At 46.8% G+C, this 143,244-nt stretch overlaps 3 protein-coding genes and 1 long non-coding RNA gene across 10 annotated transcripts in view; 3 read left to right on the plus strand and 1 right to left on the minus strand.

Annotated features, from left to right (window-relative positions):
• Window positions 1-7,648: 7,648 nt before the first annotated feature.
• Window positions 7,649-43,839, plus strand: CYP20A1 (cytochrome P450 family 20 subfamily A member 1). Of its 3 annotated transcripts, none has more exons than XM_075933794.2 (13): window positions 7,649-8,019; window positions 9,371-9,420; window positions 9,526-9,692; window positions 13,383-13,528; window positions 17,162-17,329; window positions 19,055-19,133; window positions 21,699-21,814; window positions 25,506-25,560; window positions 27,878-27,998; window positions 29,416-29,527; window positions 39,507-39,571; window positions 43,271-43,360; window positions 43,517-43,839. In XM_075933794.2, the coding sequence occupies exons 1-13, from the start codon at window positions 7,948-7,950 to the stop codon at window positions 43,665-43,667; spliced, it is 1,392 nt and encodes a 463-aa protein (XP_075789909.1). In that variant the 5' UTR covers window positions 7,649-7,947; the 3' UTR covers window positions 43,668-43,839. The 3 variants fall into 3 exon arrangements, with proteins under 3 accessions (XP_075789909.1, XP_075789908.2, XP_075789910.1); XM_075933793.2 differs by lacking the exon at window positions 7,649-8,019 and adding an exon at window positions 8,047-8,102; XM_075933795.2 differs by lacking the exon at window positions 7,649-8,019 and adding an exon at window positions 8,366-8,380.
• A 7,828-nt stretch (window positions 43,840-51,667) lies between these two features.
• On the plus strand, window positions 51,668-52,518 carry LOC149524077 (uncharacterized). The gene is made up of 2 exons (XM_089779796.1): window positions 51,668-52,117; window positions 52,384-52,518. Exons 1-2 carry the CDS (start codon window positions 51,668-51,670, stop codon window positions 52,417-52,419), a joined length of 486 nt encoding a protein of 161 aa, XP_089635922.1. The 3' UTR covers window positions 52,420-52,518.
• Window positions 52,519-72,293: 19,775 nt separating this feature from the next.
• LOC142830209 (uncharacterized) lies at window positions 72,294-73,950 on the minus strand. The gene is made up of 2 exons (XR_012905252.2): window positions 73,471-73,950; window positions 72,294-72,868 (listed from the first exon to the last, which is right to left on the minus strand). It is a non-coding gene; the product is annotated as an uncharacterized LOC142830209 (long non-coding RNA).
• Window positions 73,951-94,069: 20,119 nt separating this feature from the next.
• Window positions 94,070-143,244, plus strand: part of ABI2 (abl interactor 2) — a 109,649-nt gene continuing 60,474 nt past the window's right edge. For 2 of the 5 annotated variants that reach the window (XR_012905253.2, XM_075933797.2), the window contains exon 1: window positions 94,078-94,415. Coding sequence is in view for 4 of the 5 variants with exons in the window: in XM_075933797.2 (XP_075789912.1) it covers window positions 94,299-94,415 (117 nt within the window). In the remaining variant the exon portion in view is untranslated. Of the gene's footprint in view, window positions 94,416-143,244 lie in introns of all 5 variants that reach the window. The other 3 variants (XM_075933798.2, XM_075933800.2, XM_075933799.2) reach the window with 3 other exon arrangements.

A 143,244-nucleotide genomic window follows, 5' to 3' on the forward strand; every position in this document is an offset into this window, starting at 1 on the left:
AAAAATTTAAAAAAAAGTCTCAAAAATTAAAAAAAACTGTAAAATGCCTAAGGCAGGGAAAAACTGGACCCTCTGAAATTGGTTGGAAGGCTGGTTTAAACATGTAAAAACTTCAATTTTGCAAGGTATAGTCTTAGTATTAGCTATATTCTTTTGTGCCTATTTTTTTTTCTTGCTAATCAAATGCTGTATTTCTTGTATTCTGGAAAACAAAAAACAGACCCTTACTAAAATAAATGTAGAAGTAATAATGTTAAAATATAATAAGCAAAAAAAGAAACAAAAAATTTACATAAATACTTTAATAAAATAAAGGTATAAAATGGTTTCAAGGTTAGCCTTTAAAAGGCGAAAAGGGGGAAGTTGTAAAAGCTATTTTATGTTTAGCTAAAAGCCATCTTGTATAACAAAAACCATTTCAGCTTTTTGTCTTTGCACATAGGCCAAAGTAAACTTTCTATCACCCCATGCGCCAGGCCAAAACAGAATGGGCTATTAAAATGTGTTAATTGGGCTGGTTCAAAAAAAAGAGGTACTTCCTCGTACCAGTCCGCCATCTTGTTAATAAGGATTTGTTTTTCCAAATTTAATTAAGAATTTCTGTAATTAAATGTCCTAACGTCAAACTGTTTGGCTAAGGGTATAAAAATACTAGGACTAATTGTATTAAGCAGCTTTACTGGGCCTAACTTTGCTGGAACCACGTTTGGCTCACTTTCCTTTACTAATCAATAAAGCAATCAGTTATTAGCCGCCTAAACAGAAAAAAACGTGTTTTTGCTTCAACACAGTGTAGCAAAAAGGAGAGAGCAGCTGTTGCTTTAAGGCAGCAGAAGAGCCTCCGCCAATAGGCAGTCTCAAAAGACGTGCCTGGGCGGGGCCTGAACAGCTGATTGCAGATTAGCTGTAGACCGGCGGGCAGAAAAACCGCGGTAGGGGTTTAAGTCCCTTCCAGGCCAAAAAAAAAAAAAAAAAAAACCTCACACAACTGGAGGCTTTTACGCTCCGGAGCGGTTTCCAGGTGCCTAGAAATAAGGCTGTTGATTGCAGAGTCTTGGTATCAGAAGCCCTAAAAAGGGCTGGATCCAATCGGGTCCCACGGAGCAAAGGATTCGATCCCATGGCGGTTGCTTAATTAGGCGATCTTCAAACAGGAACCCGGTCTGGATACTACACTCGAGCTCACGTCACCTCACGGCGCACAGAGACGTACTCTCCCCCTCCCAAGATGTCCCCCAGCACGGGGGAATAGAAATTTTCTAAGTCCCGCCCATTCGCTAACCGCCCGCCGCCCTCCTCCGGCTTCCCCTCCCTCGCAGCATGGAGGCCCGGGTGGTGGTGGGGCGCCGGGGGCCCTCTGGGTGGCGCCCCACTCGCCTCCCTCCCTCCCTCCCGCCTTCCTTCCTCCCTTCCTGGCAGCCTCCACCAGCCCCCGGGCTCATCTTTATGTGGGCTCCGCCCCCTCTGCCCACCGTCTTTCTGTCTCTGCCTCTGCCTCTGCTCTTCCGAGCACTGACTCAATTTCTTAATTTTAAAAAAATAAACAGAAAATTAAAATGAAAAAAAGCGGTGGCTTGCCAACGATGCCTTTGAAAAAACCTCCCCCAGTGGACCAGGGAGACGCGGAATGGCTTTGATCCCAGCGGCAATGCTCCGCGTCTCTCTGGTCTGCTGGGCAGGAGCAGCAGACGCGGGGGGCGGGGTGGGCGGAGGGCTAGCAGACCAGGCAGACGCGGAGCAAAGGTAGGAGGTAGGGGCGGGTCCCAGGAGACAGGAGCAGGTCTGGAGCCAGTTGCAGAAGCAGGTCTCAGGAGGTAGGAGCAAGTCTCAGAAGGCAGGAGCAGGACCAGGGGGCAGGAGCAGGTCCAGAGCAGGTCCCAGGAAGCAGAAGGCAGGGGCAGGTCCAAAGGCAGCAGGAAGGTCCAGGTCCAGATCCAGATCCAGATCCAGATCCAGATCCAGATCCAGATCCAGCGGAGCAGATGCACAGCCCATAGCGGAGGATCCAGTGTAGCAAAAAGGAGACAGCAGCTGTTGCTTTAAGGCAGCAGAAGAGCCATCGCCAATAGGCAGTCTCAAAAGACGTGCCTGGGCGGGGCCTGAACAGCTGATTGCAGATCAGCTGTAGACCGGCCGGCAGAAAAACCGCGGTAGGGGTTTAAGTCCCTACCAGGCCAAAAAAAAACGCACACAACTGGAGGCTTTTTCGCTCCAGAGCGGTTTCAGAAATCCACGTTCGTAGCACGAAAATGCCCTACTCGGTCCGCGATGGCCGAAATCGACTTTTGAAGCAGAAAACAACGTACCGGGCTGAGGAGCCAGAAATCCACTTCCGAAGCCCGAAAACGCCCTCTTCGGGCCGCGATGGCCAAAATTGACTTTTGAAGCCGAAAACAGCGACACGGGCTTCGGAGGCCAAAATCCACGTCTGGAGCCCGAAAACGTCCTCCTCGGGCTGTGATGGCCGAAATTGACTTTTGAAGGCGAAAACGGTGACCCGGGCCGCCAAACCAGAAATCCATGTCCAGAGCCTGAAAACGCCCTCCTCGGGCCCTGACGGCCGAAATCGACTTCTGAAGGCGAAAATGGCGACCCGGTCCGACGAGCCAGAAATCCACGTCCGGAGCCTGAAAAAGCCCCGCTTGGGCTGCTGTAGCCGAAATCGACTTTTGAAGGTGAAAACGGCGACCAGGTCCGCCGAGCCAGAAATCCACGTCTGGAGCCCAAAAATGCCCTTCTCGGGCTGCGATGGCCAAAATTGACTTTTGAAGCCGAAAACGGCGACCCGGGCTCTGGAGCCAGAATTCCAGGTCCGGAGCCCGAAAATGCCCGTCTCGGGCTGCGATGGCCGAAATTGACTTTTGAAGCCGAAAATGGTAACCTGAATTGTGGAGCCAGAAATCCATGTCCAACGCCAGAAAACGCCCTACTCGGGCTGCGATGGCCAAAATTGACTTTTGAAGCCGAAAATGGCGACCCAGGCTGCAGAGCCAGAAATCGACATCTGGAGCACAAAAAGTCCTCCTCGGGCCGCGATGGCCAAAATCGAATTTTGAAGCTGAAAACGGCGACCCGGTCCGCCTAACCAGAAATCCACGTCCGGAGCCCGAAAACGCCCTACTCGGGCTGCGATGGCCAAAATTGACTTTTGAAGCCGAAAATGGCGACCCAGGCTGCAGAGCCAGAAATCGACATCCGGAGCACTAAACGTCCTCCTCGGGCCGCGATGGCCGAAATCAACTTTTGAAGGTGAAAACGGCGACCCGGGCCGCTGAGCCAGAAATCCACATCCAGAGCCCGAAAACGCCTTGCTCGGGCCTCTATGGCTGAAATTGACTTTTGAAGGCAAAAACAGCAACCCGGGCAGCCGAGCCAGTAACCCACGTCCGGAGCCCGAAAACACCGTACTCGGGCCGAGATCGCCGAAATCAACTTTTGAAGCTGAAAATGGCAACCCGGGCTGCCAAGCCGGAAATCCACGTCCGGAGCCAGAAAATGACCTCTTCGGGCCGCGATGTCCGAAATCGACGTTTGAAACTGAAAACGGCGACCCGGGCTGTGAAGCCAGAAATCCAAGTCCAGAGCCTGAAAACGCCCTGCTTAGGCTGCGATGGCCAAAATTGACTTATGAAGCCGAAAACGGCCTCCAACTGAGGGCTTTGCAGCTCTTCTGACAAAGTTCTCATTCATTTCAGTGTAAAATGCTGGTTAAAATGCATGAAATCACTGTCGTGGAGATAGCAAATCTTTCGCTGAACTGGGATCCCAGTTCATGGGAGCCAGTACATCTTTGGCAAAAACCGCTGTAACTACAAACCCACTGGAGGGGACTGGTGAGATAAGTGTAAGGAGCTATTTACTGGGTTTTAAAGGCCATTCGAGGAAAAATGGAAAGCATCTGCCGAAAATGTCTCCAACTGAGGGGTTTGCAGCTCTTCTGACAACTTTCTGGTTCATTTCAGTGTAAAAAGCAGGTTACAGTGCTTGAAAACAGTCTCGTGGAGATAACAAATCTTTCGCTGAACTGGGATTACTGGGACCCAATACATCTTTGTAATAAAACGCTGTAACTACAAACCCACTGGAGGGGAATGGTGAGTTAAGTCTAAAGGAAAGCTTCTGCCGAAAACGCCTCCGACTAAGAGGTTTGCAGCTCTTCTGACAATGTTCTAGTTCATTTCAGGGTAAAAAGCTGGTTACAGTGCTTGAAAACACTTTCGTGGAGATAGCAAATCTTTCGCTGAACTTGGATCCCTTTAATGGGACGCATTATATCTTTGGCATAAAACGCTGTAACTACAAACCCACTGGAGGGGAATGGTGAGATAAGTGTATGGAGCTAGTTACTGGGTTTTGAAGCCGATTCGAGAAAAAAAAGGAAAGGTTCGGCTGAAATAGTCGCCAACTGAGGGTTTGCAGGTCTTCTCAAAACTTTCTTGTTCATTTAAGTGTAAAAAGGCTCTGTATAGTGTTTGAATGCACACTGCAGCAACTCAGTTTACATACACATCAGCTCGAGACATTGGTATAGGAACCACTCATAATGTTTCAGGAGACGATTTTCTGAAGCTGTAGCCCTGTAGGCAATGTCCCTCATATAAGAAGTAAGTTTGAATTGATTTTTAGCTGTAGCTGAGATGTTTGCACCCTGGGCCATTCCAACACTGTGACCAGCTGGATACAACATTCCCCTAGATCAGTTCTGCTTACGAGAGGCTTTCTTGCGTGGTTTCTGGTATTGCCTCAGAAAAGTGTGAAAAGCCTTCCGCACGGTCTAGAGAAAGCAACAGCTCTGTTCAACTACATCTTTTGGGTGGGACTGTCATAAATGGGGAACAATGAAAGCTTTCATTTTCCCGCCACAGAAAGCTTTCAAAAGCTCTGCATGAGCCCTCATGTGGAGATTAGTTCAGTAAACTCTACCGAGTTTGCCTATATGGGACTTAAGAAACAGTAGCTAGCTAGAAACACTTCATTCAACATTCCCCTATAGCACTTCTAAGAAATTGGTTTGAATTGACTTTTTAGCAGTAGCTGAGATGTTTGCACCCTGTGCCATTCCAACACTTTGAACAGCTGGATACAACATTCCCCTAGATCAGTTCTGCTTACGAGACGCTTCCTTGCGTGGTTTCTGGTATTGCCTCAGAAAAATGTGAAAATCCTTCCGCACGGTCTAGAGAAAGCAACAGCTCTGTTCAAGTACATCTTTTGGGTGGGACTGTCATACTTGGGGAAAAATGAAAGCTTTCATTTTCCCGCCACAGAAAGCTTTCAAAAGCTCTGCATGAGTCCTCATCTGGAGACAAGTTCAGCATAGTGTATGGAGTTTGCCCATATGCGACATAACCAACTGTGGCTAGCTCGAAACACTTCATTCAAGATTCCCCTACAGCACTTTTGATTAGGAGAGGCTGTGTCAAACTATTTCTTGCATTGCCTCGGAAAGGTGTGAAAAGCTTGCCAGACGCTACAGAAACCGCAACAACTCGGGTCAAACCCATGATTTGTACGGCACCTTCACGCAGAGAGAAAAAGTAAAGTTTTCATGCTCGTTGAGAGGAAAGTTGTCACAGGCACTACATGAGTCCTGATTCGGAGCCTTTTTCCAGCGAAAGGAATGGAAATTGGTCGAATGCGCATTAAAACACTGTATCTAGCTGCATACATTTAGGTCAACATTCCCCTATGTCTGTTTTGGTTACGATTCCGTTTTTCCTCCAACCAATCACTTGAAGTACCTCAGAAATGGGTGAAAAGCCTTCCCCCGGTTCTGGAGAACACAACAACGCATCTCAGCTACGAGGTATGTGCGGAACTTGCTTGCACACAGCAAAATGCAGTCATTCATTCCCACTGACAAGTTGTCTTTCACAAGCTCGTGCTCCGTTTTGCTGCATGACCTCTTTTGAAAAGCGTTTTCAGCATGACCTGTCGTGTTTCTCACTGTGGTCTTTAGAAAACTGACTAGCTGCGTATAACATTCCCCATATCAGTTTTGCTTGCCAGACCCTTTTCCACACAGTGTCTTCAACTGGCTCAGAAATGCATGAAAGTCCTACCTTCCGTTCTACACACCGCAGCAACTCAGTTTAACTACAGATCAGCTCGAGACATTGGTACAGGAACCACTCATTATGTTTCAGGAGACGATTTTCAGAAGCTGTAGCCCTGTAGGCAATGTCCCTCATACAAGAAGTAAGTTTGAATTGAATTTTAGCTGTAGCTGAGATGTTTGCACCCTGTGCCATTCCAACACTGTGACCAGCTGGATACAATATTCCCCTAGATCAGTTCTGCTTACGAGACGCTTCCTTGCGTGGTTTCTGGTATTGCCTCAGAAATGTGTGAAAAGCCTTCCGCACGGTCTAGAGAAAGCAACAGCTCTGTTCAAGTACATCTTTTGGGTGGGACTGTCATAAATGGGGAAAAATGAAGGCTGTCATTTCACGGAACAGAAACCTTTCAAAAGCGCTGCATGAGCCCTCATGTGGAGATTAGTTCAGTAAACTCTACCGAGTTTGCCTATATGGGACTTAAGAAACTGTAGCTAGCTAGTAACACTTCATTCAACATTCCCCTATAGCACTTCTAAGAAGTTGAAGCAAAATGCAGGACAATATAGCACTTTAAAGACTAACAAGATGGTTTATTAGATGATGAGCTTTCGTGGGCCAGACCCACTTCCTCAGATTAAAAAAAAAAAAAAAAAAAAAAAAAAAACATGTTAATGGGGTCATAGAATCATAGAGCTGGAAGAGACCTCAGAAGGTCATCAAGTCCAGCCCCCTGCTCTAGGCAGGACCAATCCCAACTAAATCAACCCGGCCAGGGCTTTGTCAAGCTGAGACTTAAACACCTCTAGGGATGGAGGCTCCACTACTTCCCTAGGTAACCCATTCCAGTGCAAGGGGTGAAAGGGAAGAGTTTCTTTTTCTTATACTATAAGGCTGTGTCTACGCTGGCCACTTATTCTGGAAAATCAGCCGCTTTTCCGGAATAACTTGCCAGCTGTCTACACTGGCCCTTTGAATTTTCGGAAAAGCACTGACGATCTACTATAAGATCATCAGTACTTTTCTGGAAAAACTATGCTGCTCCCATTCGGGCAAAAGTCCTTTTCCGGAAAACTGTTCTGGAAAAGGGCCACTGTAGACAGCACAGATTTCTTTTCCGCAAAAAAGCCCCGAGCGCAAAAATGACGATCGGGGCTTTTTTGTGGAAAAGCGCGTCTAGATTGGCACGGACGCTTTTCTGGAAAAAGTGCTTTTCCGGAAAAGCATCTTGCCAATGTAGACGTACTTTTCTGGGAATACTTTTCACGGAAAAACTTTTCCGTTTTAAGCATTTCCAGAAAAGGGTGCCAGTGTAGATGTAGCCTAAAGGTTGGACGAAGTCCTATCAAGTAGCCCTCCTCTTTCTTCCTTTTATTTAAAATAACCTGTTTGCCTTTCCTGGGTTTCCGCCCCTCATGTCTGTCACCCTGCCCGTGGGCGCCTGTGGCGGGGGGGGGGGGGGGGGGGGGCGTGTTTCACACTTCAGTCAGGATCTTGTGGCTCCTGTGCTCAGCCCTGTGCCAACTACGCACCGCGCCCGTGTCCTGCCGCCTACGTGCGACCCGGCGGGAGCTCGCGCAGCATCGCTACTCGCTGTAGCCGCGGTGCCTGGCGCCTCTGTCCGCGGCCGGGCCGGACCCCCTGTCACGTGGCGGCAGCAGGCGCGCGGGGAGGGGGAGCGCGCGGCCCCGCTACTGCTGGCCGCCTGGGCGGGGCGCACAGGGCCCGGCAGGGAGACCCCGCGCTGCAGCCAGCCCGCCCCTCCCCCGCTAGTGGGCGGGGCCCGAGACCCCGGGCCTGGGAGCGTGGCGAAAGGCCGCACGCGGTGCTCGATTGCTCCCGTCTGTCCGGCCAGGGCGCGCAGTTGCCGATCGATGGGCGCGGGGCCGCCATGCTGGACTTCGCCATCTTCGCCGCCACCTTCCTGCTCCTTCTGCTGGGCGCCGTGTTCTACCTGTGCCCGGTACGTCACCGCCGCGGGGGGGGTCTCTCCCTGTGCCCGGTATGACGTCACCGCCGCGGGGGGGGGGGTTCTACCTGTGCCCGGTACGTCGTCACCGCGGGGGGGGGGGGGCTCTACCTGTGCCCGGTATGTCACCGCCGCGGGGGGGGGCTCTACCTGTGCCCGGTATGCCACCGCCGCGGGGGGGGCTCTACCTGTGCCCGGTATGCCACCGCCGCGGGGGGGGGCTCTACCTGTGCCCGGTATGTCACCGCCGCGGGGGGGGCTCTACCTGTGCCCGGTATGCCACCGCCGCGGGGGGGGGGCTCTCCCTGTGCCCGGTATGACGTCACCGCCGCGGGGGGGGCTCTACCTGTGCCCGGTATGTCACCGCCGCGGGGGGGGTTCTACCCGGTACGTCACCGCCGCAGGGGGAGGGGGGCTCTACCTCTGCCCGGTACGTCACCGCCGCGGGGGGGACGGGGCTCTCTCTACCCAGTTTCTTCTGAGGGGCAGGGGGTCTTTACTAGAAATGTGAAATCCCAATAAATCACCTGGTCACTGGCTACCTGTCAACATCCCTATGTTCTACCTGTCAGACTATTTAAGGAAGAAAGAGCCAGTGAGAGAAAAACGATTTTGTGCTGTCATGAAATTATTAAGTTGATGAAGATTTATAAGCCTGCAAATTGGTCTTTTCGGCTGATATGAAAAGTTGGAAGCAATAGGTCAATTGATGTGCAAATGCTAATTAGAGATGTTAGATAGCGTGTAATTGGCTAGTCATATAACCACATCACATTTTAGTGGCTACACAACTATTTGATGGTCCCCAGGGGCGGGGCTGGCAGCCAGTGCTCTTCTGGCCCCACTCCTGGGGAGCCCCCTGCTATCAGAGGCAGCAGCACGGAGTGGCATGAGGGAACAAGTTTGCAAGGGGAGCCGTTTAAAAATGACTTTCTGTACGGACTAGCTCTGCCTGCCACCCCACACTGCTGCCTCTAATACAGCAGAGCCAGGGAATGGGGCAGCTCCCGCCTCACCCCCTACCCTCACTTGCATTCCACTGCCTCTGTAGGAGGTATCAAGGGAGGGGACGGGTGAGTCCACAGAACTGACGTGCTTGAAAGCCGGTTCCCTGCTCGTATCAGCCACCATCTGCCCCCCTCACCTTCCACGTTGCTGCCTCTCTATCAGAGGCAGCTGGGGGGAGGGGGGGGAGAGGTGAGCAGGCAGATCCAGTGCTCATGGGGAGCCAACTTTTAAAACAGCTCCTCACAGGCCCTGGCTCTTGCTTTGCCCCCCTCCCCTGCCCTTGCTGCCTCACTGCCTCAGATATAGGACTTTGAGCATCAATTTTCTTTCTTCATAGGCTTCTAGACAAGCATCAGGTATCCCAGGTATGACTCCAACCGATGAAAAGTAAGTGGCTTCCTCCTTTCTGTTCATTTTATTGACCCTTCATTACATATTTTATATGATATTTTTCGTAGATATGTGTTTTTATTCCTGTTACTCTTCTATCAGAGATGGGAACTTGCCAGACATTGTAACCAGTGGTAGCCTGCATGAGTTCCTGGTGAATCTGCATGAGAAGTACGGTCCTGTTGTCTCTTTTTGGTTTGGAAGACGCCTTGTGGTCAGCGTGGGGTCCATTGATCTCCTAAAACAACACATTAACCCCAATAGGACATGTAAGTTTAATTTGCTTTCTCTCCAATTAATTTCTCTGTTCACTTTTACTAGGTTGAAATCCTGGCTTCACTGAAATAAATGGGAGTTTTGCCATTGATTATGAGGAGGGAGGGAGGATTTCATTCATGGTATTTAAAAGAGTGAGATTTAATTTGAAACTGGATGAGTGGTCTAAGCTTGTGTCTCTGCTCATGCTTATAGAGATGGCATTTAAGTGATCAAACATACCTTCCTGTTTCAGTACTTTTGGATGGGAACATTTGAATTTTTTGTTTCAAAATGACTTTTCAAAATATCTCTTTTTATTTAATTAATTTTATTATAAAAGGTTGAAAGGTGGGCTTATTGGTTAATCCAAATGACTACACACCCACCCACTTACCCCTTGCTGACTCTGTATCAAATGCAGCAAGAGGGGAGGCAGGAGCCAGTGCACATGCCATGCTGGCTCCCCATGCCTGCTGGTTCCTGCAGAGCCATCTGCCCCTCTGCTGCCTCCCACAGAGACAACAGCACAAGGGGCAGGCGGGACCTGGTGTACACAGAAAGCCAGGTTTCAAACTGGCTCCCCGTGGGTATCTGCTCCTGCAGAGCTACCTGCTTCCCTCCCCCCTTGCGCTGCTGCCTCTGTATCAGAGTCAGAAGCAGGGAGGGAGCATCAGGCGGGAGCTGGCTTTTAAGGTGGCTTGCCATGCATGCTGGCTCCACAAAGCCCCCTACGCCCCCCCTTGCTGCCTACCACAGAGACAGTTTAGGGGGACAGGCAGGCTTAAAAGCCAGCTCCCCACAAGCACCAGTTCTGTGGAGCTATTTGCCCCCTCTCTGTGCTACTGCCTCTATTAGAGATGGCAGCGTGAGGTAGGGACAGGTGGGATGCTGGAGCAGCCTCTGTTAAACAGGAACTCCGGTGCCCCGTGGACGGGCTGCTGCCACAGAGCAACCTCTGTCCGCAGCGGGCCCAAGCTCTCTGCGGACAGAGGCTGCTCTATGGAATGCTGGAGCAGCCTTAGTCTGCAGGGAGCTCAGGCCTCTGGCAGACAGGGGCTGCTGCCACCCCATGTTGCTGCCTCTGTATCAGTAGCAGCAGTATGGGGTGTCAGGTGGGAGCTGGTCTGTGCAGGGAGCCGATTTTTAAACCAGCTCATCTAGCAGACCGTCTTTTAGTAACCATGTATCTAAAAATTGTTGTGGCTATATGATTACTAAAATAACTGATATCATCCTTAGTTTTCATTAATCTTATTAAACTGGTAGAAGGAAATTGTAGCCTGTAGTGGTGATGTCAGTGTTTTCCCCAAAATATTTATGCATGACAGATCTGACATGCAGTCATAATCTACTATAAGCCCATGGAGTAGCTTCTTGGTGGTAGTGTGTGCACTTGTTTGTATGCGCTTTTGCCAGAAGGGAGTGATTGGCAGGAATGCCATGCAGTAAAGCACTTTGCAGAAGGAGTCATCACCAGAAGGAAGAATTACCGAGCAACTTGCTCAATAAGTTGAGTGCTGCAGCTATTGAACATGGCGCTACTCTTGTTCATTCAATCCATTATTTTTTGAAGTGGTCTGTTGAGTGAGATCTACATTTAAAAAGATGGCAATATGGTGTGGGAGCCTAATGAGAAGAGGTTGTGGATATGGTAGTGGATTAGCACTCAGGACACTGATTTTATTCCTGGCATGGCTGCTGACTTGCTGTGTGAACTTAACCAAGGCATTTTTCCTTTTTGTCTCCATTTCCTGGTGCATCCTTTTTCTGTTTCAGTGGCAATCTCCTTAGGGCAGAGACTGTTTCTTACTATGTGTCTGTACAATAACTAGTATAATGGGGCCCTGATGTTGGTTGGGACCATTAGGGGTACTGTTTTATACCTTTCATGGCATTTCCTTGTGCCAAAAGGGCTTTGATTACATTGCCCCCTGCCCATCCTCTGGGGATGCTGGCTGCACTAAACAATTACAATTGGAACACACCCAATTATCACTCAGAATTGCACCATATCAGTTCTTCCATCAAAAAAGTGTAGTGAGGGAGGAACAAGCTTGTTATGGACATTGATTTAATTAACAAATTTGCATCTGTTCCTAGCACTTTAATAGCATTATGCATAAGAAACTGCTGGCAGAGAAATCCAGAGTAATTCTTTAACCGAAGCCAAAACAGTAGTGTGGAAGTAATAAATGTCTGTATGGGTATGTCTACACTACCCTCCTAGTTCGAACTAGGAGGGTAATGTAGGCATACCGCACTTGCAAAGGAAGCCCGGGATTTGAATTTCCCGGGCTTCACTTGCATAAGCGGGGAGCCGCCATTTTTAAAACCCCGCTGGTTCGAACCCCGTGCAGCGCGGCTACACGGGGTACGAACTAGGTAGTTCGAACTAGTCTTCCTAGTTTGAACTACCGTTACTCCTCATTTCACGAGAGCTAGGAAGCCTAGTTCGAACTAGGAAGCCTAGTTCGAACTACCTAGTTAGTGCCCCGTGTAGCCGCGCTGCACGGGGTTCGAACCAGCGGGGTTTTAAAAATGGCGGCTCCCCGCTTATGCAAGTGAAGCCCGGGAAATTCAAATCCCAGGCTTCATTTGCAAGTGCGGTATGCCTACATTACCCCGCTAGTTCAAACTAGCGGGGTAGTGTAGACATACCCTATAATTGTGAACTGATGCAAGCTAACTGATTGCAGGAGTAGGTGGGGAGTGAAATTATTAAACTGCATTGAAAAGTTGAAAGGGCTCTGTAACTTAACAGGACACTATTTCTCATAAGAGACTTGGCCCCTCTCTGCAGATGGGTAAGAGGAGTAAGTATGAGTAACAATAGTGCAATAAGAGCACATTAGTGTGGCACGTGAGGGGTTGCATGAGACGTAATGTTATAGTTGAAAGCAAAAAAATCTGGAATTAGATATCCCTGTATTGTATGGTCACACAATTTTTGCAGGTAGTACACATCCCAGTGGTCCTTCATGTTGACTGACACCTCGTGTGCATGTCTGCAGTGCTAGTGGGTAAAGCGAGGCCACAGAGCAGTAGAAGAAAGGGGAAGGACAACACTGTGTCCATACCTCTGTCTGGACCTCCATGCCATGAAATAATTGATTCTAAATGAACTTGTGGAGCAGTAGAATAGCAATTTTATATCCATGAGGTAAGATGTAAACAGATTGTAAGTGAGGTGGGCTGAAAACTAATTGAATCGTATGTAATCAGGTTGTAGTGTCATCTGATGATATATCAAGTTGATGACATTGTCAGCCAGCGGCCTTGTAGGAAGTTATAATTTATTATTGCAGTTCTCATAAAAATGGTGAGAAGAGCCAGTTGACTGTTTATGTAGCATAGCAGCTCTCCACTCCAAGGAGACAGCATTGTTATACTAGGAGCAAGATGGTATATTGTCACATGGAGGGTCCAGTTCTGGGTCCCAGATTTCATGGAACAAGAGAAGTTTAATCTCGTTGGAGACAGTTCCTGGAAGAAGGAAATGTCCCAGATTGCTATCAACTTAGGAGCATCACTGACCAAGTTCAGAGACAAGGGTGCCCTAGTTTGGGGACCCTTTGAGCAGGGAAGACATAAAAGGCAAAATGAGGAAGTCCTAAAAGTTGCTCTACATTTCCCCTTTCTTCCCCTCCCCACAAATCTGTTTTGACTGATATTTCAGATTCTTCCTTTTTGTTTTGTTTCAGCGGATCCCTTTGAAATGATGTTAAAATCCCTATTGAGGTACCAATCTGGACTTAGTGGAGATGCGGGGGAGAGTCACCTGAGGAAAAAGCTGTATGAAAACGGTGTAACCAAGTGCCTGCAGAGTAACTTTGCTGTCATCCAGAAGGTGAATTGCTTGATTTGAAGGCTTGCAATTTGCAGGCCAGCATGTAACATTTTCCCGAGGAGGCAATCTGTCGTCTTTGGCTGAAAGTTTAATGGGGATGATGGCTGAAGTAAAGAAGCAGAGAGAAGATTGGTGCTGGAATCAGAATCACATGCAGATTTTGTGAATGTTTTAAAATCTCAATATTCCTGACCCTGAAATACCTCTCCATAATAATAAGAGAAGTAGCTTTCCAATGTAGGTCTGATCTTTTATTTACTTACGTTTGTTCTCTCACTCAAAGTCCTCCAGATATTTTTCCAAATAACATTTTACGCATTCCTGGCCTAAGATTGGCATATTTGAGGTAATTTGCACAAAATTTTGCTAGAAACTAGGAATGGGTTACGGGATAAATCACTTGATTACCTGTTCTGTTCATTTCCTCTGAAGCACCTGACATTTGATACCTGTTAGGAGACAGGATACTGGGCTAGGTGGATCGTTAGTCTGACCCTGAATGGTCATTCTTATGTACTTTTCCGTATATCCATGTTGAGATGCAAGACTTCGGGGGAAAAAAAAAAGGTATAAATCATCCTTGCTGCTAATGCTGTGGTGGGCAACCTGTGGCCCACTAGGGTTCTACGTGCATCCTGCACCTCCGCTCTGCCCATTTCAGAGGCGGAACACTGCACTAGTCCTTATCCACTAATTGAATTGTCGATGAAAATCCCATCGATTATTCAATTAGTTAATTAATTGAAATTGAACATTCTTATTCCAGCTGACTTTATTTGTAACAGTATTTGATAATTTTCACAGAGAAACATAATATTTATAGTGGCAGTGTCCATTTGATTAAATAAATATAGAACATAAGAATGGCCTTATTGGGTCAGACCAAAGGTCCATTTAGCCTAGTACCCTGTCTTCAGACAGTGGCCAATGCCAGATGCCCCAGAGGGAATGGATAGAACAGGTAATCATCAAGTGTTCCTTCTCCTGTCATCCATTTCCAGCCTCTGACAAACAGAGGTTAGGGACACTATTTCTACCCATTCTGGCTAATAAGTATTGATGGACCTAACCTTCATGAATTTCTCTAGTTCCTTTTTGAACCCCGTTAAAGTCCTGGTCTTCACAACATCCTCTGGCAAGGAGTACACAATCAACCTGTGGAACTATGTGAAGAAAAACTTCCTTTTGTTTGTTTTAAACCTGTGTAATATAATAGGGGGTCTGGGGCACCTCTAAAAGGGTCAAATCAGGGTGAATTGCTTATAATTAGGGCTGCTTACGGTCCAAGATTGGAGGTCCTTCTTATAAGGCACCCAACCAGTCAAACAGAGCACTTCAGCTGCCAATCTGGTCAGCAAGAAGTTGCACAAGCAAATGTCCTTAGACTCCCCATCTTTACCTGTTCCACAACCAGCACCCACCTTACACTGATGAAAGTAACCAACTCCAATCTCATCAGCTCCAAACAGGTTTTCCCAGTCCCAAAGGACCAGCAAGAATTCCCAGGCAATTTATATCTTAGATCAGGGCTACTCAACACGCGGCCCATTTTTTTGTGGCCTATGATGCTGTTTGGGTTTATGGTGCAAGTTGGATTGATATGAGTTTTAGTAGTTACATTTCTGCACTGTCATTGCTCGTGGAAAGTACTGTCATATGGGTGGAAATCAGGTAAATGTTGCATTTTATGAATATCAGCAGAACTGACTTAAATGGGGCCTGTGTGTTGTGTAGTCTTGCCTTAATCTTTGTATTTGTGCCCGTCAGTGTGAAAGAAGATATTTGCAAGTATATGCAACCACACTTAAGTTGCCATCCTCAGCATGTGCTGTGAGTATCATTGTGGCCCCTAAGGCTTCCAAAGTTGAGTAGCCTTGCCTTAGATCTTACACAAAAGAGCACTCTGTGCCCATCCTTTAGAAATTAAAATCTAAAGATTTATTAATGAAAGAAAGAAAAGGTCAAGAGGAGGATGGCTAAAAAAACACACTATGTACATCAATCACCAAGATCTTGATGCAGGCTCTTAGCAGAGATCTAACAAACTGCTGGCTTAAAAGTCTCTGGAGTACGTCCTATGTTAGGATGGCTCAGTGCTTCTTCCCAGCTGTCTGTCTATAGCAAGGATGCTTCTGAAGTCATGCAGGATTGAAGACCAGATGGAGGCATTCCCAGGATACTTTTATAACCTTGCCCATGCAGAGGGAAATCCATTGTTCTCCTGGGTGATGGTACCTCCCAAAATGGAGCTGATCACATGATCCACATACTCGTTTATGTCCTTTCTAAGCAAGGAGCCATGGAGTATCCAGGTGAGCCCTTCTCAAGCAAGGGACCACTGTGTGCTCCTCAGTGTCAACTGGCAACCCTTAAGAGTCTGTCCATGCAGCATTGAGCAAGTGCCCCTTACAATAGGTGGTCAATGCCTACTGCTGTCTCCAAGACAGAAAACATTTAAAATATAAATACAAAGCCCATATTCATAACACACAAAGATCGTACAAGTATATGAGTAGCCAAGACAGAGCCAGACTAGCATAAGCTTTCATTTGACACCTCTCATGGCCCACTTTGCACCGAATTTGGGGCAAACCCACAATAGTGAGTGCAACAGCCTACTCACATTAAAATCTGATAATGTGACAACTGACCACCTATTAATTTCATTTGGTGGCCCCTAGTTCTTATGTTATGGGAACAAGTAAATACCTTTTCCTTATTCACTTTCTCTAGACCTGTCATGATTTTATAGACCTCTATCGTATCCCCCCTTAGTCTCCTCTTTTTTAAGCTGCATAGTCTCAGACTCTTAAATCTCTCTGCAAATGGGACCCAATCGAAACCCCTAGTAATTGTTGTTGCTCTTTTCTGAACCTTTTCCATTGCCATAGATTCCTTTTAAGATGAAGCGACCACGTCTGTACTCAGTATTCAAGATGTGGGCATACCATGGATTTATATAGAGGCAATGGGACATTCTCTGTCTTCTTCTCTATCCCTTTTTTAATGTTTCTGAACACTGTTTGCTTTTTTGACTGCTGTTGTGCAGTGGGTGGGTATTTTCAGAGAACTCTCCACAATGACTCCAAGATCTCCCTCTTGAGTAGTTATAAATTGTGGTTAACGCAGTATGAATATGCTTCTATTTGCATTAGCTCAGTACATTTAGAAGGGAGGACAGGGTTCAGTTACATTAATTTCAAGTCATTAGACCCAACTCTATGTCCAGAAGGTGGGAGCAGGGCAGGATGCCACATGTGATACACAGGTGCAGAGCTCTTCTCTTGATTCACCCTGTGTCAACCAGATGTTACCTCCAGCACACAGGTAATTGAAATAACTCATTGAAGTATTCCTTTGTGGTAGCTGGAGGAGGCTCAGAGGGGTTCTATTGGGCAAAATCCTAGAAATAGCCAACCTTAGCTGGAACCTAAAGCTAAGGTTTTCTGTTGTTTAAATAATAGTTTTAAAAAAACTGCTGCAGGCTGGGGTTCAGTTTGAGGCATATCCAGTGTGTGGCCTGTGAGGAGCTGGGTGAAAATACTTCCATCATAAGATGTGTTTGTAAAGAATAATGGAGTGAAGTCGTAGGTCAAGGAGACTATTGTAGCTTTCTGATTTCTTTTCTTTTAGCTGTCTGAAGAGTTGCTAGCAAAATGGTTGTCCTTTCCTGAGTCTCAACATGTGCCCCTTTGCCAGCACATGCTGGGCTTTGCCATGAAGTCTGTTACACAGACAGCAATGGGCAGTAGCTTTGAAGATGATCGGGAAGTAATTCGATTCCGCAGAAACCATGATGCGGTAAGTCTCAGGAAGAACCAGGAATGTTCTACGTCCTATCAATTTTCCAGTTGATGGCAATGCATATTTTAGTAATGGGTACAAAACATTGGTACAGAGGCCTTCACCTTGGAAGTTCAGGTTGGTAGATTCTTAAGGCAGGTAATTTCTCTGCTATTTTGTCCCAATTAAACTTGGTTAACCTAAAGAAATAGCTAATAGATATATATTGTAATTTGTGGAAGGTTGGAGTTTTCTAAAGCACCTATAGGAACTGAGCACGTAAATGACTTTGAAATCTGATGGCATTTGAGTGCGTAACTCACTTAAAACTCTTTTGAAACTCCCATACCAGTTCCTTGATCTATGGTCCTTTCTTAAACCCTCTGTCTTCAGAATAAAGAGGGCATCTGAGGTAACCATAGTTAATCCAAGTAAATGATCCACATTTACAGAATCAACATGCTTGCTACCTGCAAGAGTAAATATACAAGACTGGTATTTTGTGATCAGGACACATGAGTTGAAATTGGGAATCAGTGCCAATTATTTTGTAAAAGATTAAAAGAAGCTCACTGATTACATGCTATTTAGATCTTATAAGTAAATGGGCCTCTGTTACTTTGAATCTTGTGCCATCTTCCTTTGACCAGCATATCTTGGATCCTTGAAAAATATTGGGTGACCTATAGTAGGATGGTATAGGATAAATGGGTTGAATGTGTATTTTGGGATACTATGGCTTGGAAACCTTTGCTTCAGTCTCCAGGAAGTGGACACATTGGAAATAATTTTCAGAGGTGCTGAACACCTCTTTAGCTGAAGTCAGTGAGAGCTATGGTACATGGCAATTCTTTAAACTGAGCCCATAGTTTTGCACTTTTCTGTTAGACGCAATCTCTGAGACCTGCCACCTCTGGGGGATTGCTTCCACTTCATCCAGAATGCTAATGGGCCCAAAGATGGGGAATTGAGGGTGGAGCTGATAAAACTGAAACCCATTGAGTCAATCAGATCTGATATGGGTCTCTTAAAAATAATCTGCAAAGTCTTGTTTTTAAAAATTGGGTTTGTAACCTTGCTTGCTTCTCTATGGATAAATGAGGAAGACAGAGGATTTCTTATATCTTTATAAATATTAGGAATGTTAAGTTTAGTTTTCCCAGGTTTTGCTAGACAAATGCCTGAAATGACTCTGGAATGTACATTGTGAGCTTTTGCACCTTAACAGAAATGATGTGGGTGATGAATCTTTAACAAAGATTGTCTTTCTCCAAGATCTTCAATAGCCATTGGAATTAAATGTGTGTTAATGGAACCAAAGAATTTTACAGTCTAACCAAAACCTCTTCCTCTCAATTGCTCAGCTCTCCCTCTCTTCATTGAGTCATGTCATAATTGTATTAATTGCAGTTACTTAGACTTGGGCTACCAACCAAGCCTCACAGATTCCAATCAGTGACTTACAAATGAAGGTCCTTCTTTCTCCCACATCTTTTTTTCCAGTTGTAATTAATTGCTATGACTGCATCATCTCAGTTCTAGCAGCTCTTTGCAAAAAGCCTTGGAAACACAGCAGCATACCTAATAAGGCCGTTTTCTATTTGGGCCTGCTACAGAGAAGGGGGATGTCTTGTGTGTTCGTGCATGTGCACGCACATGCGCACCTATGTCAAAATAAAGTTAGCAGCAGTCCTAGCAACTTGTGACTTGGAGGGTAATGGAATTCATCTGTACCTCTTTCAGATCTGGGCAGAAATTGGAAAGGGTTTCTTGGATGGGTCACTTGACAAAAGTGTGACCAGGAAAAAGTCATATGAAGATGGTGAGTTTTTCCACTCCCAGCTCTCACCTGTCTGCTCATTCACACAGCTGTGATTAATGTGTTTGAGGTAACTGCCACATGAAGGCTATGTCTAGACTGCATCCCTCTGTCGACAGAGAGTTGCTAATGAAGCAGGGATTTAAATATCCTGTGCTTCAATAGCATAAACATGGCCACCGCTTTTTTCAAAACTGAGCTTTTTTTTAAAAAACAGCAGTCTAGATGCGGATCTGCCAAAAATAAACCCTTTTTCGACAGATCCCGTAAACCTCATTTTTTGAGGAATACAGGCTCTATCGAAAAAGGGTTTATTTTCGACAGATCCACGTCTAGACTGCCGTTTTTTTTTCGAAAAAGCTGTTTTAAAAAAAAGCAGCCATATTTATGCTAATGAAGCACGGGATATTTCAATCCCTGCTTCATTAGCAATTTCGATGTGCCTAATCTACATCTCTCTATCGACAGAGGTGTAGTCTATACACAGCCAAAGACATTTGATTTGCCCATATTTGTGTAGGTATTGGCTTTTCTGTGGGTTGTTTTCACCATCATATCTGAGCACCTAGTGTACCTTATCAAACGTATCCTTCCTGTGTGTAGTGATGTTTTATCATATTTATTTTACAGACAGGGTCCAAAGTTGGGATATAAAATCCCATTTAAAAAGTTAACTGGTTAAACATACTAGTTAACTGGTAAACTGGGATCCTGCAGCAGGAGGCCTAGCCAGGCTGGAACAGCTCCCACCCATAGTGCAGGTCAGTCACAGCTTCAGGCTGGCTGGGCCTACCAGGCAGCAGAATGCTCCAGCCAGGCAGGGCCTGCTGCACCAAGCCATGGGTGGGGGGCTGCTTCAGCCCAGCCAGGCTCGCTGCACCAAGTTGGTAAGGCAAATACTTTACTGGGTAACCAGTTAACCGGTTGACCCTTTACATTCATAGTCCAGAGAGTTTAAATGACTTGTCCAAGATCACACAAGAAGCTTATAGCAGCTGTGGAAATTGAACTCAGATTTCCTGAATTCTTGTTGATGACTTAGCTCGGGGTGGGGAACCTAAGGCCCAGGGCCTGGATGTGACCCTTGGCTTACATAAGAACGGCCGTACTGGGTCAGACCAAAGGTCCATCTAGCCCAGTAGCCTTTCTACCGACAGTGGCCAGCACCAGGTGCCCCAGAGAGGGTGGACCGAAGACAATGATCAAGCGATTTGTCTCCTGCCATCCCTCTCCAGCCTCTGACAAACAGAGACCAAGGACACCATTTTATCCCCTGGCTAATAGCCTTTTATGGACCTAACCTCCATGAAATTATCTAGCTTCTCTTTAAACTCTGTTATAGTCCTAGCCTTCACAGCCTCCTCTGGCAAGGAGTTCCACAGGTTGACTACACGCTGTGTGAAGAAGAACTTTCTTTTATTAGTTTTAAACCTGCTACCCATTAATTTCATTTGGTGTCCTCTAGTTCTTCTATTTAGGGAACTAATAAATAACTTTTCTTTATCAGCCCTCTCCACACCACTCATGATTTTATAGACCTCTATCATATCCCCCCTCAGTCTCCTCTTTTCTAAACTGAAAAGTCCCAGTCGCTTTAACCTCTCCTCATATTGGACCCGTTCCAAACCCCTAATCATTTTAGTTGCCCTTTTCTGAACCCTTTCCAAGGCCAAAATATCTTTTTTTTGAGGTGAGAAGACCACATCTGTACACAGTATTCCAGATGTGGGCTTACCATAGTTTTATACAGGGGCAATAGGGCTTGCTTGGATCCAGCCCCTGAGGCTCAGGGCTCCTTGTGCTGTGTGTTTTAAGGATGTTAGTCGAAATTCTGCTTAGTTAAGCTGATGTAAAATTGCCTTTATTAGAATTATACCAGTTTAATGGCAGTATGGCACAACAGAGCAAACTCTGATCTCCTTCATTTTGTGTGTAAGTATTGCTGGGATCCCCAGGCAGCTTGTGAGAGGAAGGAGGTTTTGTCCTGAAGGCAATGGCCACAGGACTTGAAAAATAAGTTATTTAATCTGTCTCGGTGCCCCATCTGGTAAACGGGGATAATAAATCCTTCCCTTTCCCCATCATTTGTCTCTTCTATCGGGACAATTGTTTCAGCAGGGGGCTGTCTCTTACTATATGTTTCTCCAGTCCCTTGAACAATGGGGCCTTATATTAATCAAGGTGTTACAACAATGTGAATGATCAGTAGCAGTAATTCTATAGGCCATACAGATTATGAGGTCTGGGAGAAGTGTAAGAATGTTTTGTGGGGTGATTGTTAAACCCAGAATGTTGTTTGAACTTGTTCTCATAATCTGAGCTATAATACTTATGTGCCTTAGCATATGTTGCAAGATCACTTTAATGTTTGACTCATGCGTTTTTAGATGAATAACAGTAAACTTGCAAATTGACACAAAGTAACATGCTTAGTAGAAAGTCTTCTTCTGTCAATGGACAAAGAGTGGACAGCTGATCTGAAGGGCTGGTTTGAAAGATAGATTCTAGAAAAATCCTCTGCTGCTTTGGGAGGGTGACCAGCTTTTAAAATAATTTGTGTTCATGAAGCTCTGATGGAGATGGAAGCAGTTTTAAAGAAAGTCACAAAGGAGTGGCGGGGCAGGAACTTCAACCGACATGTCTTCATAGACTCCTTAATGCAGGGGAACCTGAGTGACAAGCAGGTATGTCCAACTATCATATATGTACAATAACACACTAATCTAGTTTCACTAGATCAGTTATTAATTACATCTTAGCATTTGATTAATTATTTCATTTTTTTTAGTCCATATTAATCACTAGAGTATAGCATATTAATTTTCCTCTTCTAATCTTTAATTGCATTATATCTTTGGTAGCTTTCTGTCTTGCTGCTGTGACACAGTGGGGGGTGCTGTCTACTTTGTAACCTTGTGTTTCTGCCTGTCTGTATGGTGTTGTGTGATTCCCAATGACTCACTCCAAATGTGTATTGGCTGTAGACACCTAAGGGCCAACCTGAGAATATGTTTCCCAGAGGGAGAGACAAAGGAATTTAGGCGGGGACTGTGACCAGGCTGGGGGGTAGGACCGAGGAGTTGGGGTAGTCTCCGCTGGGCTAGGATGAGGAAAGGAGACTGAGAGCAGTGTGACAGACCCAGCCGGGTTCACATTGGCCCCGGGGGGACGATTACCCGCCCGGGCATGGAAAAGGGTGCCGCAGGCGGAAGCGGTGGGGCCGATCCCAACTGGCCAGAGTGAGAGCGCGGGGGAGCCTGGCCAAGCCCGCGGCGGGGTAGGTGGAGCCTGACCCGGCCTGCGGGAAAGCGCCCCGGCGGGGGGGGCAACCCGCACTAGGGGGCGGAACCCCGGCCATGCGCCGGGGCGAGCGTAGAAGGGAAGGCGGGGGGGGCAGAGCTAACCCCCCTGACATCACTCCCCGGGCGCCTTGAAAAGCGGCCGGAGGATGCCGGCAGCGGGGGAGCAGGGAGGTGGCCACACTGGCTGCCCGGAGCACCAAGCCTCTCGCCCCCTGGGCAAAGAAGAAGGAGGATGGCTCCAGCGGATCCCGGGTCCTGGTTGGACGGACCTGGCAGCTCCGGCGGGGTGAGTGACACAGTGGGCATCCTGTGGGAGAGCCTGGAGGCACCTGTGGGCAGGCGAGTTTAGGGCCACTGCCCCGTCTGCCGTGGAGTGTGGCTCATTGACACCATACTCCACTTAGGGCCCCAGTCTGGGATCCAGAGGAGAGGGAGGGCCCGGGTCCCCCACTCCCCACATCCCCCACACACGAAAGCATCCCCAGTAACCTAACCTCCTGCGACGAGGGCAGGGTGAGGACAGTCCATACAATACGCAGTTGCATAGGGCACCAATGGGTTTTTCTGTCCTTGTTCTGTGACTCTGCTTCCTCTGGAGTTAACATAAAAGTGAAAAACCCTTCCAGATCTACTGGTGGAACATTGAACCTGTGAAAGAGCCATCAGGCATAGGGGCACCCGTTTAACGGTACCATTCAGAGCCCTAGAAATCCTAAGGACAGCTTTGTTTGGAGGCTTTGCATTAGGTATGAAAAAAAGAGAATTACAGAATAGTGATATTAAAATGTGTTTAATTAAGTCATCATGTAATTGTTGAAAATGTCAGTGGTTACATGCAGGGTGCAAGCAGCTCCTGCCTGCCACCCAGCGCTGCCACCTCTTTATCAGAGGCAGCAGCTCGGGGGCAGGCAGCTGGCGCAAAGGGAGGCTGGCTTTTAAGTGGGGAGGGGCTCATCAGTTAACCATGTGAACAGTTCCCTTTCACACCCCTAGTAAGGAAACAGAAGTTAACAATGGACAGAGCATGAATTCACAAGTGTCCTTATAATTAATATGTGATAATCTAATGTGCTATGAGATTAAGAAATAGTAAGAAGAGTAATGTATGTAATAAGCTTACAGCTTTGCTTATTGGCACTCTATAGAGTATTAACTGCTTTGAATCTATATAAGGATTGACTTGTAAAATTAGTAAGCCTATCATAAAGCATGTGATACAGTGTAAAATATAATGCACATGTTAAGACTTTTTTAGACTATGTCTATACCGTAAAATCTCAAGTATAATGTGCACTTTTTTCCCCTTTTTTTAGCATCAAAGTCGGGGTGCGCATTAATTATAGGAGGTTTTTTTAAAAAAGATTTAAACTCACCCTCGGCAGGCACGAGCTGGGGTGGGGGGCAGGCACGGGCTGGACGAGGGGGTCGGCAGGCGTGAGCTCAGTGCGCGGACAGCTGGGCGGGGGAGGCTCCCCCGACAGGCACAAGCTCGGCACGCCGGCAGCTGAGCGGGGGGAGACCCCTCCCCCCTGGCAGGCACGAGCTCAGCGTGCATGAGCTCACCTGGACAGAGGGGGACCCTGCGGCAGGCGTGAGCTCAGCTGAGCAAGGGGGTACCCCGCAGCAGGCGTGAGCTCAGCGCATGCACGAGCTCAGCTGGGCAGGGGGTACCCCGCAGCAGGCGTGAGCTCAGCTGGGAAGGGGGCCCCGTGACAGGCGCGAGCCCCTTCCTTCCTATGCATACCGTAAAATCTTGAGTATACAGGCAATCCCCGACTTACGTGGATCTGACTTATGTCGGATCCGCACTTACGAATGGGGCTTTTCTCGCCCTGGAGCTCGCGGGCGGCGGGACCGCCCAGAGCGCAGTGGTCCCGCCACCGCGTCCTCCGGGGCGAGAAAAGCTGCTCCGGGTCTCCCTGGTGTGCTGGGGGGACTCCCCAGCACAGCAGGGAGACCCGAGCAAAGCCGCACATGCGGCGGGACCCCGCTGCCCGTGCGGCTTTGCTCCTGTCTCCCTGCTTTGCTTGGGTCTCCCTGCTGTGCTGGGGGGGGACTCCCCCAACACAGCAGGGAGACAGGAGCAAAGCCACAGAGGCGGGGGACCCAGCCGCCTGTGCGGCTTTGCTCGGGTCTCCCTGCTGTGCTGAGGGGGACTCCCTCCTAGCACAGCAGGTAGACAGGAGCAAAGCCGCAGAGGCGGCGGGACCTCTGCACCTCCGCGGCTTTGCTCGGGTCTCCCTGGTCTGCTGGGAGGGGAGGGGGTGCAGCTAAAGCCCCTCCCTCCCCCCCCCCAGCAGACCAGGCTTTTGTTGCAGGATGCCTGGGGTAGAGCAGCTGGGGTGCTGCTGCGTTGGTCCTGCGGGGACCTACCCGGCAGTGCCCCAGCTGTTCTGTCCCAGGAGTCCAGATTCAGCCGCTGTTGAAACTGATCAGCGGCTGATTCCAGGAAGCCGGGGGCAGAGCAACTCTTCCTAGGGCTTCCTGTAGTCAGCAGCTGATCAGTTTCAACAGCGGCTAAATCTGGAGCCAGTTCCGACTTACATACAAATTCAATTTAAGAACAAACCTATAGTCCCTATCTTGTACGTAACCTGGGGACTGCCTGTAATGGGGGTGCGCATTATAGATAAGAGTTTAGTTTATTCAAGAATTCTGACCTTTAAAAGGCAGATGCACATTATACTTGAGATTTTACAGTAATCTGATTTATAATTAAATACATTGGCATAGTGGCGCACCCTGACCACACCATACACCCGAGCCTGACCCACCTCTGTTGTAGCTGTATGAAATTCTAATAAAGAAACATCAGGGATGAGTCCAGATTTTCACTGAGTTTTTTGGATTCCAGTGGACTGGATAAAGTGAGAACTGGATAAGCCAAGTGGTAAAGGTGTTGGTGGGAGTCCCAAAACCCTTCCAGTGGGAGCACTATCGTGGGAGTCCCATCCTTCTATGCTGGATTTTATGCTGTCTGAGTTAGTGTGGTGGAATGGAAGATTTGATTTGTCATTAAATTCTTTAACGTTTTTTCTGACTCCGTACCCCTGAACCAGATTTTGTTTTGTAGATCCTGGAAGACACGATGATATTCTCTCTGGCAGGGTGTGTAATCACTGCTAATCGTAAGTAGTGTAAGCTTTCAACTCCGTAACAAACTTAAGGGAACTAAGCTATACTGAAAATAACATGGTGAGATGAGACTTATTTTCATGTAAAGAAAAAAGCAACATCTGCCTTCCTTTTTCTTTTCACCAGAAATGCATTCAGACAGGTATTTCTAAACAGAGTTCTGTGTGAGTGCCCCATTCTAGTTAGATAAACGTAAAAAACAAGGTTTTTTTCATTACAGATTAACATGGTTACCCCTCTGAGGCCATTCTAGTTAATGAGTTCTAGTGGATTGAAGTTAAGCTGCTGTAGACAGCCCTCTTAGAATTTCCTGCTGCTGTTCCTGACTTGGGCTCAAAACCCAGCCAGCTGATGCTAAATTAGATGAATCTGTACCAAAGAGAAGCATCCCAAAATGATCATCTTTTGAAATAAACTTTCTTGCTCTTGAAGGATTTAGAACAGTGAAGGGAACCTTGGTTAGTGAGGGGGCTGCATGAGTGGCCCTCCTTCATCACAGTGGGCTACAAGACTGTCGTAACCAAGATGGTCTCCCAGGATAGGCTAGTTTTGCTAACTTTGTTTGTTTGCCTGCCTAGAATTTCTGGGCTGTGCTGAATGAACCATAGCAGGGCTGTGGAAACCAAGAGCGTGTGCAGTCCATGCACACCTCACTTCATATACCCTTGCATACCAGTAGGAAGAAGACTACGGGGATGGAAACCAGCATAATCTGGCAACCCTTCGCAAGGCAATACGAACATAAGAACGGCCATACTGGGTCAAATCAAAGGTCCATCTAGCCCAGAATCCTGTCTGCCGACAGTGGCCAATACCAGATGCCCCAGAGGGAGGGATCACAACAGGTAATCCTCACGTGATCCCTCCCCTGCCACCCACCTCCAGAGAAACAGAGGCTAGGGACACCATTCCTACCCATCGTGGACAATGGTAAACAAAATGTATCCTGATTCGCACATAGAACCCATGTGCAGCCTACGTGCTGCAGGTTGTCCACCACTGAAGTTACTTGTATTCTTATGAGAATTATGAGAGAAGTAAACAGAAATGAGAACTGATGGAAACCTTTTGGCTGCACAAATTGTCACTATGTTGGGGAACTTTTCTAAGCTAAATGTGCAGGATCAGGAGGTCCAAAGTCATCCACTTATCTGGAATCCCTAAAACAATCTCTCAAATATGGTACTCAACCGAGGTATTGAAGGGTATTGAAAGTCAAGTAGCAAAGCTTACATAAAGAGAATGTCACTGAGACAGGAAATGCTTTCTACAAGTGTTTTGTCTACATAATTTTCTGATGGGATCCTCTGTACAACCTCAGGATAGCAAATGACAAAAGCCTGCTCACTCTTGCTTCTTGTGCTTGGAAACACTACTTCACATGGACTTATTTCATATTAGTGCCGTCTGTCTTGGGTAGTGTATCATAAAAGTCTACTGCTGGATACACAAAGGACCAGATCCAGCCACATGGTACAGGGAGCTGTTATGCACCCTTTATGCCACCTAAATCCCACTTGTACAAAGAGATTCAGCAGAAGAGCGATGGGGGTGGGGAATGACAGTATTGCTGCTACCTTCCCACTGGAGTGCTGAGAGGGACCAGCTTTAACCTCTGCCTTGGACAAAAAGAGCTCTATTGAGGGGGAGTGCTAAATCAGTCACATTGCTTCCCTGGCCAGCACTGCCACTCTTGTGACCTACCTGCTAGAGAAGAATTTTGGCAGCTTTCCCCACATGTGCTGGAGTTTCCCTTTGGCAGATTTACTCCTCAGGGACCTTTAGTTTAATCTAGCCAGATTGTCTAAATTCTCCAGTTACCTTTGCAGAGCCAATATGTCTGTTGTAGAAGTTGTGCTCTTGGGAGTAGGGTAATAGCAGCAGTATGGAGTGGTTAACCCTTCTTAACACTGTCTAGTCTCTTCTGTGCAAATTGTGGAGCTGTGAGACTGTAGCACCTCAAGCCGATTAAATTACTGTTTCCTTCTTGATCCACTGATTTGATCATTTTCAAGTTTGTCTCCAAGACAGGAAAAGGGATTCTAGACTATAGTATCCCTGTAGTACTCAGTCCTATTATTCAGTATAGATTCAACAAAGTCTACCAGGTAAATTCTATACAGCTACATTTTATACTTCATACAGATGTTACTCTTTCACATTTTCATTTCTTGTCTCTCTCTAATGCCTCTTCGCTGCATTAGAAGAATAAATTGCAGATATAAAGAACAGGAAAACTGGACTTGATTTGTCCCCCTTAAATCAGGGGATGGATTTGTGGAGCCAGCTCTCTCCTTGTTGCTTTCTTAGTGTGCACCTGGGCAGTCTATTTCCTGACGACATCAGAAGAAGTCCAGCAAAACCTCTACAAGGAGGTGGATCGAGTTCTTGGAAAGGGCCCACTTACACATGAGAAAATTGAGCAGCTCAGGTGGGTCCATGTTAAGAGTGAGAGAAGCACTTGAGCTAAATAAGCTGTCATTATCATCCTGCATGCCGAAGGCTGACTTATGTCCATGGTGGTGAAAGGAGGGAGAGCAGCAACACTGAACAGTGTGTCTAGGGACTCTGAGATCATGCCCAACAGAAGCCCAGGTAGAGTTTGCTTGGGGTCATTGGGAACTGGTTTGGGCCGCTTGACAAGATGCTTTGTGGTGGGTTGGGGAACTGTGCTCTGAACCATATCTTGCCACTCCTTTGAGCAGGAAGAAAGTTGATATCCTTGGTTGATGGCAATGTACAGCTTTGGGAAAGCCCAAAAGGACTGAATAGGAGAGAGACCTTTTCTTTAGGGTTACAAACACCCTACAAAAAGCAATGGAGTATTATATCTCTGAGGTAGAATTCTACCTCAGATGGTTTAAAAAAAAACCACCCTGTAAAACTCTATTCAACAGGGTAGGTTTTTAGACAGTTTCCCTAGTGCCATATTAAATTTCTACAGAACTTGCTTAGTTTCAACTTTGTGAATAAGAGTAATCTAGATGTTTACAGTATTGCCCTGTCAGGAGCGGGCCCTCTTATGTGAAGTGCAGTACAGGAGGCCCCTGACTTGCAACGCGATTGGTTCCGGAGGAAGTGTTGTAAGTTGGGGGTGTCGTAACTCAAACCCGCATTTACGGTCGTCGTCGTGCGCCATCATAAATGCAGGCCAAGGACGTAAGTTGGGGGTTTCTGGTCCCTTCCACACTTACAAAAATGATAGTAAGAGCGGAGGGCCGGAACTCGGGTGGTTGCATCTCGGAGGCCTCCTGTATAAACATAGTGCCTACCCTTTTTCAGCCCTTAAGTGCTTGAGTCAGAACCTAGGAGAGAGTATTCACAGTATTCAGGCCCTCCTTCATAGGTGTGGTTGGGAGCAGTGAGGATATGACTGGAGGTGGTGGATGAGGACAGGAGACAGGAGTCTTGGTAATGTCCCTAAAGTGTATGCCTTGGTGCTCAGATGCCATAGTACTAGACACAAACTTCAGAGTCACTTCAGCCACTGGTGGAGCATTCCTCTGCAATCCCTGCTGCAGCTGTGGTAGGAACCAGTGGAACACTGGAATAGTGTTGTAGAGAGAGCGTTTTAGTTTTGCCTTGATTATGCTTATTGTGTAGCTGCCAGTTAGCCGGCCACTGACCTAAGGCATTTTTTATAACCTCCCATAAAAAGACTGCAAATGTGCCAGTATTCCTCATTGAATGTGTCCTGGAAGCAGCTCTGGGAGAGGAGTTGTGATCCCAGATGCAGAGGGTCAGGAGGTCAAGGGCAGCGTTACGCAGAAGAGCCGTTCCTAACAATGCAGAAACATGCACTTGCTTGTCTCGGAAAAAGATTTATTGGCACAGACTTCTGGTTGCAGGTACTGCCGGCAGGTCCTGTGTGAGACGGTGCGGACAGCAAAGCTTACACCCATTGCTGCACGGCTGCAGGACCTGGAGGGAAGAATTGACCAGCATATTATCCCCAAAGAGGTAGGATAGAGCTGGGAGCTCAAATTTTCCCTCTCCTCTTTCAAATTCTGAAGTTCCATTACTCTGGAGAAGGGGAATACTGTACCCAATGACTGACAAAACCAGATTATTTCTCTAGCAATCTTACACCAAGATAACAGTTTGTATTTTGGTATATGTGCAGTTTAGCTTGGAGCCTAAAAGGTGCTCTTCCCCTTTTCTCTATGAAGAAGCTATTATTATCATCTGTTGGGAGATCAATACGGCAGCACACAGGCAATTCAGGAAGTTTTTGGAGAATGTTGGGGATAACTTCTTGGTACAAGTGCTGAAGGATTCGACCAAGGACCATGCACAGCTTGACCTTCAGCTCACAAACAGGGAGGAACTAATAGGGGAAGTAGAGGTGACAAACTCGGAAGCAGTGATCATGAGATGGTAGATTTCAGGATCCTGACCAAAGGAAGAAAAGAGAGTAGTAAAATACACACCTTGGACTTCAGAAAAGCAGACTTTGACTCCCTCAGAGACCTGATGAACAGAATCCCCTGGGATGCTAACATGAAGGGGAAAAAGTCCAGGAGAGCTGGCAGTATTTTAAAGAAGCCTAATTGAAGGCACAGAAAGAAACCATCCCAATGCGTAGCAAGAGAAGCAAATATGGTAGGAGACTGGATTGGCTTACAGGGGAAATCCTTGGTGAACTTAAGCACAAAAAGAGAGCTTACAAAAAGTGGAAACTTGGACAAATGACCGGGGAGAGCTATAAATGTATAGCTCGAGAATGCCAGGGAGTTATCAGGAAGGCGAAAGCGCAATTGGAATTGCGACTGGCTAAGGATGTAAAGGATAACAAGAAAGGTTTCTTCAGGCACTCTAGCAAGAAGAAGGTGATCAGAGAGGGTGTGGAGCCCCTACTAGATGAAGGAGACAACCTAGTGACAGATGATGTGGGGAAAGCTGAAGTACTCAATGCTTTCTTTGCCTCTGTCTTCACGGACAAGGTGGGCTCCCGGACTAATGCGCTAAGTGACGCAAGATGGGATGAAGATGGACAGCTCTTGGTGGGTAAAGAACAGGTTAGGTGCTATTTAGAAAAGCTAAATGTACACAAATCCATGGGTCCGGACTTAATGCATCCAAGGGTACTGAGGGAGTTGACAAATGTCATTGCGGAGCCCTTGGCTATTATCTTTGAGAAGTCGTGGAGATCGGGAGAGATCCCTGATGATTGGAAAAAGGCAAATGTAGTGCCCATCTTCAAAAAAGGGAAGAAGGACGATCCAGGGAACTATCAGACGGTCAGTCTTACCTTGGTCCCTGGAAAAATCATGGAAGGGATTGTAGAAACTGTAGAAACCATTTCATAGTTAGCTAGAAGCCATCTTGTATAACAGAAACCATTTCAGCTTTTCTCTCAAGCACGTAGACCAGAGTGAACTTTCTGTCACCCCCTGAGAAGAGGCCTACAGGTTGGGATGGTTGGGACAGGAGATGTACTCCCTCCTACCTGTCCGCCATCTTGTTTGATAAGGCTTTGTTTTTCCAAGTTTAATTGATGATTTCTGTAATTGGATGCCCTGACGTCAGACTGTTTGGCTAAGGGTATAAAGATACTAGGATTGATTGTATTAGCCAGCCTTACTGGGCCTGGCTTTGCTGGGACCACGTTTGGCTCATGCTGTGCTTTATTAATTAATAAAGCTGTTTGTTAGCTGCCTAAACAGAGAGGAGCGTTTTTGCTTCGACAATTTGGAGGTTCCACCGAGATATGGGAAAGTCAGTGGATGTGATATACCTTGACTTTAGCAAGGCTTTTGATACGGTCTCCCACAATATTCTTGCCAGCACGTTTAGGGAATGTGGATTGGATAAATGGATGGTAAGATGGATAGATAGCTGGCTAGAAGGTTGGGCCCAGCGGGTAGTTATCAACTGATCGATGTCAGGATGGCGGTTGGTTTCTAGCAGAATGCCCCAAGGTTCAGTTCTAGGACCAGTTTTGTTCAATATCTTTATTAATGATCTGAATGAGGGGATGGATTGCACCCTCAGCAAGTTTGCAGATGACACTAAGCTTGGGGAAGAGGTAGATACACTCAAGGGCAGAGAGAGGGTCCCGTGTTACTTAGACAAATTGGAGGATTGGGCCACAAGAAATCTGATGAGGTTCAACAAGGACAAGTGCAGAGTCCTGCACTTGGTATGGAAGAATCCCAAGCATTTTTACAGGCTTGGGACCAACCAGCTAAGTAGTAGTTGTGCATAAAAGGACCTGGGGATTACAGTGGATGAGAAGCTGAATATGAGTCAACAGTGTGCCCTTGTAGCCAAGAAGGCGAATGGCATATTAGGTTGCATTAGGAGGAGCATTGCCAGCAGATCCAGAGAAGTGATTATTCCCCTTTATTCGGCTCTGGTGAGGCCACATTTGGAGTATTGTGTCCAGTTCTGGGCCCCCCACTACAGAAAGGATTTGGACACATTGGAGAGGGTCTAGCAGAGGGCAACGAAAATTATTAGGGGGCTGGAGCATATGACCTACGAGGAGAAGCTAAGGGAGTTGGGTCTGTTTAGTCTGCAGAAATGAAGAGTGAGGGGGGATTTGATAGCAGCTTTCAACTTCCTGAAGGGAGGTTCCAAAGAGACTGGAGAAAGTCTGTTCTCAGTAGTGACTGATTGCAGAACAAGGAGCAATGGTCTGAAATTGCGGTGGGAGAGGTCCAGGTTGGATATTAGGAAAAACTGTTTCACTAGGAGAGTGGTGAAGCACTGGGATGGGTTACCTAGGGAAGTAGTGGAGTCTCCATCCTTAGAGGTTTTTAAGTCTCAGCTTGACTAAGCCTTGGCTGGGTTGATTTAGTTGGGATTGGTCCTGCCTAGGGCAAGGGGCTGCACTTGATGACCTCCTGAGGTCTCTTCCAGCTCTATGGTTCTATGATTCCATGTTTGAATCCAGAGTGGATTTGAATGTAGTGGTTCATTATAATGATCTTTCACGGACTCCTGCTGTCTTTGAAGGGGTCTCTGTCTCTGGGTTTAGTTGTGCAGAGAAGACCCTAATTTAAAAACATACTGAGTCAGACAATCAATGACCATACTGAGTCAGACAATCATCCGTCTAACCCAGTATCCTGTCTTGTGATGGGCCATTGCCAGATGCTTCAAAGTAAATGAACATAAGGCAATCATCGGGTGATCCATCCTGTCCTCTAGTCCCAGCATCTAGCAGACAGAGGTTTATGGATACCCCAAGCATGGGGTTGCATCACTGACCATCTTGGCTAACAACCATTAGTGGACCTGTCCTCCATGATTTTATTAGTTACACTTTTGGACTTTATATCATCCCTAGCAACAATTTCCACAAGTTGACTGTGCATTGAAATACTTCCTTTAGTTTATTTTAAACCTACTGTTTGTTAATTTCATTGAGTGACCTCTATTTCTTGTGTTATATAAAGGAGTAAATAACCCTTCCTTATTCACATTCATCTCATTATTTACTCTATCATATCCTCCCTTAGCTGATTCTTTTCCAAGCAGAATAGATCAGTCATTTTAATCTGCTCATATGCAAGCTGTTCCATGCCCTTAACCATTTGTATTGTCCTTCTTGGTACCTTTTCCAGTACTAATAAATCTTTTCTGAGAGGGAGTGATGGGGAGATGATGTGGGTTTACCATGGATGGCATTATGACATTTTCCATCTTATGTATCCCTTTCCTAATGTTTCCAAATGTTCTGTTTGATTTTTGATTGAAAATATCTGCTCAATGTGCAGCAACAAAGAACTATCCACAATGACTCCAAGATCTTTACTGAGTGGTAACAGATAATTCTTCGTCGAGTAGTGTCCCCGTGGGTGCTCCACTCAAGGTGTCGAGTTCGTCCCAGCACCGCAATCTGGAGAATCTTCATCAGCAGTAGCCCCGCCGGACTGCACATGCACGTGTGCTCTCTCACGCCGTTCGCGCCTTTTTGCTGAGCGCAGTCCAGCCCTGTCAGTTCCTTTCCAACTGTCTGTGGCCACAGACGGAGTTAGAACGAGCTTCCTCTCCGTTCTGAGGAGAACGGGGAAATAGTTGTAGAAATATAGTTAGTTATTGTTCGTAGTTGTTTTACTAGTTATAGTTCATATACTTAAGTTAAAAAAAAATCTTTTGTCCTAGTTATATGTTTTTGTTGAGTAGCCCTCCCCCCCCACCCCCCCCCAAAAAAATATAAATAAAGAAGAAATAGAATAAGGACAGTCATTATGCCCTGGTTTCAATAAATGTTTGCCATGTCGGGACGCAATGCCCGCATCAGATGGGCACTCTCGGTGTATTAAGTGCCTAGGAGACCGGCACATTCTGCAAAAGTGCACACATTGCCCTAAACTGACTGCGTGTGCCAGGCGTGATAGGGAAATGAGACTGAGGATGCTTTTGTTTAACAAAGCTTTGCAAATGCCTGGCGGGGACGAGCCGCCCAAATTGATGTCGGGCACATGAAGCTCACCCGATCTCCCATACTCCCAACCGCAGGACCTCCAAACTCACCAGAGGACTAAGTGTGGGTGACAGACCGGGTACCTCACGCATTCCGCCGAGGCTCTCTGTTGAGAAGATGGGCAAGGGCCGTAGCACATCAGCTCCTAGCCCTGCCCTATCAAGAGACCCAGCACCGGCACCTTTCAAGGAACTGCGAGCTGAGTTGGCACCGGCAACAGCTCTAACGGCTCGTTCAAAGCCAGTACCGACTACCTTGGCACCAGCTTCTCTGGCACCTGCGCAGAAAGAGACAAGACTGCCGGCTCCCACAGCAGTGGTGCCAGCGGCATCGGGACCGGTATCCATGGTGTCGGCGGAGTCAGATTTCACGCAGCCCTCATCGCAGCCGCCGTTACCGCCAGCACAGCTGACACCACCGGCGTCACCGACACTTACAGGAAATTGCTGCTGTTCCATCAATGACGTTTCTGCACCAGCCAGCCCTCTGCAGTCGGCACCTTCTTCCCTGCACATCTCCTTGGTGCCTACAAAGGCACAGTGGAAGTCTTGTCGCATTTGGACACCATTCCTCGCTCCAGACATGGCCCTTTTTTCCCCTGAGTCTTCTTCACCTACCTCTTCGTATTCTGGCAGTCACTACTGTGCTTCGCATTATGTCTCCGCCAGAGAACACTACTAAAGGTCACCTCATCATTCCCCTCCGAGATGGTATTACCGAGTTCACTATTCCCGGTCTCCGTCTCGCTACACCATGAGGTCTATGTCACTGAGATCCTCTAGACCCTTGAGGTTCTCTTTCTGCTATGGGACGAGGGGGTGTTCTCCAAGGTACTCGCTGGATGCATACCACCATGAGCGATGCTACGACCATTATTATTACAAGCGCCCATGCTCGCACAGTAGACGATACTCGCGATCACCACGTTACAGCCATCTGGCCTCTCCATACCGTCCAGTTCAAGATGTTCCACTTCCTTCTACAGCTCTACCGACCCCCCCCCCCCCCCCCAGCAGACACGATCTCAGTCCCTAGTCACAAGGAGCAGAATGACAACCACTCATCACAGCAAGAGCAACAGCATTTGAACTCCCCAATTGATCAATCATCATCATCACCTGATGACGAAGTTTTCCGAGGGGAATCTTCCCCCAATAGATGATCATAAGCAATTTCAAGAACTCTTCAAAAGAGTGGCTCAGTCTCAGGAGGTTCAAACCACAGGCATGGAGCAAAAACAACTTCGCTTGCTAAAGAACCTGCAACCTTCCCAAAAATCAAAGCTAGCACTTCCCTTCAATGAGGCCATATTGGAGATTGCTAATGACATCTGGCAGACTCCAGCAGCCACTTTACCAACTAACAAACTATCGGAAAAGAAGTACTTCATCTCTCCAAGGGGTATGGAGTTTTTGTTTACGTACCCCCAGCCCAATTCCCTCATCATGGATGGTGCACAACAGAGGTCAAAAACAATGCAGGGCAAAACCACAGCTAAAGACTAGGAAGCTAAGCATCTGGATATTTTAGGCAGAAAAGTATATTCCTCTGCCACCTCAACCTTGAGAATGTCTAATTACGCGGCTCTCCTTGCGAATCATGATTTTGACAACTATTCAAAGTTAGTCCCTTTTTTAGAGCCTTTACCAGACACCAAAAGAAAAAGCCTAAGGGCAGTTGTCCAAGAAGGCTACACAGCAGCTCGTACAGCACTGCAGAACGCCCTTGACACAGCAGACGCAGCAGCACGAACCACAGCTACAGCCGTGGTTATGCGTCGTGCATCCTGGCTGCATCTGGTGGCCATACTAAAAGACCTACAATCCAAGGTTGAAGACTTACCTTTCGATCGCCGGTTGCTTTTTGCTCAGAAGACGGATCAGGTGTTCCACTCAGGCAAAGATTCCCGCACTACTTTGAGAAAGTTGGAGATGTACACGCCTCCATATAGATGCAAGAGATACATGCTCTACAACAAACAGAGGCCCTTTTCTTATGCTGCACCCCGTGTTAGGCCATACAATCAACCGAGGCTGAGACAACGCCCTGACTCGCACCCCCTTCAAACCTCTTGCGACTTGCGAGTTCCGCATGCTCACTATGGAGGTGGTGTTCCTACTTGCCATAACTTCAGTGCAACAATTGAGCAAATTAGCGGCTCTCTCTGCTGACCCACCCTACAAATTATTCACTGAGTACGGGGTAGTGCTTCGCGTTCACCCTCCCTTTCTACCAAAGGTGAATTCTGTTTTTCATATATGAACCCATAAGCCTGCCAGCCTTCTACCCGAAACCTCATTCCACCGTGGAGGAGTCATGTTTGCATACGCTGGACATCAGAAGAGCGCTGGCCTTTTATCTTGAGAGAACACATTGTTTCAGAAAGTCTCAGTGCCTTTTCTTATCTACAGCAGAGCATTGAAAAGGCCAACAGCTCTCTGCACAGCGCAGATCGTCTCTTGCATCACATGGTTACGCCTTGCGTGATAAATCGTTACCACGCCAACCACATGTCCATTCCACTAGAGGGATGGCTACATCCACAGCTTACCTTAAGGGTGTACCACTACAGGACATATGCCATGCAGCAACCTGCTCCTCTGCTCTTATCTTCGCCAGACATTATGCTCTCGCGAAAATACTGAAGAACGATTATGCAGTGGCCCAAGCGGTTCTATCCAGAGCACAGAGACCATAAGCCTGAAGCACATGAATAGCACTGGACCACTGCTTCGTACTCACCTTGACTGGAGCACCCACAAGGACACTACTCGACAAAGAAGAGAGAGTTACTCACCTTGTGCGGTAACATCTGTTCTTCGAGATGTGTGTCCCCATGGGTGCTCCACATCCCGCCCTCCTCTCTGTTTCGGGGCTACGGTTTTATCTTTTTCAGACGCTCCCGGTTAGAAAGAACTGACTGGGCTGGACCACGCTCAGCAAAAAGGCGCGAACAGTGCGAGACAGCACACGCACATGCGCAGTCCGGCAGGCTACTGCTGATAAAGATTCTCTGGATTGCAGCGCCAGGACGAGCCCAACACCTTGAGTGGAGCACCCACGGGGACACACATCTCGAAGAACAACCATTACTGCACAAGGTGAGTAACTCTCTCTTTAGAGAGCATAATTTTGTATATATAACTGGCATTGTTTTCTAATAATGTTGAATTTATCAACATTGAAATTCATCTGCCATTTTGTTGCCCAGTCAGCTAGCTTTATAACATCCCTTTGTAATTCTCTGCTTTGGACTTCAGTATCTTGAGTAATCATCTGCAAACCATGCACCTAATTTACACTTTTTCCGTATCATTTATGAATATGATGAACAGCAATGATCCCAGTAGAGACCCTGGAGGACACCACTATTTGCAGCTCTCCATTCTGAAAACTAACCATGTATTCCTACCCTTTGTTTTCTTTCTTTTAACCAAGTACTTATCCCATGACTGCTTCCTTTGCTTAAGAGCTGTGAGGGACCTTATCAGAGGCTTTCTAAAAGTTCAAGTACACTATCCACTGGATCATCCTTATTCATGTTTGTTGACCCTGTCAAAGAATTCTGATAGATTGAGGAAGCATAATTTCCCTTTACAAAAGCTGTGTTGACTCTTCCCCAACAAATTATGCTCATCTGTGTGTCTGACAGTTTTGTTCTTTACAATAGTTTTAAACAGTTGGCCCAGTACTGTGTCAGGCTTACTAGCCTGTAGTTGTCAGGATCACCTCTGGAACCTTTTTTAAAAATTGGCATTACATTAGTTGTTGTTCTTTATCTGCTACAGAAGTTGATTTAAGTGATTGGTTGCATGTCACTGTTTGTAGTTCTGCAATTTCATATCTGAGTTTCTTTCAGGATCATTAAGTGAATATCATCTGGTCCTGATGGCTTTTTACTATGTAGTTTATCAATTTGTTCCAAAACCACCTCTATGGACTCTTCATTCTGGGAAGGTTCCTCAAATCTGTCAACTAAACAGAATGATTTAGGTATGAAAGTCCATCACATCCTCTGTAGTGATGACCGATGCAAAGAATTCATTTAGCTTCTTCATAATCACTTCATCTTCTTTGAGTGCTCTTTTAGGAACCCAATTGTCCAGGGCACCACTGCTGTTTTGCAGGCTGCCTGCTGATGTACTTAACAAAAATTGCTGTTCGATTTTGCTAGATGCTCTTCAGATTATTTTTTGGCCTGCCTAATTATACTTTTAAACTTGATTTGTTGGACTTCTGTTCCTTTCTATTTTCTTCAGTAGAACTTGACTTTCAAGGTTTTAAAGGGTGCCTTTTTGACTCTAACTACTTGTTTTACTCTGATTAGCCATGTTGACGTTAATTTGGTCCTCTTTCTCTTCTTTTTATTTTGGGAGCTACATCTTTAGTTTGAGTCCTTTCATTATGGTGTTTTTAAAAAGTTCCCTTGCAGGCATTTCATTCTTGTGACTGTTCCTGTTAATTTCTATTTAACTAGCTTCCTCATTTTTGTTAGTTCCCTTTTCTAAAGTTAAATATTACTGTTATGGACTTCTTTGGTATTCAGCTCCTTCCCCTCCCCCCCCACCCCCCAACACACACGCACACACACTCACTCACATTATTGTCACTATTGCCAAGTAGTTCAGCTATATTCACCTCTTGGACTAGATCATGTGCTACACTTAGGACTAAATCAAGAATTGTTCTCCCCTGCTGTGTTCCAGGACCAGCTGTTCCAAGAAGTAGTCACTAATGGTGTCTACAAACTTTATTTCTTCCTCCTGTCCTGCCATGATGTGTACTCAGCTAGTATGGTGATAGCTCAGCGGTGAGCAATAAAGCAGTGGTGGTTCACCAGGGTTAGTCCTTGATGGACCACTGCCACTATATTTATCTGTGCCACCGCAGATACAAAGGATGACAGCTCCCATTGGCCAGAACAGTGATCTGTAACTAACGAGAGCTGCGATTCCCCCTTACCTGCAGGGGCGCAGGTAAATATGGAGTTGTGGAGGCCCACCACGGGCTAATCCTGGTGGACCAGATTTAACCCATGGCCTAATATTTGCCTATCCTCCAAAATCCAAATCAAAATCTCCCATTGTTACTGAATTCTGAACGTTTCACAGTCACTGTCACCATCCTGCTGCTACGTTCATACTATTCTGGATATGAATTCTGGATATGAACACCCTGGTTTTGGATTTGGATATGAACTTAGTGGCTTGATTTCCCCACCCTTTGTAGAAACCACTAGGGTCTTATTAAAGTTGCTGTAAATACCTATGCAATTTAATAGAAAATGATAGCTTAAAAATTTAATAAATATGTCAGGGACTGGATATGCTATTAAATGTGAAAAGGGGTTCCCAAAACCCCAGCTTGAATGGCATGTCCTTCACTATTATGTTCTATATAGGAATCTTTGATAAGGGATGTCTAATGGTTACTGTCTAGTGTTAATTTTATCCTTGTTGTGTATTCTAGACTGACTCAGATATGTGTTTTTTCTTTTCATTTCAGACTCTTGTGCTTTATGCCCTGGGTGTGGTGCTTCAGGACAGTTCCACTTGGGCATCACCCTATAAGTACGACACACCAGAAACTTGTTTTATTTTCTCTTTTGGGTCTTGCCTCTCAATGTCCCTATGGGAAGGCAGTCAAACCTTCCTTAAGCAGCATGTTGTGGAGGGAGGTAGAAGGAACTCACTGCTAAGATTTGTTGTGGTCTCTTGATTGTCTTCAAGAACTGGGTTTTGGGTAACTCCAAATGTGATCTTGCTACATATTCATTGTGTATTAAGGAGAACAACAACCGATTTTTTCTGGCTATTTGCAGCCCTCTCTAGGCAAATGCTGTAGGACTGTTTTTCAGGTTTGCTGCAGGAGGAAAACAATGACTAAAATTGATTTTGAAATCACTAGTCGTTATCATAAAACAATGGCTTATAGCAGGAAATGTCAATCAAAGATTTTTGTTTTCTAAGGGGAAGGAAACTCTTACCTCATTATTTCCACTCATAAAAACAAAAAGGATCCTGGCCTGAAAATTAGAACTTCAGAGGAGAAAAGGAAATGCTTTAGCTTGCTTTTGCCTCCAGGTGGCAATTTTTAACATTAGTCTGACATAACTTAGGCAGGAAGGAATGTGGGTCAGTGATTGTAGTCTGAGAGGATAGATAGGGGAGCTTGTAGGAGAACAGATTGCTTTAAGGGCTCTATTCTTTCTCTGACAGCCATAGCCCTTGCTTTAGGGGAAGAAGAAGGATGGAGAGGTCTTCTGTCCTTTCTGCATCATGCAAGTTCATGCCTGGAGAAACACTTGAGGAGGACGGGGCTATTTTGGGTTAGGGGCTACTGACCCCCTAGACAAATGAGTCAGTGGCCACACACAAGTGACACACAAAACAAAACAACAACAAACAAAAAACCCTCACTGACCTGGCTTCCAACTGAGCAGCAGGAAAAGAAGACACTCTTTTCAAATTCCAGCTCCATGGGGGGAGGATTGAGGCTCTGTGGCTCAGGGCTTTCCCCCCAGGGCCTGAAGGCCCAGGGCTAGTAGATTTTGTGGGGGTCCTTAGGCTCTGGGGTGGAGCAAAAAATGAGAGGCTCAGGGTATCAGAGGGAGCTGCCAAGAAGCGGACTGGAGGGAGGGACGTAAATGTAATTCAAAACAGTTATTAGGTTCAGTGATTAAAATTCTATTGTTTAGCTGGTTAACTGTTGGAAGGCTGGCACAAGGCTGACAGTGTGGGGAACTCGGGGGCTCTGGGCAAGCATGGCAGGGTGCTGTGCTGTGTCTGGGGTCCTGTCTGCCTGCTAGGGTTGCCAGATGGTTGAAACAAAAATACCAAAGACACACACCCCCAAAAAAAAGGAGGGAGGGGAGACCAAAGTTGTTGAGCCCAAAAAAAAAACAAGGACTCCAAGGACTTAAGCGAAAAAAAAATTAAAATAAAAGAGCATGTTCCCTTTAAGAGTGAGTGCACGGATAGGAACAGGGGAGTGGTTGAGCACTAAGAGCCAGGGGAAGCATTGCTTCCCCTAGATCAGTGGCCCCCAATGTGGTGCCCACGGGTGCTGTGGGCCCATTTATGTGCGCCCGCCTAGTGACCAGGACTGGCCCGACCCATTCTTGCACCCCCCGGCGCATGCGTGGCCCCTACCCCAGGCACCCGACACCTACACGGCCCCCGCCCCAGGCACCTGGCGCATGTGCAGCCGCCGCCCCCAGAAACGTGGCGCCTGCGCGGTGCTGCCCCCAGGCGCGAGATTCAGGCGCGGCCCTGGGTGCGCAATGCATGCATGGTGCCACCTCCGGACGCATGGTGCATGCGCAGCGCCGCCCCCACCCGGCCCGGCAGCCCCAAAAGGTCGGAGACCACTGCCCTAGGTCTTTTGGCCTGCAGCCATTTTGTGCTGACAGCCTTGGGGAACGAGGTAAGTATGGGGGGCTGGGGTCAGGGGCCTGGAGGTGTGGAGGGCTGAGGCGGGGATGGGCATTGAGTGTTTGTAGGGTTGCCAGGTGCCTGGCATTTTTGCCTCCTGGCTGGGGAAGAATTTAGAAAATGTCCGGTATTCTCTGAATTTTTTTACTGGACAGGAGGCAAAAATACTGGATTGTCCGGGTGAATACCAGACACCTGGCAACCTACTGCCTGCAGCCGCTGCAGTGTACCCAGAGCCAGGGTCTCGCCTGCCCTCTCCTGGCAGATAGAGGGGCTGAGGCTGGTGCTGCAGTGAGGCTGGGTCCAGGGTCCCGCCTGTCCCTGCCCGGCTGTGGGGGCCAGCCCGGCTGTGGGGGCCAGCGCAGCTGGGGCTGAGGCTGGAGCTCTGGGCACAGCTGGTGTAGCTCCTGGGGAAGGTAGTAGGTGTCTTTGCGTGGTTCTGCACACTGCAGGAGCATTTCCATGCAGTGTGCAGAAACCCTTCCTATCCCTGCCAGGCTGAGCTCACAGGCTATTTGTCTTGATCGGGCCTGCAAGGCTCGGGGTCCCCTCCAGCAGTGGAGAGCCAGCGTCAGCTTGTACCCGTTGGGGTTGGGAAGCCCCGAGCCTCTCAGGTCAGATCAAGGCAAGCTGCTGGCCGGATTCGGCCTTTGGGTCATAGGTTCCCCACCCCTGCACAAAGGAATCATACAGCACAGGGTCACTGGCTGGAGAGGAAGCTGAAGACATGGCCAAGGCCCAGGCAGCACAACTCACACCCAGTCATTGCTTGCTAGTAAATCAAGGGCTGAGACTGTGGCTGACGAGGGGGAGGCGGAGGCATGTTTGAGGGTTTCATGTCTTCCTTTTACCCATGTGAGCCAGTTTAGCCACAGTGCAGTCCTAATTTAATGTGGATGAGTGTCTGCTTTCTAATGTTCTTCGCTATGTCCAAGTTTTCCTCCTTATTATACCATCTTGTCATTTGCCACTTTTAATTCAAGTATGAATAGAGAGCCTATTCCTACTAGGTATATGAATAATAACAGTTAACCCGGGCCTGGAAAGCAGCCCTCCATCCTTGGCAGAGCCAATAGCCCCTCCCAGGGTAGGAGTGCTCCAAATGGCCTGGAGTGGTCCCTCACCTGGGATCATGCTTAATCGGTTAATTAGTTAAACCTAACAGTTAACTGGTTAACTGATTATATGGGATTTTACATCCTCAATTCCTATTCCAACTGATGGACAATAGGAAAGCTCCTTTTGACTTTAATTGGAGTAGGATCTGAGCTTTAGTTTATAGGCACAGGCAGGGAGCCAAAGGTTTGAAGTATAATGGAAAGGATCTAATACGTGATGAGAGACAGTTGCCTTAAAGTCATCTAATTGCACATTTTCTATAATATCATAGCTCATGTTTTAAGCTGCCTGGCATTTTATTAGCCTCCTGTCGATTACTTGATTATGGGAATCTCGTTTTAATTAAACCAAGCATTGTACAGTAAGTAGTTCCCTTAAAGCTTTCATGAATTTGGTGCTGAAACAAATTCTTCTCGTTCTAATGAATCATCAGCTTCCCCCACACACATGCCAGCCTCTTGAAGTGAAGGGTGAGGGGCAAAAAGAATGGGAAAATCTTCATGTAAACAGTGGAGAAGGAAAGGAAAGAGAAATAAAATTGCATGTGCTCTTTGCAACCTGCATGACATAGGAGGGAGAAGGTGTTTGTTTGAAGCTGATAAAGTACTGGGATTCTGAGCTCTGGGATTTCATTAGTCTCTGCCCCTTATGTGTATAAATGTGTGTGCACACATGCATGCATACCCAGGAAGAATCAGTCCTTGTTTTGTCTTACAGATTTGATCCAGACAGATTCAATGATGAATCTACTATGAAAAACTTTTCTCTACTGGGTTTTTCAGGAAGTCAGGAATGCCCAGAGTTGAGGTGAGATAAAGAAAAGACTATGTGTGTGTGGACGCAGGGGTAGGAAGGAACAGCATGTTGCTGATAAATTTGTCAAGCATTGAACACCAGCCCTAGCAGACTATCAGCAGTGACTCTAGAATTTATCTCATATTTTTTATTACTCTTTCCCCTTAGATTTGCCTATATGGTGGCTACAGTGCTGCTGAGTGTGTTGGTAAGGAAAGTATCTCTGCATCCTGTGAAAGGGCAGGTCATGGAGACTAAATATGAGCTGGTAACCTCGCCAAAGGAAGAAGCATGGATCACTGTATCCAAGAGAAGCTGAGTGAACAAAGCAAGGAGTGTGAGAGAGAGAGAGAGAGAGAGAGAACCTAAGAAAGGAACCCTTCTGCATCCGGGTTTACGATCACAGATTCATTACCTCCCATGTTCTTAACCCAATGTTCTTGGTATTTTTTCTAACAAAAATTGTCATATTAAAGTAGATTTAATTCTTATGCCTTTTGGGTAAGTTATTTTGACCTCTAGCCATTTTATGTTCAAGGAAGTTTTACTCATAAGAACTGTATTGAAGAGACCAATGTTTGGCAGTAGCTTAAAGATGGATGCCTCAGAGAGCCCTTTAATACTAGGTAGAAATTTTTTCTTAATCAGATATTGACAAGGCTCAAGAGTCATGAACATTGAGAGCCCTTCTCTCTCTATATTTTTGTTCTAACTAGTGTGTGCCTTTCCTGTGAGCTATATCTGTATCACTGCAGTCTTGATCAGTCTGGGTGGATAACAAAATGAGATGGGAATTACACATATCCATTAGATCCCTCGCTGTGTAAGCCTGCTGGCATGGGAGGATTTGCAATAGAATTGACTGGTGCTATTAGCCACGTTTATCAGGGTAGTACTTCAGGACCAACCAAGAATGGGGCTTCTTTGTGCTTCACTGTGCAGACACAGTCTTCTGCTGGCCTCTGCGCCATGAAGCTTACAATCTCAATAGACAAGATTCCCACAGGATGGGGAAAGAGGTAGAATATCTCAGCAGAGTGTGATGGGAGAAAATAGCATGTTAGTTGCATGGTGCACTTTTTTAGATGGTTTTAGTTAAGATAAACTACAAGGAAGGAAAAGGGAGGGGTGAAGAAACACTGGAGGGAAGGGTACAGAGGCTAGGCTTGTAGCAGAGAATAATCTGCTGTCTTAAAACAGGTCTCTGGAACACTTCCTCTGTTAGGGTATGTCATCAGTCCATGAGAAGTTGAAATAAAGACAAATAGAGAAACCTAGGGCTCTCTTTATACCTTTGCCCATGTGGAGGGAATTCAATTGTTCTTGCAGAGCAAACGTATGTCCCAATGTGGAATTTATCCCTTGAGAGAGTCACCTGTCCATTCATGACTCAGTCCCTTTTACACGGCGGCCATGGCCCACACTCCAGATTGAAGGGCTGCAGGAAAGTCCATTCCGTGTAGTTGGGTGTCTCCCATGCTTTATTGTTCTTTGAATGTTTTCTAATGAGCCAATTATCCTGACTAGCCTTTCCCAGACATGCTGGCTAGCTATTCTGTGGGTGTTACTCTAACCCCATGGTCACCAACCAGTAGATAGTGAGCTACCGGTCGATCTCAGGGGCTCTAAGAGTCACTCCTGAGCCTGCACAGTACATTTACATTAGATTTCCTCATTTGAGGAGCAGCTACTCACTGAGCAACAACACAGGTGAGTAGCTGCAAGGAATGGTGGGAGCTGGGAGGCCGGAAGGGCTGAAATACCCCAGCCAGCTGACTGTGGCTTTCACAGCTGGAGCTAGGCGCAGCCTCCCTGGGCTGAGCGCAGGACAGCCGGGCTGGAGGGAAGAGAAGCAGCTGCCCGTCCAGCTGGCCATGGCTCTCAGCCAGGGTGCACCACACTCCACGTGGGCTGGCGCAGAGAAGCTGCCTGTCCAGCTGGCTGTGGCGTTCAGCCCAGAGGAGGCTGAACTGCGCTCCAGCTGATCGGGGGGCTTCCCCTCTGCGCCTGCCCACATGGAGCTTGGTGGCACCCTGGCTGAGCACCATGGCCACCTGGCCGAGCAGCCGCTTTTCTTCACTCCAGCCCGGCTGCCCTGCGGTCAGTCCGGACGGAGTGCAGGACGGAGGCTTCCCTCCGTGGCTGGTATAGGGAACTCCCTGCCCCCAACCTTGTTCCCTCTCCTCTGCCCCAAACTTGTCCCCCGCCCTCCTGGCCCCCTGTTCCCTCTCCCATGCCCCCCAGACCCCGCTGCAGAAACCTGCCCCCCCCGCAGAAACTTGTCCCTGGCACCCTGCCCCCCCTGCAGAAACCAGTGCCTTCTGGCAACCCTGTCTCCTACTACAGAAACCTGTCCCCCCAGCACCCTGTCCCCTGCTACAGAAACCTGTCCCCCCAGCACCCTGTCCCCTGCTACAGAAACCTGTCCTGGCACCCTGCCCCCTCTCCCCTACCCCCACTGGCACCCTGTTCCCTGCCCCAGAACCCACTAGCACCCCTCCCCAGTACTGTGTCCCCTGCTCCCAAATGACTTTTCTATGGGTCAGTGACCCCTGACTCAAGACAGGTTCCCTGCCATTCTCATAAATAAAGACAATGCAGAAACTTTTTGTGTTTGACATAGTATTTTATTTAAAAATGAAGCCTGGCCAACAAACCCCCAATTGGGGCCAAGCCCCCATCTGGCCACAACCACTCCTGCACTCCCCCTTCCCCAGACCCTAGATCTGAGCCTATCAAACATTGGAACCCCCTGCCCTGAGCCCCTCACATACCCCAAGCCAAATTCCTGCACTCTCACATCCACAAGCCTGTGGCTTGCTTAGTACCTCAACACTGACCGGCCTGGAGCTCCCTCCCCGAGCCAGTGTCCCCTTCTCCACCTCCTCCTGCATCCAGATTTCCTCCCAGAGCTTGCACCTCTCACCCCTTCCCACACCCAAATCCCTCATTCCCACCCCAGAGACTACACATCCTGTCTCAACACAGCGAGGGTCCAGCTAGACTGCAGGAGTTTTTCAGGATTCTGGAGATAGCCCAGAAAAACTCTTCTGCATCCAGGGTTGCGTTTGTTCTTCCACTTTTTTAGTGGAAGAGCAAACAGGCTCTTTCGGTCACCCCTATATTCCTCTTTCCACAAGGAATAAGGGGGCTTCCAAAAGAAGGGTTTTTTTTTCCTGACATTTGGTCCAGTCTGGACAGGCCAATGTTGGAAAAACCTCTTCCTATGGAAGAATTAAAAAAAAAAGCAGCAGTATAAGGATTGGGGATAGCAAGTGATGGAAAGGAGAATAGAGAGTGTGGGGCTTCAAGGAAGGGGCGAGGCTGTAGATCTTGGCTTGGTCTGTCATTTAAAAAGTGATCTTGGGTGTAAAAAGGTTGGAGACCTCTGCTCTAGGGCATGGGTTCCCAAACTGAGGGGTATGCCTCGTTGGGGTGGGGGAGGGGGTGAAGAAATTCCAGGGGGTGTGTGAGGCGACCCAGACCCCCCCCCCCCGAGTTTTGCTGCCCCAGTCAGTTCCCTTTTTTGTTGTTGTTGTTTTGCTCAACAAGTTTTGCTGCTATTTTGGGGGAGGGAGGTCAAAAATCAAAAAGGGGGCGTGATGCTGAAAAGTGTAGGAACCACTGCTCTAGGGGTGTTACATTTGAAATAGAAAATCTTCAGAGGGGTGGCTGAGTTAGTGTGTAACAGAAAAAACTGAAAAACAACATATAGTCTAGTAGCACTCATCTTCAAATGAGGGATAAGGGATCTTTCGGACAAGGCTTTATTTTCCGAAAGATCCGTGTCTAGACTGGTGCTTTTTTCCGGCAAAGCTCTGAGCCGGAAAAAAGCAGCAGCCATGTTTATGCTAATGAAGCGGGGGGGATTTAAATCCCCGCTTCATTTGCAATTGCGCTGTGTCTAATTTGCATCCCTTTTATGGAAAAGGGATGGAGTCTAGACACAGCCAGTGATTGCAACAATGTTTTGTGTTTTCACATCAGAATCCAATAATACCATTGCTGACTGGAGGGGAGGGGAAATAGTTGTACTAAAACAGAAGTGGCAGTTTAAAAAAAAATCAAAAGTCAGGGATGCTCTAGCCAGTAGATTTTGAGGTCAGCATCAGGAATGATTGCTGAATATCTTTCTCCTTCAAGTTGTATTTCTGTGGGTGTTCCAGTTAGGTGTCCTCATGCTGGCAATCAGAGATTTTTAGCCTACCAATGCCTTCCTACGTGATGCTTGCACAGCAGTTATCTCACACTGTTTTTGTTTGTTAGCTGCGCATGCAGTGCAAGTCTCCCTCAGTTCCTTTTGTACTGTCCTTGGCAGAAGATGGAGTTTTCAGCAGTGCTCTCCTCAGCTGAGAAAAGATAGGACAAATTTAATCTGTTTAGTGTTTAGTAGTAAGTGTTTCTTTTTAGAAAAAGTTACTCCCCGGGTTTTTTCCCCATCTCTCTTATTCACAACTCCAAGTTCTTCGTCCTAGGTCAACATTATGCCAAGCTCCTCTGGCTTTAAAAAATTGAATTCCTGCAGAGAGACAGTGCCTGCCTCAGATGGGCATGTTGTATATAAAGTGCCTAGGCGAAGCACATGTGATGCAGAAATGCCTACATTGTCAAAGCATGACCACCAGGGCCAGGAAAGACCAGATGAGGCTTAAAAACTTGGCTTCTGGCGGTTGGAGAGATTTCTGCCAGAGCAAGACAACTGCCCCCTTGGAACATGTAAGAAAAAGGGCAAATTCATCGCTTATACAAGATTCGCATAAATCCCAGTCCTCTTTGGCACGCTCCTTGCCAGCCATGCTGTCAGCATTGCATGCCACACACTCCCCAGTGCCATCAACATCCAGAATGGCGCATAAACGAAAGATGGCACCAATGAAAGTTGCCAAGCTGGAACAGAAAAGAAAGGGTACTGCTCTGGCACCGACAACACCGGCACTCACAAAGATGCCGCCTCTACTAGTGTCGAAGGACACAACAACACTGCAACCAGCAGTATCTTGGCACTTAGTGGCACTTAAGCATTCCTCAGCAATGCAAGTGCCGAAGCCCAGACCTCACAAACCAGAGTCCCGCACTGAATATCTCCATCACTGGTGCTGATGGACAGAACACTCCTGCACCCCTCCTAGTTCACACCGGTTTTCCTCTGGAAAGATCTCATTTTCCCCCACGTTGTCATCTCTGGGTACCAGACCAGGCACCGAACAGGGGAGCCACTTTTTGTCCCAGCACTCGTCACCAACGGGTTCAGTCAGCTCTTGGCGCTCATGTAGGCATGGACCACCATCCTCAATACCCTTAGTTCAATCCATCACCCATGGCTGTATCCACCTCAACAATAACAACCTCGGTAGCCAATATCATTCTTGACCACTTCATCGACATCAAGCTCGTCGGCCACCTGTGGCTTCTCCAATGCACACCTCCACCGAATGCTCAGTCTTCTCCAACTCATCCTCCACCCTCACCGTCAGCCACAACTCAGACTGCTCCTGCAGAGGATGATGATGATGACCTACCTCTTACAGATTCAGATAGTCTCCGCTACAGCAATCTTCGTCCTCCCTCGACGAAGTGGTGTTTCCGTCATCCTCTTCTCCTCCAGCCAACAACTTGAAACTACCCTCCCATTCTCTCTTCTACTTTGCAGTCCGCTGTAGGATTTCCAGTAGAAAAGGAACAGAGGGAGACTCGCATCACGTGCACAGCTAGCGGATGAAAACAGTGCGAGATGGCTGCTGTACATGCGTGGCACGGGATAGTGCTGCTAAGCTAAAAACGTCCAATTGCTGACACGAGGACACACCGACACCTGAGTGAAGCACACACAGGGACACATCTCAAAGAACCATCGTTATTGCACAGTCAGTAACTTCTTCCTTTCTCAGCATTAAGTCACTGTGAAGCTAACAGAACAAATGGGGGGAATGGAGAGTGCTGATTTTATAGGTCCTTTGGTTAATATTATAATTAACAACTAAAAAACCTTTTAAAGATTCCTTTTCCTCCTCCCAACTATTGCTAGCCAAGTTAGCACTAAGTACAGCCTGTTTGTGCACTCCCCTCCCTCTCATGCCCCCTTGCCTGTATCCTGACACATCTGATGTCCTCTCTCCTTTTATTGTCCATTTTCTCTCCCTGCCCCTCCCTTTTTCTTTTTACTCTTTTATACGTGCTTTCACCGCCGCGCTCCCTGCCCCTAAATCTAGTTCTGATGGCTCTGGTCTCCATTCCCTCTCTCAAAGTGGGGCTGGCAGTGCTCATCTGGAGGTGGATAGAGAAGCTTGAGCTGGCAGGCTGCAACTTCGGCCTGCAGCCACCAATATGTGAGCTGCTCTTTCAGCTAGCCATTTTAAGAGCCACAGCAGATGGGGAGAAGTTTCCAAGGAGCTGCCTTTTACTCTTGAGGTCGGACAAGTGTGTTTCACATGCTGAGATAAATCTAGGCAGCTGCAGCTTTATTCAGCTATATCAGGGGTAAGCAATAATTTTTGATGGGGGGCCACTCTAAGAATTTGGAAAGTAATTGAGGGCCTCACTCTTCCATGATATTAATGGACAAGGTGCGGGGTCTGGGACGGAGGTTGGGTGCAGAAGGGAGCGAGTTTGGGTGAAGGAGGCAGTTGTGACCTGGGGCACTAGACTTTGGGATGCAGGGGGTTGGATTGTGACCTAGGGCAGGAGGGGACTGTGATCAGGGCAGGGAATTGGGGTGCTGGATTTGGGAGAGGGTATGGATTCAGCAGGAGGGCAGAGGATTTGGGTATGTGCAGTAGCGGGGGCAGAGAGTTGGGGAAGTGAGCAGCTGGTGTGCCAGTTGCAGGCTCTGGTCAGGAGACTTACCAGCCAGCAGCCTGTTCCTGAATCAGCCTTCCTGCAGCCATGTGCTTTGTGAATAACTACAAGCCCCTATTATTGAATCAGGCAGCTCCCATTGGCCAGTTTCTGGCCAGAAGCCAGCCACTCGGATTGTGCAGGAGGCAGCTTCCTAAAGCTTCCCCTTTGGGCTCACAGTTTTTAAAGTGAAACTGCCCCACAGCTGCTTTTCTGAGCAGCATGCGGATGGAGTGAGACAAGCGGGGAGCCTGCCTGGGACTCACTGCAGTGTCCGAGGGCCAGATCCAGCCCGTGAGCTATATTTTGCCCAGGCCTGAGCTACATTATGATCCTTTGGCACCTCCAGATTAGGAAACATTTCTCTTAAATTTGTCTTTTTGTTTCTTTCTTGTTGCTCACTGCCAGCCTAAACAGTGCCCTAGTGGTTCTGATTGGATGCTGCCTTCAGTTGAAATCTAAACAGAAACTCCTGCCTTTAGGTTGAAAGTATCAGCTCTACTTTTGTGGAGTGGATGTGATTCAAAACTTCAGAATGGTCCCTGGTCCCACGAATACATGGTGGTGGATGGGATGGCAAGAGATACTGTCTTTTACTGTCTTTTTCTGGGTTAAACAAGAACTATCACTGTGTGTACTTCTGCCCTTAACTGATGATAATTTCATAATGAATTGCACAAAAGCTCCATTAATTACACAAAAGCTGCCACGTAATTGAAGGTTGCTCCTGTCCCACATAGCAATGCATCTTAAGCCTTGCTTGACTGCTTACGTGAAACTCCATTTTGCCCAAGGTTGCAGATACTTCTAACTTACTTGGAAGAATAGGTATGCACATTTTATTTTAAATTATCCCTAGTGTGTGGAGGAGCTAAAATGGAAGGTAGTGCTATTCTGCCAGTCCAAGAATAAAGTATATGTTAAGAACCTGTCTGAGGTTAAGTATCACTACAAAGGTCACAAGGTGCTTTATTACTGTCACACAATAAAAATGGTGATTCAGACATAAAGGGAAGCACTTACAAAAATAATTGTCCAAAAGCATCACTTTTCTGTTCAGCTCATTCTATTCCAAGTTCCCTGGATGGGGATAAGGTGCACACTTGTACTCTCCATTCAAGTCCTAACTTATTCACCTCATACGGGGTATGTCTACACTACAGCATTATTTTGAAATAACGCGTCTACACACAAAATGCATTTTGAAATAGCGCGTCCATACTGATTGGATGCTGAATCGCATTAAAGGCTGGTCGGAACCAGTTCTGGCAGGGCATCAGGTCAGGAATAACCTTGTGTGGCTGCTGCCTGAGGCTATCCGAGGCTCGTGCTTAAAGGGCCCGTCCCTCCTCTCCCTCCCCCCCCCCCCCCCCCCCCGGACAGCCGGTTCTCAGGTTTCCCTGCCTGCTTGCCTACCTTGCTGAGGGACAGCAAAACATTTGTTCTCTGATTGCTCTCACTCAGGACACCACAGCACTCTCCAACATGGAGCCAGAGCTGCCCCTGCATACTCTGTTGCTCTTGGACATATTGCTGCAAGTCTGGCAGCACTTTCTGCAGGCTGCCTCACAGGAGCTGCAGCAACTCAACCCCCAGGCCTTCTTCCAGACCCTCCTGGGGTATGTGAAAGAGCAGCTGCAGCATCTGGGTGCCAGCATGCCCAACCACATCTGGCGTCTGGACACCAGCACCGAATGGTGGGACCACATAGTCCTGGAACTCTGGGGAAACCAACAATGGATCCAGAACTTCAGGATGAAGAACTCCTTCCTGGAGCTCTGCGAGTGGTTCGCCCCTGCTCTGAGGCAATGGGACACACATATGAAGCCCACCATTCCCCTCCACAAGTGTGTTGCCATTGCCCTCTGGAAGCTCTCCACACCAGATAGCTACCGATCCATGGAGAGATCCACCCTCGGGGCTGTGCTTATTCAGGTATGGCAATCTCGGTTGACTATCCCATGAGGGGGGTGGAAGGAGGGAATGGGCTGCCCTACGGGAAGGTCAGGGTGGAGGTGGTATAAGTCCCCTCCCTGGGAATTTGTTCATCCCAGCCGCACAAAGGCCTGCCTGCAATGGCCAGGATTGCTGGGGGCTGCTCCTGGTGCATGGGGGAGCATGGGATGGGGGGGGGGGGGCAGGGGAACTCTCAGGCACCCTGCTGCCCCTGTGATTATTGGGCTTTGTGTGTCCTTCTGCAGGTGGTCAGGGTGATCAACACCATCTTGCTCCGCTGAATCATCCGACTGGCAGATGTTGATGCCATCATCGAGGGGTTTGGCACCCTGGTCTTCCCCAACTGCAGGGGGGTTATCGACAGGGGACACATCCCTATCCGTGCCCCAGACCACCAGGCTATCATGTACATCAACCAGAAGAGATACTTCTCAGTGATCCTGCAGCCCGTGACTGACCACTGGAGCCACTTTGTGGACATTAATGTTGACTGGTCGAGCAAAGCACATGACGCATGGGTGTGCCGCAACTCTTCTGTGTGCCAGAAGCTGCACACCGGGACTTTCTTTCCCAGCCACCACATCATGGTCGGAGATGTGGACATGCCTGACTGCCTGATGGGGGACGCGGCCTATCACCTACAGCTCTGGCTGATGAAGCCCTACACTGGACACCTCAATCCTTCACGACAGGCATTTGATGCCAGGCTCAGCAGGGCCCGCATCGTGGTCGAGGGTGCCTTCGGGCGGGTGAAGGCCCGTTTTAGATGCCTCCTCACCCGCCTGGACCTCTCAGAGCAGAATATTCCGCACATGGTGGCAGCGTGCTGTGTGCTGCACAGTGTGTGTGAGCGGAAGGAGGAGGCCTTCCTGCCAGGCTCGGAGGCAGAGGCTGAGCACTTGGCCAGCCTATACGTGCAGCCCCACATGGCTGCTCTCTGGGAGGCCCATTGGGCTGTCCACATCTGGGAGGCCCTGCAGGAGACCTTCTACCTGGAGAACCAGTAACAGTGCTCTCTGGTCCACCCCACTGGGGGCTTGTCTCACTCGTCCTTCCACTTACCCCTCCCTTCCCCCGGTTTCTCATGGAAAATAAAGACAGGGTTTTTTTTTTAACAAACTGAACTCTGTTTATTGAACCAAACTGGGTGGGAAATGAAACTCTGGTGAGACTGGGGAAAGAAAGCGGGAGAGGGGAGGGAGCTAGAAGGTGGAAGAGAAACTCAGGGTCAGAGCAGTGCCAGGACCGCCGGCTCCCAGCACTACGGGGGCCTCGGTGTCCCCGGTGGGGTGTGGAGGGAGAAGCAGGACGGGAGGAGAGAGTGGAAGGAGGAGCCGATCGCTGGGGAGGCAGCAGAGGCTGGAGTGGCAGCATGCTCTGCATCAGGGTCTGCAGATGGGCACAGATGGCATGGCACTGGGCAAGCTACTCCTGCCACCTCTCCCGCTGGAGCTGCAGGTCTTCTTTGACCCAGTGGTCGAGGATGGGTTTAGGACTCGCAGGGCTCCCAGGTGCTGCCGCTGGTATTCGTCCATTGGATAGGTGGGAGCCCTCGGGTGCAGGAGGATATCCTGGGTGGTGCGGTGCTCCCTCCACTCACAGCTGGTCCGGCTGTGGAGAACAAGGACAACTGGTCAGACATCCCTGAGGGGACAGTCCCTGAAGCCCAGCCCTGCTCTGCAAGTAGAGGACGACAGTTCTCCTTGCCATCAGAGCCGATGTGCACGAACACAGGCCACGTCCGGGATGTCCAGGGGGCCCTGCTATCCCCGGGAGTGGAGCTGCCCCAAGACTGTGCCCATGCCCCTGTGTGTATTTCGGAGGGGAGGGGATGTTCCCTGCCTCCTTGTATAGGCTTGTGGAGGGAGGTCATCTTGCCGTGTCGCACCGTGGGATCAGGACCATGTCATCTCTCTCCACACACCCTTGTGGCTAACAGGCCAAGGCCCCTGTGTGGCAGCCAGCTGGGGCCATGTGCCCAAGAGTGGCACAACACATGCTCGCATGTTCACAGGTTGCTGAGTGATCCGTGGCCAGCAAAGCCCAGGTGTGCAGTCCTGGGTCCCCCACCCCACCAGCCTGCATAAGGGGACAGCACTGGCACTCACATGATGTCCCGTCCCCAGCCTCGGATGACTTCTGGGACAAGTCCGCAGGGACAGCTTGGGGGTCCTGGCTCAGCTGGGTGGTGATCCTGGCTGCCTCTGGCTCCTAACCCTCCTCCTCCCCCTCCGTGCCATCATCAGGGCCCTCAGCAAGGACATCGGCCGGCTCTGCCCCGTAGCTGATGACTACCTGGGGGGAAAGAACTGTCCCGCCCCCCAGGATGAGGTCCAAGGCATCAAAGTAGGGGCAGCTGTCTGCGTCTGCCCCTGCTCGGGAGATGCCCTCTCTGGCCCTGGCATAGGTCTGCCGCAACCCTTTGATCTTCATCCACACCTGTTCCTGGGTGCGGATGTGGCCTCTGTCGGCCATGTTCCTGGAATACAAACAATACAACTAGTGTAAAATTATAAGTGGGAAAAGAACCTGCCCCAGTATTGTGGAGGAAACTAACATCTGAGAACTAGCGTGTATTTGCGCTAGTGGTCAGTGCCAGCATATTAAAATTCCCTGCCCCATTAGTTTGGAAATGTGCTAAGTGCTGATAGAATGGGAAGAAATAAAGTGATACATGCCCAGCACACATGCATCTAGCACAGTTACATTCATATTGTGGCACTTCTTTGAGTGATATTCAAATTGTGACTGAATTATTTGCTAAACAATGTAAGCATCCGGTCTTTATTGCTTAGAGCTATCGTTTCATATTGGATGAGTCTTCAGATTCAGTTCACAAGTCATCAGCCCCAGTGTAACTTTTACCTGTCTTAACAGAATGACTTATTTTACAATATTTGAATTTCCAGGCAGGTGTTCAAAGGTTTCTACTATTTGCACCCTTACGAGTAGGATATTTCCATATTAAAAGCTAAAAAATCCATTTTTGTCATTTCCAGCAGGCCATTCTTTTTTTCTCCAGTGTGTGTTTTTTGTTGGCTGGTGTGTGTGGTTTGTGTTTTTATTTTATTTTTTTTATGGTTTGCCATTTTAGCACCTTTGACAAAACATTCAGACAAAAAGCTCCTCTAATCCCAGAACAGGGTCAGCTCATGTGGTAGCAATATAACCCTGATGGAAAAGGCCTATAGAGACAAAATCAATAGAGTGGTAGAGAAAATACCTCCATCGCTTTTTTTAAACTGACCTATGGGCTTCTGCAGAAAAACCTCAAAGTTATGAACACCTCAGGAGTGGAAGTGGTTTGTTACGACTGAGATTTCAAAAGTTAATAACTGAACATTGACTTAATACAGCTTTGAAACAGTAATATGCAGAGTAAAAAGACTGCTTTACCTTTTTTAAAAGTAGTTTTACATTGAACACAATACTGTGCTGTATTTGCTCTTTTTTGGCTCCACTGTGGCCTTATTGCAAACTCCCAGTTCCAAATGAGTTGTGAAAGTGACTGGTCAGTTTGCAGCTGAGGTTCTGCTGTATTTGATAGCAAAACTATAATTCTCTTAAGTCCTGTCGGATGGTTCAAAAACTTGACACCAAGGTTATTTTCTGTTGCTGTATGGTATTTTAGCATAGAAGTAATCTGCAGGTAGGAGTGAGCAGTAAATCTGTCTTCATGCTTATTTAGGCTCCTGCAGTGAGAACCCAGCAGCTTCTGGGGGCTCTGAGTAGCTGCAGTGGGCTGCTCTTTTATTCTTATTGCAGCACCATGGCCATTGTCTTTAGCAAAGACTGCAAAGGGGGGAAAGAAGTGCTATTCCGGTGGTAGTTTTGGGATACAGGCACTTGTCAACTAGGCCAACCATCCTATTTCAGCCTGACCTCCAAATAGCCATTAAATGGTGTTAACTCATGGTTCTTATTGCCCTGCATATAATCCAGGTGCCTAGAAACAGAGATATGCATAGCCTATTACCTGAAGTTTGAGAAATAGCTGATTTTTAGCATCCATCTTTAGGCTGAATGCTATATATTTAACTTTGAATCCTACAGTGGAAATAACTTTCAGGGCCAGCTGACTTGCTTTCTGAAAGATCTTTATTTGGATGTATGATTCATCTATTAAAACACCCTGATAAACTTAGACTCCCCATTTATGCTGTGTTGAATAAATTGAACCCCAGTGGTTTCTATGCAAACTGGAAAATATATTATTGGGCACTTCTTCACTGTATTGCAATGTCTACAAACATATAGAAGAATATGTGCACTGATGCTAGGCAATAACTAGAATCTCACCTTTGACCATCACCTTATTTGGCTCTTTCCAAAGCTTTTATTGTTACTGCAGAACAAACTAACTGGAATTAGATGCTAGTGTATATTACCAGCAGCCTGATTAGTGCACTAGAAGTACATTAGACATTTGGATTCATTCTATATCCAGCTCTTCATATGGAACTGGTGCAAAGGGAGCCAATTAGAGCACATTTTGAAAGCAGTTTGGGGAAACAGAGCTGTGCCCCAATTTCCTCTCTCAGATGGGGAGGTCTGAAACTGAAAGCAACAGCTTTTAATGTCTGAGTTAAAGGCAAATCTCCATTGTTACTGGTTAAGCTTTCAGCCGCTAGAAAGTGATACCACTGCAGCTATACTAACAGTTCTTGCTGACCTCCATTTGGCCTGAGTAGAGCTATTAAATGAATGGGGTGCAAGGTGGATCCCTGCAGATGAGCACCTCCTTGGCCGCTGTCTCTGTTAGAATACTTCATGATCACTTTTCAATTAGGCAGATGCTACATGACATATCTTGGGCAGAAGTGCCAGGATTTCAAGGCTGGGGGAGGGAGAGAAGAGGAATAAGAGGCATCACCAGGAAAAGATAAAATGCTCTACATATTGGGGGGGGGGGGGGGAGAGAGAGAAGAGTTGTCATGGCAATGTTGCCTCAAGATATATATTTTTAAATCTGTGAATTTTAGCATTCAAAACGCATTTGCATCTCCGTGAAAGGTTTTGGAATGAAAAAAGCAGTTTTTCTACTTTTCAGGGCATTTTCTTCCTGGGAAGCCAGCCCATAAGATAAAAGTACTATCAGCCTGCTATTAACACTGTTGTAAAGAAAAAACATTGTTTCCACCAGGACAGAAGTATCCATCCTTGTCCTAGGCATTTGGTTAAATGGCTGATAAAAGCACTTGGTCATTTCCCTGGTGCTGGAGGTTCTTTAGCAAGGGCCAGTGCTTGCCATTAAAAAGCTACATGGCCAATTTTTGCAGTGTTCCACCTGTATACATCCCAGCTGTGTCTACATTGGCGTGATCTTGCGCCAAAGCGGCTGCTTTTGCGCAAAAACATGCTGCCTGTCTACACTGGTGGGGAGTTCTTGCGCAAGAACACTGACGTTCTAATGTGTGAAATCAGGGCTTCTAGTGCAAGAACTATGATGCTCCCTCTCAGGAATAAGCCCTCTTGCACAACTGTTCTTGTGCAAGAGGCCAGTGTAGACATGCAACATTAATTTCTTCCACAAGAAAGCCCTATGGCAAAAATGGCCATCTGAGCTTTCTTGCGCAAGAGGGCATCTACACTGGCACGGATGCTCTTGCGCAAAAGCACATGCCAGTGTAGACACTGTCTTGCGCAAATACTTTAACACAAGAACTCTTGCATTAAAGAGTATTTGCGCAAGATCATACCAATGTAGACGTAGCCCCAGAATAACTAATTCTTATATAGTCAGTGCTAGATACCAACTGAGAGAGCCTCTCCACTCATGGAACTGACCCCAGAAATTGGCTCAGAGAAACTAGGGACTTCAGATTCAAAGAGCAAAGAAGGAGATGACAGACAAAATGTTGGTCCTGGTCAGAGCCCTGAGTGGCATGAGCCAAATGACTGGCAGTTGAAGCTAGAAAACTGGAAATAAGGTGTACATTTTTGACAGTAAGGGTAATCAATTATGGGAACAGTTTACCGAACTTCATGGAGGAGTCTCTATCACTGACCATCTTTAAATCAAGATTAGCTGCTTTTCTATGAGATATGCTTGAGGAATTGTGTTAGAGGAAGTTTAGTGGCCCATAGCTCATCATACTGATCCCATCAGGCCTTGGAATCTCCAAGCACCTCCTGTGAATCAATCAATGCAAAAGATCTTCTGACAGCAGCAGCAGCATTTCAGGGCACATCATCCCCACTTGACATAGTATATGAGTGCCCTGGCTACTTGGGGAGCTGAAGCTTCTCAAGTGAAGCCTCAGAGATCAATTTCTTAACAGCAGTACCACACTTTCTCTGCTCTGTCTCCCCCATGGGAGAGATCCAAGGGGGTCGCTGCTTTCAGACACCCAGAGATGAGAGATCCAGCTCCTCTTCTGCCTAATTTCTAGTGTGGCCACAAAAAGGCATTTCCAACTGTCATTTCCAAGTCAATAATGACTCAGTCACTGCAGCAAGGGTACAACTGATCACCATACTTAGAGCTAGCACTCAGGCTGTTCCCCTTTTTTCCTCCAGGTACATTTACTCTTCAGTACCTGAGCAAACCCAGAACATAGTAAAGATAGACAGAGCCTTCCTGCTTCCTGGGCCTCCCAACTAATACATATCTACAATATATTTGAGAGAGTTTGCATCTCTGTTCAAGAACTTCTTCTAAATGATCAGAGCTAGTAACCAAATTTAGTATGCGGCTTCCTCTTATAACTTAAAGCAAGGTCAGGCTTTGGCTGTGCCAGGAAAACATGTCTGGAATGGGAATGTTTTCCAGACCATGGAGGCTGATTGGAGGGACAGCAAAAAAGCACAGAGAGCACAGCGGACAGACATACTACAAGTGACCACTGGGGAACAGCTGCACCAGCAAGAGCGTGTCAAGCTGGGGACTGGACTTCATGTTGCCAGCCATTAGATCAAGTGGCCCTCCTGCCCCAAACACTGCCAGATGGGGGGAATCCCCCTCCAGCCCCTAGGACCACAGCCTGGCCCTCCTCCAGAGGAGATGTTCCCCAGGAGAGGCTGGGAAACTGCCTCCCCACCCCAAGGAGACACCCTCATTCCCCAGCGGAGAGGCCAGGAATGGTGGCCCAGCCCCCCGACCAATTTGAGGGGGAGAGCTGCAGGCCAGGGCTGCCTCTGGAGCCCTGCCACCCACAGACCAGCTGGAGGCTGGGGCTTGCCAGGGAGTGCAGCCCCAGCCCCTTTGCATGGAGCTGCTTCCCCTCTCCTCCTCCTCACCCCGGGCAGAGCTACCAGCCAGGGAGTGCAGCCCTGCCCCCTCCCAAGTGGAGCACCATCTTCACCACCATAGGCAGCCCTGATAAGCCTCCCTGACTTCCTAGTCCTCTGCCCTGAGTTCTGCACCTCCTATCTTCTGCCCTGAGACTTGCCCTGAGCTCCTCAGACCTCCCAATCACCTGCCCTCAGTCCCACCTCCTGCCCCTCCACCCAGTGCCCTGACTTTGGCACCTCCTACCCCCTGCCCTAAGCTATGCCACACCTCCCAGCCCTGACTCCTGCACCCCCAATCCCTGCCCTGAGCCCCATCATTTAAATGAAGCATGCACATTTGCCTTTGAATTCCTTTCTTCTTCCTCTCTCCCAAAAAAAATCCCTACTGTAGTTAAGGACTCAAGCAATGTTTGCAAGCATGTATATAGATAAGCTCCTAGTTACTGAGCCAATTGTCTCATTAGCTCAATAACTACCACCCAGATGTCAATAATCCCCACCCTCAACAGAAAGTGCTTGATTGCGTCCAGTGAATACTGCAGACTTGTTCTATGCTGTTGCAGCTTTGGTGACCAGGCTGCTATAGTTAGACCTCTGACACAGCATCAAAAAAAAAACAAGACACTTTTTTTTGGGTAAGTGACCAAAATGTCCACACCCAAATTGCTGTGTAGGGAGCTGTATGCCCATTCCCTGTATGGCAGCATGTCCCTGATGGCAGAGGCTATTTCTGCCTGTACATGGTGGCTGTGTCTAGACTGCATCCCTTTTCCGTAAAAGGGATGCAAATTAGACACATTGCAATTGCAAATGAAGTGGGGATTTAAATCCCCTCCGCTTCATTTGCATAAACATGGCTGCCGCTTTTTTCCAGCTCGGAGCTTTGCCGGAGAAAAGCGCCAGTCTAGACGGGGATCTTTTGGAAAATAAAGCCTTTTCCAGAAGATCCCTTATTCCTTTTTTTAAATGTCCAGGTGACACCTTTTGCCTGAGAAGCTGGACAAAGGCTGGAGGCAAGGCTGGTGGCGGGCAGGGATGGGGTGCTGGACACATGAGTGAGTCTCACTGGCTTGGGAAGTGGGGGGGGAGGCTTGGCTCTGAGCCCCCCTCTCCCAAGGATGGATTATACTGGCTGCTTATGGTTCCTTGGCTAACAAGTCTGTTCTACACTGTGTCCCTGCGAACTCATACGCCTGTTCTATCTGCTGGCTGAGAGTTGCATCTGGCTGGGGGTGCAGGGCCCGGTGGCTCCCCACAGCTCGGTGACAGAGTGACACCAATTTAACACTAGCTGAGTTCACCTCCAACTGATGTTTTATTCTCCCATTATGGGGATTTTCTTACATCTTTCTAAGGACGCATTGGACAAACGCCTGTCAGGGTCCAGGTTGACTTGATACTGCCTCAGCATGGGGATGCTGGCCAAAATGACGGCCTTCCAGCCCCCCCTCCCGCTTCAATTAGTCCATCTGTGCTGGTAACAAAGGCAACAGTCATGGTGCATAGTTACAAAATACTACTTTATACAGCTCTAGGACACAGTCTCTTGCCACTGTTGTGATTCTTTTATGGCTGGTTGCTCGAGCCAGATACCGATGCTTTTTTTTCAATAAACTAATATTACAATGCACTGCACACCCTGGGTTTGCAATTCCTTGGCTGTGACATTAAATAATGTGCTGGTGTAGTTTGTTCAGACATGACTGATTACGTATATCTTTGTTATTACATCTAATCCTTGAAGACAATTTAGGCCTGCCAGCCCTCATGCTGCACAGTGACTGTGAAAACTGTATTATGATGGAACACTGGGTGAGACAGCCATTCTAGGCTAGCAAAGGAACAGCAAGGCAGCAACATCAATTCCTGCTCAGTAGGTTTCAGAACCTAGACTTGTCAAAGGCTGATTGAGGTAGATCAATCAATCCTTGGGTTGCTAGTGATTGAACCTAGTGTCCTACAGATCCAAAACAGTCAGCCCATCAGACAGCTGTAACTGGATTATCTCTGCAAAGCCACTGGAGAAGCTGTTGACTTGTTGCAGCATTTATTAGCATTCTTATGTAGATCTAAGCTTTCCACAAATAAGATTTCCATTCCAGCAAAGAAAACTTTGGGCAAATTTGCTACTGCCTGCTTGCCACCTTCTTGCAGGCAGCGGAGAAAGATTATACATAATGTTACAAAACTGCTGGCAAATTTTTCTTTCATGCTTTGCAAGATTGTTGTCCTGTTTTCATCCATCACAGTCTAAAAACCTTTGTGCAGATGAAGCAACAGGGAGCAACAAAACTGATGTTAGTTTATGCAAGAGATGACAGTGATGACTGCACAAATAGACCATTGTGTGTCCTGGAAAGTTAACTAGCACAAGTCATAGAATCATAGAATCACAGAATCATAGAACTGGAAGAGTCCTCAGAAGGCCATCAAGTCCAGCCCCTTGCTCTAGGCAGGACCAATTCCAACTAAATCAACCCAGCCAGGGCTTTGTCAAGCCGAGACTTAAACACCTCTAGGGATGGAGACTCCACTACTTCCCTAGGTAACCCACTCCAGTGCTTCACCACCCTCCTAGTGAAATAGCTTTTCCTAATATCCAATCTGAACCACTCCCACCACAACTTGAGACCATTGCTCCTTGTTCTGCCATCTGTCACTACTGAGAACAGCCTTTCTCCATCCTCTTTGGAACCTCCCTTCAGGAAGTTGAAGGCTGCTATCAAATCCCCCCTTATTCTTCACTTCTGCAGACTAAACATACCCAAATCCCTCAGCCTTTCCTCATAAGTCATATGCTCCAGCCTACTAATCATTTTGGTTGCCCTCCGCTGGACCCTCTCCAATGTGTCCACATCCTTTTTGTAGTGGGGGGCCCAGAACTGGACACAATACTCCAGATGTGGCCTCACCAGATCCGAATAAAGGGGAATAATGACATCTCTGGATCTGCTGGCAATGCTCCTCCTAATGCACCCTAATATGCCATTAGCCTTCTTTGCTACAAGGGCACACTGTTGACTCGTATCCAGCTTCTCATCCACTGTAACCCCCAGGTCCTTTTTTGCAGAACTACTACTTAGCTGGTGGTCCTCATCCTGTAACTATGCTTGGGATTCTTCCGTCCCAAGGGCAGGACTCTGCACTTGTCCTTGTTGAACCTCATCAGATTTCTTGTGGCCGAATCCTCCAATTTGTCTAAGTCACTCTGTATCTCTGTCCTCAAGCGTAACTACCTCTCTCCCTAGCTTAGTGTCATCTCCAAACTTGCTAAGGGTGCAATCCATCCCCTCATCCAGGTCATTAATAAAGATATTGAACAAAACCGGTTCTAGAACTGAACCTTGGGGCACTCCGCTAGAAACCGACCGCCATCCTGACATCGAGCCGTTGATCACTACCCGCTGGGCTTTCTTCTAGCCATCTTTCTATCCATCTTACCATCCATTTATTCAATCCACATTCCCTTAACTTGCTGGCAAGAATATTGTGGGAGACCATATCAAAAGCCTTGCTAAAGTAAAGGTATATCACATCCACTGACTTTCCCATGTCCACCAAGCCAGTTACCTCATCATAGAAGCTAATCAGATTGGTCAGGCATGACTTGCCCTTTGTGAATCCATGCTGACTATTCCTAATCACTTTCCTCTCATCCAAGTGCCTCAATATGGATTCCTTAAGGATCCCTTCCATGATTTTTCTAGGAACCGAGGTAAGACTGACCGGCCTATAGTTCCCTGGATCATCCTGCTTCCCTTTTTTGAAGATGGGCACTACATTTGCCTTTTTCCAATCATCCGGGATTTCTCCCTATCTCCACGACTTTTCAAAGATAATAGCCAAAGGCTCCGCAATGACATTTGCCAAATCCCTCAGTACCCTCGGATGTATTAAATCTGGGCCCATGGATTTATGTACGTTTAGCTTTTCTAAATAGTTCCTAATCTGTTCTTTACCCACCATGGGCTGTCCATCTTCATCCCATCTTGCGTCACTTAGCGCAGAAGTCCAGGAGCCAACCTTGTCCATGAATACAGAGGCAAAGAAAGCATTGAGTACTTCAGCTTTCCCCACATCATCTGTAACTAGGTTACCTCCTTCATCCAGTAGGGGCCGCACACCCTCTCTGATCACCTTCTTCTTGTTAACATGCCTGTAGAAACCTTTCTTGTTATCCTTCACATCCTTAGCCAGTCACAATTCCATTTGCGCTTTCGCCTTCCTGATAACCCCCCGGCATTCTCGAGCTATACCTTTAAACTCCTCCCTGGTCATTTGACCAAGTTTCCACTTTTTGTAAGCTTCCTTTTTGTGCTTAAGTTCACCAAGGATTTCCCCTGTAAGCCAATCCAGTCTCCTACCATGTTTGCCTCTCTTGCTACGTGTCGGGATGGTTTCTTTCTGTGCCTTCAATAAGGCTTCTTTAAAATACTGCCAGTTGTCCTGGACTCCTTTTCCCCTTCATGTTAGCATCCCAGGGGATTCTGCCCATCAGATCTCTGAGGGAGTCAAAATCTGCTTTTTTGAAGTCCAAGGTGTGTATTTTACTACTCTCTTTTCTTCCTTTGGTCAGGATCCTGAAATCTACCATCTCATGATCACTGCTTCCCAGGTTGTCACCCACCTTCACTTCCCCTATTAGTTTCTCCCTGTTTGTGAGCAGAAGGTCAAGCTGTGCACGGCCCCTGGTCGGATCCTTCAGCACTTATGTCAAGAAGTTATCCCCAATATTCTCCAAAAACTTCATGGATTGCCTGTGTACTGCTGTATTGGTCCCCCAGCAGATGTCAGGGGGTATGTCTACACTACCCCGCTAGTTCGAACTAGCGGGGTAGTGTAGACATACCCAGGGTGATTAAAGTCCCCCAGGAGAACCAGGGCCTGCGATCTGGAAGCTTCGCTCAGTTGTCCAAAGAAAGCCTCATCTACCTCATCCACCTGATTCGGTGGCCTGTAGCAGACACCAACCACAACATCACTGCTGTTGTTTGCTCCTAAACTTAACCCATAGACTTTCAACAGGTTTTTCTCCCTCTTTATACTGGAGTTCAGAGCAATCGTAGTGCTCTCTTACATATAGTGCAACTCCTCCTCCTTTTCTCCCCTGCCTGTTGTTCCTGAACAGTCTATACCCTTCCATGACAGCGCTCCAGTCATGAGAGTCATCCCACCAAGTCTCTGTTATCCCAATTAAATCATATTTTTTGGTGTGGACCAGGGCCTCCAGTTCTTCCTGTTTGTTGCCCAGGCTTCTTGCATTAGTGTACAAACACTTCAGGTAACCAGTTGATTGCCCTATCTTCTCCATTCGAAACAGGGGTCCTCCTTTCTTGCTCATTCCTCTCTGCATTTCTTCTCGGTATCCGACTTTCCCACTCCCCTCAGGGTTTTGGTCACCGTCCCCCCACGAACCTAGTTTAAAGCGGGGAGGATGCAAGTGTCCCACATTCAAAATTGAGCAAAGCATTTTGTTAGAAAGAGGTTGTTTGAATCACTTAATCCTTCAGTCAACCAGTGGAACAATTTCTCATTACATTTGTAAAAGATTCTGTCTTAATCTGAAGCTACTATAATTGTAAAAAAAAGAAGCAAATTCAACTTGCTAAATCACCATTCCAATTTACCACTAGAATTGACCTAGGCTTGCAAACCTTTATTCACATATATTGTTATTTACTATATGTGATTTTAATAATTCAATAGAACTATTTGCATAGACTAGCACAATGGGGCTCTAATCTCTGCTGGGGCCTCTAGGCCTTACGGACTAGATTTCTAAAGGTGTGTAGGTATCTAAATATTCAGATAGATGTCTAATGGGATTTAGGTGATATTGAAAATCCCACTTCATACCTAAATATCTTTTTAAAATATGCTCCCAATCTTAATAAAAATAATTAGTAATAAAAAAAAGGGTTGTTAGATAAGATCTCAGATCCCTTGCACTACAGATAAGTGTTTAGAGACCGGTTTTGTTTATACTGAAGTTGATGGCAAAACTGTGACAACAGTGGGCTGGAGCAAGTCCTTGATGGTGAATTTTTCTTACTAGGAGGTAAAAATGCTGCCATACTGCAGCCTGCATTAGCCTTTATTATGCCATTTTGTAACTGCATGCTGAAATACAGTGAGTACACCAAACCCAACAATCTGATTTTCTAAAACACCTTTCTATTGAAAATTCCTCCTGCCTTTACCTTTCTTCCCCCCGTAGCACAGATATTGAAATTATTGTAACAGGGTTTTTCTCAGTGTGGACTCCTCATAAAACTCCACCAAGTCTTTTGCTTATGTGAGTCATTCAATGACGCATGTGGGCAGGCATTTAGATAATAAAGGTAGTTAACAGTGAGAAATACTGCTGATTCTGGAGGAGGAGGAGGAGGAGGAATTCTACTGCTGGTGTTTTATCATAAGTGCTGCTAAATTCACTGAGCTTCCAGACATTTTTTAAGCTGAAGATTTCTTCTTTCTGCTGTTTTTTAACATCTGCTTACAAAAATCAGGTTTCTAGTTAAGGAACAAAAAAGGGCATACCAAGTGCAAGTTTGCTGCTATTTACTTCTAAGTGATATCTCTCTGTTTCTGGTATTTTAGTGACTATAACCAGTTCATGCCCAAAACAGGCTCCTTTATCTTAGTTAAGCATCTGCCTAAACAACAAATGCTACATTAATGGGTGCTGGTCTCCTGATTCAAGAAGTGCAGCCAGTGACTGTGTCTAAGGGCATGTCTACACATCAGCATTATTTCGAAATAACAAGGTGAGCACCTACACAGCAAGCCTGTTATTTTGGAAAAATTTCAAAATAACGGGCTTCTTGTTCTGAAATCAGTAACCCTCATTTCCCGAGGAATAACACCCATTTTGAAATAGTTATTTCTAAATAGGGTGTGTGTAGACAGCACAGCTGTGGTTATTTCAAAATAAGTGGCTTCCAGGTCTTCCCATGGGTGCCCTGCTGGCCCCTCTGTCTATAGTTTCCCTTCCCCCGAAACCCTTAAAGCTGCAGCCACAGGGAAAAGGGCCCTGCTAGTCCTATGCCACACACCAGCAGCCATCACTCCCTTCCCCCACACCAGGACCAACCCCTACTTACCCCATCCCCTGGCAGGGCTTTGGGAAGGCAGGACTGAATAAAAACACAAGGGCAAAGTTTCCACTTCCCCCGCCTCCCTAGAGAACCCCATTCCAGCAGTTCACCACCCTCCTGGTACAATAGCGTGAGAGTGCCATACCTCATAGAGAGACCATGGCCCCAACAGTTGATCTCCCCACACTATACTGGTTCCTGCAGAGTGATAGCTGTCTGGCGTGGCAAGCTTCTGAGGGGGATGGCGGGTCTCATGTGGGTGTCCTGTCACCTGACAGCAGGGGCAAGCCACTCGCGCAGCTCCAGGAAGGTGTCCTTCTGCATGTAGAAATTCTGGAGCCACTGTTGGTCATCCCACTGCTCCATGACAATCCAGTCCCACCAGTCAGAACTGGTGTCCCATCGCCAGAAGCAGCAGTGCACAGTGTGCAGGGAGGGGCGGGAGGGGCTGTACTGCATGAGCAGCACATGGAGAGAGGACAGCACATGGAGAGAGGTACACCTGCAGGGAGTGGCGGGTCCTGTTCCTACAGAGCCACGAGGGCAGCCTGCAGTAACTGCACCTGGAGGTGCATCAGCAGGTCCAAGAGCTGTCGACTGCTTTCCAGCCAGTCCGGCTCCATGGCAGAAGTGCTGTGGTGTCTGCAAGGGCAACCAGAGCACATAGTGAGAGGAGTTTGCCATCCCTCAAGGAGGTAGGCAAAGGTGAAGAACCTGAGACACAACTTTACAGGGGGGGTCCCTTTAAGCACAAGCCTCAGATAGCCTCAGGCAGTGGCTCCAGGAAGTGGCTGCTGTCCTGATGCCCTGTCTGGAGTGACTTAAAATGCAATCCATGTGGATGCTATATTTCAGAATAGCTCAGCGCTGTTTTGATGGACATTTGTAGTGCAGACATGCTATTTCGAAATAAGCTATTTGAGTTTTTATTCCAAAACTGCTTATTTCACAATAAGAATGTAGTGCAGACATGCCCTAATTGAATAATTTGATTTGAAAAGCTCCAGGTGCTGCCAAACCCAGACTATTAAACAGGTTGAACCTCTTAAATCCAGGACTCTGTGCTCTGGCAACATCTGTGGTCTGGCAGGATCACTGATGTTTCTGGACCAGAGAGTCCCGGTGCTGGGAACATGAACCAGTCAGGGAATCCCACAATCAGACTGGTGCGCCCTGTCCCCAGATAGCACTGTCCTGGCAGGGCAGCAGTGGACTGGTAAGGGCAGTCTCTGTGAGCCCCATCCCAGCATGACAGCAGCAGGGTAGCACAAAGCCTAGTCCCTGAGAAGTCCTGGGCGGGACAGAAGTGGGGCAGTTGCAGAGGCTCATCCCAGAGAAGCCTTGGCCAGGTGGGGCAAAAGCGGGGCTGTGGCAGCTTGGGAGCTCCATCCCCAGAAAGCCCCAGCTGGCTGGCAGCAGTGGGCCGAGCCCAAGCCCTATAGCAGCAGGGCTGGAGCCCAGTGGCAGCGGGGCTGGAGCGGAGTCAGCCAGAGGGAAGGGAAGTATCCTGGGAGGCTGGTGGCAGGCAACCTCCTCTGATCTGCCAAATTCTTTCATTGTGGACCAGTCAGGTCCCTAGCGTTTCAGACAAGGGAGGTCCAACCTGTACAAATAAATGATGGGCCATACTACAGGTCAGCAAATACAGTTAGACTGCAAGTTCCAAGGGAACTTTTTATTTAATGAACACTGGAGGAAAACTCTGTGGAAGGAGAATTATTAACTGGTTGTAATTATTATAGCTTTGATGTGAAAGTCTGTTGATGTATTGAAATTGTATTGTACACATGACAGCTTCAAAGCAGATGCAAATTGACCCAAAAACAGAATTAGTGAAAGCAGACAAAATCATTAGCACTGAGTTATCAGCCTTTGCACAGTCATGAAAATTATTAACTGCTTGGTTGCTGTAACTCTATTGGGGAAACATAGTTTTGTGAGGTGCCAGATGTGGCAGTTCTATAGGAAACAGCTGGTATAGCATGCACACATCCCAGCAACACTGAATGGATTGGAAGGGACAGGAGATTACAACATTTTCACTTCACAGACAGGATTCAGTGTGCTATGAGATCAATGATTTATTTGCAAAATGAAATTTCTAGAGCGGGGGAGGACTTGAAGCTGTGAACCAAGGTAAAGCAGGTGTCGTATTATATTTAGCAAATCCATGAGACAGAAAAATATATAGCAAGAGAGAAAATGCATTGGTGGAGAGTGTGTTGAACATTGAGAGCCAGGGTACAGAAACTTCATAAAGGAGGAATTTCACTTGCTGCCCCCTACAAATAGATCACTGTGAAACTGGCAACGTGCAGAGAGCTGTACATTTGGCACAATGATACACCTGAACTTCAGAGTGATGCTTTCAGATGACGATGATGATTATTATTATCATTTATTTATTCCAATAGCACCAAGAGGCCCAACCCAGGAGCAGAGCTCCATTGTGTGAGGTGCTGTATGCTGTATGAACAGCAAAAGGCAGTCCCGAAGAGCTCTCTATCTAAGGCTGGTGTTTCCAAAGGAACCTATGAAAATTAAGTGTCCAAAGGCCATTGCAATTCAGCAATTTAGATGTCTAACTTCTCCATCCTAAACAGCCAAGAGAGAGAAAAGGTGGAGAAGGGAACATTCTCTCTTTTTTACAGATGGAGAACTGAGGCACAGAGCGATAACTGAGGTCAGACAGGAAGCCTGGGTCAGACCTAGGAATTGATCCTAAATCTCCTGAGTAGGAATGCGAAGGCTGGGCTGGCCCAGTAATCACAGTGAGGGAAAGGAATGACATTTAACTGAGTGGCTAAGCACACTGGTTTTACCAGATACCTTTCAGTAAATCTCTGCCAACACAGACAGATGTAAAATTAAAGTGTCATCAAAAAGAGAAAAAGTGTCAAATTTGAGCTTTTGCGCCAAAAGGAAGAGAGCGGAGCCTTTCTTCTTGATGACTCAAGTGTTTTCATGCCTTTACAGCCAGAGTAGGATGACACTGACAGGGGGAGGCAAGCTGTCGCTGTGCTGCCTTGCATGCATGAAAAGGAAGATGATCTGCAGGTGCTCCCAGGCTAGTGCAAGGGAATTCAAGCAGGCAATGCCATGGCTAAAATACAGTGTCCAGAGACTGATCAGGGGCATTCTGATGAAGGAAATTTCATATGAGGTTCCTGAACATACTGCAACAGACGTGTTCGCTTCTCAAATGCAGCATTAAAAGGCCCAGGATACTAAGAACTAAGGATACATATAGACTGCAAAAAACAAATAAATCACCTCACAACACTGAGTCTCAGTCAGCTGACTTGGGTTTGTACTACAGGGATAACAGCAGTACAGACCTTCAGGGGCTGAGCCTTACCTCTGTCACTGTGGGTATGTCTAGACTACAGGCTTACGTCGACAGCATCTGTCAACAAAACTTATGTCGACATAGAGCATCCAGACAACATCACTTTGTTGACAAAGAGCGTCCAGACTGCGGGACGCTCTGTGGACAGAAGAAGGCACCCAGAAGTGCTTCTGAAAGGTCACAGGGGCAGCCATAACGCCCAGGCACCGCTGCATGCTCTCTGCAGAGATGCGTGCTTAAAGGGATACTCCTGGACAGCGGTTCCTCTGCTCCTGCTTCTAGCTTGCCAACCTTTCCAGGGAAAGCAAAGCTGCTGCAGGTTTCCTGGCTCTGGTTGCCTTGCTTTGTCGGACACCACAGCTGTGTATTATCTGGTTTGTCTGTTTGCTTGCTTGGGTTTTGACTTTTTTGTTTTTTGTTTGTATTTTTGTTCTTGTGTTTGTTTGTTTCTTTGTGTGTTATTTTGGCGTTTTTGGGCATGGAGCCTGAGCGGCCACGGGGCAGGCGCTGGCCCCCACCGTGCTGCTGGAAGCTCTGCTGCGTGCTCAGGAGAGCATCATGACCTTGGCAGCAGAGCTGCATCCTGAGCCCAGCTTTGAGCCCCTCACTCAGGATCCAGCTGCAGCCCTGCTGCCCTCGCCCCCCAACTTTTTCCTGGAGAGGTGGGTTTGGCGGCTGGACACCAGTGGGACCGGCTAGTGCTGCAGCAGTGGGTGATGATCAGTGGCTCAGAAACTTCTGGATGCGGAAGGCCACCTTCCGGGAGTTCTGTGCCTGGCTCACTCCTGCCCTGCAACACCAGGACACCCGCTTGTGGCCTGCCATCCCCCTGGAGAAGCGCATCGCCATTGCGCTCTGGAAGCTGGCCACCCCCGACAGCTACCACTCCGTGGGGCATCAGTTTGGCGCGAGGAAGTCGACCGTTGGGGCCGTCTTGATGGAGGTACGTCACTCTCAGGGGACAGTCCAGGGGGCAGTCAGGACCAGACACAGGGAATTGGGGATGGGCTGGCAGAGGTAGAAGCCCCCTCAGCCTCACCCTGCCACGGTGTCGGGCCATGGTTGGGGTTCCCACAGAGTGGCCTGCAGCTGTGAGGCAAACCCAGTGTCTCCAGCCCATGCCTGCATGTGGCATCCTTGCCTGCAGGAACAAGCGGTGCCTAGCAGCCATGTGGGTGCAGGGGGGTAGCACAGCCCTCCCTGAGGGCAGCCATGGGTGTGTCCCCTCCCTCCCCCCAGGCCGTGCTCAGCGTGACATGTCACAGCACTGCACCGTCCCCTTTGCTCCCGCCTGCCCTGCCCTGTGTGTGTTGGACCCTCACAGCACTCATCTAATGGTCCCTCCCTGGGGTCCGAGGTGGTCTGGGAGGCCTCCTGTGTCTGGGTGCCTGGCTCCCGGGTGCTCTGGCTGTTGTCTTCCTCCTCTTCTTCCTCCTCCTGGAGCTCCTGGTCCCCCAGCAGGTGTTCCGGCCGCTGTAGAACCGGGGTCTCCAGCCCAGACTCCACGAGCCACTCAGGAGGCAGAGGTTCCCCTGCCCCCAGGATCCTGTCCAGGTCCTCATAGTACTCACAGGAGTGCGGCCTTTCCCCAGAGCAGGAGCTGCGCTGACAGGCCCGGACATACCCCGGCCTCAGCTCCTTCACTTTGGCTTGGACCTGCTCCAGTGTGTGGGGGTGGTGGCCTTATCTGGCCAGCTCTTCTGCCATTCGGGCATAGATGTCTGCATTCCACCTGTCTGTGGAGTGCATGGCCTGGAGGGGGGACTCCTCAGCCCAGAGACCCAGGAGGGCTTTTATCTCCGGCTCTGACCAGGAGGGCGCCTGGGGCTTGGTGTCCTGGGGATCCCGGGGGGGATGATTCCCCAGAAGGGCCAGGGGAGTCTTGGGTGTACCGCAGCTCCTCCATGTGCCAGAGGCTGCATGCCGGGACTTTCTTCCCCGACCACCACATCAGGGTCGGGGACGTGAGCATGCCAGTGTGCCTGCTGGGCGATGCGCCCTACCCCCTACAGTCCTGGCTGATGAAGCCCTACACGGGACACCTCAGTCCCTCCCAACAGGCCTTCAATGCCAGGCTCAGCAGGGCCCACATTGTGGTCGTGGGGCCTTCGGCCGACTGAAAGCACAATATAGGTGCCTCCTCAATCGCCTTGACCTCTCCCAGCACAATATTCCGCATGTGGTGGCAGCGTGCTGTGTGCTCCACAATTTATGTGAGAGGAAGGGGGAGGCTTTCCTGTCAGCCTGGATGGCAGAGGCTGACCGCCTGGCTGGCCAGTACACACGGCTGCCAGCCAGGAGGCCATTCCGGGGGCTGTGCACATCTGAGAAGCCCTGTGGGAGAGCTTCCAGATGGACAAGGACTGAAGTCTCCCTGGCGTGCCCCACTGGGGCCTTGTGCCTTACATTCCACCCGCACCTCCTTCCCTTTTCCCCTCCCTAACCCCCTTCCTGTTATACAATAAAAACACCTGTGTTGCCACAAAAAACTCTCTTTATGTAACATAACCGGGGAGGAGGGAGAGTAGGAATGAGGGCAGGAGAGGGGAGGGGGGAAACCTGGGAGGAGGGAGCGGGAAGGGGGAGCAAGGGGAGGAAGTGGGAGGGGAAGCTCAGGATTGGGGGTCATGCCAGCCCTCCTGTCTCGCAGCACTGCCGGTGCGGGGATCTCGGCATTCCTGGGGGGAAGTGGGTGTGGAGGGTGCGGCAGGAGGGATGGGGGGGCGGGAGAAGTGGGAGGGAGAGCAGGGGTGGGAGGAGGCAGGATAGCTGAGGCGGCCGCAGGGGCTGGAGCAGCAGGAGGCAGCAATCGGTCCGCCAGGGCCTGCAGGTGCTCGTGGAGGGCACAGCCCTGCTCCTGCAGCTCCCGCACGCTCTCCTGCTGCAGCTGCAGGTCCTCTTGAACCCACTGCTCCTGGCTGTGGACCTGCCGTCCCTGTAACCGCACCTGCTGCCTCTGGAACTCCTCCTGGTTGTGGGTTCACCTGCTGGCCCGGGTGCAGGTGGCTGTTGCAGGCGGGGTGGTGCGTCCTGCACTCGCAGGTGCTGTGGCTGCGGTGAAACAAGAGAAGTGGTCAGTTCTCCCTGGGGTCACAGTGGATGAAGTCCAGCCCCCCTCTGCAAGGCGAGGACGGCAGTTCTCTGCACCATCATGTCCTGCTATCCCTGGTGTGAGAGCTGGCCCAGGACTGCACCCAGCCCCTGTGTGCCCATAGTGTGGTGTGTGAGGGGAGAAGATGTGCCTGCATCTGTGTAGAGGGGGTGTGTAGAAGGATCACGCTACCCCTGCAATTGGTGGGTTCCCGTCACCCTCTTTCTTGTGTACTTCTTATGGCTAAGCACCCCCAAAATAGTCCCATGCCTCGCCCCCCCCCCCCCCGGTCCTGGAGTCACGCTACTTTCACCTTTGACCTAGGCAGCTGGTCTCCCAGATGTGCTTCGCTACGCCCGAACAGGTGGAGTAGGGAGGTTCGGGCCCTCCCTCACGCCAAACCCTGACCCAGGGCCCTAAGGCAGGGACTGCTGATCCCTGCCTAGCGGATGGGGGTAGTGCCCCTAAACACACCCACTCACGAGCTATGCGACCCTGCCCTGGGCCGCCTCTTACTCCGCCCCTCCTAGGGGCCAGTTCCCTCCTGGGGCCCTTGTCTCACCCTCTCCTCCTGTGTCCCACACCTCGCCGTCCATTTCCCCTTCCTGGCTGCCGGGCATTGTTTTAAACTCCGCGCCGGCAGAGATCCTGGTGTCACTGCACCTGCGACCCGGGTCACACCCCCTGTGACATCATCCACCCGCGCCGCGCTAGCCCCTCCTCCTGGGGCATTCCCCGGTGGCGCGCCGTACTCCCCGCGTCCCGTGGAACTGGACCATGAGTCCGCGGCCAGCTCCCGGCTTCCCGCAACGGGCCGGCTTCCCCCACCCCAGGGACTCCTCCGGCCCTCGCCTCGGTCCCCCTGAGTGTGGGGCGGGCGCACCCCGTCACAGGGAGTCTCGAGGGAGGGCAGTGTGCAGTGTCTCTCCCCGGGGTCAGGAGCCTGTCATGTGCCTTCACGCATAGACACATGCGGGGAACAGGCCAGGGTCCCTGCATGGCACCCAGCTGGGGCCACATGTCCTGGATGGCACGGCAGATGCACAGGTTGCCATCTTCTCTGTGGTCGTCAAGGCCAACACGCATGGTCTCTGGGCTCCCTCTCCCCCCTCCCCGCCCCGCATAAGGGGACCGTGATGTCACTCACATGTGGAGGCCTCCCCAGCCTCAGATGAGGCTGCTGACAGACTGGTTCTGCTTGGGGGTCCTAGGTGCAGGGCACGCTCCTTGCAGGCTCCTGGCTGCCGTCGTCCTCCTCTTCCCCTGTGTCAGGGGCAGGGCCCTCTGCCCCAGGGCCGATGACGACCAGGGGGACACAGACCATCTGACCCCCCAGGATGTGGGCCAGGGCCTCGTAGTGCGGGCAGGCCTCCAGGTCAGCCCCTGCTTGGGAGGCCCTGGCATAGGCCTCCTGCATTTCTTTTATTTTGCTGCGCACCTGCTCCTGGCAGCGCATGTGGCCTCTGGTGACCAGGCTGGCAGCCATGCGGCTGTAGATGACCACATTTCTGTGCCTAGGGCAGAGATCGTGGGCATTGGAGGCCTCCCCCCAAACCTCAATGAGGTCCACGATCTCTGCACTCGACCAGGAAGGCGCCTGCCTGGTCCTGGGGAGCGGTGGAGGGCTGGGTGGCAGCAGGTGGCTGGCTCATGCTGTGCCACGTGCACAGTTTGCTGGCTGTGTGCTGGCAGGCTTGCAACTAGCACAGGCACTGTGGCTCCGGGGCTGGATGTGCCCAGAGTGGCCACCAAGGCTCCCGGCAAAGGGCTGGAGGCCCCCTAATTCAAAATACGTGTCTACACATCACTTATTTCAAGTTGGCTATTTTGAATTTGGTGTTATTCCTCGTAGAATGAGGTTTACCAAATTTAAAATAAGGGCTCCACTATTTTGAATTTATTTCAGAATAGCGATTTGTATGTGTAGACGCTGTTAAAGTTAATTCGAAATAATGGCTGTTATTTCGAATTAACTTTGTAGTGTAGACATACCCTTACATTTCTTACAGGAACTGTAGTATCACAACCCCCTCTAAACTCTTGCCCTGAGGTTCCCCTAGTAGGGGTTACAATACGACGGTACCTTTAAGAAATCTAAGTTACTTTCACTACTGTACTGAACCAAGATGAACCAGAAAAACTGGATGAACCTGAAATAGGATTGCTTCTCAATAAGCCTTACAAAAAAGAGCTAGAACAGAGAAAAACGAACTAGTGTTAACATTGGACTAGTTTTGGCACAGCTAACTCAATGCTCCAGGTTTGAAAACTAGAAGAAACAATCATTGCAAACCACATTGACTATCATTGCAAACCCTTTTTTGTTAAAACATAGCAAATAGTAAGAGTTAATATGGATGAAGAAAAAAATACATTTGATGGAATTCCCATTTGAAATATTTACTAAAAAAGAATTAAACAGAAACATTTTACCAATCGCCTTTGCTAAGAAATATGAAATAAAAATTAACTTCATAAAAATAACATACTTTGAAAAACAGAATTATTTAAATAAAGCATGTACTATTCCTTTTATTTTAAAAAATTATCAATGACCTGAGCAATGTCTGGTAAATGTGCTGGTCTACTGTATACTTGAGAGAGTTTCTCTGTATTAGTGAGAAATTCCACCTGTTTCTTTGCCAAAATGTAAGTTTCTCATCCCCATCAACTTTCCATGTCCTGGACCCCTGGAGGTGGTCCTCAAAAAAAAGTCTCAGAGGGGTAGCCATGTTAGTCTGTAATGGTATGTCTACACTACAGCACTAATTCGAACTAACTTAATTTGAATTAGTTAATTCGAACTAAGCTAATTAGAGCTAGTGCATTTAGACCTAAAAACTAGTTCGAATTAGCATTTTGCTAATTTGAACTAGCATGTCCACATTGAGTGGACCCTGAACTGAGGTTAAGGATGGCCAGAAGCAGTGCCGGCAGGGCATCAGATTAGGATTTAGAGCATGGAGCTGCTGTCTCAGGCAAGCCGAGGGCTGTGCTTACAGGGACCCGACCTCCACCCCGGACAGACAGTTCTCAGGGTTCCCCGCTCACTTGTCTAACTCGATGAGGGACAACAAAGCAGTCCTGGCTTGGAGTGCCCTGAATGCCCACACTCGGCACATCACACCACTCGGCCATCAGCCCAGCTGCACTTGCCGCAGGCTGCCATCCGGGGGGGGGAGGTCAATCAGGGGGCTGCAGGACAGCTTCTACCCTGAGGAGCCCACAGAGCCGCCCCAGTCCTCCCCATCGGGGGCTCGTACCCCATTCCTCCCTCACCTCCTTCCCCCCTTCCTGATGTACAAAATAAAGGACACGTGTGTTCAAAAATAGAAACTCTCTTTATTTAACAAAACTGGGGGGGATTAACCTCTGGGGATACTGGGAAAAGGAGGTGGGAGAGGGGAAGAGAGAGGGTGTGAGAGGGGAGGGAGAAACCTGGGAGGAGGGAGCTGGAAGGGGGAAGCCAGGGGAACAAGGAGGAGGGGAAGTATCAAACTATGGTACGCCATATCTTCAGTGCTGTGTACAGATGTGATCGCCTCACCCCAGAAAAGATATTTTGGCCTTGGAAAGGGTTCAGAAAAGGGCAACTAAAATGATCAGGGTTTGGAACAGGACCCATATGAAGAGAGGCTAAAGAGACTGGGACTTTTCAGCTTGGAAAACAGGAGACTAAGGGGGGATATGATAGAGGTCTATAAAAGCATGAGTGGTGTGGAGCGGGTGCATAAAGAAAAGTTCTACATTAGTTCCCGTAATAGAAGGACTAGAGGACACCAAAGGAAATGAATGGGTAGCAGGCTTCAAACTAATAAGCGAAAGTTCTTCTTCACAAAGCAAATAGTCAACCTGTGGAACTCCTTGCTGCAGGAGGCTGTGAAGGCTAGAACTAGAACAGAGTTTAAAGGGAAGTGAGATCAAGTCATGGAGGTTGGGCCCATGGAGTGGTATTAGCCAGGGGGTAGAAATGGTGTCCCTGGCCTCTGTTTGTGGAAGGCTGGAGATGGATGGCACGAGACAAATGGCTTGGTCATTGTTTCGCTCCATCCCCTCCAGGGTCCCTAGTGTTGGCCACTGTCGGCAGACAGGCTACTGGGCTAGATGGACCTTTGGTCTGACCCAGTACGGACATTCTAAGCTCAGGGCTCAGGGTCGGGGGTCTCAGTGGACCACCTTGATTTTCATGCAAACCTGCTCCCGGGTGGCCAGGCTGGCAGCTCTCCTGCCCTAGACGGCCACTTTCCTGTGCCTAGTGCAGAGGTCGTGGATGAGGTCCACGATCTCCGCACTAAACCAGGCGGGCGCCCGCCTCTTGCGGACTTGGGCAGGCTCCCAGGAGCCGCCAGCCTGATCCCAGGAAGAGGCGGAGGGCTGGGTGGCAGCGGGTAGCTGGTTCGTGCCGTGTCAGGTGCAGGGTCTGCTGGCTGGGTGCTGGCAGGCTTGCACCTGGCACAGGCACCGTAGCCAGCCTGTGCCCCTTTAAGGGCTCCAGGGCCGGGGGGGGGGGGGGCAGACGAGTTTCCCTGGTGGTGCCCAGAGTGGCCACCAGGGAAAGCTGGGGAGGGCTAGCCTCCCACTAGTTCGAATTAAGTGGCTACACAGCCCTTAATTCGAACTAGCTAATTCGAACTAGGCGTTAGTCCTCGTAAAATGAGGTTTACCTAGTTCAAATTAAGCGCTCCCCTAGTTCGAATTAAGTTCGAACTAGCGGAGCGCTAGTGTAGCGCCTATCAAAGTTAATTCGTACTAACGGCTGTTAGTTCGAATTAACTTTGTAGTGTAGACATACCCTAACTTGAAAAACAATGAGTAGTCCTATGGCATTTTAGGATACATCTATACTACAGAGAAGATCAAAGCTTCCGCTGTCGATCTTCCAGGGTTCAAATTAGCAGGTCTAGTTAAGACAGCTAATTTGGACTGAGAATGGGGCACTCCGGTCAATGCCAATAGTCCTGCTTCTAGGAGGAGTAAGGGAAGTCGAAGAAAGAGCGTTTTCCCTTCAAGTTTCTGCAGTGTGGACAGTACCAAAAGTCAAGGTAAGCTACTTCAACTTCAGCTATGGAATTAACATAGCTGAAGTTGCGAAGCTTAATTCAATTTTGTTCCATAGCAAACCGTGCACCTGGCACAGCATGAGCCAGCCGCCTGCTGCCACCCAGCCCTCCACTGCTCCCCAGGACCAGGTTGGCGGCTCCCAGGAGCCTGCCAGGGGCCGCAAAAGGCACGTGCCTTCCTGGTCGAGTGCAGAGATCGTGGATGGGTGGTTCAGGCCAAGGGTGTGAAGAGTTTTGGGGGGGGGGGTACAGGAATCAGGATACAGTGTTGTGCAGTGGAGGGGGCTCAGGACAGCAGGGACTGTGTTGCCCAGGATCCTGGCAGCATCCAGAGCCCTGTCCCCAGCCAGGCTCTTACAGCTGTGCTGCACCAGAGCACATCAGCTTACTTTCATTTTTGGATTTTATTTTTTATTTTTTTGTAACCAATTCTTACTGTTATGCCTTATTACTTGTAATAACTTACACTCTATCCTTCTGTAGTTAATAAACTTGTTTTATCCAAACCAGGCTACAGCTATATTGCACCCTTCTTCCACAAAAGCTTATGCAAAAGAAGAGCATATTGCCATGCTTCATTTGCATAATTAATTAGGAGCCGTTTTTGTGCAAGAGGCTTTTACACAAAAAGGAACTGTGTAGGTGGCTCCTTTTTGCACAAAAAGCCCCTCTTGTGCAAAAACAGCCCCTAATTCTTTGGGATAAAAGGATTTGTATATATTCCTTTATATTCATAGAAAGGCTGTCATGTTATGGGCTTGTGTTGCCTAGAGGAGGCCTGGATAATACAAGACGCACATTTCTGGGGGGAAGTCTGGGCTGGGAATTTGCTGGCATTGCTTGTCAGTGTAATTCAAGAGTGGGTGGCCACAGCACTCCTACGGTGTAGCTGAAAGTAATTGTGCAGACCAGGAGTGGTTGCTCTCACAACAAGGCAGTGTCCTGGGCTGGAAAACTAAGAGGACACAGCTGTTCAACAGTACAAATAGTACCCTGGGAATGTCACATAGCCCACAAACCTTCCTGTGGCGGGCTCTGCCCTCTGTGAGCTGTGTGCCAAACTGAGCCCATGTCTCCCCTGTTCTGGGACAGGTGCCCTATTGGAGAAGGACTGCTTGCTGCTCTTGGGGTGAGGGGTTTCCTGCTGCCACTGCTAAGGGGGGAAAAAGGGGACCCTATTCCACTGCCTGTGTCTCTAGGAGGGAGCACCCCCGTCACCACAAAGTTATCTTACATATTTGTCTAGCTGATTAGAGCTTGACCATTGCTGTGATGCGGGCTTACCTCTTACCTCCACAAATTTCTCTATCCCTTCCACACTGTAGGGACACGCACCTTTACCCAATTCCTAGGGCTCAAGGTGCAACCCTGTTAATTTACACACCCACCCTTCCCCAATTCCTAGGGCTCAGGGCGCATCTTCCTGTGGGTTTTGCAGGATCTTTAGCCACTGAAAGAGCCTCACACAGTAATATCCTTATCCTCTATTTATTGACAATTCCCAAACAAGCAGAATACACATGCTAAGCACACAGGCTACGTCTAGACTGGCCCCTTCTTCGGAAGAGGAATGCGAATTTCTAACTTTGGAATAGGGAAATCCGCGGGGGATTTAAATATCCCCCGCGAGATTTAAATAAACATGGCTGCCACTTTTTTTTCCGGCTTGGGGAAAAGCCAGAAAATTGCGTCCAGACTGGCGCGATCCTCCGGAATAAAGCCCTTTTCCGGAAGCTCTCTTATTCCTACTTGAATAAGAGGAATAAGAGATCCTCCGGAAAAGGGCTTTATTCCGGAGGATCGCGCCAGTAGGGACGCTCTTTTCCGGCTTTTCCCCAAGCCGGAAAAAAAGCGGCGGCCATATTTATTTAAATCCCACGGGGGATATTTAAATCCCCCGCGGATTTCCCTATTCCAAAGTTAGAAATTAGCATTCCTCTTCCGAAGAAGGGGCCAGTGTAGACGTAGCCACAGTGTCATGCTCACCAATCCGGGTGCAGGCAGACTTCCCTTGTTGGCCAGGTCTTAGCCTGTGTCTTGGAGGTGAGTTCTTCCAGACAGGTCTTCCCCCTTCTCTTGGTGTTCCTGGTCTTCTTCTAGCCTTTTCTTCTTTCCTTTGCTTCTGTTACTTCCGATCTTCTTCCTTCTGGTCTCCTTCTTGGACCCCCGTTTATATAATGAAACCTGAGTCTTGCTTAGCTAGACCTTAACCAATTATTTTAGAATAATTTTACTAACCAATCATAACAAAATTACCTAACCAATCATACCCCACCACCTTAACTGATTTACACCTAACAAAATTAATTATACAGCAGACAGAAACAGTTACGAACCAGACAGAGATCACACAGACAAACAATAGGAAGTGTAATGACAATGATCACAGAATGAGGATTCCACAACATTCTCTATTGATAAGCACTTTCTTGCCAGACAGAATGGTGTTTTCTTTACCCATTTTGAATCTGTTTCTTTACCTGGTGGGGAAGCTATCAGGACAAAGTCCCCCCCTCACACCCTGGTGTGACACTTTTTTAATACAATATAGATGGAACTGTGAGTATGTGACTCCAGGCCTTACATTTAATGGCTGCTACTCCTCAGTCTGGCTACAGAAGAAGGCTTTGTATCAGGTCTAGCACACGCCTTCCAACATGGCTACAGAAAAACCATATTGTTATATACTATGTTTAAATTAAAAACAACAAATAAGAGTAATTCAAATAGGGTGTTTTTTTTAATTGAGTGTCACCCTGAGTTGTTTCCTATGAGTCTGTGCACACAGGTGAGCCTAGATACTATGGTGGTCAGGCTTGTGTGAGTGCTAGGGATGGAAGAGAGTAACCATTTACAGTCTTTGCTGGCATGTGCCGGCTCCCGGATGCTGGCCCCGCTCTTCGGGAGCTAGCTGCACTGCAGCATGTGTAACTGTGTAACCGCTAGGTTTTTTAATGTTTACATGGTTACTTTTTAAACTGTTTTTTTGCATCCCTAGTAAATACCTAAGGTAAGATTTTATATGAATATCCTCTAAAAATCTTTAAACATAGCCTCTGGCAGGCGAGGGACAGGATCAACAGATGTGAACTCTCTCTCATGCGAAAGCCTGGGGCTATTTGCCTGGCAAGAGCAATAAAGAGCTGAGAGCAAAAGAGTCCAAGGAAATGTTAAGTGTGTGTTGATTATGACACCCAAGGAATTAGAGGGATGGTGAGATCTTTGGGCAATTAATTATTATCTTTGATCATTTGTAGTGGACAGAAGAGATCCCGGAGGATTGGAAAAAGGCAAATATAGTAATGACCTATAAAAGAAAATATGAACAGCCCAAGGAACAAGCGTCTGGTAAGCTTAACTTTGGTGCCCAGGAAGATAATAGAGCAAATAAACAGTTTGTAAACATTTCATAGAATCATAGAATCATAGAGCTGGAAGAGACCTTAGAAGGCCATCAAGTCCAGCCCCCTGCCCAAGGCAGGACCAATCACAATTAAATCAACTCAGCCAGTGCTTGGTCAAGCCGAGACTTAAATGCCTCTAGGGATGGAGACTCCACTACTTCCCTAGGTAACCCATTCCAGTGCTTCACCACCCTCCTAGGGAAATAGTTTTTCCTAATATCCAACCTGGACCTCTCCCACCACAACTTGAGACCATTGTTCCTTGTTCTGCCATCCATCACTACTGAGAACAGCCTTTCTCCATCCTCTTTGGAACCTCCCTTCAGGAAGTTGAAGGCTGCTATCAAATCCCCCCTCACTCTTCTCTTCTGCAGACTAAACAGACCCAACTCCCTCAGCCTCACCTCATAGGTCATATGCTCCAGCCCTCTAATCATTTTGGTTGCCCTCCACTGCACCCTCTCCAATGCATCCACATCCTTCCTGTAATTGGGGGCTACGAACTGGACACAATACTCCAGGGCTGTGTCTAAACTGGCAAGTTATTCCGGAAAATCAGCCGCTTTTCCGGAAAAACTTGCCAGCTGTCTACACTGGCCGCTTGAATTTCCGGAAAAGCACTGACAATCTAATGTAAAATCATCAGTGCTTTTCCGGAAAAACTATGCTGCTCCCGTTTGGGCAAAAGTCTTTTTCCGGAAAACTGTTCTGGAAAAGGGCCAGTGTAGACAGCACAGTAGTGTTTTCCGCAAAAAAGCCCCAATCGCGAAAATGACAATCGGGGCTTTTTTGCGGAAAAGCGCGTCTAGATTGGCTTTTCCGAAAATGCTTTTAACGGAAAACTTTTCTGTTAAAAGCATTTCCGGAATAACTTGCCAGTGTAGACACAGCCCAGATGTGGCCTCACCACAGCCGAATAAAGGGGAATAATGACATCTCTGGATCTGCTGGCAATGCTCCTCCTAATGCACCCTAATATGCCATTAGCCTTCTTTGCTACAAGGGCACACTGTTGACTCATGTCCAGCTTCTCATCCACTGTAACCCCCAGGTCCTTTTCTAAAGAACTGCTACTTAGCCAGTTGGTCCCCAGCCTGACATTGAGCTGTTGATCACTACCTGCTGGGCCTGACCTTCCAGCCAGCTTTCTATCCACTTGGAAGATAATAAGGCGATAAGCAACATTCAACCTGGATTTGTCAAGAACCAATCATGTCAAACCAGTTTAATATCCTTCTTTGACAGGGTAACAAGACTTGTGAATAGGGGAAAACAATAGACGTGCTATTTCATGACTTTAGTAAGGCTTTTTACCTTCTCACATAATCTTTTCATAAGCAAACCAGAGAAATATAACCTGCAGACCTATTATAAAATGAGTTCACAATTGGAAAATCCTACCCTGAGAGCAGTTATTAATAGTTCATGCTCAAGCTGGAAAGGTATATAGAGTTGTGAAGGCTGTTTCCCACTCTAGCACTTTGAGTGCAGAAGATGGGGGCCTGCAAGAGCCCTTAAAAATACAGGGTTCTGCTTAAAAGCTCCCCAAAGTCAGATTTCTTCAACTTGGGTGGTAGCTGTCACCACCAAGTGAGAAACCCCCCCCTCCCCAACCCTTTCTTCTTGAACCCAGGAATAAATCACTTGGGAACTTCTTCCAGAGAGGTACCACAACTGAGCTTGAAAAAACAAATGGTAATCGCTGATAGCTGACCACTCAGTCTTAAGCATGCATACACCGACCTCCTGTTACCTTCCAGGACAAAAGGATCAAATAATAGCCTTAAGAAAGGTGATTTTATTAATAAAACAAAAAGACATACTTGGTTGCTAGGTATTTTAAAGCAACTGAGAAAAGAACAAATTAAAACACAGAGAATTTCATCCCTGGGATTCATTTTAAAGTGACAGTGTATGGAGGGTGGGGGGCACATGGACTGACACAGAGAAGTTTAACCAAACCATAAAACAAAGAAAATAACCTGTTTAAATAGACATTCCCTATCTACTCCCATATCCATGCTTCAAGGTCTAGTCCATTTCCATTCCTAGTATTCTTTGTAGGCATGGTAGTCCCATTTGGTTCAATTCATTTTGTTTCCCCAGCTTCTGGAGTAAACTCTCACAAAGAAAAAAGTAAGGAGGGTTCCTTTCCATTCAAATCTCAACACCTTCTCCTATTAGCTCTCTTTGCCCCCTGTCAACACTTCTGAGCTACCTGAGTTTAACCCTTTAGTCTCCGAATGCTGGGATGCCCAGAAAAGGACAGCACTCTTCCTATCTATCACAAGAGTATAGTCCTTCAGGGATCTGGTTCTATTAAATCTCTTCTACTATATATTTGAGAGAGTTTGTCTGTGTATCTGTCTGCCTGTCTATCTGTTTGTTCAAGAACTTCTCCTAAATGATAAGAGCTAGGACCACCAAATTCAGTATATAGCTTCCTCTCATCATAACTTAAAGCAAGGTTAAAGTTTGGTTGTGCCAGGAAAATTAGATGTGCCTGGAATGGGATTGCTTCTCATAAAAATCATATAGAAAAGAGACAGAATCACCAGGCAGATGACAGGGGCTGGCTGAGGGCACACTCCCCTCTCCAGGACTGCCCCAGCCCTAAGCCTCCCAACTGTAGGCAATCTTTTGGATACATGGATGGGGCTGAAGCCCTCCACCTCAATTCATACAGGGACATTGCTGGTTGTTCGCCTTTGTCAGAGAGCAAGGGGAAAGTGCACAATTTGTTGCATTCCTCACTCTGACTGGGGAGCACAGGGGGCAGACAAGCCTTGACCTGCCCCAGCCGAGGGACATGCACCGCTTCCCTGTCTGTGTCTGCTGGAGCTGCAGTAGCCATGGAGAGATGCTTCTCACCTGGCTCCAAGCTGCTGCGGTGAGAGAGGGCTGGGATAGACCCTTCTCCCCAAGGCAGCCTGTGTGCTAAACCTTTCATTTCCAGCCCCACTCAAGCCTCCCACCCCCAGGGCTATGTCTACACTTGCGGCTTCTTACACTAGTAATATGCAAATGAGGCGGAGCGTGGAATATCGCTGAGCCTCATTTGCATACCTAATGAGCCACCATTTTTTTCAGAAGAGGCTCTTGCACAAGAAGGAGTGTCTACACTGCCCCTTCTTGTGCAAGAAAAACCCTCTTGCGCAATGCCGTTCTTCCTGAAAAGTAATAGGTGTAACGGCATTGTGCAAGAGGGTTTTTCTTGCACAAGAAGGGGCAGTGTAGACGCTCGTTGCGCAAGAGCCTCTTCTGAAAAAAATAGTGGCTCATTAGGTATGCAAATGAGGCTCGGCGATATTCCACGCTTAGCCTCATTTGAATATTACTCGTGCAAGAAGCCGCGAGTGTAGACATAGCCCAGGTGCCGTTAGGGAGGATGGGGAGAGGGGGCTGACACTCCCCCATTCATATGGGGACAGTGCCACCACTAGTATTTTCATAAATGATTTAGATAATGGCCTAGAGAGTACACTTACAAAGTTTGCTGACCCTGCCAACCTGGGAAGGATTGCAAATGCTTTGGAGGACAAGACTAGAATTCAAAATGACAAAGTGGAGAAATGGCTTGAAACAAATAAATTGATATTCAGTAAGTATAAATTCAAAGTGCTACATGTGGGAAGTAAATTGGGAAATCAACTGATTTACTAGGAAGCAGTATGCAGAAAAGGCTCTGGGGCTATAGGGAATTTCAGGCTACATATCAGTCAAAAATGTAATGCTGCTGCAGTAAAAAGAAAAAAAAAGCAAACATTATTTTATGATGTATTAGCTTGTGTTTTAAGGAAGACAAGAGAGGTAAATGTGCCACTTACCTCAGCACTGATAAGGCCTCAATTGAAGTCCTGTGTCCAGTTCTAGGCACCACTTTGAGAAATATATGAACAAACTGGAGAAAATCCAGAGAGCAACAAAAATGGTTAAGGTATAGAAAACCTGACCTTCAAAAATATTTTTTTTCAGTCTGAAGAAGAGAAGACTGATGCGGGACACAAGTCTTCAGGTATGTAAAAGGTTGTTATAAAGAAAAGGGTGATAAATTGTTCTCAGCTCCTGAGGACAGAATAAGATGTAATGGGCTTAAATAGCAGCAAGGAAGATTGAATTTTATATATTAGGAAACCTTCCCCTGTGAGGATCGTTAAGTACTGGAACAAATTACTTAAGTAGGTTGTCTGACCTGTTCTTAAAATCCTCCAATGACAGAAATTCCACAAACATGTGTCAGAGATGTTCTAAATCAGTGTTTCTTGATCTTTTTGGTACCCAGAGACCAGCTTGCTGCCTTCCTAAATTCTCATGGACAGGTGCTGGTCCATGGACCAGTCAGTGAGAAACAATGGTCTAGATAACACTTAGTGCTGCCTCAGTGCAGGGGAGTGGACTAGATGACCTATCGTGTCCTTCCGATCCTACATTTCTATGATTGCGAACTCTCTCTGATCAAAATCTGTTGCTACCTAATCCAAACCAAAACTCTTACCAGAATCTTTGGAAAATTTTCCTTGCAGGTCTTGGCAATATCAACCTGCAAGGAGAAAATATAGGGATTCTGTGGGGGGTGGTGTGATGCCCCCCATGTCTGATGAAAATTCACTTGTGATTATGAATATGCATAACTTGAAGATGCTTTAGACAAAATACCTCATGGAATTTATCAATTTTAATGTTCTAATCAGCTGAATGTGTATATCCTATTTTTGTGCGTGTGTAATTCTTATATGTGAAGATAGAAATATGAAGTGGATTAGGGATGTAAAATCCAGTTTAATTGGTTAAATGGTTAAACATGTTTTTTTTAATTGGTTAACTGTTTACAGGAGAGGGTGGATGAGTGGTCTTCCCTGCCCACTGCTGGGTTGGAGCAGCCTTCCCCCCACACACAGGCAGGGGCTGCTTTAGCCCAGCTGATGCAGGGGCTGCTTTAGCCCAGCTGATGCAGCCCTTGTGCATGGCGAGCCCTAGCAGGCGGGGAGCTTCTCCATCTCTCACTGGTAAATGGGTTAAATGTTCACATGCCTAGTGTGGATCTGTTTATAATTCTGAATGAGTTAATATAGGCCATCACTGATGCCTCAGAAACTCAATGACCTGTGAATAAACTTGTTTGTCCTGTAAGCCCAAACTGTGGTTGGTCCTAGAAAGACATGTGGTAAAGCCACGTGATGCTGAAACCCATTTTGGACCTGGTAATTTTCCACTCAAGGGGAGAAAAGTGTGAACTAAACACAAAGAATTCTTGCCTTGGGCAAAAGAGATATAAGGGGGGAAAACAAAGAGTAGGGGTGTTGCAAGATGCCAGCAGACGTCCTTCCCCTTACTACCTACGATGCCTGCTGGAAACAACTAAGATGGAATGGGGGAAGGATTGGGCCCAAGCTAGGAGGCTGCTTAGCTTGTAAAAGAGGGCTACGTCTAGACTGCATCCCTTTTTCGTAAAAGGGATGTAAATTAGACGTATCGCAATTGCTAATGAAGCAGGGATTTAAATCTCCCCCACTTCATTAGCATAAAAATGGCTGCCGTTTTTTTCCGGCACGAAGCTTTGCCGGAAAAAAGCGCCAGTCTAGACGCGGATCTTTTGAAAAATAAAGTCTTTTCCGAAAGATCCCTTATCCCTTATTTTAAGAGGGATAAGGGATCTTTCAGACAAGGCTTTATTTTTGAAAGATCCGCGTTTAGACTGATGCTTTTTCCCGGCACAGCTCCCTGCCGAAAAAAAGCGGCAGCCATTTTTATGCTAATGAAGCGGGGGAAATTTAAATCCCCGCTTCATTAGCAATTGTGATACATCTAACTTACATCCTTTTTACAAAAAAGGGATGTAGTCTAGATGTAGTGGAGATGTTTAGAACAACTGTTTAGGGTAAGAACTTATATATAACAAGTTTTGTAGTGGATTAGAAGTAACTAAACTCTTTTTAATTGTGTAACTTACTTTGATCTGTCTGTTTTCACATGCAGCCACTTAAATCCTACTTTTTATACTTAATAAAAACACTTTTGTTCATTACCAGGCCCAGTGTAAATAATTGTTACCTAGGAGGAGCAACCCCTGTGCACCTCTCTCTTTCATTGATAAAGTGAACTAACCTTATGAGTTTTTGCTGTGTAAGACAAATGTGATTGGGGTTTTGATCCCCTTTGGGGGTTGGTTTCCTGGGTGCAGAGCCCTCTTGGAGCTGAACTGGTTCAGTGTCTGTGTTGCTGTGCAGGAAGGGGCAGTGGGGAGGGGTAACCCCAACTCTGTACCTTGTCTGGGGGAGACCAGAGGAATTGGCTAGTAGGACAGAGTGTGCATGAACACTGGAGCTGCAGAGGTAGGTCCGGGGCAAAGGCAGATGTGGTACAGGGTTGGGAGGCAGAGTTGATGTAGGTCTAAGTCAGTAGTGTAGGCGCACAGTGAATTAATGTGAGACTGAGAGGACATAAAATTGATGTCCTCTAGGGGATAGGGCGCTTGCCTGGGGAGGACAGGTGGGTTTCATAATTAATTGGTATGTGGTTAAGCCTAGGAACTGGCAGATGTGGAGCTGGGACACATTTACTAGTATGGATGGGGAAGAGCAGTTGCGAACAGCTGGAAATGCCACATCATCAGGCAGTACTTCATATATCATTTTTGTACTGTGAGCTCAATTGGGGCATGTAGCCAGAGCTCCTACAGCAGGGGTCAAACCCTCCCCCCATCCCTTTGTTAAGGTTGGCAACACTGTGAAATTCACATGCAACAGTAGGAATGGATCAGGAAACGCCACAAATCAGAAGTCATAATCATGTTTTTAGTTTTCTTCTAAAAATGAAGTGGGTTTGGGGGTGTGACTCTTTGAACTTCTAGGTTTGGCAATACTAAGATTATACAGCAGTGCATGTAGTTGTACACATGGTATTTCACTGAGATTACATGTCTATATGGATTTAAATTGGTTACAGCTATGAAATATGAATTAGTCTCGTGGAACCTTAAATAACACGTACAAAAATTAAAACACATTATCAAGTAATTTTAAGTTGCAAATTTTAAACCGGCATTAAAAATGTTAGAATAGCATTTTGCCCATAAGGGTTTTAAAACACTTTAACAAATATTACAGCCAATCATTCCTCCCATGGAAAAGCCTGGGAGCAGAGCTAAGAAGAAAAAGTCTCCAGGAGTTTTTCCTTGCAGTGATTTCTTCCCAATTATTCGCCTTAAAGGAGGATCAGAAAGAGGTTTGCCAAAAGGCTATAAATTTGGCCCCGAAATCCTGCAGATTCTTTAGAATTCACATATATTCTATAAATCAATTGTAGGCCAGGCCCATCTAGGTGGAGGTTCTTGTGGCAGCTCTAAATACCTAGCAATATTCCCTTCCACAGCACTATGGCTGTGCAGCTCCAGTAAGACTCCAGGGTTGAGGCTTCTCCAGCTGATGGCTTTCTCAAAATCAATTGCACCATGGAAACTGTAAGAATAGAAATGTTATACTGCCTGGAGGGTGAACTGCATTTGTAAAAGAAGCTATATGGGCAGATGATGCATGTCACCCACCTGAGTTTTCTCTCACCCCCTGTTCAGTTATTAGGCCCTGAAAAGAGCTTTCCTAGAAAAGCTGAAATGTTTCTGCTTCTGATCTAGCTTTGTGCATGGTAGATGGAGGGCTATGCGTAGAAAAAGGACTTTCTGGGCAGATTAAAAGGAAATGATATGGAATTAAATCATTCAGGTGGAATGGGTGTTATTTTAATTTCGTAGCTATGAAGTGACTTGCCTGAAATCACACAGTAAGTCAGCGGTAAAGCCAAGACTAGATAACTGTTGTACTTTAGCCATAAGGCAGTCCTTCCTCTCTGGTTGGAATGCCCTCTGGATTATAAAATGTTCTCTCTTGATTTTGAAAAGCACACTGCTTGTGGCTCAGAATTTACCTTTTCACTCACGCTATACAAGATCTGCTTTTTATGTGGGATCCATACAAAAGAAACATTTTATTCTTCTGATTAGAAGAATAGAGCAGTAGTTACATAAAAAGAACAAAGATCTGATCCTGCTGGACACTGTAGTCGATTACAAAATCCTGTTGAGATGAACGGGTGTGGGACTGGACCTCTGTTCCAGAAAGGTGCTGCTCACCTGACACTGACATGCAGAAGTTACATAATTTAGAAAGACAGCAGTACACAGTTAGAAGTTCACAAAATCGAAATTTAGGTCAAAACTTCTTAGTCAAGAAAACGGTATTTTTTGTTCCTAAGAGGACTTAAATCACAAACCTGAGGGGATAATAATTAAGCCAGGATTGAGCAAAATACTTAAGCATAGAAGTAGTCACTCCATTCTTAAGTCCATAACTGAAATGTGGTCAAACAAAGTGCTTGAAATTGGCCTTTTGAAATAATTCCCACAACTGTGAAATTATTGGGTGTTATCACTGCACAATAATATCTAGTACTTTTCCTAGAATTTTTGATGACAAGCTCAGTGATGGATACTTTTCAAAGTCAATGTATAATACAGTGTTATTTTAATATTGTCCTAAATACATTGTTTTATATTTTCCGTTTGGGTGTAATTTTGTGATCATCATCTACCTTAAGATGATAGGCAGCAAAATATACAAAAATGGTAGGTGTGAAGTGTGATGGTGAATTTCATATTCTTTATAGAAATGTGCTTATGACTATAAATATCCATAACTAGAAAATTCTTTATGCAAAATACTCCATGTGAGATATCATTTAAAAAGTTGTAATCTTCTCAATATAATTTTCCCATTTGTATGCATGTACCATTTCTGTATCTGAAATTAGGAATATTAACTATAGATTTATTATCAATGTGTTCATGTTGGGAAAAGCCTATTACCAGCCCATCAGAATGACAATGAAGAAGCCAGACACAGAACTAATGGCTATTACCAAGAGACAATTGAATGGGGGCAAACTGTCTTCCTGCTACACTGCTATTATCTCATGGATTCTGGATGCTACAAATACATGTGACTGTGTTGCCTGATGCTACATCCCAGCTTGGTCCTTGTACTTTCTCACTGAAGGTGAGAAGTTTAAACTGAACATAAAGGATTCCCACCTTGGGCAAAATCTATATCAAGGTGGGAAAGCTGCCAGATGTCAGGACACCCCTGCTTGCTATCCAAGATGATTGCTGGAACCATCTGAGACTGAACAGGGGGAAGGATCAGGTCCAGGCTGGGAGGCTTTCCAGCCTTTGACAAAATATTAGAACTGTTGTTACAGTTAGATATTATATGTTAAAGTTTCTTAGTGCATTAAGCTTAGCTAGCGTGCTTTGTTTTATTTTATTAGCTTTTATTTTGTTTATTTGCTCTGTATGCTGTATGCTAACCACTTACATCCTACCAGAATAAAATAAGTGTTGTTTATTTATGAACCCAGTGTAAATAACTGTCACTGGGGTGTGGAGACAGCTGTGTATTTGTCGCTTTACATAAGAGTATGGACAATATGAGCATACTCTGAATACAATTTTATACAGAGTAAGATGGATTTATCTGGGGTTCAGGTCCCAATGGTGCTGAGGCAAGTCCCTTTAACTGAGCCTCCCCAGAGCTGAGCTGATCTTAGCATCTGCATTATCTGTGACTCCCAGCTCTGTGCCAGTGCTGGAGGAGGCAGGAGTGTCTGATTCAGAACAGGGGGTTGAGGGGCGCCCCTAAGGGCAGGAAGCTTGGCTCAATGCTATTTCAGCTCATCAAGTGATAGTCACAAGGGGATCTCTGTGACTGAATCAGTCATGTCGCGAGAATCACAGGTCCGATGATGCATATCCAAGGGGGGAAGGACAGAACCAGGTGGACCGTTTTAGCAAATAAGAAATATTTATTTATAACAGTGATGAATTTATAGTATTTATTATATTTATTCTACAATTTCTAGTTAAACGTGTCAGAGATATAAGGATGGGAATGGCAAGGGGAATAGTCTCTATTCTAAAAATATCCAGTTACACTAATTAAATAACAGTGATAACTACAAACTCTATGTACTACCCAAAACAACTACAACACTAAGCATATACAACAAGAAAAAATCAAATCATACATACCAACTTACACAGCACACGGAACATTTCAAAGATATCAGTTAGGTTGCGAAGGCCTTGGTTACACCCTAGAGTCGGGGGAGGTGGCTGGTCAGTTAATCAGGCCGGCAGTGCTTTGAAGTATACAGGAAGGCACACGCACGGTGGTACGTGTGTTGCGAAGACCTCCTCGAGCAAATTGTGTGATGGGTATTTATCGCCAAATCTGCACATCCCTTTCCCGCGCTTGCATATTACCATATATGGCCCAATGGTCACCAAGTGGGGGGGGGGGTCGTCTGTGTTCCAGGGGTTGGGCCGAAACTGAGCAGGTTTCATGCGACTAGGTAAGCCCTGCAGTTCTCACGCCAAGGTGACGGGTGGGAGAGTCTGAGGCTATTTTCCCCTTTTCACACCTTCCCTTTTTCTAAAGGCAATGGTATGCAGGAAGGGTGCGGTCGGTTTCTCCCAAGGAGTACTGCAGCCCACTATAGCAAAAGTGGCCTGGCCAAACTGTTTACTGGGGGGCAGTTTTTTCTCTAACAAGTCACACAAAGTACATAGAGTATACTGCTTCCAATGGTTTATTTATGGAATTAATAGGGGACTCTTCAACACATATTGAAGTGTTAGATTGAGATAAATAGAGTATCATTGCAATATAGGTAGTCAATTATGACCTTTCGTTTCACTGTAATCAGTTAATAGTTATTACACAACATAGACCAGTCAGTTTAACTTCTGTGCCAGGAAAGATAATAAAGCAAGTAATTAAGGAATTCATCTGCAAACACCTGGAAGAAAATAAGGTGATAGGTAACAGCCAGCATGGATTTGTAAAGAACAAATCATGTCAAACCAATCTGATAACTTTCTTTGATAGGATAACGAGTTTTATGGATAAGGGAGAAGCGATGGGCATTTGATATGGTCTCGCATGATCTTCTTATCAATAAACTAGGCAAATACAACTTTGATGGGGCTACTATGGTAGATGCATAACTGACGAGATAACTGTTCTCAGAGAGTAGTTATTAATGGTTCACAATCATGCTGGAAGGGCATAACAAGTGGGGATCCGCAGGGGTCTGTTTTGGGACTGGTTCTGTTCAATATCTTCATCAACGATTTAGATATCAGCATAGAGAGTACGCTTATTAAGATTGAAGATGATACCAACCTGGGAAGGGTTACAAGTGCTTTGGAGGATAGGGTCATAATTCAAAATGATCTGGAAAAACTAAAGAAATGGTCTGCAGTAAATTGGATGAAGTTTAATGAGGACAAATGCAAAGTACTCCACTTATGAAAGAACAATCAATTCCACACATACAGTATGGGAAGTGATTATCTAGGAAGCAGTACTGCTGAAAGGGATTTAGGGGTCATAGTGGACAACAAGTTAAACATGAGTTGACAGTGTGACACTATTGCAAAAAAAAAGCAAACAGGATTCTGGGATATATTAACAGGAGTGTTGTGAGCAAGACACCAGAAGTCATTCTTCTGCTTTACTCTGTGCTGATTAGGCCTCAGTTCGGCTGTGTCTAGATTGCACCCCTTTTCCGTAAAAGGGATGCAAATTAGACATAACGCAATTGCAAATGAAGCGGGGATTAAATCTTCCCCACTTCATTTGCATAAACATGGCTGCTGCTTTTTTCCTGCTCGGGGCTTTGCCGGCAAAAAGCGCCAGTCTAGACGGGGATCTTTTGGAAAATAAAGCCTTTTCCGAAAGATCCCTTATTCCTCTTAAAATCCTCTTAAAATTTCGGCCTAGGCTTTATTTTCCAAAAGATCCCCGTCTAGACTGGCGCTTTTTGCCGGCAAAGCCCCGAGCTGGAAAAAAGTGGCAGCCATGTTTATGCAAATGAAGCAGGGAAGATTTAAATCCCTGCTTCATTTGCAATTGCGCTGTGTCTAATTTGCATCCCTTTTACGGAAAAGGGGTGCAATCTAGACACAGCCTTAGAGTATTGTATCCAGTTGTGAGCACCACATTTCAAGAAAGATATGGAGAAATTGGAGAAGGCCCAGAGAAGAGCAACAAGAATGATTAATGGTCTAGAGAACATGAGCCATGAAAGAAGACTGAAAGAATTGGGCTTGTTTAGTTGGGAAAAGAGAAGATTGAGAGGGGACATGATAATGGTTTTCAGGTATGTAAAAGGGTGTCTCAAGGAGGAGGGAGAAAAATTGTTCTCCTTGGCCTCTGAGGACAGGATAAGAAGCAATGGACTAAAACTGTAACTTTCTATTAGGGATAGTCCAGCTGGTACTGGACCCTGGGGCAGGGGCCTGGATGAGCTCTGGAGGTCCCGTCCAGCTCCAGTGGTCTATGACTCGATTGCCATCCTGGCAAGGATTGCAGCCTGTAAATCCCGGGGGCCTGGCTATGAGCCTGTGCTGGAAACTCAGGAGACACAGAGAGCGAAGGGGCTGGAAACTTACTGAACGTCAGGGTCAGATTTCCAACCCAGCCTCTGGAAGAAGGGTGGCGGGACGGCGCTACGGTTGCCCACCTAGCCACTCGCTGTGCGCGCGCACAGCAGCGACGGGAGCGCGCCTAGAGACTTAGGCTTGGCAGCGCAGGGGGCGCGAGTGAGGGCGGGGGGATGTCCTTGGTGTCTGCTTCCCCTCCCCCTGCTTCGTCCCATCGGCCGTTGCTCAGGCCCCACGCGGACCGTTATGTCCTCCCTGTGCCGCCCGCTCCCACTGGGCTAACCACCCCGCAGCCGGGGCGAACCGGAAGTGTGTATGCGTGGGGGAGGGGGCCGGGTGCTGCGCCTGCGCGGTGGGCGCCCGGTGGTTGCGCCGCGGTGGGTGTTTCTCCCTGGGCCCCCGGCCGGCTCTGGGGGGCGAGGATGTGAAGATGGCGGAGCTGCAGATGCTGCTGGAGGAGGAAATCCCGGGCGGGCGCCGGGCCCTGTTCGACAGCTACACCAACCTGGAGCGCGTGGCCGAGTACTGCGAGAGCAACTACATCCAGGTGCGGGCTGCGGCCTGAGGGCGGGGGTCCCGCGACCACCCCTCGCCGGCTCCCTGCCCGCGGCCTGAGGGGCGGGGGTCCCGCGACCACCCCTCGCCGGCTCCCTGCCCGCGGCCCGAGGGGCGGGGGTCCCGCGACCACCCCTCGCCGGCTCCCTGCCTGCGGGCGCCGCGCTGGGGTCACTCTTCGGGGGTGGCGCCGTCTCCAGCCGCTCGCTGCCCGCGGGGTGCCCGGCGCTTCTCCCGCCTGGCTCGGTGGTCGCGGGGGGAGCAGGGCCCGGGGGAGAGGGGCTGACGCCTGCATGTAGCAGTGACTCTGCCTGCGCAAGGGGAGCGACCCCCGCGGCCCGGCCGGTGTGGCCGGCCGGGTGATCCGCGCTGGGGTGATGGGGCAGGGAAGGGACCGCGCAGGCGAGCTGGGTGGAGCAGATGTAACGAGTTTCAGAATCATGAGGGAAGAAAGACGCGAGATGCGCTCAGTTAGATCGGCAGCAACTTCAGAGGCAGAGATGAGGGAGATGGGATGACAGGCTTGTTGTAGACATGGGTGGGGAGCAACACGGGCTGAATGTGGGAAGGAAGGAGACTAGTACTGGTGCTGGCTAGGGACAGTTGTGGAGCATGGCAGGGGGCCATCAGAATGAGATCATTATTGGGGGGTGAGGAGTAGCAGTAAAATACGAGATATGGCCTTGAAGGAGGTGGGAAGGGGAAGTGGAATCAACAGCCGACTGTCATCTGTTGAGAATTTTGCAGAACTCTAATTACCATAATGCCTTACAGTAATTAAAAGGAGTGCATGGGACTCCCGTGCCCCCATATGGAAACAATTTGTGTGTGTTTATTTCAGAATGTTAGGTAAGATTAATAGCTGTGATCAGTTCGTGGTAGGGGTGAGGAATGGGAATGCTGACATTCTATAGTGACATTATAACTATTCTTTCAATCAGTGTTGAAAGAATAGTTATGTCATTATAGAAGAGTTTAAACTGTTTTATTTCACATCACATCATAGAATGACCAACTTCTTGTAGGAAAATAATTTTATTTATTGATATGTTAGGTCATTTACAATAAAACATTTCAATTAGTGTGCTGACACAGCTAAATACATACCTTGTTACAAAATGAACTATTTAATACTGGTATATGATTATTGTTTCCCCTTTTTTACAAATTATTTAATCACAACCATATTTTGATAATAGGAATGTTTAAATGCACATGTACCTTTTACAAATCTGTATTGTGAAGCTGACTGTCTTTTGACTGAAGGGGAAAAGTCTTAAAGGCTGAGAAAGTGGGGAGATGTAATTGAAGTTATTGTCCTCTGTGTATGCTTGGGATGTGAATGGGTAACTAGTTATCCAGTAAGCATCACCTTTAATGGGTGATGCTTACCATGTAATGATTAACCGTTACTCCCGGAGCCATGGTCCGCACAGAGCGGGATGGGGGAGGCTGCCAGTTCCCAGCCTATAGGGGCTTGTAGATGGAGAGTTGGGGAGGATGCAACAGTAGGGGGGGGAGGGAGGCCTTCCAGCTCTCAGCCCACATGATTCGGCAGCCATTCCCTTACCTGCTTCCACTTCCACCTCCCCGCCCCGCCCCATGAGGCTGCTGGAGCAGCTAGGCTGGAGCAGCCCTTATACCCATAGTGCGGGGGTCCTTCCAGCCCACCCATCCTCCATTTAATCAGTTAACCAGTTAAATGTAATGTTTAAGCAGTTAACTAATTAAATTGGATTTTACATCCCATGCCCTTCTTGACTATTTCCTGTCCCTATAAATTAGGGATGTTAAAATGTATGGATTAAGGTAAATGTGTAACTGCTGGAAATTTCAGTGGTTACATGTTTACATGAGGGGGAGGAGTTTCCTGGGGTAGCTGCCTGCCACCCCATTTTATTCCCTGCCACTGTCTCTGTATCAGGCTCTTTGGTTAACTGTTTACACGTGTATACTTTTACATCCCTACTATAAATACAAGGTGATTGTATCAATTTTATTATTTGTATTGCCATATAGTACCTAGGAGCCCTCATCATGGACCAGGACCTAGTTGTGCATATCAGAAGATCTCAACAATATCAATATTTCCTTTGTATTGTTCTCCTGGGAAAGGTGTATCCCTTATTTTTGAGAATTTATCTGGGTATTGTTCTCACAAAATGTAGTCTTCCATAAATAAACTACTGATATGATCAACCTGGTTAAAGGACTTCTGTAGAGCCCTGCATGGATACAGGATAGGTATCCACATCTTCAGAAATGATCTGTGGATAGCTGCATTTGCAGATATGGATATGCACAGATATAAAGCAGCATTTGCAGGATTCTAGATACAAGATTTGAATCAGTATCTGTAAAAAGGAGCCGTAGATACCCTCCTTCACATCTGCAGATGTGGATACCCTCAGATTTCTGCAGATTTGCAGGGCTGTAGGCTTCTGAATCTTTTTTTTGTTGTTACTGATCTGTACCATGCTTATCACGTGGTTTCTTACAAAATTACATAAATTCACACAAGCAGTCCACACTTAGAGCTAAATTTGCATTTCTTCTTTTCAGGACCAAATAGAGGGGACTAGCATTATTCTTTATGCTTTATCCTTTTCCAAGTCATATAAAAATGTTAGTCTTGCAGTTTGTGTGGTAGCTGGTCAGGGTTGTGGACATTTTCAGCTATTGCGGAGAACCAAGCCTCCAAGAAGTCCTATTTTCAGTGTATACTAGGGATGTAAAAAGGGTTAAAAATGCTAACCGTGTAACTGATTACAATTTATTTGATTACACTGTTAAATGCTGGTATTTTTTTAACTCGCTGGCCTCTCCACTGACGCTGTGGCAGTTTAATAGGTAACTGGAACTCATAAGCATCAGCTAACCAGAAACTGGTTACATTCTTGCATCCCTGTCTTTTACTCGTTCTGCTGTAGTTTTCTAGAACAGTGATTCTCAACATTTCCAAACTGCTTTCTCAAATCTGATTTGTCTTGTGTACTCCAGATTCACATCACTTAGAAACTATTTGCTTACAAAAATAAATGTCACTGCAAACTATTAATAAAAAATTGCTTGCTTTCTCATTTTTACCATCTAATTATAACATAAATCAGTTTGTATATAAGTATTGTACTTACATTTCGGTGTAGACCAGTATAAATAAGTTATTGTATGAAATTTAGTTTGTAGTGATTTTGCTAGTGCATTTTAAGTAGGCTGGTACAGGACCATTGTTGTTTTTTAAGTTTTGTTTGTTGTAAAACCAGGCAAATATCTAAATGAGTTGAAGTATCCCCTGGAAGATGTGTATGTATCCCTGATTGAGCATCACTGTTCTAGAATTTCATTATGGCTGTGTCTACACTGACATGAATTTCCAGAAATGCTTAAAACGGAATATTATTCCGTTTTCAGTTTTTCCGGAAAAGGAGCGTCTACATTGGCAGGCTGCTTTTCCAGAAAAGCGTCTGTGGCCAATGTAGACGCGCTTTTCAGGAAAAGAGCCCCGATTGCCATTTTCGCGATCGGGGCTTTTTTCCGGAAAAGACTACTGGGCTGTCTACACTGGCTCTTTTCCGGAACAGTGTTCCGGAATAAGGACTTATGCCCGAGCGGGAGCAGAATAGTTTTTCCGGAATAGTGGCTGATTTTGTACAGTAGAGCATCATTGCTTTTCCGGAAATTCAAGGGCCAGTGTAAACAGCTCGCAGCTTATTCCGGAAAAGCGGCTGATTTTCCGGAATAAGTGGCCCAGTGTAGACACAGCCTTTGTGTTTGCTGCAGATTCAGGAGGTCTTTGTTATGGAGACCCTTATCTTAGGGGTAGGCCCAAATAAGATTTGAATTTGGTCTAATATTGGATGAGCAGCCAGTATAGTGATTGGAGCATGAAATTGATATGCTCACATCCACATGTTTGGCAGCAGTTTTGTATATTAGTTGGTGTTTTTCATTGTCTGAGGCTTTATCCTGAGGTAGAGAAATTGTTATAAAATGGGCAGATGTGTAGCTCATTGTGAGATGTCTGATGAGATTAATCTGCTAATAGAACTTAATAGAGAATTTGAAATATATGGTTAACATACATTTATTTTTCATAGCAACTTCAAAGGTACTTCAAAAATATTTGGGCATCATTGAGATCTCTGCATGGAAATTGGTACCTGGGGGAATTGCTGTAATGTAATATGTTTCTTATGAAGCTAGATCAGTGGTCTTCAACCTTTTTACACCCAAGATCACTTTTTAAATGACAGACCAAGCCAAGATTTACAACCTCACTCTTTCCTTGAAGCCCCACCCTCTCTATTCTCCTCCTTTCCATCACTTGCTATCCCCAATCCTTATACTGCTGCTTTAAAAAAAAATTCTTCTGTAGGAAGAGGTTTTTCCAACATTTGGCCTGTCCAGACTGGACCAAATGTCAGGAAAAAAAACCCTTCTTTTGGAAGCCCCTTTATTACTTGTGGAAAGAGAAATATAGGGGTGACCGAAAGAGCATGTTTGCTCTTCCACTAAAAAAGCGGATGAACAAAACGCAACCCTGGATGCAGAAGAGTTTTTCTGCGCTATCTCCAGAATCCTGAAAAACTCCTGCAGTCTAGCTGGACTCTTGCTGGGTTGAGACAGGATGTGTAGTCTCTGGGGTGGGAGTGAGGGATTTGGGTGTGGGAAAGGGTGAGAGGTGCAAGCTCTGGGAGGAAATCTGGATGCAGGAGGAGGTGGAGAAGGGGACACTGGCTCAGGGAGGGAGCTCCAGGCCGGTCAGTGTTGAGGTACTAAGCAAGCCACAGGCTTGTGGATGTGAGGGTGCAGGAATTTGGCTTGGGGTATGTGAGGGGCTCAGGGCAGGGGGTTCCAGTGTTTGATAGGCTCAGATCTAGGGTCTGGGGAAGGGGGAATGCAGGAGTGGTTGTGGCCAGATGGGGGCTTGACCCCATTGGGGGTTTGTTGGCCAGGCTTCATTTTTAAATAGAATACTATGTTAAACACAAAAATGTTCTGCATTGTCTTTATTTATGAGAATGGCAGGGAACCTGCCTTGAGTCAGGGGTCACTGACCTATAGAAAAGTCATTTGGGAGCAGGGGACACAGTACTGGGGAGGGGTGCTAGTGGGTTCTGGGGCAGGGAACAGGGTGCCAGTGGGGGCAGGGGAGAGGGGGCAGGGTGCCAGGACAGATTTCTGCAGCAGGGGACAGGCTGCTGGAAGGGAGGGGCAGATTTCTGCAGAGGGGAGTAGGGGGACAGTTTTCTGTAGTGGGGAAGGCAGGGGGACAGGTTTCTGCGGTAGGGGACAGGGTGTCAGAGGGAACTGGTTTCTGCAGGGGGGGCAGGGTGCCGGGAGGGCAGGTTTCTGCAGCGGGGCTGGGGGGGTGTGACGTAGTGGGGGTACTTGCTGGGCTGGGGTGACCCCTGCTGTCTGGAGCAAGACCCAGCAGGGAAAACCTCACTAGGCCAAGGTAATGCCAAACTTGTTGAACCAGTGGCCAGACACCCCCCATGGAGAGGAACAAAGGAAGGTGGAATGCTGCCCTGACTGGGGGGCAGGGCTGGAAGTTAGTTAGGGAGTTGCTGGCTGGAAGGCAGAGAAGAAGGAGCTGGGGAGGGGGCTGGGACTCCCCTATCTCATGGGGGGCATTGAGACCTCTTAGCCCCCAGTTCCTGTAACCAGATTACATCTGTGCTGCGCTGTGCTGGAGGAGCAATAAACCACCCTCAATTCCACTGTCTGGTGCAGTCTGTTTGTGCCATTTTGGGGTGCAGGAGACGGGGAACCCCCAACGCGCCGTCACAGGGGGGCAAGGGAGAGGGAACAGGGGGGCAGGAGGGCGGGGGACAGTTTTGGGGATTGGAAGAGGGAACAAGGTCGGGGGCAGGGAGTTCCCTATACCAGCCACGGAGGGAAGCCTCCGTCCTGCGCTCCCTCCGGGCTGAGCACAGGCAGCTGGGCTGGAGCGAAGAGAAGCGGCTTCTCTTCGCTCCAGTCCTGCTGCCCTGCGCTCAGCCCAGGGAGGCTGCGCCTAGTTCTAGCTGTGCTGGAGCAAGCTTCTCGGGCTGAGCGCAGGGGCAGCTGGGCTGGAGCGAAGAGAAGTGGCTGCCTGGCCAGCTGGCCATGGCGCTCAGCCAGGGTGCCCCACACTCCACGTGGGCAGGTGCAGAGGAGAAGCCACCCGATTAGGTGGAGCGCGGGGCAGCTGGCTGGGGTGTTTCAGCCCTCCTGACCTTCCAGCTCCCACCATTCTGCGCAGCTACTCACCTGTGTTGTTGCTCAGTGAATAGCTGCTCCTCCAATGAGGAAATCAAATTTAAATGTACTCTGCAGGTACGACAGGCTGCATGTAGTCTAGGTGCCGCTGCAAGTGCGCAGTTCAGAGAGGGCTCAAGAGCGACTCTTAGAGCCCCTGAGATCGACCGGTAGATCGCGATCTACCAGTTGGTAACCACAGAACTAGAAATTCAGATTTTACAACTTTGGGAGTGTTTAACTTCAAATACAGAAATTTGGCTAATCAGTCATACTTTATGAATGATCAGTTACTTCAGCACCATTTAAAACAAAAAAATAGGTAAACAGGTAACCAACTTTTCCTTCTAGGCACTGGTCCTACATCCTAAAATCTTGTGATAGCAAATAATCAGATAAAACATCAAATTTGTAGTAAGTAATTTAATTTAATCACAAAAATAAGAGGAGAAAAATGTGAAAGACTAGTGTTTTGGCTGAAACAAGCTTTCTTCATTTATAGTGCTTGAAAAATGTTTGCTCCTTTTAAATTCTCCCACTGAGTACACTAGCCAATCAACTAATATGTTAACATGCTTTTCAGCAGACATTAACTCTGATGAATAGGAAGATAAATTGATACATGTTAATGGAAAACCTAAATGTCCAGACCACACTAAAATAATTCAAACATTTTTAATAATCTGACTTCAGGCCAAAATAGGGATAAGGTTACCTAGAGCAATACATCAGTTTTTAACCTTATATTCATAGACATAGATCTCAAAGCATGCAGTTGTAACCACCACCAGGGAGAGTTGAACCCTGGACTGAGTATAGGAGCCCTGCCCTCTGAGCTAGAAGCCAGCTGGCTCCCAGTCCCTGCTGTAGAGGTCTCTTGGTCTTAACTGCTGCTGTAGTCTAGGTGCTGCTGCATGGTAACCACATTAGGTGTGTGGGTTACACAGTCTTATACAGAAATTGAATAAAAATAAACATTGCTCCCCAGATAAGACTCATTCCTCTAATAAAAGTAAGTTTAGGAAAGCACACAGTATTGATCTCTTCCTTTCTTTCAAAAAAGAAACAACATGAACATGCACATTTCAAAAAACATTGTTCACAAGACTTTTTATAAGAGCTATTACATTTTGCTAATCAGAGATAGGGATGTTTTGGTATACATGTTTAAACGGTTAACTAATTAGCCTGAACTCATTGGTTAACATTCATGATTACATACAAGCCCGCAATCCCCCATGCTGCTGCTGCCTCTGTATCAGAGGCAGGAGCATGGTGGGGGGGAGCAGGCAAGAGCTGGTGCTTGGGAGAAGCTGGCTTTTAAGTAGGCTCTGTGCCCCCCCGCCGAGCACTGCTGCCTGCCCCTGTGCTGCTGCCTTTGACACAGAGGCAGCAGCATCAGGGTGGGGGAGCAGGTGGGAGCCATCTTAAAAACTGGCTCCCCTCATGTATTGGATCCCTCCTCCCTCTCTCCCATGTTGCTGCCTCTATTATCTGTTCACATGCTATTCCATTTTCAATAAAAAAATGTTTGCATACTACATTATTTTTGTGTGGGTCTCTTATAAATAGCAAAGAATGCTTAGATTGATCAATAAGCTGCAATTTTATAACTTTTGTGATCTAGAACTTTCTTTGCAGTTCCAAGAAATGCTACACATACAATTGCACTTTTTTTCTAATCACACTTATTTCTACTACTGTGCTAAAGTAAATCCTAGCATTAGCTTGGCTTGTCCATCTTTTGGTGACTGCTCTACAGATCTCTGTGAGAATAATCAACTATTATACTCTATTCAGACCTTTTTTGGTTTACTCAGTAATCATTCTCTTTTTCTCTTTAGGAAGCCTCTCATTTCATGTAATGTATATAGCTTCCAAAACTTTTACAAGCACTCAAATCTTTTGGCAAGTTTTGAAAGTGATTTGGAAAAATTGCCGGGTACATGCTGGCTAGAGGATTAAACCTACTTCTCACAAGCAGTTATAAAATTTTGAGTGGCGCTCATGCTATTGAGGTCTGTGCTCAAGTGAAAAGTCAGTGAGCTATATCCAGTTTCTGGGAGAGGTGCTTGGTTTTCTACCAACTGCTCTTTCTGGCCTAGACCCTTCTGAAAGGCATTGTCATTCTTAGCCTTTGATGAATGTGGTGCTCCACTCATCTCTAGTTGCTGCTCCCTGCTTCCCCAGGCTGCTATGAGGGGTGTGGGTTTCTAGTATTGTACTGGCTTCTCTAGTCTTCTGGCTATTGTGAGGAATGGCTAGTAGTTCTCTGCTACTCTCTTTCCTCTAGACTAGAGCCACTACTTTTCAAAGCCCTTGTAAATAACTTCTGTGCCTGCTCTCCTTTGGTGCAGGTAGCTTCGCTAAACAGTAGGACTGAGAAACCAACATGATTCTTGACAGTTTTAGCTCTGCTCAGAGGGTTCTGAATAGCAGTATTGAAACTGACCACTGTTAACTTCTCTCAACTGTTTCTTGCCCAAACTGAATCAGGGCTGAAACATTGGAGCTATCTATAGACTCCTCAAGACTGTACTCCTCAACTTTCTTTATAGTTGGAAGATATTTTCCCACAAGTGTAAGAGGTAATAAATGTAGCTTTCATTTAAAAAGAAAAGAGAAAGGTGCAGCAATAATTAATAGCCTTCTAGGTTTTTGTGTTGAGAACAGTTTCCTGCTCATGGGTGGAATTTTCAAGCTTTTTAGCAATCCTACGTTAAAACGCACCATAAACAGGAGGTTATACTGCATGAATTATATTCAGTAAACACTCTACTGCAGTATTTGCAACCCAGACATTCTGTTCAAATTCTTCTTCTGACTGTACCCACTACTACATCTTACTGTAGCTTGTGTTAGTAGGTGAGAAACTGACACTAGCCAGATCATCCTATTTTCATTTCTGACAGAAATGTGTAAACAGCACAAATTATTTAATTTAAATAGGTTTATTAAACATCTATGGTTTTAATATTCAAGTCATGTTTGTAAGTAAATTTGTTTTTAAAAATTATTTTTAACCTGACTTCTTTTAAATTTTGTTTCCCTTTTAAACTAGTTTCTACTGAATTAATCTTTAAACATGGATCTTACAACTGTGCATGGGAGATTTGTTCTGCAAATATAAAAGAGGCGTTGATAAGTTTCAGGCAGGAATATTCCAGGAATGCAGAAAGATGCTGATAAATTAAAGCACTTTAACAAAATTAGGGAACTGGCAAAGCAAATCTGATGGATGTGTGGACATAGCTACCTAAAATAGATAGACTTTCAGCCTGTTGTTTTCCTAATCCACATGCAGGTTTTACTATAAAGCCTACTGTAGCATTCCACAAAAAACATGTAATTTAAATAACCGCCTAAGGGAAGGTCTGAGTACTCTCTCCATTTATGGTATCTACTTACTTTTTGAATATCTTTGAATACCAAATATCTATGTAAACTGAACATAATGTTGTATGTAGCCACTATTTCATTGAAATAAAGCAAGAATTTGTTTGACATATTTCTCTCTCTTTTTTAAGGGATGTCAAAGTGTAACTGTTTAAATGGCTAATGGATAAACTTCAGCTTATCCGTTTCTGTTACGGTTACGTGTTGACTCCTCTGGAGTGGGGCTGGTAAAGCAGGCTCTTCAGTATAAGTTTTAGTGCAGAGCTCTACAGTGCAGAGCATGCAGTGAAGCCTCCCAGGGAGTGGGGCCAGCAGGGGTTAATGACTTAGCTGCGAGCTACACTACAGAGCCCACAGCGCATGTAATCACTAGGATTTTTAGCGGCTACACGATTACATTTTTAAATGACTTTTTACAGCCGTTTTCTCTTCAGGTTCAAAGCTATCTGCTGGAAAGTGAGAAATTCTCATAATTTTCCTTAGGCTATGTCTACATTATGAGCATTGTAAGTGTAGGTACTTCCCTCCTCCCTGAACAGTGGCAGCTAGATTGATGGAAGAATTCTCCCATTTACTTAGCCGTGTCTACACTGGAATTAAGTTGTCTTAAATTGAAGCATGCCAGTAAGAATTTTTCACGTCCCTGAGTGACATAGTTAGGTTATTCTAAATTTTAAGGGTGGACCTGGCCTAAGTGTCTCCCTGTTTGTGCTCTCTTCTCTGCAGCTTATAAAGCCATCTGCCTTTTTGGTGCTGCGCCAAGTAGGTGTTTCCATCCCCTACCTGCTCCCAAATCCCTACCTCACTCCTGTACCTGCATACCCCCTCCTACCCAGACCCTCCACCCCAGCCTGCTCCTGCACCCTCCCTCCCTCCCTCCCAGTCCTGTGCTTCCAGCATGCTCCTGCACCCTCTGTCCCTTCCAGACTAGGGATGTGAACAAGTAGTCGACTAGTCGATTAACCGACGAGCCTAGGCTTATCAGTTAATCTGGTAGACTACTTGCATTCCCTCCCCTTTGCTGCCTCTGTATCAGAGGCAGCAGAGTGGGGTGGCAGGCAGCCGGTCTGCGCGGGGTGGCAGGCAGCCAGTCTGCGCAAGGTGCTAGTTTTTAAACTGGCTCCTCTCATGGACTGGCTCCTTCCTGCTGATACTGCTGATACAGAGGCAGCAGTGCGGGTCGGCAGGAGGCTCCCTCTGAGTGGGGCCGGATTGCACTGGCACTATTATAGAATAGTCAACTAACTGCTAAGGATTCATGCAGTTAGTTGACTATTCTGTTACCCCCTATCTAATATTCCTATTTCAAACTCTGTGCCCCCAGCCCAGACCCCTACCCCCTGCCCAGACCCCACACTCTTACCCCTAGCCTGCTCCCCCACAGTCCCCTCCCGCATACTGAACCCTTCATTTCTGACCCCAAAGCCTATGGATACTCCACAAAATCCACTTTTCCCAGGCTCCCAGAAGAGGTAATCCTGTCCTGGGAATATGCCCTGAACCTCGAGCACCTTCTCTCTACCTCATGGGGCTGTAGCTTGAGAGGAGGTAATTGGGGCCAGGTCAATGAGGCGTGCTTCTTATGTGTCTATGGCCCCAACTGATGTTTTTGGGTCAGTGACCCCTCCCAAAAGCTTCCCCTCCCCCTACTGTAAATTAAATTTGAGGGGTTTAGCCACCATGTCAGGGTAATGGGATAACTAAAGTATGTTGTTCCTGTGGAATGGGGATCAGTAATCAAGCTTAGGTGATTAGGAATAAAATTAGACTGATACAGGTATTTAGAGTTTTAAAGTATATTGTAAATATCTAAAAAGGACTGTTACTTTACCCAGCGCTATGTGCATGTGTCTTCAATTGATTTTTTTCTTAAAAAATGGCTCTTTAAATTGTTTTTAATACTTGGAATAATATTCAATTGTGTGTATTCATTCATCGCAAGCATACCTTAGTTGTGGGTTGCTATTATGTCGTATTTATCTTGTGTTCCAGGTTTATGGAGAGATTGTTAGTGTTATTTTGAATTGGTGTTGTGATGATGATCTCTATCAGCCTGGTTTGCCCTTTTTTCCCTCAGTGAGCCATATAACTGGTAAACAAGGCTATGCTTTTATCACTTAACCACTGTACTTTCCTTTTGTATAACTGTGCTATATTTTATAAAGACTTATTCAAAACATTTAATAGGTTCACATGATTTGTAAAAGAGTAAAATTGATCCTTCTGTAAGTATGTGCAGAAATAGCATGAACCATTTGTTTTCTGTGTTAATGGGAGTTATCTGTATTAATACCTCGTGCACAGATGGGAAAACAGAATTTATTTATAGTATTAGTTACTGTTGGAAAAGGCATACATATTTTTATTGTTGTTTGAGAGTGGCATTCTGGTAACTACCTTTTTCTGTACATCTACTTCCTAATGACTTAGTCATTGAATAATGTGGCTGTGTCGGCACCCTTGATGAACAACCTTTGTTCACTGTTACATGTGCACCACAAGTGTTTTAAAATCTGAATTCAGCTGCTCACATTTTGTATGTATTTGCAATCATTAATCTCTGTGGCTAGTGGTTTAGGTTTCAGTGCAGGAAGTGGTGCACCATTGTGGTGAATGTATGTGGTGGGGAAAAACACAAAACCTTCACCAAAGAGCATGTAGTTAATTGAAGAACGTTAGGTCTCCATTAAGTTAAATTAAATCATGATTGAAAGAGAGAACATCTGTAACTGGTGTGTTTTAAGGTCTGATTTTAACTAGGTGAACTAGAGTACCTCATATTAAATGAGGAGATTGACATAATAGGCATCACTGAAACCTGGTGGAATGAGGAAAATCTGTGGGACACAATCATACCGGGATATAAAATATATCTCCCCACAAAGGGAGAGGCAATTCTCGATTTAGTCCTGAGTGGAGTGCAGGATCAGGCCCAGGATATAACCGTTACAGGACCGCTTGGGAATAGTGACCATAATATAATAACATTCAACATTCCTGTGGTGGGAAGAACACCTCAGCAGTCCAGCACCCTGGCATTTAATTTCAAAAAGGGGAATTACACAAAAATGAGGAGGTTAGTTAAACAGAAATTAAAAGGCACAGTGACTAGAGCCAAATCCCTGAAAGCTGCATGGAAACTTTTTAAGACACCATAATAGAGGCCCAACTTAAATGTATACCCCAAATTACAAAACATAGCAAGAGATCTAAAAAAGAGTCACTGTGGCTTAACCACCATGTAAAAGAAGCAGTGAGGGACAAAAAGGTATCTTTTAAGAAGTGGAAGTCCAATCCTAGTGAGATAAATAGAAAGGAACATAAACACTGTCAAATCAAGTGTGAACATGTAATAAGAAAAGCAAAAAACGATTTTGAGGGACAGCTAGCCAAAAACTCAAAAAGAAATAACAAAATGTTTTTTAAGTACATTAGAAGCAGGAAGCCTGCTAAAAAGCCCGTGGGTCCCCTAGATGATCGAGCTATAAAAGGAGCAATCAAGGTCGATAAAGCCATTGCGGAGAAACTAAATGATTTTTTTGCTTCAGTCTTCACGGCTGAGGACGTTGGGGAGATTCCTGAATCGGCACCGTCCTTTGCGGGTGATGAATCTGAGGAACTGTCCCGGATTGAAGTGTCATTAGAGGAGGTTTTGGAACAAATAGAAAAACTTAATGTTAACAAATCTCCGGGACCGGATGGCATTCATCCAAGGGTTCTAAAAGAACTTAAATGGGAAATTGCTGAGCTATTATCTGTGGTTTGTAACCTATCCTTTAAATCGGTTTCCGTACCTAATGACTGGAAGGTAGCCAACGTGACACCAATATTTAAAAAGGGCTCTAGAGGCGATCCTGGCAATTACAGACCGGTAAGTCTAACTTCAGTACCGGGCAAATTAGTCGAAACAATAGTAAAGAATAAAATTGTGAAGCATGTAGAAGAATATAATTTGTTGGACAAAAGTCAACATGGTTTCTGTAAAGGGAAATCCTGTCTTACTAATCTGTTAGAGTTCTTTGAAGGGGTTAACAAACATGCGGACAAGGGGGATCCAGTAGATATAGTATACTTGGATTTTCAGAAAGCCTTTGACAAGGTCCCTCACCAAAGGCTCTTCACCGTGTAAATTACATGGCCATGGGATAAGAGGGAAGGTCCTTTCTTGGATTGCGAACTGGTTAAAAGACAGGAAACAAAGGGTAGGAATAAATGGTAAATTTTCAGATTGGAGAGGGGTAACTAGTGGTGTACCCCAAGGGTCAGTCCTGGGACCAATCCTTTTCAACTTATTCATAAATGATCTGGAGAAAGGGGTAAGCAGTGAGGTAGTAAAGTTTGCAGATGATACCAAACTGTTTAGGATAGTCAAGACAGAAGCAGACTGTGAGGGATTCCAAGAAGATCTCACCAAACTGAGTGATTGGGCAACAAAATGGCAAATGAAATGTAATGTGGATAAGTGTAAAGTAATGCACATTGGGAAAAATAACCCCAACTATACGTACAGTATGATGGGGGCTAATTTGGCTACGACAAATCAGGAAAGAAGATCTTGGAGTTATCGTGGACAGTTCTCTGAAAACTTCCACACAGAGTGCAGCTGCGGTCAAAAAGGCAAATAGGATGCTAGGAATTATTAGGAAAGGGATAGAAAATAAGACCCAGAACATCTTACTGCCCCTTTATAAAACTATGGTACGCCCACATCTTGAATACTGTGTACAGATGTGGTCTCCTCACCTCAAAAAAGATATTTTGGCCTTGGAAAGGGTTCAGAAAAGGGCAACTAAAATGATTAGGGGTTTGGAATGGGTCCCATATGAGGAGAGGCTAAAGAGACTGGGACTTTTCAGTTTAGAAAAGAGGAGACTGAGGGGGGATATGATAGAGGTCTATAAAATCATGAGTGGTGTGGAGAGGGCTGATAAAGAAAAGTTATTTATTAGTTCCCTAAATAGAAGAACTAGAGGACACCAAATGAAATTAATGGGTAGCAGGTTTAAAACTAATAAAAGGAAGTTCTTCTTCACACAGCGTGTTGTCAACCTGTGGAACTCCTTGCCAGAGGAGGCTGTGAAGGCTAGGACTATAATAGAGTTTAAAGAGAAGCTGGATAAATTCATGGAGGTTAGGTCCATAAAAGGCTATTAGCCAGGGGATAAAATGGTGTCCTTGGCCTCTGTTTGTCAGAAGCTGGAGAGGGATGGCAGGAGACAAATCGCTTGATCATTGTCTTTGGTCCACCCTCTCTGGGGCACCTGGTGCTGGCCACTGTCAGTAGACAGGATACTGGGCTAGATGGACCTTTGGTCTGACCCAGTACGGCTGTTCTTATGTTCTTATGTTCTAACTGTAGTCTGAATGCTAAATTATGCTGATGCTGTTCTAGTAGAATTTAGGAAGATTAGGTTTTGTCATTCTTTTTACTTGTATATCACTCAAAGCAACCAATCCCAAACCTCTAAATGTTATCCTTTCACTAGAATGAGAGCTTTTGCCAATGCACTTTTTATAACTTATTAAACAAAATAATGCTCTGTTGGGTGGAATATGTAATAGGCAATATAATGTATTTTAGGTAATTTTTTTCTGGTTTCAGGGGTCTGGTTGTCCAATTTGGACACTTTTTTCTGGAACAGAATATATTATTATGCATATGATGGCCAATTCTGCACTCTCTCTCTGTAGCTGGCTTGTGAAATTCTTTTGTAGAAGAATGGCTACTTTTAAATCCCTTGAGTGCCCAGGTAGGTTAAAATGTTCCCCTACAGGTTTGCATGTTACTATTTCTGCTATCTGACTTGTGTCTATTAATCCTTTGTTGTAGAGTCTATTCAGTTTGGCCAATAAACATGGCAGAGGGGCACTGCTGACACTTGATGACATTTGCACATTAGAGAATGTGCAGTTGTAAGAGCCTCTGATGTTTGGCTTATGTTGTTAGGTCCTGTGATGGTGTTGCTTGTGTAGATGTGTGGACAGAGTTGGCAACAAGTTTTATTGCAGACGGTATTGGGTGAGTGTGTCTGAGGCATGATATGTGGCTGCTGGAAAGAATTTACTTCAGGTTAAAGGGTTGTGTGTAGATGAGGATTGGCCTATCTCCCAAGATCTGTGAGAGTGAGGATAGCCTAAGCTCATCGGTGAATCGTATCGACTACATGCATTTCCCACCCTGACCCCTTGCTGCCTCTGTATCAGAGGCAGCAAGGGGGGAGGAAGCAGGAGCCAGTGCTGGGGTGGGGGAAGCTAGCTTAAATGCTGGTTCCCCCCCCAGCGCTGGTTCCGAGGCTGTCCGCATGGGGGGGGAGGGGAAGAGGCTCAGTCCCCCAATGGACAGAGGCTGCTTCTGGGAACCATCATCTGTCTACTTCCAGCCCAGGCCGCTGCAGACAGAGGCTGCTTCATGGCAGCCTTCCCCCTCCAGTCCCCTCTGTCCACCGGGAACTCAGACCCCCATGGATAGGGGCTGCTGCCACCCTGCACTGCTGCCACTGTATCAGAGGCAGTAGCGCAGGATGGCAGGTAGCTGGTCTTCATGGGGAGCTGGTTTTTAAACTGGTTCCCCTCACAGACTGGCTCCTGCCTAGCACCCCAGAGGCAGCAGAGCACGGTAGCAGGGGGCTCCCCAGGTGTGGGGCTAGAGTGCACTGGCTGCCAGCACCATCCCTGGGGACTATCGAATAGTCATGTAATCAATAAGAACTCTTGGGGTTACATGGCTATTCAATTACCCAATGTCTAACATTCCTAGTTTAAGCTGGGGGCTGTAGGTGATAATTAGTGGTGTTCTGCTGTTTTCTCTGTTGAGCCTGTCTGGAAGAAGCAGAATCCTGGGTACTTGTCTGGCTCAGTAAGTCTGTTTCTTCATTTCCCAGGTGGGTATTTAAGTTTTAAGAATGCCTGATACAGATCCTGTAGGTGTTTATCTCTGTCTGTGGGATTGTAGCAAATCCAGTTGTAATTTAGGGTTTGGCTGTAAACAGTTGATCATGTGATGTGTCCTGGATGGAAGCTAGAGCTATGTAGGTAAGAATGGCAGTGAGCAGGTTTCCAGTATAGGCATGGTGACCATATTTTCTGAACTAAAATTAGAGACATGTTAGCTACCCCCCTGAGTCCCATTAGCCATGCTTCCTGAGCCCTGTTAGCCACGTCCGCCTGCCACAAGAAGTCCCACTCCTGGAGGTAGTAGTCCCCGGGGTCAAGATGGACACATGACTGGAACTAAAAGGTGTTGTGTGACCCGTCTAAGAACTCCTCCCACTGTTCTCTACCAATAGGCATGGGTTTGGGCCCAGACCCCCCAATGCTACTATGCTGCAATTGCATTAACCCAGAGGGAGAGGCTGGGTGTGTCTATTTCGGTAGTTCTCAAACTTTTTGGCCCATGAACCACCTGGCTCAGTGTAAACCTTTCCGTGGACCACCGATTGCTAATGGAAACTCACCTTAATTACATAATTAAGTCTGAGCCATTTTGCTAGTGCTGCAGATAGGGAGAATGGTTTAATTTAAGTGATTAAACAGATTAAGTATTTTAACTTTCTTGTGTTAGTTTATCAAACTTCATTTTAAATAAAGTAAAATACTAATTTATGTCCAACACAAAAGGTTTCATGTTTTCTTTATTTATGACAGAGTTGGGGAGCCATTTTTGGGTCGGGGGGGGGGGGGGGTCACTGACTCACAGAAAAATCAGTTGGGGACCACACAAGTGAGAAGCAAAAAAACTCTTCCAAAACCCTCCAACCCCTCACTGATGTGACCCCCATCTGAGACACCTCACTCTTCTGGCGCTCTAGCCCCACGGGGTGAGGGGAAGAGACAGGGAGGATTGAGGTTCAGGGTTTCCCATAGGCCAGATTTACTTTTCTGGGGTTCTGGAGTTAGTGGATTTTATGGAGCCCCTTAGGCTCTGGGGTGGGGTCAAAAATGAGGAGTTCATTGTGGGCAACAGGGCTGCCAGTGTATAGGATAGGGATGGGGTGCAAGATCAGGGTGGGAGATTGGGTGTAGAAGGGGGAGAGGTTGTGAGGTCTGGGTGGGAGTTAGGCTGCTGAAGCAGCCTGGAGGAAGGGTGAAGAAGGGGGTGTCATGATTATGAGGGTTAGCCAGCAGCCTGGGGATTAAGGGGTTAACCAGCAGCCTGGGGATTAAGGGGTTAACTACACCTAGCCAGGTGGAGTGACCAGTAGGAATGTAGGTGGGGCTTTCAAACTGGGACAAAGGAATTGGGGTTTTTTCCTTTCTCCTTTTTGTGTCTCTGAGGGTACGTCTACACTACAGCGCTAATTCGAATTAACTTAGTTCGAATTAGTTAATTCGAACTAAGCTAATTCGAACTAACGCGTCTAGAACTAAAAACTAGTTCGAATTAGCGTTTTGCTAATTCGAACTAGCATGTCCACATTAAGTGGACCCTGAACCGGGCTTAAGGATGGCCAGAAGCAGTGCCGGCAGGGCATCAGAGGAGGACTTAGAGCGTGGAGATGCTGTCTCAGGCTAGCCGAGGGCTGTGCTTAAAGGCTCCCGACCCCCACCCCGGACAGACAGTTCTCAGGGGTGCCCTGCTTGCAAACCAGTCCTGGCTTGGATTGCCCGGAGTACCCACACTGGGCACATCACACCACTCGGCCATCAGCCCGGCTGCACTTGCCGCAGGCTGCCATCTGGGGAGAGGGGGCAATTGGGGGGCTGCAGGAGAGCTTCCACCCCCAGAAGCCCGCAGAGCCAGCCCAGTCCTCCCCATCGGGGGCTCGTACCCCATTCCTCCCTCACCTCCTTCCACTTACCCTTTCCTAGCCCCTTTTCTTGATGTACAAAATAAAGGACAATTGTGTTCAAAAATGGAATCTGTCTTTATTGAACAAAACTGGGGGAGACTGGGAAAAGGAGGTGGGAGAGGGGAAGAGATAGGATGGGAGAGGGGAGGGCAACTACATTGATCAGGGGTTGGGAACAGGTCCCATATGAAGAGAGGCTAAAGAGACTGGGACTTTTCAGCTTAGAAAAGAGGAGACGGAAGGGGGATATGATAGAGGTCTATAAAAGCATGAGTGGTGTGGAGAGGGTGCATACTGAAAAGTTCTTCATTAGTTCCCATAAAGAAGGACTAGAGGACACCAAAAGAAAGGAATGGGTAGCAGGCTTCAAACTAGTAACAGAAAGTTGTTCTTCACAAAGCAAAGAGTCAACCTGTGGAACTCCTTGCTGCAGGAGGCTGTGAAGGCTAGAACTAGAACAGAGTTTTAAGGGAAGTGAGATCAAGTCATGGAGGTTGGGTCCATGGAGTGGTATAAGCCAGGGGGTAGGAGTGGTGTCCCTGCCCAAGGTTTGTGGAAGGCTGGAGAGGGATGGCACGAGACAAATGGCTTGGTCACTGTCTTCGGTCCATCTCCTCCAGGGTCCCTAGGGTTGGCTGCTGTCGGCAGACAGGCTACTGGGCTAGATGGACCTTTGGTCTGACCCAGGACGGCCATTGTAAGCTCAGGGTCGGGGGTCTCAGTGGACCCCTTTGATTTTCATGCACACCTGCTCCTGGGTGGCCAGGCTAGCAGCTCTCCTGCCCTAGACGGCCACTTTCCTGTGCCTAGTGCGGAGGTCCACGATGTCCGCACTAGCCCAGGCGGGTGCCTGCCTCTTGCGGTCCCGGGCAAGCTCCCGGGAGCCGCCACCCTGGTCCCGGGAAGAGGGGCAGGGCTGGGGGGCATCGGGTGGGTGGCTCGAGCCGTGCAAGGTGCAGGGTCTGCTGGCTGGGTGCCGGCAGGCTTGCACCTGGCACGGGCACTATAGCCAGCCCGTGCCCCTTTAAGGGGTCTAGGTCCGGGGCCGGGAGGGGGGCATACGAGTTTTCCTGATGTTGGCCAGAGTGGCCACCAGGGAAAGCTGGGGAGGGCTAGCCTCCCACTAGTTCGAATTAAGGGGCTACACACTAGGCTTAATCCTCGTAAAATGAGGTTTTCCTAGTTCGAACTAAGCACTCCGCTAGTTCGAATTAAGTTCGAACTAGCGGAGCGCTAGTGTAGTGCCTATGAAAGTTAGTTCGAACTAACTGTAGTGTAGACTTACCCTGGGTGTGTTCTCTGCAGCTACAGAGAGGCACAAGCATGTCTCTCTCTCTCTCCAAGACACCATTCTTCATTTTCTGTAAGTAGGGTAAAGTTTAGGTAGTTTCGTTAGGCTTTATTGTTTTAAGGGTTGGGTGTGGGATCTGAGATCTGGCACTGTTTAAAAGATGTTGTGGCTTTTCTTTGTAACTAAGTTCTAGGCCCATGGAGTTTCTCCATGAGTATATTTTGTTACCTTCCTATCTAGTCATTATGCTTGCTACAGGAATATTGTTGTAATAATAAAAGTTCTTTCTTTTCTTTTTATTAACCTGGCAGTGGCTAATTGTGTGCCCTGATTTTTATTTTAGGGGTGAGATTTCCCAAATGATCTTTCCCCTGATTTCTTTATCAACATTTGGGTGGTGGCAGTGGAAGTTTTATCCCTCAGATCTAGGTTTTTAAGATTTTGGGGGAAGTTTTATACCAAAGCCTGGTAGATAAGGCTTTGGGGTACACTTGCTGGCCCCCACTTCTGCATTTGTCATGCCAAAGTGGGGAAGGAGCCATGACAGAACTTTTATTATTGTACTTATGGAGGAATTGTCCCAATGTCCTTCAAGGAGCAGCTTGGTTCCATGGAGTGGCTCCCTCTCCAGAACTGGCCAGCTGTTGAACGTGTGGGACCCTTGAGCAAATGATGTAGCATTGTATAAAAGGATCAGTGTATGCTCAGCCTTGCCAGCTAGGACATTGGTGACCCTCAGAATATTATGTAAAGTATTTTTGACCTATTTCAGGAAGTACCCACATAAGCACTTTAGGCTGTCGTCTCTTCTGTCTGAGTACATTTGGGCAACAAAATAGCAGATTAATTTTAATGCTGATAAATACAAAGTAATGCATTTTAGAAAACAATCCCAATTATACAATATAAAATGCTAGGGCTTACATTAACTGAGATCTTGAGAGAGATCATGGAGTCATTGTCGATAGTTTTCTGAAAATATCTATTCAATGCGCAGGAGCAGTCAAAAAAGCAAGCAGAATGTTAGCAATCATTTAAAAAAGGGATGGAGAATAAGACAATATCTTATTGCCTCTATATAAATTCGTGATATGCCCACATCTTGAATACTGCGTACAGATGTGCTCATCTCATCTCATCTCAAAAAAGGTACTTTGGCACTGGAAAAAGTTCAGAAAAGCTTAACAAAAATGATCAGAGGTATGAAACGACTGCCATGTGAGAAGAGATTATTAAGACTGGGACTTTTCAGTTTAGAAAAGAGAAGACTGGTGGGGTGGGAGATATGATAGAAGTTTATAACAACATTACTGGTGTGGAGAAAATAAACAAGGAAAAGTGATTTACTTGTTCCCATAACATATGAACCAGGAGTCACCAAATGAAATTAATAGGTAATGGGTTTAAAACAAAAGGAAGTATTTCTTTACACATGCAGCCACTCAGAGGAACTAATAGGGGAAGTAGAGGTGGGTGACAACCTGGGAAGCAGTGATCATGAGATGGTAGATTTCAGGACCCCGAACAAAGAAAGAAAAGAGAGTAGTAAAATACACACCCTGGACTTCAGAAAAGCAGATTTTGACTCCTTTAGGAACCTGATGGGCAGAATCGCCTGGGATGCTAACAGGAAAGGGAAAGGAGCCTAGGAGACCTGGCAGTATTTTAAAGAAGCCTTATTGAAGGCATAGAAAGAAACCATCCTGATGTGTAGCAAGAGAGGCAAACATGGTAGGAGACCGGATTGGCTTACAGGGGAAATCCTTGGTGAACATAAGCACAAAAAGGGAGCTTACAAAAAGTGGAAACTTGGAGAAATGACCAGGGAAGGTTTAAATGTATATCTCGAGAATGCCGGGGGTTATCAGGAAGATGAAAGCGCAATTGGAATTGCAACTGGCTAAGGATGTGAAGGATAACAAGAAAGGTTTCTACAGGCATGTTAACAAGAAGAAGGTGATCAGAGAGGTTGTGGGGCCCCTACTGGATGAAGGAGGTAACCTACTGACAGATGATGTGGGGAAAGCTGAAGCACTCAATGCTTTCTTTGTCTCTGTCTTCACGGACAAGGTCAGCTCCCAGACTAATGCACTAAAGTGACACAAGATGGGATGAAGATGGGCAGCCCTTGGTGGGTAAAGAACAGGTTAGGAACTATTTAGAATAGCTAAATGTACACAAATCCATGGGTCCTAACCTAATGCTTCCGAGGGTACTCAGGGAGTTGGCAGATGTCATTGAGGAGCCTTTGGCCATTATCTTTGAAAAGTCGTGGAGATCGGGAAAGATCCCGAATGATTGGAAAAAGGCAAATGTAGTGCCCATCTTCAAAAAAGGGAAGAAGGATGATCCAGGGAACTAACTATAGACCGGTCAGTCTTACCTTGGTTCCTGGAAAAATCATGGAAGGGATTCTTAAGGAATCCATTTTGAGGCACTTGGAAGAGAGGAAAGTGATCAGGAATAGTCAGCATGGATTCACAAAGGGCAAGACGTTCCTTACCAATCTGATTAGCTTCTTTGATGAGGTAACTGGCTCTGTGGACATGAGAAAGTCAGTGGATGTGATATACCTTGACTTTAGCAAGGCTTTTGATACGGTCTCCCACAATATTCTTGCCAGCAAGTTTAGGGAATGTGGATTGGATAAATGGATGGTAAGATGGATAGAAAGCTGGCTAGAAGAAAGCCCAGTGGGTAGTGATCAATGGCTCGATGTCAGGATGGCAGTCGGTTTCTAGCAGAGTGCCCCAAGGGTCGGTTCTAGGACCGGTTTTGTTCAATATCTTTATTAATGACCTGGATGAGGGGATGGATTGCACCCTCAGCAGGTTTGCAGATGATACTAAGCTAGGGGGAGAGGTAGATACACTTGAGGGCAGAGATAAGGTCCAGAGTGACTTAGACAAATTGGAGCATTGGGCCACAAGAAATCTGATGAGGTTCAACAAGGACAAGTGCAGAGTCCTGCACTTGGGCCGGAAGAATCCCAAGCATTGTTACAGGCTTGGGACCAACCAGCTAAGTAGTAGTTCTGCAGAAAAGGACCTGGGGGTTACAGTGGATGAGAAGCTGGATATGAGTCAACAGTGTGCCCTTGTAGCCAAGAAGGCTAATGGCATATTAGGGTGCATTAGGAGGAGCATTTCCCCCAGATCCAGACAAGTGATTATTCCCCTTTATTCAGCTCTGGTGAGGCCACATCTGGAGTATTGTGTTTAGTTCTGTCCCTCCCCCTCTCCCCCCCACTACAAAAAGGATATGGACGCATTGGAGAGGGTCCAGCGGAGGTCAACCTAAATGATTAGGGGGCTGGAGAATATGACCTATGAGGAGAGGCTGAGGGAGTTGGGTCTGTTTAGTCTGCAGAAGTGAAGAGTGAGGGGGGATTTGATAGCAGCCTTCAACTTCCTGAAGGGAGGTTCCAAAGAGGATGGAGAAAGGCTGTTCTCAGTGGTGAGAGATGGCAGAACAAGGAGCAATGGTCTCAAGTTGTGGTGGGAGAGGTCCAGGTGAGATATTAGGAAAAACTATTTCACTAGGAGAGTGGTGAAGCACTGAAATGGGTTACCTAGGGAAGTAGTGGAGTCTCCATTCCTAGAGGTGTTTGTCTGAGCTTGACAAAGCCCTGGCTGGGTTGATTTAGTTGGGATTGGTCTTGCCTAGGGCAGGGGGCTGGACTTGATGACCTTCTGAGGTCTCTTCCAGCTCTGTGGTTTTATGATTCACTCTTTGGTAATCCCTTCTAGAGGATGTTGTGAAGGGTAGGGCTTACATGGGATTCACAAAAAAGAGCTAGGTTAATTCATGGAGGTTAGGTTAATCAATGGCTATTAGTCAGGAAGGACTGGAATGGTGTCTGTCTTTGTCAGAAGATGGGAATGGGTGACAGCAGATGGATCACTTGATGATTGGCTATTCTGTTCATTCCTTCCGGGGCATCTGACATTGGCCAGGATACTGGGCTAGCTGGACCTTTGATCTTACCCAGAATGGCCGTTCTTATGTTCTGTTCTTAGTTTGCCTCTGACAACTTTTTTAGGCTGAGCCCTTTATATAAAGCTGATTACTTCAGTTGATCTGTCCTCAGAATGGAAGAGAAAAGTACTCAAAGCATTCCCAATAGAATATTTAATAGAATAAATGTGCATAACTTTTGTAAATTGTTACTGATCATTTAGTGATCTGTTACAAATATCAAATTTAGAACTTTTCAGCAGTGTTCAGTTCATAATTAAACATGAACCAACCCTCATGAATTACGCTCAAAAGAGCATTTTAAACTATTGAAAGATATTAATATAAAGTGATCTTTTGGCATCTTTGGAAAAAGTCAAATTTTGGATATCCCCTTTGGAATTTTTGTGCCTCTGAGCTTCTATACTTATACTAAATGCCAAGATTCTACCTCAGTATAAATATTTAAATTGTCAGTGAACCAATCTGTTAATTAAGGATGTAAATAAGGATGTTAATGAGTAAGACTTGTCCTTTATGGGTGAAGTTTAACGATTTCAGTAGAAGAGGCTGGAGGAGCCCCTGGCCTGGGGTCCCAACAGAACAACCCCTGTCTGTGGCAGGCTCAGCTCATGTGGAGCACCACAGGCAGAGTGTGCTTTGGCCAGCTCTACCCCGGCCGTGAAGTGATGAGTAGTGAATGATAATCTGTAATGTAAACTATAACAGTGTACAACAACATTTAGGACAGAACGTGACAAATACTATTTTGAAGGCCCAGACTTCACTGGACGAGGGATGGATTTAAAGGTGAGTTGAAGAGGTTATAGAAAAATTCAGTAGTCACTTTTTTCTGTGTTATGATCAAAGAAGACTTGCATTTTTTTTACAGATGTGTGTGGGGTTTTGCTTGGAGTTGACCCTAAAAATACAAGAAATGAGAGATTTTTGTCTTCACTGTTTTTGATGTAGGCTTCCTTAGAAGAACAGAGCACTGGAGCGGGAGTGGGGAGTGAGAGCTTTCTCTGCCCTTATCTAAAAGGCCATGGTGTTTCATCTTTAACAAAGATCTTTCTTCCAAACTGTTTGTCAGTTGTTCTACTTAAATAGGTGCTAAAAAAAACAATTTTGACAAATCAAACTTAATTCTTTCCCCTGGCAGTGGCTCAGCTTTCACCGTTTGAATACATAATGTTGGCCAAGTTCTGCTGTTGACATAGTAACTTCCAGGAATAACAAAGCAAGACCTGAAATTCTAAAGTTTAAAAAAAATAGACTATTTTCTTCCACTTTTGATCTGAGGAAGTGGGTCTGGCCCACGAAAGCTCATCATCTAATAAACCATCTTGTTAGTCTTTAAAGTGCTACATAGTCCTGTATTTTGGCTCTACTACAATCTTCCTTTCTGAGATTGGGTAAGTCGCTTACTTTCACTGTGTGTTGGTTCTCCATCTGTAAAATTGGGATAACACTTTCTTTGTCTGTCTTGTCTATTTAGATTTGTACTCTTTGAAACAGGGAGTTTCTTACTGTGTATTTGTACAGTGGTTGGTGCAATGAAGTTCTGATACCAGTTATGGCTTCAAGCGCTATGATAATATAAATAGTGAACACCAATGTGGGGATACCAATGAAAGGCCAGACAACCCCAAGGATTCTATGGGAGTTGGAGTGGGGTACAATTTAAAGAGGAAGAATGTTGAATTTGATAAACTGAAGTGCAAAGATTGCTCCGAATCCCTTTAATGAGGTTTTCTGTTTTGGTTACATATTTTATGAATTTGTCAAACTTAACAGCTTCTAATTTTGTTGTTCATCATATACTCTACTCCAGGATGCCATTGTGTACATTGCACCTACACAAATCAAATCACGCCTTGAGTAGTTATGTTCTGACCACCTAAACCCCCATGCAGTTTTAGTTAATACAATGCATATGTAAAATGCTTTTTATTTCTAGATTTCAGTGCTTTAGAAAGGAAGATCAGTATCATTTCTGTTTCGCATATGAGGAAATCAAAGCACACACAAATATGTTTACTTCTCCACTGGGCTTTGTACAGTTAATGGTATTGTTTAAACATTTTTTACTGTAATCCCACTAAAGCTAGTTCTATCATGGTATGGCCAAATGGTTGCATGTGTGAAAGGAAGCGAAGTCTTGTGGTTAAGGCTTTGTGTTGGCAGAGCCATACATCAGAACAAAATTTGTATCCACATCTGATCCATGATCTGCAGAAATGGTCCTCACATATGGATATCCATGGATTTGCACGGTTCTGTGGATTGGAATTTCCGAGAGTTATGTCCTGTTTCTGGCTTTTCTGCACACTTTGTGTTTAGCCTGGGGGAGTCTTTTTATCCCTCTATACCAAAATTCCTCATCTGCAAAATGAGGTTTGTGCATCCCTACTTAGGGATGTGGAGAATATATTGTATGGTCAGTTGCTTGAACACACGTTGGTCCATCATGAAATATACTCAAGAAGCCAAATAACCAATGTCAGGTGTATTAATATGATACAGAAAAAGGTTTTATATGATATCAGTTTCTGAAAAGCAGTCCTATACAGTGATGGTACAGTCACTTGACACCAAAGTTGTACTATTGCAGGTCACACATTTAATCTGGTGATATTTATATGATTTTACAAGTTACATGTCTCTATATACATCACTAAAATCCAACCTTCTGTTTGTCTCAGTTCTTTAACTTGTCCTGATCTCTCCTCTTTGTTTTGGGTACTAGCATTCCTTCTTAGCTTGTACTAAGACATAGAATGAATATAGCTTGATTTTTTTTTGTCAATTTTCTGCTTTGCTTAATGCAAATACTAACTTCAGTATATGCAAGGAGTTATAGGATACTTAGCATTAGTAAATTAGATCATAGTACAGGCAGTCCCCGGGTTACATGGATCCGACTTACATCGGATCCCTACTTACAAACGGGGTGAGGCAGCCCCGCACTAGCTGCTTTCCCCCAGCAGACCACGGAGACGCGAAGCTAGCGCGCCCCCTAGCAGACCAGGGAGACGCAGAGCGGCTTTTCTCAGCAGACACCTCAGCTTGAGAATAAAGGACTGAGGGAAGTGAGGTGTGGGAGAATAAAACTGAGCTCTGGAGAAATGTTTGGCTAGAGTTTCCCCTACAATATGTACCAGTTCCGACTTACATACAAATTCAACTTAAAAACAAACCTACAGTCCCTATCTTGTATGTAACCCGGGGACTGCCTGTACAGGCAAGTTTAGGCTGTATCACTATTGAAATATTTATGCTTAATGTTATTGTTCCTTAATGCGTGTATGTGTGTGTATGTTTCTGGAGCCGCAAATAAGAGCTGCTGATATCCGCACTGTCAGCCACAGATGCAAATACCTGCAGATAAGTGCATATCTGCAAATTTGCAGGGTTCTGGATACAGATAGGGATGTTAGATGGCGATTAATTTAATAAACATGTAATCATATTAAATTTTAGCCATTACATGATTATTCAATAATCTCTGGGGGTGGGACTGGCAGTCAGTGCACTCCTAGCCCCACTCCCGGGAAGCCCCCGCCACCTTGCGATGCTGTCTCTGATACAGAGACAGCTGCACAGGATGGCAGGTGGGAGCCAGTCCGTGAGGGGAGCCTGAGTTCCTCACGGACAGAGGCTGCTCTGTGCCAGCCTCCCCGCCCCTCCCCCCATACTGCTGCCTCTTATATTGGCAGCACCAGCTCCTGCCTCCTCTCTGCCCCCGTGGGAGGCAGCAAGGGTGGGGCAGGCAAATGATACATGTGTGGAGCTGGCTTGAAAGCCGACTTCCCATGTGTACTGGCTTCCGCTTGCCTCCTTCACCCTCCATGCTGCTATGTCTTTAGCAGAGGCAGCAGTGCAGGGAGGGGGCACCAGCTCTCACCTCCCTCAGAGGTAGTGCGGTGGGGGGATGTGTGTAGTCGATAGGATGAACCAGTAAGCCTAGGCTTATCGGTAAATTGTGTAGTCGACCACATATTGACACCCCCAGATACAACATTTGTATCTATATCCATATCCACAAAAGTGAACTTTGGATATCCACATCCACAGATGCAGGTATCTGTGGATTTTCAGAGCTCTAACTATGGTTTGTTAATATATGCTGGGAAGTAATTGTTTTAGTCAGCAATATGTAAGATGCTCAGATATTCCAGTATGAGAAACATAGAAAAGTTAAGTATAGTGGATGTGTGTGTTTGGGATGGTGGTGGTTACGGTAGACATGAAGCTGGTAGTCCTCTGGACTTAAGGAACCGGTGGGAATGAGGGAGGGAATTGTACGAGGAATAGAGAAATGAATGTATAGTTTTAAAAAGTCCACTGATTGTAACCCTCATTTTATGAGGAGTAAGGGAAGTCAGAGGAAGAGTGCTCTTTCTTGGACTTCCTGCTGTGTAGACAGTGCCAAAAGCCAAAATAAGATATTTTGACTTAAGCTATGCAATTGACACAGCTCAAGTTGTGTAGCTTATTTCGAATTTAGCCCTGTTGTGTAGACATACCCTGAGAGGCTCCATTAAATTGGTGCAAAAGTATCTACCAGTGACTCAGTGCACTACTTTTATAATGCTCTTAACCAGAACTGTCCCCATCCATTGGAAAGTTCAGAGCTGGGGACTCAGGGTGTGTGGTTCCAGCAGTAGGTATATGTGTATTCTGACTGCCATTTCTTGGCATTGTGAGACTTGCCAATATATGTAAAATAATCTGGTATTGTCACTCATAAGATAGGACAGAATTTGATTTGTATAGCAAGGTGTTTAATAATTGTTTGGGATAAGGTTTTATCGAAGCATCCAGAATTCAAGTTGGGAATTATATCTTCCTTTTATTCAGAGTTTCCTCAGGATCTCATTTTTCCTTTGAGATTATATATAAAAATCCACCTTCAATTAAGCTTGGTGAAATTAATGAGAGTTCTGCTGGTTTATATATAAATGTTTTGGATTGATTTAAATGTGCATACTTTGTTTTGTGAAAGTTCTGAAATTTGCTTAAGTTATATTTAAGTTATGTTAGCCACTTCTAATTGTGGCCTTTTGAAGGGGGAAAAGTAGCATAAAATGGTGCTACATTTTTATTTCAACTTCTTTCAAGTTGGTTGTGACAAATGGAGGGGAGGGGATGTAGCCTGTTTAATATTACTGTCAATACTGCAGAGCTATTTCGGGATAACTCCAGTATCCAGAAATAACTTTTCTTCGTCTTAAGAGCAAACCCATTACAGTAGACTTCCGATAATCCGGCACCCTTGGGACCCAGGTGGTGCCAGATTATCAGAAATGCCGGACTATCAGGAGGTACTCTGGCAGGGGCGGGTCTCGTCGGAGGAGAAGCGGGGGAGAGGGCGGGGATGTGCCAAACCCTCCCTCCTGCTGCAGGGAGGCAGAGCCTGCGAGTGGTGGAAGAGGAGAGGCGGTGACAGGCAGGCAGCCGCATTCAGGACGTTCTGGTCAGTTACAGTCACTCCGGCTGGATCCACAGCCCACACACAGTTAATGTAACTTTCCTGTCTACTGCCGGGAGGAGGGGGGGCAGGGGAAGGTAGGGGTCGGTGGGGTGGGGGTTTGCGGATATATACACTGCTGATATATATACAGTCTGTTAATTATTCACTTAAACACTAAAAAATGCAAATTTTAACAAACCCCTGAAACTTAAACCTGTAACTTTATTTTGCCATGCTGCACAATTACTTATCATCTGATGAAACCAGTGCTGCTTCATCCCTGTTATCATCCCCCTCTTCAATATCCTCCTCTGCTTCTATGGGCGTGTCAACAACAGTAGGCTCTGGTGGTGGTGGTGGTGGTGGAAAAAAAAGGCTGAACTGTCTTCTGTGCCCTTGCAAGCATATCCCTGAGATCAGCTTGCTTAGAGGACTGTGACTTCTTAGCATAAAAGTTATTCAGAATAATATGAAGGTTCATCACTTCAGCTGCATTATATTGGCTGCAAGACTCTGCAAATTCTACAAATTTGGAAATAAATTTAGTTGCCTCTCGCCAGGTATATTTTGCTCTCTCCATCATTTCCTCTTCTTCTTCTTGAGGTTTTTGTGGATTCAAAACACTTTCAATGACTGTAGCATCACTCAAAATTTCTACAACTGGTTCATCTTTGTCCATGGCAAGCCATTGTTCAATGTCATTTTCTGAGAGCTTTGCAACAGCATTCTTCTCAGAGACATTTTCAGTTATTTCTTGTATGTTACTAATGTGCTTAGGCCTAACATTAAATCCACAAAATTCCTCTTCATCAGAAGAATCATCACAAAACATGATGCTAGGCCAAAGTTTCCTCCAACATTTTCGTACAGTAACCTTCTTTACGTCTTTCCAAGCCAATGCAGCCGCATACACAGCGTCCTTAAGGTTGAAATCAGATTGAAATTCAGAAACACTGCAGTCTGAGTTTACCAACTTTTGGACAAAAGTCCCCCTGTAGAAACACTTAAAGTTCTGTATCACACCTTGATCCATCGGTTGGATCAAAGACATCAAGTTTGGTGGCAAATATGTAGTGAAGATATTTCCACTTACAAGCTCTGAAGCAGGCGGATGTGCTTGACAGTTATCGAGCAAAAGAACAGCTTTACTATCCTCCGGTAGACCCTCCTTTCTAAAATTCTCCTTAACTGGCAGCACAAAATGATTAAAAAACTAGTCCTTAAAGATTTCTGATGTCATCCAAGCATTCCCCTGTGCCTCATAAATCACTGGCAAACTCGTAAGAGTTTTAAATGCCCTTGGTTTTTTGTACTTCCCTATGACAAGAAGCTTACGTTTATGCGTGCCAGATGCATTTGCGCATACCAGAACTGTAATGCAGTCTTTGCTCATTTTGAAGCCATGAGCAGCCTTTTCATCACCGCCAACTAGAGTAGAGTTTGGCAAACAACGCCATAAGAGCCCAATTTCATCAGCATTGTACATTTGACAAGGTGACAACCTGTGTTCCTCCACCAACTGCTCAAAAATAGCACTATACTCCTCAGTGGCTACATGATTGGCAGACTTTTGCTCACCACTGATATCTAATTTACGGATCCCATGCCGATCTTTAAAATTACGCAACCAGCCTTCTGAAAACACATATGATTCGCTAATATTCATTTGACTGTGAAACTGTTTTGCTTTTTCTATGAGCACTGGCCCAGTAATGGGCTTACCTTCAGAACGCTTTGCACTAAACCACTTAAACAAAGCTACATCCAACTGTGCCATCTTAGGCATTTTCAGAGTTTGCCGTAGCTCAGTACGTTTAGTAGTGCTTCACTTTCAGCAACAAATGCTCGCAATTTATCCTTCTGTTTCTTTGTCATAGATTGTCCAACGTTACATTTACTCATGATAACGTTCCGATTTATGCCTCTTTCTAGCATCTTTATAATTTCTAATTTCTGGTTCAGTGTCAGGGTTATATGCTTCCTTTTTAAAGTTTTCTTACCACTACTACTAGCACCTTCATTCACTTTTGACTCCATCACTATGTACACTCTGATGAGCAAAAATATTCAAAAGTCAAAACAGCACTCTCCAGTGGGTCACAATGCTAATGGCAGACTGACTCAATGGCTTCCGGGTCACTGGGTTCAACTGCTGCCTCTGTTTTTTTGCGCAAGCTCACTCACTTGATCTTTTGATCCTGGACTATCTGTCTACTGGTAAAAGCAGCAGGGACAGGGAGGGGAGATGATCTCTTGTGAGTTTCAGCAGCAGCCTGTCACTTGCGGATCTACCTGTTCCTACCGCCTCCCCCCTCCCCCCCCCCCCCCCGCAGTAGAGAGGAAAGTTACATTAACTGCATGTCGGCTGTGGATCCAGCCGGAGTGACTGTAACTGACCAGAACGTCCTGAATACGGCTGTTATGGCACACCCTTGCCCCCTCCTCCTCTCCCTCCCCCTCTCCCACCAACCCCTACCTTCTCCTGCCTCCCCCTCCCGGCAGTAGAGAGGGAAGTTACATTAACTGCGTGTCAGCTGTGGATCCAGCCGCAGTTAATCAATTACTCTAACAACTTGAAGCAGCTGCCGGAGCACTTCTGGGTTGCAGTTGGTGTAGGACCATCAGGCGTACCGGACCACTGGATGCCGGACCACCCGAGTTTTACTGTATATTGAAATATAATGGGCTTGCCATTCCGATGTCCCTGTAAATGTCATTGCACGAGGGTTAAGGGACATTTTGGAATAGTGCCTTATTTCGAAATTTGCTATAAGCTATTTCAAAATTATTTCAAAATAATCTACACAATTTGCATAGTGCAAATTGGTAGCTTGTTTCGAAGTAAGGGTGCTGTGTAGATGCACCCTATGGGTTCTTCCAGCTGCATGAACATTGATTTTTTTTTAAAAGGTGTTCTTTAGTTTAAAAAACAGGTATTTCTCAATATCTATCTCTGTTTGAATTAGATTGAAGTGAAGTGCTGCTAAGTGTTGATGATACCCTTGTGGATAGGTGCAGGTAATGAATAAGTATGTAAGATTTAGATAGAACAGTGGTACTTTATGCAGAAATCAGTATCTGAACATACCTGAAATATGTTGTAAATGCAGTGTTACATACAAATGCTCATAAAAACCAGGAAATAAAGAGTGTTGATTTTTTGGGGGAGAATGTTGTGACGTAGTGGGGGTACCTGGCTGGTTTCTATGCTGCTGGCTCTGGGGTAACCCCCACTGGCTGCTGTGGGTACCACGACCCAGCAAAACAGGATGAGTCACTATGCAAACCAGTGGCCAGACACCCCCCATGGAGAGGAACAAAGGAAGGTGGAATGCTGCCCTGGCTGGGGGGCAGGGCTGGAAGAGGGTTTGTTAGTTGCTGGCTGTCTGGGAGCATGGAGGAGACAGGCTAGGGAAAGGGGCTGGAGTTTAGGGGCCCAGTCTCCCCCATCTCAAGGGGGCCTGAGGCATCCTAGCCCAGCTCTGTGACCAGATTACATCTGTGCTGTGCTGTATCCTGGAGAGGCAATAAACTTCCTCTATTCCACCGGCTGGTGCAGTCTGTTCGTGCCATTTCGGGGTGCAGGAGACGGGGGACCCCCAACGCGCCGTCACACTGGTGTCAGGGGTGGGATGCACTGCACCCCGTGGTTGGAGTTTCCAGCGGCGAGCGACAAGGCGCAGGAGAAGCAAGAGCCCTGGAGCCAGGCATGCTGGAGACAGAGTGAAGCGGTTCCTGGGAATCGTGGGGTGCTGCAGCACTAGACTGGTGAGTCTGCACCGAGGGGACCCACGGGCAGATGGCCTATGCCCGACTCTTGAAGGCAGAGCTGGTGGAGCTGTGCAGAGAGAGGGGCTTGCCTGCACAGAAAGCAACCAAGGCCCAGCTGATTGCCCAGCTGGAAGAGAATGACCAGCCACAGGGCCAGGATCTTGTCCCCAGGGGAAGCAGCCAGACCCCCCCCGAGAGTGTGTCAGGCTCAGAGAGGGGGAGGAGCGCTGGAACCCACCGGAGAGATGAGACAGCATCTCCCGGGAGGCCTGCAAGTCATAGCCCATCTAGGACAGGGGCCAGCCCAGCGGAGCTACGGCGGCTGGAGATCCAGCTGCGGATCAAGGAATTGGAAGTAGAGGACCGAGAGAGGGACCGCCAGGACCGAGAGAAGGAGCGCCAAGATCGAGAGAGGGACCGCCAGGACCGAGAGAGGCAGCGGCAGCATGAGCTGGCCATGGCAGAGCGGAGAACCGGCGGGGCACCGGCTGTGCCAAGAGTGGATGGGCCCCAGGGTCCCGGGGATGCCAGACGCTTGGAGAGGCTTGTGGTGGCCCAATTGAAGGACGTGGGCAACATAGACGGGTTCCTCAGCTCCTTTGAGAGGGCCTGTGGACTGCAACGGGTTCCCCCAGCTGACTGGCTGCAGGAGCTCATCCCTGCACTGAACCAGGAGGTGGCCGGAGTGCTCAGTCAGCTGGAGGACCTACAGCCAGGGGATTACAGCCGAGTCAAGGAGGCCCTGCTGCACAAGTTCGGGCTGACCCCTGAGATGTACAGGAAGAAGTTCCGGGGGGTACAGAAAGGGCCACGGGAGACCTATGTGGATCTGGCCTCCCGCCTGTTGCAATATGGCCGCAAGTGGGTGTCTGGAGTCGGAGCCCAGACCGCAGAGGAGCTGCTCAAGCTGGTCCTGATGGAGCAGTTCTATGAAGCGTGCCCACCCAAACTGAGGCTGTGGCTCAAGGACCGGAGGCCAGAGAACCCCCAGGAGGCCGGGAGGCTGGCGGATGAGTTCATGGAGAGCCGGTCTGGGTGTGAATGGGAGTCCCGGAGAGAAAGGGAATCGCGCAGAGACCGGATCTCGGCTGAGCGACAGAAGGAGTCAACTACGGGGTGAGACCAAGGAACAGGTCGTCTGCGCCCCAGAGAACCAGCCAGGGCCTGGACAGAGACAGCCCAAAGCCTAACTTGCCATCGCTGTGGGCAAAAAGGCCACAAGAGGGCTCAGTGCACCAGGTCCCAGGACCGGGGACTTTCCAGGGTTAACTGGCTGGGGCGGGAGGAAGGGCAGGCTGCCCCAGAGGCAGGGGCTGGCAGGCAAACCTCAGCTCAGAGAGAGGGGAAGGATGCTCAGTGCACCTCCCCTGGGAGGTCTGATTCTCAGGAGGCGGATTTCTCTGTGTACTGGGTGGGGGCAGGGTGGCCCCTGCGGAGCAAGTGCCTCATACCCCTGGAGGTGGATGGTAGGAAGGTGACGGGCTTCTGGGACACGGGGGCGGAGGTGACTCTGGCCCGATCCGACATAGTGGCCCCAGAGCGGATACTACCCCACACCCAGCTGACCCTGAAGGGCATAGATGGGTCCCCGTTTAAGGTGCCTGTAGCCCGGGTGCATCTGAAATGGGGGGCCAAGGAGGGCCTCAAGGAAGTGGGGGTGCACCCGCACTTGCCCACCGAGGTGCTGATGGGGAATGACCTAGAAGAGTGGCCCCATGAATCCCAGCGGGCTCTAGTCACTACCCGGAGCCAGAGCCAGCGGGGGGCTGAGAACGTGGGTCCAGGGAAGGACTCCTGGCAGCGTCCTCAGGGTCCCATCCCAGTGGACACGGGGTCCAGCCAGGCTGGGACTCCGGACCTAGGCAAAGGTGGGGAACAGGTCCGGATCCCTGCCTCAGCAGCTGAATTCCAGGCTGAGGTGCAGGCAGACCCCTCCTTGCAGAGGCTGAGGGACCAGGCTGGCCTCCGTGCAGCTCAGCCCCGGGGGAGAGGTGGCCAGGAGAGATTCCTGCGGGAGCGTGGACTCCTGTTCCGTGAATGGCTTCCCCCCAGGAAGGTGAGGGCATGGAGGGTCCAGCGGCAGCTGGTCGTCCCCCGAAAGTATCGCCTCAAGCTGCTGTATTTGGCCCACGACGTCCCCGTTGGGGGCCACCGGGGTATCCGGAGCACCCGGCTGAGGCTGCTCCAGCACTTCTATTGGCCGGGAATCTTTACAGCCGTGCAGCGGTACTGCCGGTCCTGTGACTCCTGCCAGAGGGGCGGGAAGGCCCAAGACAGTAGGAAAGCGGCTTGGGGGTTTCTACCCCAGATAAAGGACCCTCTGGGCTTGCTGAGAGAGTTATGGGAGGGGAAGACCTCCCTGGATGGAGCATCGGGGGTGGGAGCTGCCCTGGCTGTCCAGAGAAGGCTCACTGGGCTCATGGCCCCGGCCCGAGAGACCCTGGCCAGAGATCAAGGCCAGCGGAAGGGTGGGTGTGATCCCCGAGGACAGGCCTGTGCCAGTCGCCCTGGAGCGGGGCGGCGAGTGGACAGAGGGAAGCCAGCTCATGTGGGGCCTCGCCACGGCCGGCCTGAGTCAAGGGGAGCACCCATGTCCCCAGGGCGGGTTCCCACGCAGAGGACCCGAACTTCCCTAGGTCACGAGCGGAGTGACCCTGCTCAGTTCGCTCTCGGAGGGGGGAGAACTGTGACGTAGTGGGGGTACCTGGCTGGTTTCTATGCTGCTGGCTCTGGGGTAACCCCCACTGGCTGCTGTGGGTACCACGACCCAGCAAAACAGGATGAGTCACTATGCAAACCAGTGGCCAGACACCCCCTATGGAGAGGAACAAAGGAAGGTGGAATGCTGCCCTGGCTGGGGGGCAGGGCTGGAAGAGGGTTAGTTAGTTGCTGGCTGTCTGGGAGCATGGAGGAGACAGGCTAGGGAAAGGGGCTGGAGTTTAGGGGCCAGTCTCCCCCATCTCAAGGGGGCCTGAGGCATCCTAGCCCAGCTCTGTGACCAGATTACATCTGTGCTGTGCTGTATCCTGGAGAGGCAATAAACTTCCTCTATTCCACCGGCTGGTGCAGTCTGTTCGTGCCATTTCGGGGTGCAGGAGACGGGGGACCCCCAACGCGCCGTCACAAATGTATGCTAAGAATCTTTTCTGCAAAGAAAGTTTGTGTGTAACAAACTATTTTTAGAACTGGATATTGCCTGATGATTATATGGGGATGATAATTTTAAATGTAAAGATGGATGTGTATATGAGAGCAACGCCTAACTATCAAAGGTTGGGGTTGCACAGACATTTTCTGGAGCATTTTTAAAGAACTTGCCTTGTTCTTCTATTCATCTGTCACATGAGGAGGGATCACATATTTGTCAGAGTACTAACTTCTTGTGCTGATGTAGCAGCATTTCCCATAGTATTTCTCTATCTGCATCATGTTCTGCTTTTATAATTGTCTCTTTGTAAATTTGACAATACAGAGTTTCAAATTAGAATTGGTTATCTTATTTGTCTGGGTAATGTGCTCTGATGGAACTTTGGTCCTTAATCTATAGAAGATAGCTAACTAGAAAAGGCCAATGGCACAGAAAAATCTGTGCTTTCCCTCCAGAGTGATGCTACCAATTACAGTGGCTTACAGAGGGACTTGAAGAGACTAAGTGTTTATTGCAGGGACTTTGTCATGTCAGGTGCTTTAAATCTGGTTAGTGCAGTATTTCCTTGTTATGTTATGTTCTGTCTTCTGTTAGTCTTTGAATCTTTTATTTGCTTTGTGTTAAATGTAGAGCATTTTTGTTTAACATTTTTAATTTTTAAAAACATAGAGGATCCTCTGTAAACAAGAGGCCAGACTGAAATCCTTGAGTCTGCATACAGATTGTTTCCAAAATATTTTTTGTACAGCTAGTGCTCTCCAGTGTTAAAGCTCACTCTTTGCTGTTACTTGCTGTCTTTCAAGGTTCTAAGCTTTTGATTCACAGAAGTTATTTTGTACATAATTTCCTGTCCTGATATGGAAAAGCCAATAAAAAAGCCATTTGTAGATACTTAACATTGTCTTGTCAAGTTTTGGGTTGTTTTGGCTGCTATCATGTCAGTGGTTTGTGGGAGCATCACTGATTTTATGCCTTGGATGGAGTTCAGATATCATAGCGCAGAATTATCATCTCATTTAGTAGCATAGGACTGTACTGGGACTAGTTACTGTCTTCTATAAATAAACAGAGCTTCAGTCAAATCTAAAGGTCTGTTCTAATGAAAAACACTAGCTCAAATTAGGGATGTTAGCATGTATCCGTGTACACAGTTAACCGATAAACCTGGACTTACCAGTTAATCCTAATGGTTGCACACAGCCTCCCCCCCTTACTGCCTCTGTACTGGGCAGCAGCGGGGTGAGGGGGGGGGGGAGCAGATAGGAGCCAATGGTCAGGACAGCTAGCATAAAAGCCAGGTCTCCACAAGCATTGGCTTCCGTAGAGGCTGATAGGCAGCAGGGTGAGGGAGGGATGGGGTTGGGCGCAGGTGAGAGCCAGTGCACGTGGGAAGCAAAATTGAAAGCTGGATCTCTGCACATACCGGCTCCCCCGGAGCCACCTCTGCCCCCTCTGCTGCCTCTGATATATGGGCGGGACAGGCAGGCAGGTACGATCTAGTACATGCAGAGAGCTGGGTTTTAAGCTGTCTCTCCAAATGTGCAGGCTCCCATGGAGCTGCTTGCCTCCCACAGAGGCAGCAGCACGGGGGGGATAGAGGGGCAGGTGGGACCAAGTGCTTGTGGGAAGAGGAAGCCGGCTTAAAAGCTTCCCCATGAGTACTGGCTCCTGCGGAGCCACTTGCCCCCTATGCTGCTGCCTTTCTATCAGAGGCACCCATGCTAGGGGTGGGCAAGAACTGGTGCTCGCAAGGATCTCGCTTAAAAAGCTGGCTCCTTGTGAGCACTGGCTCCTGCTTGCCCCCCTGCATGTAAACATGTAACTGCTAAAGTTTTCAGTGATTATACGTTTTCACAAATAAACAATTTTTAACATCCCTGGGCTATCAAAAGTACCCCAAAGCCTTATCTACCAGGCTTTGGTATAAAGCTCCCTTCCCCAAAATCTTAACCTAGATTTTGGGGATAAAATTTCCACTGCCACCATCCAAATATTAATAAAGCAACCAGGGAGAGAGTACTTGGGAAATCTCACCCCTAAAGTACAAACCAGGACACAAAAATTAACCAATACCAGGTTAATAAAAAGAAAAGAGAGAGAACTTTTCTTATCACCACAATATTCCTGTTGCAAGCATAATGACTAGAAGGAACAGTAACAAAATAATATACTCATGGAGGAGAAATTTACTGTGGGACAGGAACTTTTAGGGTATGTCTACACTACAGCACTATTTCAAATTAACATAATTCCAAATAACGCATCTATACACAAAAACTATGTCGAAATAGTGTTTTGCTATTTCGAAATAGCGCGTCCACACTGAGTGGACCCTGAACTGAAGTTAAGGCTGGCTGGAACCAGTGCTGGCAAGGCATCAGGTTAGGACTTGAGTGTGTGGGTCTGCTGCCTGAGGCTAAATGAGCTCTGTGCTTTAAGGGATCCTATTTCCAGCCCGGACAGACAGTTCTCAGGGTTCCCCGCTTGCTTGTCTATCTCGATGAGGGACAGCAAAGCAGTCCTGTCTTGGAGTGCCCTGAGTGCCCACACTCAGGACAACACAGCACTCGGCCACATGGAGCCAGAGCTGCCCCTGGGCATGCCGGTGCATCTCGTGGGGGCTGGTGCCATCAGCCCGGCTGCACTTGCTGCAGGCTGCCATTTGGGGGGCCCATCGGGGGGCTGTCAGGATCCAGGAGGCCCTGAGGGAGAGCATCCACGACAAGGAGCCCTCAGAGCCTCTCTGGTCCTGGCTCGTGCCCCATTCCTCCCTCATGTCCTTCCACTTAACCCCTCCGTAGCCCCCCTTCCTGATGTCAAATAAAAGACACACACGTTCAGAGATAGAAACTGGGTTTATTGAACAAAACTAGGGGCGGGGATGAACCTCTGGGGAGACTGGGAAAAGGAGGTGGGATAAAGGAAGAGAGAGAGTGGGAGAGGGGAGGGGGAAACCTGGGAGGAGGGAGCTGGAAGGGAGAAGCAAGGGGAAGAAGAGGGAGGGAAGCTCAGGGCTCAGGTTTGGGGATCTTGCTGGACCAACCTGACTTTCATGCAAATCTGCTCCTGGGTTTGCATGTGGCCTTTGGTGGCCAGGCTGGCAGCTATCCTGCCATAGATGTCCGAGTTCTTCCATCTACAGCTGAGATCATGGAAGTTGGGGGCATCTCCCCCAAACCTGAATAAAGTCCATGATCTCCACCCTGGACCAGGAAGGCGCCCACCTTCTCCAGCCCCTGTCAGGCTCCTGGAAGCTGGCAGACCGCTCCTGGGGAGCGGTGGAGGGCTTGATCGCTCATGTTTTGGGGCCACTGGATCAGGGGCCCCGGTGGCCACTGCTGGCTCTGGGTTGGCACGCTTGGAGCTGGCACAGGCACTGTGGCCAGGGTCTACCCCTTTAATGGCGCTGGGGCTGGGGGAGAGGAGAGTAAGCTTTCCTGGTTGTATCCAGAGTGGCCTCCAGGGCTCCCTGGGAAGGGCTGGAGGCCCCCTATTTCGAATTAAGTGTCTACACAGCACTTATTTTGAATTAGCTATTTTGAATTAGGTGTTATTCCTCGTAGAATGAGGTTTATCTGATTCGAAATAAGGGCTCCGCTATTTCGAATTTATTTCAAAATAGTGGTTTGTATGTGTAGACAGCTATTACAGTTAATTCAAAATAACTGCTGTTATTTCGAATTAACTCTGCAGTGTAGACATACCCTTTGTTACAAAGGAGAGCAAAACCCATTTTTAAATGCACAGACCAGATCCCATTTCCCAAACCATAAAACAATAAATCCTAACGGATTTATCTAAATTTTATCCTACTTACAGACTGTGAAGAGTATTTTCTTAGAGGAAGACATCCTGTCCCCTTCGATAGCTGGAGAGAAACCCACCCAGAGACAAATAAGCGAAACCCAAAAATTCTTTTGTCCTAGTTTGAGATTCCTACCTACATTCCTATTGGCTAACTCTACCTTAGTTAGGTATAGTTAACCTCTTAATCCCCAGGCTGCTGGCTAAGCCTCATGATCATAACATATGTAAAATATGGATCTTGATTAAAATAATTAGAGAAGACTTGATGCTGATGTGATAAATTATAAATTGCAGGTTGTGCATAACCGTACTTCCTATACTTTAAATATATTGGAGTAAATTTCAAATTTTGAAGTAAATGGACCAAAGTTAATTCAACTGATAGGAAGTGAGTAACTTAGTGATAATATAAAAATGTGCTTTACTTTTAGGTTTGTGATAGTGATCTACTATACATTTTGTGGATCTGTAGTTAAAGTTCTTTAAAGTGCAGCTGGAAAAAAAGACAATGCAACACTAGGTTCTGTGCTTGAGAATTGATAGCTCAGTATCAACCTTGCTCTATTAAGAATTGAAAAGATATTAAACAAGAGTGAGAGTCCTGCTGCCCTCTTCCATGTATGATTGCCATTGAGAGTTACATGGCACTTAAGCTGGCATTTGGACCTTGGCTAGCATTTTAGTGAGATTAGACTCCAGGTTGCTATTGTGCTGTGATAAAACGAGCAAAGAATTAAAACAATACTGTTGGAAAAGTAAGCCGCTAGAACTCTGAAAGCACACAGAGAGCATGATTAGTAAGAAGATGGCCTACCCAAATGACATCAGAAGCTAAGTATCAGGCACTTACAGCCTATTCTATTAGCCTCATTTAGCATGGACACTTTTTTCCTTCCCCCTCCCCTCTCTCTCATATATACATATACTTATTTTCCTACAGAAGGACAGGATGACATCATCACGTCATCTGTGTCCTCATGCTGCCGCTGCCACCTGCCTCCGCCCTTAGCTGCTTGCTGTGGCCAGTCTCAGTGCTGTTCTCTCTGGGCATGGGCCGCTCCAGCTTCATGCCCCAGGGGACTGTGCTGCTGGGGCTGGATCCCCTCTGCCATCTGAGCTTGACTCCCTGGCTGCCCTGTGTCCCCTGGGGGAGCTGCCACTGCAGATGCACATGGGTATTCTGGGGAGGCAGGAGCTGTGTGGCCTCCTCCCTCCTCTGTGCTCTGGGGCCTGTGGAGGCAGGAGCCACGTGGCCTCCTTCTTCCCTCCTCCCACATGTTCTCCCCTCCCCCGTCTCTCCAGTGAGTGGGATAGGGATGGGGATGCAGCATCTGGTCGAGAGGTGGAGTGCAGAAGGGGGGTTGAAGGTGCAGAGTCTAGCCAGGAGGGAGGGTGCAAGAGCAGGCTGGAAGTAGGGTGTTTGGCCGGGGTGAACAGTGCAGGAGCAAGGGAGGGTGTAGGAACAGGCTGGTGGTAGGGTGTGGCGCCAAAGGGGGGGGGAAGGTTGGTGGGCTTACCACCCAGAGAGAGGGGGCTGTGCCTTCTAGTTCTGCTTTATAATTCAACTTCTGTGCATCTTGCTCCATATTTGTCATCTGAAGAAGTGGATTGTGCCCATGAGAGCTCATGGTACTTTTTGTGTGTGTGTGTGTGTGTGTGTGTGTGTGTGTGTGTGTGTGTGTGTGTGTGTGTGTGTGTGTGTGTGTGTGTGTGTGTGTGTGTGTGTGTGTGTGTGTGTGTGTGTGTGTGTGTGTGTGTGTGTGTGTGTGTGTGTGTGTGTGTGTGTATATATTTTAGTCTAAGGTGCTATAGGACCATGGTTGTTTTTAAGCACTTTATATAGTAACTTTTCAGAGCAGACTTGTGTTTCTTTCCTTTCTGGCTTCACTTCATGTTTTTGGTTTTTAAAAAGGACATCTTATGTTGCTTTCTGTGTCCATCTTCTGTTCTCTCCACCCATTTACATCTTTCTTTCCCTTGCACTCCATCATCCTAATATACATTTTCTTACTCTGTTCTTCTCTTCCCAAAATCTCACTCAGCACTGTGCTTATCATTTCTAATCTGTTTAATGAGTCCCTTGCCTCTCTTTCCCACTGTGCGTAGGTACAATGAGATATCAAGCGCTAATACCACAGGACTTAATTTCCTAGCCATAAACCTTTATGACCTATAGGGGCCATTGTCAAGTTGAAATGTCCAATTGAGAAGCGAGGCCTCTTCTCTCCTCCCCTTCAAAAGCTGCTGGTGTTCTTGTTGTGGGTTCTGCTTTATGGAGCTCTCTCTTTCATGAGCTACCGGGTAGTATATGTTGAATACAATTGAAGGTGTTCACAAATTACCCTCTCCTTGCTAGAAGGGAGGAAAGGGTTTGTTGTCTTATTACTCTACTCTGCTTTCAATTCTGTGGCTGTTGCATACAGATGTCTCTGCTATTTTCCTCTCTCTGGTCTTGCCTGCCCCTGTTTCTACTTATAAAGTTCCTTACCAGCAGTAGAATTAAATTGACTTGTTCAGTTTCATTGTCAGTTATAGAGTTCCTAGAAGTGACACTGAAAACTGTTAGAGTCAAATATGGCATTGCATTTATTTACTTTCAAAATATGAACCAAATGTAGCCTTATGGCTATAAGGGCAAAAGGCTCATTTTTACATTGTGACTCTGTAAAAGTTAATGACACTTGCCTGAGGAAGCTTCCTACTTCCTATGAGTTTCTCAGCCCCTCGCAGTCATTGCATTTGACATAATTATTGAGCTATATTTCTTGCTAGTGCAAAAACTTGACCAGTTTGAAATACAAGGTAGCACATGTTACTTTTGGTTGAAATTGCTGAATAACATAGTCCTTCTAAGCTTCCACATGAACTCTTATTTAAAGGGTCACGGATTACCAAAGCAGACGACTGGTGTTTGTGTACTGTTACATTCAGACACCTGTAGAACAGATATTTTTTTCTAATGAGGTGTCATTGAGAAGTATGATTCAGAGTATTTTTTTTTTTTAAAGTTCAGCATTGTTGTCCTGCCTGGGGAATAAAATAGTTTGAGAAAAGAGCTGCTAAAATTGTTACTTTTCTGCTAACAAGTGTAGTAATGAAAGAGAAGCTTCTATAGGCAGTGTCTACGGAGCAGTGATATTTTGGAATAAATGACGTTATTCTGAAATAATATAGACTGTGTCTACATAGGAAGCAATTATTTCAATATAATGTTGAAATTAGGGATGTACAATTTCAATTATTTGGCTAATCAAATAGTTGATGCAATTTGCGTCGACTATTTGATTTGTTGTTAAGGGCGCTTCTGCCTTTGAAGTGTAGCAACAATTGTTGCTACACTTCAAAGGGGAAAGAGCCGTGGGGAGCACGGAGCCAGCAGGGAACTCAAATAGTCACTCCTTGGCCCTGTGCTACCCATGGCATTTCAAAGCGGCAGGGTCGCCAGGAGCCCAGGGTCAGCCCAGGGACTCCCCTGGTGACCTTGGGCTCCACGCAGTGCTGCTGCTTTGGCAATGCTATGTGCAGCCCAGGACAGCTGGGGGAAGCAACTAGTGGACTAGCCTATTGACTAGCCCAGTGGTGGGCAACCTTTTTTTTCAACTGAGCCAAATCTCGCCAAAACCACGATTGAAATTTATTTTGAGAGCCACATTTTTAAACCCGAAAATACATAGGATGGTACACTGTTTTTAGTTTCAATAAGTTTTTATTGAGAATATTCTGCATGCAAGTATCCACATAGGTCGGGAGGATACAAATAACACAACTAATAAAACAAAAACTTTAGAACGATATTATTTATCGATAACGTTAAATTCCGTAAAATTTGCCTTACAAATGTAGAGAAAATTACATCCTGACAATGACTGACAAAGTCACAACCACTAATGTGAACATTGGCCTTGCATTTCCTTGGATAGTTTGAGTAAGTCAGGTTTGTATGTTGTTGTTTTTAATTTTAGGCACGATTCCAGGTTCTCATCGATGAGACGATTTCTCAATTTACTCTTGATAAGGTTCATGCTTGAAAATGATTGTTCGCATAAATATGTAGACCCGAACAAGGAAAGAACAGCAAACGCTAGCTTTTTTAGTTGATTATATGAGTCAGGAATACTATTCCAGGTGTTAAAAATCAACATATCTTCCTTCTCCAGGTCTTTCAAAGCAGACCACTTGTGCTGTGAACTAAGTTCACATTTGTTTTTCTCCAATCTTTCTAAATCAGCACAAAGACGTTCAAATTTCGAGCTCCACAGTTCTTTGTTTTTTAAATCCAGCAATTGCATTTCAAAGTTGCCAATGTCGATATTAAAGGGAGAAAAATTTAATTCCGTTACAGTGGCATCCAGAGGTTTTTTAACAAAGGCCAACGTCGCTTTGCTGTTTCTGAATTCCTGAAACCTCTTGAGAAAAGCTTCCCTCATATTTAAAAGTGCTGTTTTAAAATAGGTAATGTCAATATCAGAATTATTTTCTTGGCGATGTTTCAACAGGCTTGGAAAGTGAATCAAAGTTTCTCTGTCAAAATCTTGAGCAAAAACAGATAATTTGTTTTCAAACGAAATAAGTTCTTCTAACATCGAAAAAATTGTGTTTCCTTTCCCCTGTAGTTTATGATTAAGCTGATTTAGATGGGAAGTAACATCCACCATGAAATACAGTTTTTGGATCCACTGATCGTTTGTTAATTCTGGATGGTGAACACCCTTCTCGAGGAAAAATGCTTTGATTTCTGATATTAAGGAAGCAAAACGTTTCAAAACGTTTCCTCTTGATAACCAACGTACCTTGTTATGCAGCAGAAGATCTGCGTACTCACTCTCCATTTCAACTAAAAATTCTTTAAATTGGCGATGATGAAGAGCTTTAGCTACAATGGAGTTGATCATCTTAATCACCAATTCCATAACTTTGCACATTTCTTCTGGAAATGTCTGCGCACAAAGTGCTTCTTGATGTATGATGCAATGGTATGTAAGTATCTCGTGACTAATTTTTTCTTTCATAATAGCAACAAATCCATTTCTTACGCCGGTCATACTTTTTGCCCCGTCTGTTGCAATTGAGACGATTTTATCAAGTGGAATATGATATTTTTCAATGCAACCAGTTACAGCATTTGCTATATCCTCTCCACGTGTTTGACCTTTCAGTGGCAATAATCCTAAAAGTTCTTCTTTAGGACCTGTAGCTGACATAAATCTTACAAAAAGTGAAACTTGAGCTGTATCATTTAAGTCACAAGACTCGTCAACTGCTATTGATAAAGCTGAAACCACTTTAAGATCATCAACTTGTTGGTTGGTTATATTGGAAGACATTTTGGCTGTTCTATCCTTCACTGTTTTAGCAGACAATGGCAACTCTTTAATTTTTTTTAGAATTTCTTCTTTGTTCTTAAAATCCCTGAATAACTCTTCTGATGCACTTATAAAACAACGTTTTATGTATTCACCATCTGTATATGGTTTGCCTCTCTTAGCAATCTCTTGACTAACCGCAAAACTTGCAAAATTAACATAGTTGGAAGACTGCACCCACTGATTAAACGCAGAGCTTGATTTTTCTTGACTCTTCAGAAGTTCCTCAACTGCTTTCTTCCTTGCATCACCAACAGGATATTTATTACTAAAGGACAAGTGTTTTGTTGTAAAGTGTCTCTCCAAATTAGATTTTTTGTTATGCGCCAATTTTTCTTTACAAATAAGACAGGTCGGAAAGCCATTTACGTTCTGAAACGCGAAAGTCTCGGTCCATTCCACTTTAAATTCACGGTTTTCGTCTTCCGTTTTTCGTTGTTTTTTCTTTGTAGCCATGTCAAACAGGGCACCTATAAAAATGTTTCATTTTAAAATAAAGCCACCAACACCAAACCGGCATCCTTAATCACATAAAAGAAGTAATATTGGATGACGCACTGTTATTTATCTGTGGAAGACGCACTGTTATTTATCTGTGGATGACGCACTGTTATGGGGGATCTGTGGATGACGCACTGGTATTTATCTGTGGATGACGCATATATGGCATCTTATGTGTGTGTAAATAGTATTATAAAATTAGTGGGGCTCATCATGGATATTTTAAGCAGGGTTCTCCACCTTGATGGATACACCCAAACAGTAGGCAAGAAGTAAAAGTAATAAAACAGGCATGCACACATTGCACTGGCTCTGCAGTCAAGTTGAATAAAAGTAAAAAATGACGACATAAAATGAAATAAAAATCAAGATACAACTAAAAAAGTACATATAAAAGTATGTGAAAACATACTCAAATAGTCCTCACTGGTACTGTTATATATTGACCTCAGAACCTGGCCACTAACTTTTTTGCTGGCTCCTAGATTACGATATTCCGCAATTTTATGTCCACACCCCCCTTTTCACATCAACCCTTTTTATGTCAATCCCACAATGTCACATTTCTGCCCCTCCATGTCACATTTCTGCCCCTCCATGTCACATTTCACCCCCTCGTGTCACATTTCACCCCCTCGTGTCACATTTCACCCCCCTCATGTCACATTCCCCCCCCCCCCCCATGATGGCCATCACGCCTTTCTTTTTACCCTGCCTTGTTCACATCTCTCATTTCCATAGTTAGGCACACTTAATTCATAATCACCACCCCCCCCCTCCCATGATGGCCATCAGTCACCCCTTTCTTTTTGCCCTGTTCACAGTTCACATCTCTCATATGAGTACATAATTCATAATCATCCCCCCCTCCATGATGGCCATCAGTCACCCCTTTCATTTGTCTCTCCCTGGCCCTGCCCACATCTCTCATTTCCAAGTTCCAGAGGCATATAGTTCATATTCATCCCCTCCCCCCCTCCATTCCCCCCCAACCCTTCCTTTTTCTGTCACAGAAATTGAGTCCCCAGAGGCAGGCAGGCCAGGCCATTGCTACACCTACCGGATGACACGCTGCTGATTTGGGAGGCACAGTCTTCTTCTGAGGGCGGCAGACAGAGAGAGGATGCTGCCTCGCCGCCGCGGCGCTACACAGAAAGTCACGCCCCCCCTATACCACATGACCCGACTGGAGCTGTGTGGAGCCGGCCGCCGGGGCTGCACACAGGGCGCGCACTGACAGAGGCTAGCTGCAGAGTCCTGACTTTTGGGGCGGCTGCCCGAGAGGAGGGAGGGGAGCGGGCGCCCGGCACACAGAAGAGCCGCATTAAAGTGTGTAAAGAGCCGCATGTGGCTCGCGAGCCGCGGCTTGCCGACCACTGGACTAGCCGATAAGTATTTGCTTATCGGATAGTCGACTAGTTGGTCACATCCCAAGTTGAAATAATGTTGAGCTGGAGGACTTCTTACTCCGACTCCTGTAATCCTCATTTTAAAATGAGTAAGGGAAGTTAGAGGAAGAATTCTCTGACTTAAACTTCCTGCTGTGTAGACCGCGCCAAAAGCTGAAATAAGCTCTTTTGACTTAAAGCTACGCAATTGACATAGCTCAAGTTGCGTAGATTATTTTGGCTTTAGCCCTGCCATGTAGATGTGCCCTTAGTGACCTTGAAGAACATATTCAGAGGTTGGTAAATAAGTGAGTTCAGTAAGCACAGCACATCTAGTACTTTTGGGCAAGCATAATGACTTTAGAAGGCCACAAGATTTGTTTTTTAGAATGCATTGTTGGAGCTTTTATAATTATTTCTATCTGCTGCTGAAAGTAGTTGTGTAGCCACGTACAGACATCACTTTTTTCCTTCCTCGCTGCTCCAGGACTGATTATACTGCCAGACTCTGTGCTAGCTTGAGGGCAAAATATTGGCACAGTGGATCCTTCAGAAAATACTATTAATATTTGTGAGGTATGCATGGGATGTGAAATGTTGGTCTTGGCTTACACTTTTCTTTGTCTGATTTTTCATAATATGCTTTGTTGTAAATGCAATGGTTCTCACACTTATTTGATTGTGCACCCTTTCTTTAATGCCTGTAGTATTATACACCTCCCCTCCTGCCCACCAAGTACATATGGCATTTAAAAATGCAACTCTCACTAGGTATTAAAAACAGTAAACAATTGATGCAAACAGCCAATGAGACGCTGTAATAAGAGTAAAAGCAAAACTGCAAAATACTTGCAATTAAATGTGAACACCATGTCATAGCAAACAAAATAATTTACAGATGGCAATGATTTAGTATAATATTATGCAAGCTTAGCAGAAATCTGTCAAGGTGCACAGCGTCATCTAGAGTCAAATACATGTCATCATCTGAGCACTTGATATGTCTGGAGAAATGAGCTCTGCTAGTTGCTCATTGCTGGGGGAATGATGTGTGCAGTGTTTTCCGCCTCACCCCTTTAAAACTTCTTATGTGCCCCCCCCCCCCATACATTTCACAGTCTCACCCCTAAGGAGGCCTGCTCCCTAGTTTGAGAACCTCTGTTCTAATGTGTACTTTGTATGTATTTGAAGACATTTTGTTTCCTTGAGTATATCTTGCTAATGCAGCCAGAAAACGGGCAACAACTTCATAAAGCATTGAACAGGAACTTGTGATTTTTAAAGAACTGAACAGTGAATTTAGGATTTGTGTAATCAGTACATTTATTTCCCAACTAGAATCATAGAATAATAGGACTGGAAGAGACCTCAAGAGGTCATCGAGTCCAGCCCCCCGCCCTCAAGGCAGGACCAAGCTCCGTCTACACCATCCCTGACAGATGTCTATCTAACCTGTTCTTAAATATCTCCAGAGAGGAAGATTCCACCACCTCCCTTGGCAATTTATTCCAATATTTGACCACCCTGACAGTTAGGAATTTTTTCCTAATGTCCAATCTAAACCTCCCCTGCTGCACTTTAAGCCCATTACTCCTTGTCCTGTCCTCAGAAACCAAGAGGAACAAATTTTCTCCTTCCTCCTTGTGACACCCTTTTAGATATTTGAAAACCGCTATCATGTCCCCCCTTAA

Source organism: Pelodiscus sinensis, chromosome 7 (assembly GCF_052426305.1).
Source record: "Pelodiscus sinensis isolate ZL-2025 chromosome 7, ASM5242630v1, whole genome shotgun sequence".
Taxonomy (NCBI): Eukaryota; Metazoa; Chordata; order Testudines; family Trionychidae; genus Pelodiscus; species Pelodiscus sinensis.

Coding starts and splice junctions, on each gene's coding strand:
- CYP20A1 (XM_075933794.2), top strand. CDS start 7,948: ATGCTGGACTTCGCCATCTTCGCCGCCACCTTCCTGCTCCTTCTGCTG. Junction 19,134..21,698: donor GAAAAAGTCATATGAAGATG/GTGAGTTTTTCC, acceptor GTGTTCATGAAG/CTCTGATGGAGATGGAAGCA. Junction 27,999..29,415: donor GAGAAAATTGAGCAGCTCAG/GTGGGTCCATGT, acceptor TTCTGGTTGCAG/GTACTGCCGGCAGGTCCTGT.
- LOC149524077 (XM_089779796.1), top strand. CDS start 51,668: ATGGAGCCAGAGCTGCCCCTGCATACTCTGTTGCTCTTGGACATATTG. Junction 52,118..52,383: donor TCGGGGCTGTGCTTATTCAG/GTATGGCAATCT, acceptor GTCCTTCTGCAG/GTGGTCAGGGTGATCAACAC.